Below are 144179 nucleotides of genomic sequence, written 5' to 3'. Positions count from 1 at the left end.
CAAATATTCACCACAGATTTGTTTGCATGTGTTTTTACGATCTTGCATCACAATACAAGGCATATTGACACTTTGAAGCATTTTCACTGATTTTGCAGATATTTTCCAAAGCCAGTTTCAAAAATGAGGCAGAATACCCAGAAAAGTCTCTTGGAGCGAATTCTACCCAAGAGACATTTATTTTATATAGATTCGCTCACCGTGATATTCTGTGTTCCAAACACGCTACACGTATCTCAGATTCGACAAATATTCACTACAGAGTTGTTAGCATGCGGATTACCGAACTTTCATCCACCATAAAAGGCAGATTTACACCGAGAATCTAGTAGTCTGAGATCACAGATTTTCCTAATGTCAGTTTCAATAATCAGGCCTATTTCTCAGGAAAAATCTCTTGGAGTGATTTCTAACCAAGAGAAATATAATTTACATAAATTCCCTGGCTGTGAAATTCCGTGTTCCTAACATGCTACATGCATAAAGGATTCGACAAATATTCACTACAAATTTGTTAGCATGTGGATTACCGAACTTTCATCACCATACATTGAATATTGATTCTTAGAAGTATTTTCTCAGATTTTGCCGCATTTTCCAAACGCCAGTTTCAAAAATGACGAAGTTTTCGCAGAAAAACCCTCTCGGAGCGAGTTCTACCCAATAGAGAAGTCATTTACATTGTTTCAATCACCGTGAAATTCCACGTTCTGAACACGCTACATGCACCACGGATTAGAAAAAGATTCTTTAATATGTTTTGAAAATGTGGATTACCGAACTTTCTTGCAACATAGAGGCACATGTGCACCTACAAATATTTACTCTCGTTTTGCAGCTTTTTCCAAACTTCAGATTCGACAATCATGCAATTTTCACAGAAAAATTCTCTTCTAGCTCGTTCTACTCAATAGAATTTTAATTTACATAGTTTCATTACCGTGAAATTCCATTTTCCAAAAGCGCTACATGAATCACGGTTTACAAAAGAACTACTACACTGTTATTAACATGTGGATTACCGGACTTTCATTCACCATTCAAGGCATATTGACACATACAAGCATTTTCTCCGATTTCACAGGGTTCTCCTAATGGCAGTTTTCAAAATGAGGCACTTTTCGCAGAAAAATCCTCTTCAAGCGAGTTCTACCCAATAGACATGTAACATACATTGTTTCCTTCACTATGACATTCCGTATTCCGAACACTTTACATGCATCATGAATTCGACAAACATTCTTTAATGAGTGTGAGCATGTGGATTACCAAACTTTCATCCACCATACAAGGCATATTTACACCTAGAAGTAGTTATTCTGATTTTGCATGTTTTTCCTAACATCCGGTTCCAAAAATCATGAAATTTTCGCAGAAGCATTCAATTTAAGCGAGTTCTATCCAGTAGAATTGTTATTTTCAGAGTTACACTCACCGAGACATTCCGTGTTCCGAAAACGTTACATTCATCACGGCTTCGACAAACATTATTTAATGAGCGTGAGCATGTGGATTACCGATTTTTCAACCACAAAACAAGGCATATTTACACCTAGAAACATTTACTAAGATTTCGCAGGTTTTCCTAACGTCACTTACGAAAATCAGGCAGATTTCGCAGAAAAATTCTCTTGGTGCATGTTCTATCCAATAGACATCTCATTTTCATAGATACCGTCACCGTAACATTCCGTGTTCCGAACATGCTACATACATCACGGATTTGACAAACATTTTTAATGAGTTGTGTACATGTGTATTACAGAACTTTCATCCACCATACAAGGCATATTTACACCTAGAAACTTTAACTCTGAGTTCGCAGCTTTTTCCTAATAGCAGTTTCGAAAATCAGGCAGTTTTCAAAGGAAAAAACTTTTGAACCGTGTTCTACCCAAAAGATATGTAAATAACATAGATTCTCCCGCTGTGGAATTACGTGTTTCGAACATGCTACATGCAGAAAATATTCGACAAAAATACACTACAGAGTTGTTTGCATGTGGATTACAGGACTTTCATCCCACTAGTAGGCATATTGATGCTTAGAAGCTTTTTCTCTGATTTCACAGAGCTTTCGAAATGCCAGTTTCGAAAATGAGGCAGATTTCACGGCAAAAACCTCTTGGAGCGGGTTCTAACCAATAGACATGTAATTTACATGGATTCGCTCACCGTGAAATTCCGTGTTCCGAACACGCTACATGCATCTCGGATGCGAGAAATATTCACTACAGAGTTGTTAGCAAGTGGATTACAGCACTTTCATCCACCATACAAGGCTTACTGACACTTTGAAGAATTTTCTCAGATTTCACAGGTTAGTTTTAATGCCAGTTTTGAAAATGAGGCAGAATTGGCAGAAAAATGCTCTTGGAGACAGTTCTACCCAAAAGATAATAATTTAACTACTTTCAATCACCGTGTCATTCCGTGTTCTGAACACGTTACATGCACCACGGATTCAAAAAACCTTCTTTAATGAGTTGTGAACATGTGTATTAACGAACTTTAATCCACCTTACAGTGCATATTTATACATAGAAATTTTATTCTGATTTAGTAGTTTTCTCCTAATGTCAGTCTCTAAAATCATGCAGTTTCCACAGAAAAATACTCTCGGAGCGAGTTCTACCCAATAGACATGCAATTTACATAGAACCCGTCATCGTGAAATTCCGTGTTCCGAAAAAGCTACATGCATCACGGATTCGAGAAATATTAGCTACAGAGTTGTTAGCATAAGGATTACCGAACTTTCATCCACCATAAATGCCATGTTGACACTTTGAAGCATTTTCTCATATTTCGAAAGTTTTCCCTAATGCCAGTTTTGAAAAGGAGGCAGATACTCAGAAAAATTCTCGTGGAGCGAGTACTTCCCAATAGAAATGTAATTTACAAAGTTTCCCTCACAGTGACATTCCATTTTCCGAACACGCTACATGCATCAAGGTTTCAACAAACTTTCCCGAATGAGTTGTGAACATGTAGATTACAGAACTTTCATCCACCATAAATGGCATATATACACCTAGAAACATTAACTCTGAATTTGCAGCTTTTTCCTAATGCTAGTTTCGAAAATCAGGCCGTTTGCTCAGAAAAATATTTTGGAGCGAATTCTAACCAATAGGCATGTAATTTACATAGATTCCATCACCGGCATTTTCCGGGAAACGATCAGGCCACATGCATAACGCTTTCTACAAATATTCACCACAGATTTGTTTGCATGTGTTTTTACGATCTTGCATCACAATACAAGGCATATTGACACTTTGAAGCATTTTCACTGATTTTGCAGATATTTTCCAAAGCCAGTTTCAAAAATGAGGCAGAATAACCAGAAAAGTCTCTTGGAGCGAATTCTACCCAAGAGACATTGATTTTATATAGATTCGCTCACCGTGATATTCTGTGTTCCAAACACGCTACACGTATCTCAGATTCGACAAATATTCACTACAGAGTTGTTAGCATGCGGATTACCGAACTTTCATCCACCATAAAAGGCAGATTTACACCGAGAATCTAGTAGTCTGAGATCGCAGATTTTCCTAATGTCAGTTTCAAAAATCAGGCCTATTTCTCAGGAAAAATCTCTTGGAGTGATTTCTAACCAAGAGAAATGTAATTTACATTAATTCCCTGGCTGTGAAATTCCGTGTTCCTAACATGCTACATGCATAAAGGATTCGACAAATATTCACTACAAATTTGTTAGCATGTGGATTACCGAACTTTCATCACCATACATTGAATATTGATTCTTAGAAGTATTTTCTCAGATTTTGCCGCATTTTCCAAACGCCAGTTTCAAAAATGACGAAGTTTTCGCAGAAAAACCCTCTCGGAGCGAGTTCTACCCAATAGAGAAGTCATTTACATTGTTTCAATCACCATGAAATTCCACGTTCTGAACACGCTACATGCACCACGGATTAGAAAAAGATTCTTTAATATGTTTTGAAAATGTGGATTACCGAACTTTCTTGCAACATAGAGGCACATGTGCACCTACAAATATTTACTCTCGTTTTGCAGCTTTTTCCAAACTTCAGATTCGACAATCATGCAATTTTCACAGAAAAATTCTCTTCTAGCTCGTTCTACTCAATAGAATTTTAATTTACATAGTTTCATTACCGTGAAATTCCATTTTCCAAAAGCGCTACATGAATCACGGTTTACAAAATAATTACTACACTGTTATTAACATGTGGATTACCGGACTTTCATTCACCATTCAAGGCATATTGACACATACAAGCATTTTCTCCGATTTCACAGGGTTCTCCTAATGGCAGTTTTCAAAATGAGGCACTTTTCGCAGAAAAATCCTCTTCAAGCGAGTTCTACCCAATAGACATGTAACTTACATTGTTTCCTTCACTATGACATTCCGTATTCCGAACACGTTACATGCATCACGAATTCGACATTCTTTAATGAGTGTGAGCATGTGGATTACCAAACTTTCATCCACCATACAAGGCATATTTACACCTAGAAGTAGTTATTCTGATTTTGCATGTTTTTCCTAACATCCGGTTTCAAAAATCATGAAATTTTCGCAGAAGCATTCAATTTAAGCGAGTTCTATCCAGTAGAATTGCTATTTTCAGAGTTTCACTCACCGAGACATTCCGTGTTCCGAAAACGTTACATTCATCACGGCTTCGACAAACATTATTTAATGAGCATGAGCATGTGGATTACCGATTTTTCAACCACAAAACAAGGCATATTTACACCTAGAAACATTTACTAAGATTTCGCAGGTTTTCCTAACGTCACTTACGAAAATCAGGCAGATTTCGCAGAAAAATTCTCTTGGTGCATGTTCTATCCAATAGACATCTCATTTTCATAGATACCGTCACCGTAACATTCCGTGTTCCGAACACGCTACATACATCACGGATTTAACAAACATTTTTAATGAGTTGTGTACATGTGTATTACAGACCTTTCATCCACCATACAAGGCATATTTACACCTAGAAACTTTAACTCTGAGTTCGCAGCTTTTTCCTAATAGCAGTTTCGAAAATCAGGCAGTTTTCAAAGGAAAAAACTTTTGGAGCGTGTTCTACCCAAAAGATATGTAAATAACATAGATTATCCCGCTGTGAAATTACGTGTTTCGAACACGCTACATGCAGAAAATATTCGACAAAAATACACTACAGAGTTGTTTGCATGTGGATTACAGGACTTTCATCCCACTAGTAGGCATATTGATGCTTAGAAGCTTTTTCTCTGATTTCACAGAGCTTTCGAATTGCCAGTTTCGAAAATGAGGCGGATTTCACGGCAAAAACCTCTTGGAGCGGGTTCTAACCAATAGACATGTAATTTACATGGATTCGCTCACCGTGAAATTCCGTGTTCCGAACACGCTACATGCATCTCGGATGCGAGAAATATTCACTACAGAGTTGTTAGCAAGTGGATTACAGCACTTTCATCCACCATACAAGGCTTACTGACACTTTGAAGAATTTTCTCAGATTTCACAGGTTAGTTTTAATGCCAGTTTTGAAAATGAGGCAGAATTGGAAGAAAAATGCTCTTGGAGACAGTTCTACCCAAAAAATAATAATTTAACTACTTTCAATCACCGTGTCATTCCGTGTTCTGAACACGTTACATGCACCACGGATTCAAAAAACCTTCTTTAATGAGTTGTGAACATGTGTATTAACGAACTTTAATCCACCTTACAGTGCATATTTATACATAGAAATTTTATTCTGATTTAGTAGTTTTCTCCTAATGTCAGTCTCTAAAATCATGCAGTTTCCACAGAAAAATACTCTCGGAGCGAGTTCTACCCAATAGACATGCAATTTACATAGAACCCGTCATCGTGAAATTCCGTGTTCCGAAAAAGCTACATGCATCACGGATTCAACAAATATTCGCTACAGAGTTGTTAGCATAAGGATTACCGAACTTTCATCCACCATAAATGCCATGTTGACACTTTGAAGCATTTTCTCATATTTCGAAAGTTTTCCCTAATGCCAGGTTTGAAAAGGAGGCAGATACGCCGAAAAATTCTCGTGGAGCGAGTACTTCCCAATAGAAATGTAATTTACAAAGTTTCCCTCACAGTGACATTCCATTTTCTGAACATGCTACATGCATCAAGGTTTCAACAAACTTTCCCGAATGAGTTGTGAACATGTAGATTACAGAACTTTCATCCACCATAAATGCATATATACACCTAGAAACATTAACTCTGAATTTGCAGCTTTTTCCTAATGCTAGTTTCGAAAATCAGGCCGTTTGCTCAGAAAAATATTTTGGAGCGAATTCTAACCAATAGGCATGAAATTTACATAGATTCCATCACCGGCATTTTCCGGGAAACGATCAGGCCACATGCATAACGCTTTCTACAAATATTCACCACAGATTTGTTTGCATGTGTTTGTACGATCTTGCATCACAATACAAGGCATATTGACACTTTGAAGCATTTTCACTGATTTTGCAGATATTTTCCAAAGCCAGTTTCATAAATGAGGCAGAATACCCAGAAAAGTCTCTTGGAGCGAATTCTACCCAAGAGACATTTATTTTATATAGATTCGCTCACCGTGATATTCTGTGTTCCAAACACGCTACACGTATCTCAGATTCGACAAATATTCACTACAGAGTTGTTAGCATGCGGATTACCGAACTTTCATCCACCATAAAAGGCAGATTTACACCGAGAATCTAGTAGTCTGAGATCGCAGATTTTCCTAATGTCAGTTTCAAAAATCAGGCCTATTTCTCAGGAAAAATCTCTTGGAGTGATTTCTAACCAAGAGAAATGTAATTTACATAAATTCCCTGGCTGTGAAATTCCGTGTTCCTAACATGCTACATGCATAAAGGATTCGACAAATATTCACTACAAATTTGTTAGCATGTGGATTACCGAACTTTCATCACCATACATTGAATATTGATTCTTAGAAGTATTTTCTCAGATTTTGCCGCATTTTCCAAACGCCAGTTTCAAAAATGACGAAGTTTTCGCAGAAAAACCCTCTCGGAGCGAGTTCTACCCAATAGAGAAGTCATTTACATTGTTTCAATCACCGTGAAATTCCACGTTCTGAACACGCTACATGCACCACGGATTAGAAAAAGATTCTTTAATATGTTTTGAAAATGTGGATTACCGAACTTTCTTGCAACATAGAGGCACATGTGCACCTACAAATATTTACTCTCGTTTTGCAGCTTTTTCCAAACTTCAGATTCGGCAATCATGCAATTTTCACAGAAAAATTCTCTTCTAGCTCGTTCTACTCAATAGAATTTTAATTTACATAGTTTCATTACCGTGAAATTCCATTTTCCAAAAGCGCTACATGAATCACGGTTTACAAAATAATTACTACACTGTTATTAACATGTGGATTACCGGACTTTCATTCACCATTCAAGGCATATTGACACATACAAGCATTTTCTCCGATTTCACAGGGTTCTCCTAATGGCAGTTTTCAAAATGAGGCACTTTTCGCAGAAAAATCCTCTTCAAGCGAGTTCTACCCAATAGACATGTAACTTACATTGTTTCCTTCACTATGACATTCCGTATTCCGAACACGTTACATGCATCACGAATTCGACAAACATTCTTTAATGAGTGTGAGCATGTGGATTACCAAACTTTCATCCACCATACAAGGCATATTTACACCTAGAAGTAGTTATTCTGATTTCGCAGGTTTTTCCTAACATCCAGTTTCGAAAATCATGAAATTTTCGCAGAAGCATTCAATTTAAGCGAGTTCTATCCAGTAGAATTGCTATTTTCAGAGTTTCACTCACCGAGACATTCCGTGTTCCGAAAACATTACATTCATCACGGCTTCGACAAACATTATTTAATGAGCGTGAGCATGTGGATTACCGATTTTTCAACCACAAAACAAGGCATATTTACACCTAGAAACATTTACTAAGATTTCGCCGGTTTTCCTAACGTCACTTACGAAAATCAGGCAGATTTCGCAGAAAAATTCTCTTGGTGCATGTTCTATCCAATAGACATCTCATTTTCATAGATACCGTCACCGTAACATTCCGTGTTCCGAACACGCTACATACATCACGGATTTGACAAACATTTTTAATGAGTTGTGTACATGTGTATTACAGAACTTTCATCCACCATACAAGGCATATTTACACCTAGAAACTTTAACTCTGAGTTCGCAGCTTTTTCCTTATAGCAGTTTCGAAAATCAGGCAGTTTTCAAAGGAAAAAACTTTTGGAGCGTGTTCTACCCAAAAGATATGTAAATAACATAGATTCTCCCGCTGTGAAATTACGTGTTTCGAACACGCTACATGCAGAAAATATTCGACAAAAATACACTACAGAGTTGTTCGCATGTGGATTACAGGACTTTCATCCCACTAGTAGGCATATTGATGCTTAGAAGCTTTTTCTCTGATTTCACAGAGCTTTCGAAATGCCAGTTTCGAAAATGAGGCAGATTTCACGGCAAAAACCTCTTGGAGCGGGTTCTAACCAATAGACATGTAATTTACATGGATTCGCTCACCGTGAAATTCCGTGTTCCGAACACGCTACATGCATCTCGGATGCGAGAAATATTCACTACAGAGTTGTTAGCAAGTGGATTACAGCACTTTCATCCACCATACAAGGCTTACTGACACTTTGAAGAATTTTCTCAGATTTCACAGGTTAGTTTTAATGCCAGTTTTGAAAATGAGGCAGAATTGGCAGAAAAATGCTCTTGGAGACAGTTCTACCCAAAAGATAATAATTTAACTACTTTCAATCACCGTGTCATTCCGTGTTCTGAACACGTTACATGCACCACGGATTCAAAAAACCTTCTTTAATGAGTTGTGAACATGTGTATTAACGAACTTTAATCCACCTTACAGTGCATATTTATACATAGAGATTTTATTCTGATTTAGTAGTTTTCTCCTAATGTCAGTCTCTAAAATCATGCAGTTTCCACAGAAAAATACTCTCGGAGCGAGTTCTACCCAATAGACATGCAATTTACATAGAACCCGTCATCGTGAAATTCCGTGTTCCGAAAAAGCTACATGCATCACGGATTCGAGAAATATTCGCTACAGAGTTGTTAGCATAAGGATTACCGAACTTTCATCCACCATAAATGCCATGTTGACACTTTGAAGCATTTTCTCATATTTCGAAAGTTTTCCCTAATGCCAGTTTTGAAAAGGAGGCAGATACGCCAAAAAATTCTCGTGGAGCGAGTACTTCCCAATAGAAATGTAATTTACAAAGTTTCCCTCACAGTGACATTCCATTTTCTGAACACGCTACATGCATCAAGGTTTCAACAAACTTTCCCGAATGAGTTGTGAACATGTAGATTACAGAACTTTCATCCACCATAAATGCATATATACACCTAGAAACATTAACTCTGAATTTGCAGCTTTTTCCTAATGCTAGTTTCGAAAATCAGGCCGTTTGCTCAGAAAAATATTTTGGAGCGAATTCTAACCAATAGGCATGTAATTTACATAGATTCCATCACCGGCATTTTCCGGGAAATGATCAGGCCACATGCATAACGCTTTCTACAAATATTCACCACAGATTTGTTTGCATGTGTTTGTACGATCTTGCATCACAATACAAGGCATATTGACACTTTGAAGCATTTTCACTGATTTTGCAGATATTTTCCAAAGCCAGTTTCAAAAATGAGGCAGAATACCCAGAAAAGTCTCTTGGAGCGAATTCTACCCAAGAGACATTTATTTTATATAGATTCGCTCACCGTGATATTCTGTGTTCCAAACACGCTACACGTATCTCAGATTCGACAAATATTCACTACAGAGTTGTTAGCATGCGGATTACCGAACTTTCATCCACCATAAAAGGCAGATTTACACCGAGAATCTAGTAGTCTGAGATCGCAGATTTTCCTAATGTCAGTTTCAAAAATCAGGCCTATTTCTCAGGAAAAATCTCTTGGAGTGATTTCTAACCAAGAGAAATGTAATTTACATAAATTCCCTGGCTGTGAAATTCCGTGTTCCTAACATGCTACATGCATAAAGGATTCGACAAATATTCACTACAAATTTGTTAGCATGTGGATTACCGAACTTTCATCACCATACATTGAATATTGATTCTTAGAAGTATTTTCTCAGATTTTGCCGCATTTTCCAAACGCCAGTTTCAAAAATGACGAAGTTTTCGCAGAAAAACCCTCTCGGAGCGAGTTCTACCCAATAGAGAAGTCATTTACATTGTTTCAATCACCGTGAAATTCCACGTTCTGAACACGCTACATGCACCAAGGATTAGAAAAAGATTCTTTAATATGTTTTGAAAATGTGGATTACCGAACTTTCTTGCAACATAGAGGCACATGTGCACCTACAAATATTTACTCTCGTTTTGCAGCTTTTTCCAAACTTCAGATTCGACAATCATGCAATTTTCACAGAAAAATTCTCTTCTAGCTCGTTCTACTCAATAGAATTTTAATTTACATAGTTTCATTACCGTGAAATTCCATTTTCCAAAAGCGCTACATGAATCACGGTTTACAAAATAATTACTACACTGTTATTAACATGTGGATTACCGGACTTTCATTCACCATTCAAGGCATATTGACACATACAAGCATTTTCTCCGATTTCACAGGGTTCTCCTAATGGCAGTTTTCAAAATGAGGCACTTTTCGCAGAAAAATCCTCTTCAAGCGAGTTCTACCCAATAGACATGTAACTTACATTGTTTCCTTCACTATGACATTCCGTATTCCGAACACGTTACATGCATCACGAATTCGACAAACATTCTTTAATGAGTGTGAGCATGTGGATTACCAAACTTTCATCCACCATACAAGGCATATTTACACCTAGAAGTAGTTATTCTGATTTCGCAGGTTTTTCCTAACATCCAGTTTCGAAAATCATGAAATTTTCGCAGAAGCATTCAATTTAAGCGAGTTCTATCCAGTAGAATTGCTATTTTCAGAGTTTCACTCACCGAGACATTCCGTGTTCCGAAAACATTACATTCATCACGGCTTCGACAAACATTATTTAATGAGCGTGAGCATGTGGATTACCGATTTTTCAACCACAAAACAAGGCATATTTACACCTAGAAACATTTACTATGATTTCGCAGGTTTTCCTAACGTCACTTACGAAAATCAGGCAGATTTCGCAGAAAAGTTCTCTTGGTGCATGTTCTATCCAATAGACATCTCATTTTCATAGATACCGTCACCGTAACATTCCGTGTTCCGAACACGCTACATACATCACGGATTTGACAAACATTTTTAATGAGTTGTGTACATGTGTATTACAGAACTTTCATCCACCATACAAGGCATATTTACACCTAGAAACTTTAACTCTGAGTTCGCAGCTTTTTCCTAATAGCAGTTTCGAAAATCAGGCAGTTTTCAAAGGAAAAAACTTTTGGAGCGTGTTCTACCCAAAAGATATGTAAATAACATAGATTCTCCCGCTGTGAAATTACGTGTTTCGAACACGCTACATGCAGAAAATATTCGACAAAAATACACTACAGAGTTGTTTGCATGTGGATTACAGGACTTTCATCCCACTAGTAGGCATATTGATGCTTAGAAGCTTTTTCTCTGATTTCACAGAGCTTTCGAAATGCCAGTTTCGAAAATGAGGCAGATTTCACGGCAAAAACCTCTTGGAGCGGGTTCTAACCAATAGACATGTAATTTACATGGATTCGCTCACCGTGAAATTCCGTGTTCCGAACACGCTACATGCATCTCGGATGCGAGAAATATTCACTAAAGAGTTGTTAGCAAGTGGATTACAGCACTTTCATCCACCATAAAAGGCTTACTGACACTTTGAAGAATTTTCTCAGATTTCACAGGTTAGTTTTAATGCCAGTTTTGAAAATGAGGCAGAATTGGCAGAAAAATGCTCTTGGAGACAGTTCTACCCAAAAGATAATAATTTAACTACTTTCAATCACCGTGTCATTCCGTGTTCTGAACACGTTACATGCACCACGGATTCAAAAAACCTTCTTTAATGAGTTGTGAACATGTGTATTAACGAACTTTAATCCACCTTACAGTGCATATTTATACATAGAAATTTTATTCTGATTTAGTAGTTTTCTCCTAATGTCGGTCTCTAAAATCATGCAGTTTCCACAGAAAAATACTCTCGGAGCGAGTTCTACCCAATAGACATGCAATTTACATAGAACCCGTCATCGTGAAATTCCGTGTTCCGAAAAAGCTACATGCATCACGGATTCGACAAATATTCGCTACAGAGTTGTTAGCATAAGGATTACCGAACTTTCATCCACCATAAATGCCATGTTGACACTTTGAAGCATTTTCTCATATTTCGAAAGTTTTCCCTAATGCCAGTTTTGAAAAGGAGGCAGATACGCCGAAAAATACTCGTGGAGCGAGTACTTCCCAATAGAAATGTAATTTACAAAGTTTCCCTCACAGTGACATTCCATTTTCCGAACACGCTACATGCATCAAGGTTTCAACAAACTTTCCCGAATGAGTTGTGAACATGTAGATTACAGAACTTTCATCCACCATAAATGGCATATATACACCTAGAAACATTAACTCTGAATTTGCAGCTTTTTCCTAATGCTAGTTTCGAAAATCAGGCCGTTTGCTCAGAAAAATATTTTGGAGCGAATTCTAACCAATAGGCATGTAATTTACATAGATTCCATCACCGGCATTTTCCGGGAAACGATCAGGCCACATGCATAACGCTTTCTACAAATATTCACCACAGATTTGTTTGCATGTGTTTTTACGATCTTGCATCACAATACAAGGCATATTGACACTTTGAAGCATTTTCACTGATTTTGCAGATATTTTCCAAAGCCAGTTTCAAAAATGAGGCAGAATACCCAGAAAAGTCACTTGGAGCGAATTCTACCCAAGAGACATTTATTTTATATAGATTTGCTCACCGTGATATTCTGTGTTCCAAACACGCTACACGTATCTCAGATTCGACAAATATTCACTACAGAGTTGTTAGCATGCGGATTACCGAACTTTCATCCACCATAAAAGGCAGATTTACACCGAGAATCTAGTAGTCTGAGATCGCAGATTTTCCTAATGTCAGTTTCAAAAATCAGGCCTATTTCTCAGGAAAAATCTCTTGGAGTGATTTCTAACCAAGAGAATTGTAATTTACATAAATTCCCTGGCTGTGAAATTCCGTGTTCCTAACATGCTACATGCATAAAGGATTCGACAAATATTCACTACAAATTTGTTAGCATGTGGATTACCGAACTTTCATCACCATACATTGAATATTGATTCTTAGAAGTATTTTCTCAGATTTTGCCGCATTTTCCAAACGCCAGTTTCAAAAATGACGAAGTTTTCGCAGAAAAACCCTCTCGGAGCGAGTTCTACCCAATAGAGAAGTCATTTACATTGTTTAAATCACCGTGAAATTCCACGTTCTGAACACGCTACATGCACCACGGATTAGAAAAAGATTCTTTAATATGTTTTGAAAATGTGGATTACCGAACTTTCTTGCAACATAGAGGCACATGTGCACCTACAAATATTTACTCTCGTTTTGCAGCTTTTTCCAAACTTCAGATTCGACAATCATGCAATTTTCACAGAAAAATTCTCTTCTAGCTCGTTCTACTCAATAGAATTTTAATTTACATAGTTTCATTACCGTGAAATTCCATTTTCCAAAAGCGCTACATGAATCACGGTTTACAAAATAATTACTACACTGTTATTAACATGTGGATTACCGGACTTTCATTCACCATTCAAGGCATATTGACACATACAAGCATTTTCTCAGATTTCACAGGGTTCTCCTAATGGCAGTTTTCAAAATGAGGCACTTTTCACAGAAAAATCCTCTTCAAGCGAGTTCTACCCAATATACATGTAACTTACATTGTTTCCTTCACTATGACATTCCGTATTCTGAACACGTTACATGCATCACGAATTCGACAAACATTCTTTAATGAGTGTGAGCATGTGGATTAATAAACTTTCATCCACCATACAAGGCATATTTACACCTAGAAGAAGTTATTTTGATTTCGCAGGTTTTTCCTAACATCCAGTTTCAAAAATCATGAAATTTTCGCAGAAGCATTCAATTTAAGCGAGTTCTATCCAGTAGAATTGCTATTTTCAGAGTTTCACTCACCGAGACATTCCGTGTTCCGAAAACGTTACATTCATCACGGCTTCGACAAACATTATTTAATGAGCGTGAGCATGTGGATTACCGAATTTTCAACCACAAAACAAGGCATATTTACACCTAGAAACATTTACTATGATTTCGCAGGTTTTCCTAACGTCACTTACGAAAATCAGGCAGATTTCGCAGAAAAGTTCTCTTGGTGCATGTTCTATCCAATAGACATCTCATTTTTATAGATACCGTCACCGTAACATTCCGTGTTCCGAACACGCTACATACATCACGGATTTGACAAACATTTTTAATGAGTTGTGTACATGTGTATTACAGAACTTTCATCCACCATACAAGGCATATTTACACCTAGAAACTTTAACTCTGAGTTCGCAGCTTTTTCCTAATAGCAGTTTCGAAAATCAGGCAGTTTTCAAAGGAAAAAACTTTTGGAGCGTGTTCTACCCAAAAGATATGTAAATAACATAGATTCTCCCGCTGTGAAATTACGTGTTTCGAACACGCTACATGCAGAAAATATTCGACAAAAATACACTACAGAGTTGTTTGCATGTGGATTACAGGACTTTCATCCCACTAGTAGGCATATTGATGCTTAGAAGCTTTTTCTCTGATTTCACAGAGCTTTCGAAATGCCAGTTTCGAAAATGAGGCAGATTTCACGGCAAAAACCTCTTGGAGCGGGTTCTAACCAATAGACATGTAATTTACATGGATTCGCTCACCGTGAAATTCCGTGTTCCGAACACGCTACATGCATCTCGGATGCGAGAAATATTCACTACAGAGTTGTTAGCAAGTGGATTACAGCACTTTCATCCACCATACAAGGCTTACTGACACTTTGAAGAATTTTCTCAGATTTCACAGGTTAGTTTTAATGCCAGTTTTGAAAATGAGGCAGAATTGGCAGAAAAATGCTCTTGGAGACAGTTCTACCCAAAAGATAATAATTTAACTACTTTCAATCACCGTGTCATTCCGTGTTCTGAACACGTTACATGCACCACGGATTCAAAAAACCTTCTTTAATGAGTTGTGAACATGTGTATTAACGAACTTTAATCCACCTTACAGTGCATATTTATACATAGAGATTTTATTCTGATTTAGTAGTTTTCTCCTAATGTCAGTCTCTAAAATCATGCAGTTTCCACAGAAAAATACTCTCGGAGCGAGTTCTACCCAATAGACATGCAATTTACATAGAACCCGTCATCGTGAAATTCCGTGTTCCGAAAAAGCTACATGCATCACGGATTCGACAAATATTCACTACAAATTTGTTAGCATGTGGATTACCGAACTTTCATCACCATACATTGAATATTGATTCTTAGAAGTATTTTCTCAGATTTTGCCGCATTTTCCAAACGCCAGTTTCAAAAATGACGAAGTTTTCGCAGAAAAACCCTCTCGGAGCGAGTTCTACCCAATAGAGAAGTCATTTACATTGTTTCAATCACCGTGAAATTCCACGTTCTGAACACGCTACATGCACCACGGATTAGAAAAAGATTCTTTAATATGTTTTGAAAATGTGGATTACCGAACTTTCTTGCAACATAGAGGCACATGTGCACCTACAAATATTTACTCTCGTTTTGCAGCTTTTTCCAAACTTCAGATTCGACAATCATGCAATTTTCACAGAAAAATTCTCTTCTAGCTCGTTCTACTCAATAGAATTTTAATTTACATAGTTTCATTACCGTGAAATTCCATTTTCCAAAAGCGCTACATGAATCACGGTTTACAAAATAATTACTACACTGTTATTAACATGTGGATTACCGGACTTTCATTCACCATTCAAGGCATATTGACACATACAAGCATTTTCTCAGATTTCAAAGGGTTCTCCTAATGGCAGTTTTCAAAATGAGGCACTTTTCACAGAAAAATCCTCTTCAAGCGAGTTCTACCCAATAGACATGTAACTTACATTGTTTCCTTCACTATGACATTCCGTATTCCGAACACGTTACATGCATCACGAATTCGACAAACATTTTTAATGAGTGTGAGCATGTGGATTAATAAACTTTCATCCACCATACAAGGCATATTTACACCTAGAAGTAGTTATTCTGATTTCGCAGGTTTTTCCTAACATCCAGTTTCGAAAATCATGAAATTTTCGCAGAAGCATTCAATTTAAGCGAGTTCTATCCAGTAGAATTGCTATTTTCAGAGTTTCACTCACCGAGACATTCCGTGTTCCGAAAACGTTACATTCATCACGGCTTCGACAAACATTATTTAATGAGCGTGAGCATGTGGATTACCGATTTTTCAACCACAAAACAAGGCATATTTACACCTAGAAACATTTACTAAGATTTCGCAGGTTTTCCTAACGTCACTTACGAAAATCAGGCAGATTTCGCAGAAAAGTTCTCTTGGTGCATGTTCTATCCAATAGACATCTCATTTTCATAGATACCGTCACCGTAACATTCCGTGTTCCGAACACGCTACATACATCACGGATTTGACAAACATTTTTAATGAGTTGTGTACATGTGTATTACAGAACTTTCATCCACCATACAAGGCATATTTACACCTAGAAACTTTAACTCTGAGTTCGCAGCTTTTTCCTAATAGCAGTTTCGAAAATCAGGCAGTTTTCAAAGGAAAAAACTTTTGGAGCGTGTTCTACCCAAAAGATATGTAAATAACATAGATTCTCCCGCTGTGAAATTACGTGTTTCGAACACGCTACATGCAGAAAATATTCGACAAAAATACACTACAGAGTTGTTTGCATGTGGATTACAGGACTTTCATCCCACTAGTAGGCATATTGATGCTTAGAAGCTTTTTCTCTGATTTCACAGAGCTTTCGAAATGCCAGTTTCGAAAATGAGGCAGATTTCACGGCAAAAACCTCTTGGAGCGGGTTCTAACCAATAGACATGTAATTTACATGGATTCGCTCACCGTGAAATTCCGTGTTCCGAACACGCTACATGCATCTCGGATGCGAGAAATATTCACTACAGAGTTGTTAGCAAGTGGATTACAGCACTTTCATCCACCATACAAGGCTTACTGACACTTTGAAGAATTTTCTCAGATTTCACAGGTTAGTTTTAATGCCAGTTTTGAAAATGAGGCAGAATTGGCAGAAAAATGCTCTTGGAGACAGTTCTACCCAAAAGATAATAATTTAACTACTTTCAATCACCGTGTCATTCCGTGTTCTGAACACGTTACATGCACCACGGATTCAAAAAACCTTCTTTAATGAGTTGTGAACATGTGTATTAACGAACTTTAATCCACCTTACAGTGCATATTTATACATAGAGATTTTATTCTGATTTAGTAGTTTTCTCCTAATGTCAGTCTCTAAAATCATGCAGTTTCCACAGAAAAATACTCTCGGAGCGAGTTCTACCCAATAGACATGCAATTTACATAGAAACCGTCATCGTGAAATTCCGTGTTCTGAAAAAGCTACATGCATCACGGATTCGACAAATATTCGCTACAGAGTTGTTAGCATAAGGATTACCGAACTTTCATCCACCATAAATGCCATGTTGACACTTTGAAGCATTTTCTCATATTTCGAAAGTTTTCCCTAATGCCAGTTTTGAAAAGGAGGCAGATACGCAGAAAAATTCTCGTGGAGCGAGTACTTCCCAATAGATATGTAATTTACAAAGTTTCCCTCACAGTGACATTCCATTTTCCGAACACGCTACATGCATCAAGGTTTCAACAAACTTTCCCGAATGAGTTGTGAACATGTAGATTACAGAACTTTCATCCACCATAAATGGCATATATACACCTAGAAACATTAACTCTGAATTTGCAGCTTTTTCCTAATGCTAGTTTCGAAAATCAGGCCGTTTGCTCAGAAAAATATTTTGGAGCGAATTCTAACCAATAGGCATGTAATTTACATAGATTCCATCACCGGCATTTTCCGGGAAATGATCAGGCCACATGCATAACGCTTTCTACAAATATTCACCACAGATTTGTTTGCATGTGTTTTTACGATCTTGCATCACAATACAAGGCGTGTTGACACTTTGAAGCATTTTCACTGATTTTGCAGATATTTTCAAAAGCCAGTTTCAAAAATGAGGCAGAATACCCAGAAAAGTCTCTTGGAGCGAATTCTACCCAAGAGACATTTATTTTTTATAGATTCGCTCACCGTGATATTCTGTGTTCCAAACACGCTACACGTATCTCAGATTCGACAAATATTCACTACAGAGTTGTTAGCATGCGGATTACCGAACTTTCATCCACCATAAAAGGCAGATTTACACCGAGAATCTAGTAGTCTGAGATCGCAGATTTTCCTAATGTCAGTTTCAAAAATCAGGCCTATTTCTCAGGAAAAATCTCTTGGAGTGATTTCTAACCAAGAGAAATGTAATTTACATTAATTCCCTGGCTGTGAAATTCCGTGTTCCTAACATGCTACATGCATAAAGGATTCGACAAATATTCACTACAAATTTGTTAGCATGTGGATTACCGAACTTTCATCACCATACATTGAATATTGATTCTTAGAAGTATTTTCTCAGATTTTGCCGCATTTTCCAAACGCCAGTTTCAAAAATGACGAAGTTTTCGCAGAAAAACCCTCTCGGAGCGAGTTCTACCCAATAGAGAAGTCATTTACATTGTTTCAATCACCGTGAAATTCCACGTTCTGAACACGCTACATGCACCACGGATTAGAAAAAGATTCTTTAATATGTTTTGAAAATGTGGATTACCGAACTTTCTTGCAACATAGAGGCACATGTGCACCTACAAATATTTACTCTCGTTTTGCAGCTTTTTCCAAACTTCAGATTCGACAATCATGCAATTTTCACAGAAAAATTCTCTTCTAGCTCATTCTACTCAATAGAATTTTAATTTACATAGTTTCAATACCGTGAAATTCCATTTTCCAAAAGCGCTACATGAATCACGGTTTACAAAATAATTACTACACTGTTATTAACATGTGGATTACCGGACTTTCATTCACCATTCAAGGCATATTGACACATACAAGCATTTTCTCCGATTTCACAGGGTTCTCCTAATGGCAGTTTTCAAAATGAGGCACTTTTCGCAGAAAAATCCTCTTCAAGCGAGTTCTACCCAATAGACATGTAACTTACATTGTTTCCTTCACTATGACATTCCGTATTCCGAACACGTTACATGCATCACGAATTCGACAAACACTCTTTAATGAGTGTGAGCATGTGGATTACCAAACTTTCATCCACCATACAAGGCATATTTACACCTAGAAGTAGTTATTCTGATTTCGCAGGTTTTTCCTAACATCCAGTTTCGAAAATCATGAAATTTTCACAGAAGCATTCAATTTAAGCGAGTTCTATCCAGTAGAATTGCTATTTTCAGAGTTTCGCTCACCGAGACATTCCGTGTTCCGAAAACATTACATTCATCACGGCTTCGACAAACATTATTTAATGAGCGTGAGCATGTGGATTACCGATTTTTCAACCACAAAACAAGGCATATTTACACCTAGAAACGTTTACTAAGATTTCGCAGGTTTTCCTAACGTCACTTACGAAAATCAGGCAGATTTCGCAGAAAAGTTCTCTTGGTGCATGTTCTATCCAATAGACATCTCATTTTCATAGATACCGTCACCGTAACATTCCGTGTTCCGAACACGCTACATACATCACGGATTTGACAAACATTTTTAATGAGTTGTGTACATGTGTATTACAGAACTTTCATCCACCATACAAGGCATATTTACACCTAGAAACTTTAACTCTGAGTTCGCAGCTTTTTCCTAATAGCAGTTTCGAAAATCAGGCAGTTTTCAAAGGAAAAAACTTTTGGAGCGTGTTCTACCCAAAAGATATGTAAATAACATAGATTCTCCCGCTGTGAAATTACGTGTTTCGAACACGCTACATGCAGAAAATATTCGACAAAAATACACTACAGAGTTGTTTGCATGTGGATTACAGGACTTTCATCCCACTAGTAGGCATATTGATGCTTAGAAGCTTTTTCTCTGATTTCACAGAGCTTTCGAAATGCCAGTTTCGAAAATGAGGCAGATTTCACGGCAAAAACCTCTTGGAGCGGGTTCTAACCAATAGACATGTAATTTACATGGATTCGCTCACCGTGAAATTCCGTGTTCCGAACACGCTACATGCATCTCGGATGCGAGAAATATTCACTACAGAGTTGTTAGCAAGTGGATTACAGCACTTTCATCCACCATACAAGGCTTACTGACACTTTGAAGAATTTTCTCAGATTTCACAGGTTAGTTTTAATGCCAGTTTTGAAAATGAGGCAGAATTGGCAGAAAAATGCTCTTGGAGACAGTTCTACCCAAAAGATAATAATTTAACTACTTTCAATCACCGTGTCATTCCGTGTTCTGAACACGTTACATGCACCACGGATTCAAAAAACCTTCTTTAATGAGTTGTGAACATGTGTATTAACGAACTTTAATCCACCTTACAGTGCATATTTATACATAGAGATTTTATTCTGATTTAGTAGTTTTCTCCTAATGTCAGTCTCTAAAATCATGCAGTTTCCACAGAAAAATACTCTCGGAGCGAGTTCTACCCAATAGACATGCAATTTACATAGAACCCGTCATCGTGAAATTCCGTGTTCCGAAAAAGCTACATGCATCACGGATTCGACAAATATTCACTACAAATTTGTTAGCATGTGGATTACCGAACTTTCATCACCATACATTGAATATTGATTCTTAGAAGTATTTTCTCAGATTTTGCCGCATTTTCCAAACGCCAGTTTCAAAAATGACGAAGTTTTCGCAGAAAAACCCTCTCGGAGCGAGTTCTACCCAATAGAGAAGTCATTTACATTGTTTCAATCACCGTGAAATTCCACGTTCTGAACACGCTACATGCACCACGGATTAGAAAAAGATTCTTTAATATGTTTTGAAAATGTGGATTACCGAACTTTCTTGCAACATAGAGGCACATGTGCACCTACAAATATTTACTCTCGTTTTGCAGCTTTTTCCAAACTTCAGATTCGACAATCATGCAATTTTCACAGAAAAATTCTCTTCTAGCTCGTTCTACTCAATAGAATTTTAATTTACATAGTTTCATTACCGTGAAATTCCATTTTCCAAAAGCGCTACATGAATCACGGTTTACAAAATAATTACTACACTGTTATTAACATGTGGATTACCGGACTTTCATTCACCATTCAAGGCATATTGACACATACAAGCATTTTCTCAGATTTCAAAGGGTTCTCCTAATGGCAGTTTTCAAAATGAGGCACTTTTCACAGAAAAATCCTCTTCAAGCGAGTTCTACCCAATAGACATGTAACTTACATTGTTTCCTTCACTATGACATTCCGTATTCCGAACACGTTACATGCATCACGAATTCGACAAACATTTTTAATGAGTGTGAGCATGTGGATTAATAAACTTTCATCCACCATACAAGGCATATTTACACCTAGAAGTAGTTATTCTGATTTCGCAGGTTTTTCCTAACATCCAGTTTCGAAAATCATGAAATTTTCGCAGAAGCATTCAATTTAAGCGAGTTCTATCCAGTAGAATTGCTATTTTCAGAGTTTCACTCACCGAGACATTCCGTGTTCCGAAAACGTTACATTCATCACGGCTTCGACAAACATTATTTAATGAGCGTGAGCATGTGGATTACCGATTTTTCAACCACAAAACAAGGCATATTTACACCTAGAAACATTTACTAAGATTTCGCAGGTTTTCCTAACGTCACTTACGAAAATCAGGCAGATTTCGCAGAAAAGTTCTCTTGGTGCATGTTCTATCCAATAGACATCTCATTTTCATAGATACCGTCACCGTAACATTCCGTGTTCCGAACACGCTACATACATCACGGATTTGACAAACATTTTTAATGAGTTGTGTACATGTGTATTACAGAACTTTCATCCACCATACAAGGCATATTTACACCTAGAAACTTTAACTCTGAGTTCGCAGCTTTTTCCTAATAGCAGTTTCGAAAATCAGGCAGTTTTCAAAGGAAAAAACTTTTGGAGCGTGTTCTACCCAAAAGATATGTAAATAACATAGATTCTCCCGCTGTGAAATTACGTGTTTCGAACACGCTACATGCAGAAAATATTCGACAAAAATACACTACAGAGTTGTTTGCATGTGGATTACAGGACTTTCATCCCACTAGTAGGCATATTGATGCTTAGAAGCTTTTTCTCTGATTTCACAGAGCTTTCGAAATGCCAGTTTCGAAAATGAGGCAGATTTCACGGCAAAAACCTCTTGGAGCGGGTTCTAACCAATAGACATGTAATTTACATGGATTCGCTCACCGTGAAATTCCGTGTTCCGAACACGCTACATGCATCTCGGATGCGAGAAATATTCACTACAGAGTTGTTAGCAAGTGGATTACAGCACTTTCATCCACCATACAAGGCTTACTGACACTTTGAAGAATTTTCTCAGATTTCACAGGTTAGTTTTAATGCCAGTTTTGAAAATGAGGCAGAATTGGCAGAAAAATGCTCTTGGAGACAGTTCTACCCAAAAGATAATAATTTAACTACTTTCAATCACCGTGTCATTCCGTGTTCTGAACACGTTACATGCACCACGGATTCAAAAAACCTTCTTTAATGAGTTGTGAACATGTGTATTAACGAACTTTAATCCACCTTACAGTGCATATTTATACATAGAGATTTTATTCTGATTTAGTAGTTTTCTCCTAATGTCAGTCTCTAAAATCATGCAGTTTCCACAGAAAAATACTCTCGGAGCGAGTTCTACCCAATAGACATGCAATTTACATAGAAACCGTCATCGTGAAATTCCGTGTTCTGAAAAAGCTACATGCATCACGGATTCGACAAATATTCGCTACAGAGTTGTTAGCATAAGGATTACCGAACTTTCATCCACCATAAATGCCATGTTGACACTTTGAAGCATTTTCTCATATTTCGAAAGTTTTCCCTAATGCCAGTTTTGAAAAGGAGGCAGATACGCAGAAAAATTCTCGTGGAGCGAGTACTTCCCAATAGATATGTAATTTACAAAGTTTCCCTCACAGTGACATTCCATTTTCCGAACACGCTACATGCATCAAGGTTTCAACAAACTTTCCCGAATGAGTTGTGAACATGTAGATTACAGAACTTTCATCCACCATAAATGGCATATATACACCTAGAAACATTAACTCTGAATTTGCAGCTTTTTCCTAATGCTAGTTTCGAAAATCAGGCCGTTTGCTCAGAAAAATATTTTGGAGCGAATTCTAACCAATAGGCATGTAATTTACATAGATTCCATCACCGGCATTTTCCGGGAAATGATCAGGCCACATGCATAACGCTTTCTACAAATATTCACCACAGATTTGTTTGCATGTGTTTTTACGATCTTGCATCACAATACAAGGCGTGTTGACACTTTGAAGCATTTTCACTGATTTTGCAGATATTTTCAAAAGCCAGTTTCAAAAATGAGGCAGAATACCCAGAAAAGTCTCTTGGAGCGAATTCTACCCAAGAGACATTTATTTTTTATAGATTCGCTCACCGTGATATTCTGTGTTCCAAACACGCTACACGTATCTCAGATTCGACAAATATTCACTACAGAGTTGTTAGCATGCGGATTACCGAACTTTCATCCACCATAAAAGGCAGATTTACACCGAGAATCTAGTAGTCTGAGATCGCAGATTTTCCTAATGTCAGTTTCAAAAATCAGGCCTATTTCTCAGGAAAAATCTCTTGGAGTGATTTCTAACCAAGAGAAATGTAATTTACATTAATTCCCTGGCTGTGAAATTCCGTGTTCCTAACATGCTACATGCATAAAGGATTCGACAAATATTCACTACAAATTTGTTAGCATGTGGATTACCGAACTTTCATCACCATACATTGAATATTGATTCTTAGAAGTATTTTCTCAGATTTTGCCGCATTTTCCAAACGCCAGTTTCAAAAATGACGAAGTTTTCGCAGAAAAACCCTCTCGGAGCGAGTTCTACCCAATAGAGAAGTCATTTACATTGTTTCAATCACCGTGAAATTCCACGTTCTGAACACGCTACATGCACCACGGATTAGAAAAAGATTCTTTAATATGTTTTGAAAATGTGGATTACCGAACTTTCTTGCAACATAGAGGCACATGTGCACCTACAAATATTTACTCTCGTTTTGCAGCTTTTTCCAAACTTCAGATTCGACAATCATGCAATTTTCACAGAAAAATTCTCTTCTAGCTCATTCTACTCAATAGAATTTTAATTTACATAGTTTCAATACCGTGAAATTCCATTTTCCAAAAGCGCTACATGAATCACGGTTTACAAAATAATTACTACACTGTTATTAACATGTGGATTACCGGACTTTCATTCACCATTCAAGGCATATTGACACATACAAGCATTTTCTCCGATTTCACAGGGTTCTCCTAATGGCAGTTTTCAAAATGAGGCACTTTTCGCAGAAAAATCCTCTTCAAGCGAGTTCTACCCAATAGACATGTAACTTACATTGTTTCCTTCACTATGACATTCCGTATTCCGAACACGTTACATGCATCACGAATTCGACAAACATTCTTTAATGAGTGTGAGCATGTGGATTACCAAACTTTCATCCACCATACAAGGCATATTTACACCTAGAAGTAGTTATTCTGATTTCGCAGGTTTTTCCTAACATCCAGTTTCGAAAATCATGAAATTTTCACAGAAGCATTCAATTTAAGCGAGTTCTATCCAGTAGAATTGCTATTTTCAGAGTTTCGCTCACCGAGACATTCCGTGTTCCGAAAACATTACATTCATCACGGCTTCGACAAACATTATTTAATGAGCGTGAGCATGTGGATTACCGATTTTTCAACCACAAAACAAGGCATATTTACACCTAGAAACGTTTACTAAGATTTCGCAGGTTTTCCTAACGTCACTTACGAAAATCAGGCAGATTTCGCAGAAAAGTTCTCTTGGTGCATGTTCTATCCAATAGACATCTCATTTTCATAGATACCGTCACCGTAACATTCTGTGTTCCGAACACGCTACATACATCACAGATTTGACAAACATTTTTAATGAGTTGTGTACATGTGTATTACAGAACTTTCATCCACCATACAAGGCATATTTACACCTAGAAACTTTAACTCTGAGTTCGCAGCTTTTTCCTAATAGCAGTTTCGAAAATCAGGCAGTTTTCAAAGGAAAAACCTTTTGGAGCGTGTTCTACCCAAAAGATATGTAAATAACATAGATTCTCCCGCTGTGAAATTACGTGTTTCGAACACGCTACATGCAGAAAATATTCGACAAAAATACACTACAGAGTTGTTTGCATGTGGATTACAGGACTTTCATCCCACTAGTAGGCATATTGATGCTTAGAAGCTTTTTCTCTGATTTCACAGAGCTTTCGAAATGCCAGTTTCGAAAATGAGGCAGATTTCACGGCAAAAACCTCTTGGAGCGGGTTCTAACCAATAGACATGTAATTTACATGGATTCGCTCACCGTGAAATTCCGTGTTCCGAACACGCTACATGCATCTCGGATGCGAGAAATATTCACTACAGAGTTGTTAGCAAGTGGATTACAGCACTTTCATCCACCATACAAGGCTTACTGACACTTTGAAGAATTTTCTCAGATTTCACAGGTTAGTTTTAATGCCAGTTTTGAAAATGAGGCAGAATTGGCAGAAAAATGCTCTTGGAGACAGTTCTACCCAAAAGATAATAATTTAACTACTTTCAATCACCGTGTCATTCCGTGTTCTGAACACGTTACATGCACCACGGATTCAAAAAACCTTCTTTAATGAGTTGTGAACATGTGTATTAACGAACTTTAATCCACCTTACAGTGCATATTTATACATAGAGATTTTATTCTGATTTAGTAGTTTTCTCCTAATGTCAGTCTCTAAAATCATGCAGTTTCCACAGAAAAATACTCTCGGAGCGAGTTCTACCCAATAGACATGCAATTTACATAGAAACCGTCATCGTGAAATTCCGTGTTCTGAAAAAGCTACATGCATCACGGATTCGACAAATATTCGCTACAGAGTTGTTAGCATAAGGATTACCGAACTTTCATCCACCATAAATGCCATGTTGACACTTTGAAGCATTTTCTCATATTTCGAAAGTTTTCCCTAATGCCAGTTTTGAAAAGGAGGCAGATACGCAGAAATATTCTCGTGGAGCGAGTACTTCCCAATAGATATGTAATTTACAAAGTTTCCCTCACAGTGACATTCCATTTTCCGAACACGCTACATGCATCAAGGTTTCAACAAACTTTCCCGAATGAGTTGTGAACATGTAGATTACAGAACTTTCATCCACCATAAATGGCATATATACACCTAGAAACATTAACTCTGAATTTGCAGCTTTTTCCTAATGCTAGTTTCGAAAATCAGGCCGTTTGCTCAGAAAAATATTTTGGAGCGAATTCTAACCAATAGGCATGTAATTTACATAGATTCCATCACCGGCATTTTCCGGGAAATGATCAGGCCACATGCATAACGCTTTCTACAAATATTCACCACAGATTTGTTTGCATGTGTTTTTACGATCTTGCATCACAATACAAGGCGTGTTGACACTTTGAAGCATTTTCCCTGATTTTGCAGATATTTTCCAAAGCCAGTTTCAAAAATGAGGCAGAATACCCAGAAAAGTCTCTTGGAGCGAATTCTACAAAAGAGACATTTATTTTACATAGATTCGCTCACCGTGATATCCTATGTTCCAAACATGCTTCACGTATCTCGGATTCGACAATTATTCACTACAGAGTTGTTAGCATGCGATTACCGAACTTTCATCCACCATACAAAGCATATTTTCACAGAGAATCTATTAATCTGAGTTCGCAGTGTTTTCCTAGCGTCAGTTTCAAAAATTATGCCTATATCTCAGGAAAAATCTCTTGGAGTGATTTCTAACCAATAGAAATGTAATTTACATAAATTCCCTGGCCGTGTAGTTCCGTTTTCCGAATATGCTACATGCATAAAAGATTCGTCAAATATTCACTACTAATTTCTTAACATGTGTATTACTGAACTTTCATCATAATACATTGAATATTGATCCTTAGAAGTGTTTTCTCAGATTTTGCAGCGTTTCCAAATCACCAGTTTCAAAAATGACGAAGTTTTCACAGAAAAATACTCTCGGAGCGAGTTCTACCCAATAGAGTGCAATTTGCATTGTTTCAATCACCGTGAAATTCCACGTTCTGAACACGGTACGTGCACCACGGTTTAGAAAAAGATTCTTTAATATGTTTTGAAAATGTGGATTACCGAACTTTCTTGCAACATAGAGGCACATGTGCACCTACAAAAATTTACTCTCTTTTTGCAGCTTTTTCCAAACTTCAGATTCGATAATCATGCAATTTTCGCAGAAAAATTCTCTTCTAGCTCGTTCTACTCAATAGAATTGTAATTTACATTGTTTCATTACCGTGAAATTACGTTTTCCAAAAGCGCTACATGAATCACGGTTTAAAAAATAATTGCTACACTGTTATTATCATGTGGATTACCAGACTTTCATTCACCTTTCAAGGCATATTGACACTTACAAGCATTTTCTCAGATTTCACAGGTTTCTCCTAATTGCAGTTTTGAAAATTAGGCCATTTCACAGAAAAATTCTCTTCAAGCGAGTTCTACCCAATAGACATCTAACTTACATTGTTTCCTTCACTATGACATTCCGTATTCCGACCATGTTACATGCATCATGAATTTGACAAACATTGTTTAATGACCGTGAGCATGTGGATTACAGATTTTTCAACCACAATACAAGGCATATTTACACCTAGAAACATTAACTTAGATTTCGCAGGTTTTCCAGATGTCAGTTACCAAAATCAGGCAGTATTGGCAGAAAAATTCTCTTGGTGCATGTTCTATCCAAAAGATATCTCATTTTCATAGATACTGTCACCGTAACATTTCGTGTTCCGAAAACGGTACATGCACCACGGATTCAACAAATATTCACTGCTGAGTTCTTAGCATGTTAATTACACATCTTTAATAACCCATTGAAGACATATTGTCACTTTAAATCATTTACTGGGATTTTGCAGCATTTTCAAAACAGCAGTTTCAAAATGAGGCAGATTTTTCGGTAAAATGCTCCTGGAGCGTGTTGTAACCAATAGATATGTTATTTACATACTTTCACTCACCGTGACAGTCCGTGTTACGAACACAATACATACATCACGGATTTGACAAACATTTTTAATGAGTTGTGTACATGTGTATTACAGAACTTTCATCCGCCATCAAGGCATATTTACACCTAGAAACATTAACTCTGAGTTCGCAGCTTTTTCCTAATAGCAGTAGCGACAATCAGGCAGTTTTCAAAGGAAAAAACTGTTGGAGCGTGTTCTACACAATAGATAAGTAAATTACTTAGATTCTCCCGCTGTGAAATTACGTGTTTTGAACATGCTACATGCAGAAAAGATTCGACAAAAATACACTACATTGTTGTTTGCATGTGGATTACAGGACTTTCATCCCAGTAGTAGACTTATTGATGCTCAGAAGCTTTTTCTCTGATTTCACAGAGCTTTCGAAACAGCAGTTTTGAAAATGAGGCAGATTTCACAGCAAAAACCTCTTGGAGAGGGTTCTAACCAATAGACATGTAATTTACATGGATTCGCTCACCGTGAAATTCCGTGTTCTGAACACGCTACTTGTATTTCGGATGTGACAAATGTTCACTACATAGTTGTTAGCAAGTGGATTACAGCACTTTCATCCACCATACAAGGCTTACTGACACTTTGAAAAATTTTCTCAAATTTCACAGGTTAGTTTTAATGCCAGTTTGTAAATGAGGCAGATTTGGCAGTAAAATGCTCTTGGAGCCAGTTCTACCCAAAAGATATGTAACTTACCTAGTTCCAATCACCGTGACATTCCGTGTTCTGAACACATTACATGCACCACGGATTCAACAATCCTTCTTTAATGAGATGTGAACATGTGTATAAACGAACTTTAACCCACATTACAGTGCATATTTATACATAGAAATTTTATTCTGATTTAGTAGTTTTCTCCTAATGTCAGTCTCTAAATTAATGCAGTTTCCACAAAAAATCCTCTTGGAGCGAGTTCTACCCAACAGACATGCAATTTACATAGAACCAGTCATCGTGAAATTCCGTGTTCCGAAAAAGCTACATGCATCACGGATTCGACAAATATTCACTACAGATTTGTTAGCATAAGGATTACCGAACTTTCATCCACCATAAAAGCCATGTTGACACTTTGAAGCATTTTCTCATATTTCAAAAGTTTTTCCTAATGCCAGTTTTGAAAAGGAGGCAAATTCGCAGAAAAATCCTCGTGGAGCAAGTACTTCCCAATAGAAATGTAATTTACATAGTTTCCCTCACACTGACATTCCATTTCCGAACACGCTACATGCATCAAGGTTTCAACAAACTTTCCCGAATGAGTTGTGAACATGTAGATTACAGAACTTTCATCCACCATAAATGGCATATATATACCTAGAAACATTAAATGAATTTGCAGCTATTTCCTAATGCCAGTTTTGAAAATCAGGCCGTTTCCTCAGGAAAAAATTTTTGGAGATAATTCTAACCAATAGGTGTGTAATTTACATAGATTCCATCGCCGGCATTTTCTGTGAAACGATCAGGCTACATGCATAATGCTTTCTACAAATATTCACCACAGATTTGTTTGCATGTGTTTTTACGATCTTGCATCACAATACAAGGCATATTGACACTTTGAAGCATTTTCACTGATTTTGCAGATATTTTCAAAAGCCAGTTTCAAAAATGAGACAGATTTCCCAGAAAATCCTCTTGGAGCGAATTTTACCCAAGAGACATTTATTTTACATAGATTCGCTCACCGTGATATCCTATGTTCCAAACACGCTTCACATATCTCGGATTCGACAGTTATTCACTACAGAGTTCTTAGCATGCGATTACCGAACTTTCATCCACCATACAAAGCATATTTTCACAGAGAATCTATTAATCTGAGTTCGCAGTTTTTTCCTAGCGTCAGTTTCAAAAATTAGGCCTATTTCTCAGGAAAAATCTGTTGGAGAGATTTCTAACCAAGAGAAATGTAATTTACATAAATTCCCTGGCCGTGTAGTTCCGTTTTCCGAATATGCTACATGCATAAAAGATTCGTCAAATATTCACTACTAATTTCTTAACATGTGTATTACTGAACTTTCATCATAATACATTGAATATTGATCCTTAGAAGTATTTTCTCAGATTTTGCAGCATTTCCCAATCACCAGTTTCAAAAATGACGAAGTTTTCACAGAAAAATACTCTCGGAGCGAGTTCTACCCAATAGAGTGCAATTTGCATTGTTTCAATCACCGTGAAATTCCACGTTCTGAACACGGTACGTGCACCACGGTTTAGAAAAAGATTCTTTAATATGTTTTGAAAATGTGGATTACCGAACTTTCTTGCAACATAAAGGCACATTTACACCTACAAACATTTACTCTCTTTTTGCAGCTTTTTCCAAACTTCAGATTCGATAATGATGCAATTTTCGCAGAAAAATTCTCTTCTAGCTCGTTCTACTCAATAGAATTGTAATTTACATAGTTTCATTACCGTGAAATTCCGTTTTCCAAAAGCGCTACATGAATCACGGTTTAAGAAATAATTACTACACTGTTATTATCATGTGGATTACCGGACTTTCATTCACCTTTCAAGGCATATTGACACTTAGAAGCATTTTCTCAGATTTCACAGGGTTCTCCTAGTGGCAGTTTTGAAAATGAGACACATTTTTCAGAAAAAAATCTCTTCAAGCGAGTTCTACCCAATTGAGTTGTAGCTTACATTGTTTCCTTCACTATGACGTTCCGTATTCCGAACACGTTACATGCATCACGAATTCGACAAACATTACTTAATGAGTGTGAGCATGAGGATTACCAAACTTTCATCCACCATACAAGGCATATTTACGCCTAGAATTAGGTATTCTGATTTCGCAGGTTTTTCCTGACATCCAGTTTCGAGATTCATGAAATTTTCGCAGAAACATTCAATTCAAGCGAGTTCTATCCAGTAGAATTGTTATTTTCAGAGTTTCACTCACCGAGACATTCCGTGTTCCGAAAACGTTACATTCATCACGGCTTCAACAAACATTATTTAATGACCGTGAGCATGTGGATTACCGATTTTTCAACCACAAAACAAGGCATATTTACACCTAGAAACCTTTACTAAGATTTCGCAGGTTTTCATAACGTCACTTACCAAAATCAGGTAGATTTCGCAGAAAAATTCTCTTGGTGCATGTTCTATCCAATAGATATCTCATTTTCATAGATACTGTCACCGTAACATTTCGTGTTCCGAAAAAGGTACATGCACCACGGATTCAACAAATATTCACTGCTGAGTTCTTAGCATGTGAATTACACATCTTTCATAACCCATTGAAGACATATTGTCACCTTAAAGCACTTACTCAGATTTTGCACGTTTTCAAAACACCAGTTTCCAAACAGATGCAGATTTTTCAGTAAAAACTCCTGGAACGTGTTCTAACCAATAGATATGTAATTTACATAGTTTCCCTCACCGTGACAGTCCGTGTTCCGAACACGCTACATACATTATGGATTTGAGAAAGATTATTAATGTGTTGTGTACATGTGGATGACAGAATTTTCATGCACCATACAAGGCATATTTACACCTAGAAACATTAATTCTGAGTTCGCAGCTTTTTCCTAATAGCAGTTTCGAAAATCAGGCCATTTTCAAAAGGAAATGACTTTTGGAGCGTGTTCTACCCAATAGATATGTAAATTACATACATTCTCCCTCTTTGAAATTCCGTGTTCTGATCACGCTACATGCATCTCGGATGCGACAAATATTCACAACAGAGTTGTTAGCAATTGGATTACAGCACTTTTATCCACCATAAAAGGGTTACTGACACTTTGAAAAGTTTTCTCAGATTTCACAAGTTACTTTTAATGCCAGTTTTAAAAATGAGGCAGATTTGACAGAAAAATGCTGTTGGAGCGAGTTGTACACAAAAGATATGTAATTTACCTAGTTTCACTCACCATGACTTTCCGTATTCTGAACAATTCACATGCACCACGGATTCAACAAACTTTCTTTAATGAGTTGTGAACATGTGTATTACCGAACTTTCATCAACCTTACAATGCATATTTAACCATAGAAATTTTTATTATGATTTAGTAGATATCTCCTAATGTCAGTCTCTAAAATTATGCAGTTTTCGCAGAAAAATACTCTTGGAGCGAGTTCTACCCAATAGACATTCAATTTACATAGAACCAGTCATCGTGAAATTCCGTGTTCCGAAAAAGCTACATTCAGCACGGTTTCGACAAATATTCTCTACAGAGTTGTTATCATAAGGATTAACAAACTTTCATCCACCATAAAAGCCATGTTGACACTTTGAAGCATTTTCTCATATTTCAAAATTTTTCCTAATGTCAGTTTTGAAAAGGAGGCAGATTGGCAGAAAAATACTCGTGGAGCGAGTACTTCCCCATAGAAATGTAATTTACATAGTTTCCCTCACACTGACATTCCATTTTCCGAACACGCTACATGCATCAAGGTTTCAACAAACTTTCTCGAATGAGTTGTGAACATGTACATTACAGAACTTTCATCCACCATAAATGGCATATATATACCTAGAAACATTAACTCTGAATTTGCAGCTATTTCCTAATGCCAGTTTCAAAAATCAGGCCGTTTTCTCAGGAAAAAATTTTTGGAGATAATTCTAACCAATAGGCGTGTAATTTACATAGATTCCATCGCCGGCATTTTCTGTGAAACGATCAGGCTACATGCATAATGCTTTCTACAAATATTCACCACAGATTTGTTTGCATGTGTTTTTACGATCTTGCATCACAATACAAGGCATATTGACACTTTGAAGCATTTTCACTGATTTTGCAGATATTTTCAAAAGCCAGTTTCAAAAATGTGGCAGATTCCACAGAAAATACTCTTGGAGCGAATTCTACCCAAGAGACATTTATTTTACATAGATTCGCTCACCGTGATATCCTATGTTCCAAACACGCTTCACGTATCTCGGATTCGACAATTATTCACTACAGAGTTGTTAGCATGCTATTACCGAACTTTCATCCACCATACAAAGCATATTTTCACAGAGAATCTATTAATCTGAGTTCGCAGTGTTTTCCTAGCGTCAGTTTCAAAAATTAGGCCTATTTCTCAGGAAAAATCTCTTGGAGTGATTTCTAACCAAGAGAACTGTAATTTACATAAATTCCCTGGCCGTGTAGTTCCGTTTTCCGAATATGCTACATGCATAAAAGATTCGTCAAATATTCACTACTAATTTCTTAACATGTGTATTACTGAACTTTCATCATAATACATTGAATATTGATCCTTAGAAGTATTTTCTCAGATTTTGCAGCGTTTCCCAATCACCAGTTTCAAAAATGACGAAGTTTTCACAGAAAAATACTCTCGGAGCGAGTTCTACCCAATAGAGTGCAATTTGCATTGTTTCAATCACCGTGAAATTCCACGTTCTGAACACGGTACGTGCACCACGGTTTAGAAAAAGATTCTTTAATATGTTTTGAAAATGTGGATTACCGAACTTTCTTGCAACATAAAGGCACATTTACACCTACAAACATTTACTCTCTTTTTGCAGCTTTTTCCAAACTTCAGATTCGATAATGATGCAATTTTCGCAGAAAAATTCTCTTCTAGCTCGTTCTACTCAATAGAATTGTAATTTACATAGTTTCATTACCGTGAAATTCCGTTTTCCAAAAGCGCTACATGAATCACGGTTTAAGAAATAATTACTACACTGTTATTATCATGTGGATTACCGGACTTTCATTCACCTTTCAAGGCATATTGACACTTAGAAGCATTTTCTCAGATTTCACAGGGTTCTCCTAGTGGCAGTTTTGAAAATGAGACACATTTTTCAGAAAAAAATCTCTTCAAGCGAGTTCTACCCAATTGAGATGTAGCTTACATTGTTTCCTTCACTATGACGTTCCGTATTCCGAACACGTTACATGCATCACGAATTCGACAAACATTACTTAATGAGTGTGAGCATGAGGATTACCAAACTTTCATCCACCATACAAGGCATATTTACGCCTAGAATTAGGTATTCTGATTTCGCAGTTTTTTCCTGACATCCAGTTTCGAGATTCATGAAATTTTCGCAGAAACATTCAATTCAAGCGAGTTCTATCCAGTAGAATTGTTATTTTCAGAGTTTCACTCACCGAGACATTCCGTGTTCCGAAAACGTTACATTCATCACGGCTACAACAAACATTATTTAATGACCGTGAGCATGTGGATTACCGATTTTTCAACCACAAAACAAGGCATATTTACACCTAGAAACCTTTACTAAGATTTCGCAGGTTTTCATAACGTCACTTACCAAAATCAGGTAGATTTCGCAGAAAAATTCTCTTGGTGCATGTTCTATCCAATAGATATCTCATTTTCATAGATACTGTCACCGTAACATTTCGTGTTCCGAAAAAGGTACATGCACCACGGATTCAACAAATATTCACTACTGAGTTCTTAGCATGTGAATTACACATCTTTCATAACCCATTGAAGACATATTGTCACCTTAAAGCACTTACTCAGATTTTGCACGTTTTCAAAACACCAGTTTCCAAACAGATGCAGATTTTTCAGTAAAAACTCCTGGAACGTGTTCTAACCAATAGATATGTAATTTACATAGTTTCCCTCACCGTGACAGTCCATGTTCCGAACACGCTACATACATTATGGATTTGAGAAAGATTATTAATGTGTTGTGTACATGTGGATGACAGAATTTTCATGCACCATACAAGGCATATTTACACCTAGAAACATTAATTCTGAGTTCGCAGCTTTTTCCTAATAGCAGTTTCGAAAATCAGGCCATTTTCAAAAGGAAATGACTTTTGGAGCGTGTTCTACCCAATAGATATGTAAATTACATACATTCTCCCTCTTTGAAATTCCGTGTTCTGATCACGCTACATGCATCTCGGATGCGACAAATATTCACAACAGAGTTGTTAGCAATTGGATTACAGCACTTTTATCCACCATAAAAGGGTTACTGACACTTTGAAAAGTTTTCTCAGATTTCACAAGTTACTTTTAATGCCAGTTTTAAAAATGAGGCAGATTTGACAGAAAAATGCTGTTGGAGCGAGTTGTACACAAAAGATATGTAATTTACCTAGTTTCACTCACCATGACTTTCCGTATTCTGAACAATTCACATGCACCACGGATTCAACAAACTTTCTTTAATGAGTTGTGAACATGTGTATTACCGAACTTTCATCAACCTTACAATGCATATTTAACCATAGAAATTTTTATTATGATTTAGTAGATATCTCCTAATGTCAGTCTCTAAAATTATGCAGTTTTCGCAGAAAAATACTCTTGGAGCGAGTTCTACCCAATAGACATTCAATTTACATAGAACCAGTCATCGTGAAATTCCGTGTTCCGAAAAAGCTACATTCAGCACGGTTTCGACAAATATTCTCTACAGAGTTGTTATCATAAGGATTAACAAACTTTCATCCACCATAAAAGCCATGTTGACACTTTGAAGCATTTTCTCATATTTCAAAATTTTTCCTAATGTCAGTTTTGAAAAGGAGGCAGATTGGCAGAAAAATACTCGTGGAGCGAGTACTTCCCCATAGAAATGTAATTTACATAGTTTCCCTCACACTGACATTCCATTTTCCGAACACGCTACATGCATCAAGGTTTCAACAAACTTTCTCGAATGAGTTGTGAACATGTACATTACAGAACTTTCATCCACCATAAATGGCATATATATACCTAGAAACATTAACTCTGAATTTGCAGCTATTTCCTAATGCCAGTTTCAAAAATCAGGCCGTTTTCTCAGGAAAAAATTTTTGGAGATAATTCTAACCAATAGGCGTGTAATTTACATAGATTCCATCGCCGGCATTTTCTGTGAAACGATCAGGCTACATGCATAATGCTTTCTACAAATATTCACCACAGATTTGTTTGCATGTGTTTTTACGATCTTGCATCACAATACAAGGCATATTGACACTTTGAAGCATTTTCACTGATTTTGCAGATATTTTCAAAAGCCAGTTTCAAAAATGTGGCAGATTCCACAGAAAATACTCTTGGAGCGAATTCTACCCAAGAGACATTTATTTTACATAGATTCGCTCACCGTGATATCCTATGTTCCAAACACGCTTCACGTATCTCGGATTCGACAATTATTCACTACAGAGTTGTTAGCATGCTATTACCGAACTTTCATCCACCATACAAAGCATATTTTCACAGAGAATCTATTAATCTGAGTTCGCAGTGTTTTCCTAGCGTCAGTTTCAAAAATTAGGCCTATTTCTCAGGAAAAATCTCTTGGAGTGATTTCTAACCAAGAGAAATGTAATTTACATAAATTCCCTGGCCGTGTAGTTCCGTTTTCCGAATATGCTACATGCATAAAAGATTCGTCAAATATTCACTACTAATTTCTTAACATGTGTATTACTGAACTTTCATCATAATACATTGAATATTGATCCTTAGAAGTATTTTCTCAGATTTTGCAGCGTTTCCCAATCACCAGTTTCAAAAATGACGAAGTTTTCACAGAAAAATACTCTCGGAGCGAGTTCTACCCAATAGAGTGTAATTTGCATTGTTTCAATCACCGTGAAATTCCACGTTCTGAACACGGTACGTGCACCATGGTTTAGAAAAAGATTCTTTAATATGTTTTGAAAATGTGGATTACCGAACTTTCTTGCAACATAAAGGCACATTTACACGTACAAAAATTTACTCTCTTTTTGCAGCTTTTTCCAAACTTCAGATTCGATAATGATGCAATTTTCGCAGAAAAATTCTCTTCTAGCTCGTTCTACTCAATAGAATTGTAATTTACATAGTTTCATTACCGTGAAATTCCGTTTTCCAAAAGCGCTACATGAATCACGGTTTAAGAAATAATTACTACACTGTTATTATCATGTGGATTACCGGACTTTCATTCACCTTTCAAGGCATATTGACACTTAGAAGCATTTTCTCAGATTTCACAGGGTTCTCCTAGTGGCAGTTTTGAAAATGAGGCACATTTTTCAGAAAAAAATCTCTTCAAGCGAGTTCTACCCAATTGAGATGTAGCTTACATTGTTTCCTTCACTATGACGTTCCGTATTCCGAACACGTTACATGCATCACGAATTCGACAAACATTACTTAATGAGTGTGAGCATGAGGATTACCAAACTTTCATCCACCATACAAGGCATATTTACGCCTAGAATTAGGTATTCTGATTTCGCAGGTTTTTCCTGACATCCAGTTTTGAGATTCATGAAATTTTCGCAGAAACATTCAATTCAAGCGAGTTCTATCCAGTAGAATTGTTATTTTCAGAGTTTCACTCACCGAGACATTCCGTGTTCCGAAAACGTTACATTCATCACGGCTTCAACAAACATTATTTAATGACCGTGAGCATGTGGATTACCGATTTTTCAACCACAAAACAAGGCATAATTACACCTAGAAACCTTTACTAAGATTTCGCAGGTTTTCATAACGTCACTTACCAAAATCAGGTAGATTTCGCAGAAAAATTCTCTTGGTGCATGTTCTATCCAATAGATATCTCATTTTCATAGATACTGTCACCGTAACATTTCGTGTTCCGAAAACGGTACATGCACCACGGATTCAACAAATATTCACTGCTGAGTTCTTAGCATGTGAATTACACATCTTTCATAACCCATTAAAGACATATTGTCACCTTAAAGCACTTACTCAGATTTTGCACGTTTTCAAAACACCAGTTTCCAAACAGATGCAGATTTTTCAGTAAAAACTCCTGGAACGTGTTCTAACCAATAGATATGTAATTTACATAGTTTCCCTCACCGTGACAGTCCGTGTTCCGAACACGCTACATACATTATGGATTTGAGAAAGATTATTAATGTGTTGTGTACATGTGGATGACAGAATTTTTATGCACCATACAAGGCATATTTACACCTAGAAACATTGATTCTGAGTTCGCAGCTTTTTCCTAGTAGCAGTTTCGAAAATCAGGCCATTTTCAAAAGGAAATGACTTTTGGAGCGTGTTCTACCCAATAGATATGTAAATTACATACATTCCCCCTCTTTGAAATTCCGTGTTCTGATCACGCTACATGCATCTCGGATGCGACAAATATTCACAACAGAGTTGTTAGCAATTGGATTACAGCACTTTTATCCACCATAAAAGGGTTACTGAAATTTGAAAAGTTTTCTCAGATTTCACAAGTTACTTTTAATGCCAGTTTTAAAAATGAGGCAGATTTGACAGAAAAATGCTGTTGGAGCGAGTTGTACACAAAAGATATGTAATTTACCTAGTTTCACTCACCATGACTTTCCGTATTCTGAACAATTCACATGCACCACGGATTCAACAAACTTTCTTTAATGAGTTGTGAACATGTGTATTACCGAACTTTCATCAACCTTACAATGCATATTTAACCATAGAAATTTTTATTATGATTTAGTAGATATCTCCTAATGTCAGTCTCTAAAATTATGCAGTTTTCGCAGAAAAATACTCTTGGAGCGAGTTCTACCCAATAGACATTCAATTTACATAGAACCAGTCATCGTGAAATTCCGTGTTCCGAAAAAGCTACATTCAGCACGGTTTCGACAAATATTCTCTACAGAGTTGTTATCATAAGGATTAACAAACTTTCATCCACCATAAAAGCCATGTTGACACTTTGAAGCATTTTCTCATATTTCAAAATTTTTCCTAATGTCAGTTTTGAAAAGGAGGCAGATTGGCAGAAAAATACTCGTGGAGCGAGTACTTCCCCATAGAAATGTAATTTACATAGTTTCCCTCACACTGACATTCCATTTTCCGAACACGCTACATGCATCAAGGTTTCAACAAACTTTCTCGAATGAGTTGTGAACATGTACATTACAGAACTTTCATCCACCATAAATGGCATATATATACCTAGAAACATTAACTCTGAATTTGCAGCTATTTCCTAATGCCAGTTTCAAAAATCAGGCCGTTTTCTCAGGAAAAAATTTTTGGAGATAATTCTAACCAATAGGCGTGTAATTTACATAGATTCCATCGCCGGCATTTTCTGTGAAACGATCAGGCTACATGCATAATGCTTTCTACAAATATTCACCACAGATTTGTTTGCATGTGTTTTTACGATCTTGCATCACAATACAAGGCATATTGACACTTTGAAGCATTTTCACTGATTTTGCAGATATTTTCAAAAGCCAGTTTCAAAAATGTGGCAGATTCCACAGAAAATACTCTTGGAGCGAATTCTACCCAAGAGACATTTATTTTACATAGATTCGCTCACCGTGATATCCTATGTTCCAAACACGCTTCACGTATCTCGGATTCGACAATTATTCACTACAGAGTTGTTAGCATGCTATTACCGAACTTTCATCCACCATACAAAGCATATTTTCACAGAGAATCTATTAATCTGAGTTCGCAGTGTTTTCCTAGCGTCAGTTTCAAAAATTAGGCCTATTTCTCAGGAAAAATCTCTTGGAGTGATTTCTAACCAAGAGAAATGTAATTTACATAAATTCCCTGGCCGTGTAGTTCCGTTTTCCGAATATGCTACATGCATAAAAGATTCGTCAAATATTCACTACTAATTTCTTAACATGTGTATTACTGAACTTTCATCATAATACATTGAATATTGATCCTTAGAAGTATTTTCTCAGATTTTGCAGCGTTTCCCAATCACCAGTTTCAAAAATGACGAAGTTTTCACAGAAAAATACTCTCGGAGCGAGTTCTACCCAATAGAGTGCAATTTGCATTGTTTCAATCACCGTGAAATTCCACGTTCTGAACACGGTACGTGCACCACGGTTTAGAAAAAGATTCTTTAATATGTTTTGAAAATGTGGATTACCGAACTTTCTTGCAACATAAAGGCACATTTACACCTACAAACATTTACTCTCTTTTTGCAGCTTTTTCCAAACTTCAGATTCGATAATGATGCAATTTTCGCAGAAAAATTCTCTTCTAGCTCGTTCTACTCAATAGAATTGTAATTTACATAGTTTCATTACCGTGAAATTCCGTTTTCCAAAAGCGCTACATGAATCACGGTTTAAGAAATAATTACTACACTGTTATTATCATGTGGATTACCGGACTTTCATTCACCTTTCAAGGCATATTGACACTTAGAAGCATTTTCTCAGATTTCACAGGGTTCTCCTAGTGGCAGTTTTGAAAATGAGACACATTTTTCAGAAAAAAATCTCTTCAAGCGAGTTCTACCCAATTGAGATGTAGCTTACATTGTTTCCTTCACTATGACGTTCCGTATTCCGAACACGTTACATGCATCACGAATTCGACAAACATTACTTAATGAGTGTGAGCATGAGGATTACCAAACTTTCATCCACCATACAAGGCATATTTACGCCTAGAATTAGGTATTCTGATTTCGCAGGTTTTTCCTGACATCCAGTTTCGAGATTCATGAAATTTTCGCAGAAACATTCAATTCAAGCGAGTTCTATCCAGTAGAATTGTTATTTTCAGAGTTTCACTCACCGAGACATTCCGTGTTCCGAAAACGTTACATTCATCACGGCTTCAACAAACATTTTTTAATGACCGTGAGCATGTGGATTACCGATTTTTCAACCACAAAACAAGGCATATTTACACCTAGAAACCTTTACTAAGATTTCGCAGGTTTTCATAACGTCACTTACCAAAATCAGGTAGATTTCGCAGAAAAATTCTCTTGGTGCATGTTCTATCCAATAGATATCTCATTTTCATAGATACTGTCACCGTAACATTTCGTGTTCCGAAAAAGGTACATGCACCACGGATTCAACAAATATTCACTGCTGAGTTCTTAGCATGTGAATTACACATCTTTCATAACCCATTGAAGACATATTGTCACCTTAAAGCACTTACTCAGATTTTGCACGTTTTCAAAACACCAGTTTCCAAACAGATGCAGATTTTTCAGTAAAAACTCCTGGAACGTGTTCTAACCAATAGATATGTAATTTACATAGTTTCCCTCACCGTGACAGTCCATGTTCCGAACACGCTACATACATTATGGATTTGAGAAAGATTATTAATGTGTTGTGTACATGTGGATGACAGAATTTTCATGCACCATACAAGGCATATTTACACCTAGAAACATTAATTCTGAGTTCGCAGCTTTTTCCTAATAGCAGTTTCGAAAATCAGGCCATTTTCAAAAGGAAATGACTTTTGGAGCGTGTTCTACCCAATAGATATGTAAATTACATACATTCTCCCTCTTTGAAATTCCGTGTTCTGATCACGCTACATGCATCTCGGATGCGACAAATATTCACAACAGAGTTGTTAGCAATTGGATTACAGCACTTTTATCCACCATAAAAGGGTTACTGACACTTTGAAAAGTTTTCTCAGATTTCACAAGTTACTTTTAATGCCAGTTTTAAAAATGAGGCAGATTTGACAGAAAAATGCTGTTGGAGCGAGTTGTACACAAAAGATATGTAATTTACCTAGTTTCACTCACCATGACTTTCCGTATTCTGAACAATTCACATGCACCACGGATTCAACAAACTTTCTTTAATGAGTTGTGAACATGTGTATTACCGAACTTTCATCAACCTTACAATGCATATTTAACCATAGAAATTTTTATTATGATTTAGTAGATATCTCCTAATGTCAGTCTCTAAAATTATGCAGTTTTCGCAGAAAAATACTCTTGGAGCGAGTTCTACCCAATAGACATTCAATTTACATAGAACCAGTCATCGTGAAATTCCGTGTTCCGAAAAAGCTACATTCAGCACGGTTTCGACAAATATTCTCTACAGAGTTGTTATCATAAGGATTAACAAACTTTCATCCACCATAAAAGCCATGTTGACACTTTGAAGCATTTTCTCATATTTCAAAATTTTTCCTAATGTCAGTTTTGAAAAGGAGGCAGATTGGCAGAAAAATACTCGTGGAGCGAGTACTTCCCCATAGAAATGTAATTTACATAGTTTCCCTCACACTGACATTCCATTTTCCGAACACGCTACATGCATCAAGGTTTCAACAAACTTTCTCGAATGAGTTGTGAACATGTACATTACAGAACTTTCATCCACCATAAATGGCATATATATACCTAGAAACATTAACTCTGAATTTGCAGCTATTTCCTAATGCCAGTTTCAAAAATCAGGCCGTTTTCTCAGGAAAAAATTTTTGGAGATAATTCTAACCAATAGGCGTGTAATTTACATAGATTCCATCGCCGGCATTTTCTGTGAAACGATCAGGCTACATGCATAATGCTTTCTACAAATATTCACCACAGATTTGTTTGCATGTGTTTTTACGATCTTGCATCACAATACAAGGCATATTGACACTTTGAAGCATTTTCACTGATTTTGCAGATATTTTCAAAAGCCAGTTTCAAAAATGTGGCAGATTCCACAGAAAATACTCTTGGAGCGAATTCTACCCAAGAGACATTTATTTTACATAGATTCGCTCACCGTGATATCCTATGTTCCAAACATGCTTCACGTATCTCGGATTCGACAATTATTCACTACAGAGTTGTTAGCATGCTATTACCGAACTTTCATCCACCATACAAAGCATATTTTCACAGAGAATCTATTAATCTGAGTTCGCAGTGTTTTCCTAGCGTCAGTTTCAAAAATTAGGCCTATTTCTCAGGAAAAATCTCTTGGAGTGATTTCTAACCAAGAGAAATGTAATTTACATAAATTCCCTGGCCGTGTAGTTCCGTTTTCCGAATATGCTACATGCATAAAAGATTCGTCAAATATTCACTACTAATTTCTTAACATGTGTATTACTGAACTTTCATCATAATACATTGAATATTGATCCTTAGAAGTATTTTCTCAGATTTTGCAGCGTTTCCCAATCACCAGTTTCAAAAATGACGAAGTTTTCACAGAAAAATACTCTCGGAGCGAGTTCTACCCAATAGAGTGTAATTTGCATTGTTTCAATCACCGTGAAATTCCACGTTCTGAACACGGTACGTGCACCATGGTTTAGAAAAAGATTCTTTAATATGTTTTGAAAATGTGGATTACCGAACTTTCTTGCAACATAAAGACACATTTACACGTACAAAAATTTACTCTCTTTTTGCAGCTTTTTCCAAACTTCAGATTCGATAATGATGCAATTTTCGCAGAAAAATTCTCTTCTAGCTCGTTCTACTCAATAGAATTGTAATTTACATAGTTTCATTACCGTGAAATTCCGTTTTCCAAAAGCGCTACATGAATCACGGTTTAAGAAATAATTACTACACTGTTATTATCATGTGGATTACCGGACTTTCATTCACCTTTCAAGGCATATTGACACTTAGAAGCATTTTCTCAGATTTCACAGGGTTCTCCTAGTGGCAGTTTTGAAAATGAGGCACATTTTTCAGAAAAAAATCTCTTCAAGCGAGTTCTACCCAATTGAGATGTAGCTTACATTGTTTCCTTCACTATGACGTTCCGTATTCCGAACACGTTACATGCATCACGAATTCGACAAACATTACTTAATGAGTGTGAGCATGAGGATTACCAAACTTTCATCCACCATACAAGGCATATTTACGCCTAGAATTAGGTATTCTGATTTCGCAGGCTTTTCCTGACATCCAGTTTTGAGATTCATGAAATTTTCGCAGAAACATTCAATTCAAGCGAGTTCTATCCAGTAGAATTGTTATTTTCAGAGTTTCACTCACCGAGACATTCCGTGTTCCGAAAACGTTACATTCATCACGGCTTCAACAAACATTATTTAATGACCGTGAGCATGTGGATTACCGATTTTTCAACCACAAAACAAGGCATAATTACACCTAGAAACCTTTACTAAGATTTCGCAGGTTTTCATAACGTCACTTACCAAAATCAGGTAGATTTCGCAGAAAAATTCTCTTGGTGCATGTTCTATCCAATAGATATCTCATTTTCATAGATACTGTCACCGTAACATTTCGTGTTCCGAAAACGGTACATGCACCACGGATTCAACAAATATTCACTGCTGAGTTCTTAGCATGTGAATTACACATCTTTCATAACCCATTAAAGACATATTGTCACCTTAAAGCACTTACTCAGATTTTGCACGTTTTCAAAACACCAGTTTCCAAACAGATGCAGATTTTTCAGTAAAAACTCCTGGAACGTGTTCTAACCAATAGATATGTAATTTACATAGTTTCCCTCACCGTGACAGTCCGTGTTCCGAACACGCTACATACATTATGGATTTGAGAAAGATTATTAATGTGTTGTGTACATGTGGATGACAGAATTTTTATGCACCATACAAGGCATATTTACACCTAGAAACATTGATTCTGAGTTCGCAGCTTTTTCCTAGTAGCAGTTTCGAAAATCAGGCCATTTTCAAAAGGAAATGACTTTTGGAGCGTGTTCTACCCAATAGATATGTAAATTACATACATTCCCCCTCTTTGAAATTCCGTGTTCTGATCACGCTACATGCATCTCGGATGCGACAAATATTCACAACAGAGTTGTTAGCAATTGGATTACAGCACTTTTATCCACCATAAAAGGGTTACTGAAATTTGAAAAGTTTTCTCAGATTTCACAAGTTACTTTTAATGCCAGTTTTGAAAATGAGGCAGATTTGACAGAAAAATTCTGTTGGAGCGAGTTGTACACAAAAGATATGTAATTTACCTAGTTTCACTCACCGTGACTTTCCGTATTCTGAACACTTCACATGCACCACGGATTCAACAAACTTTCTTTAATGAGTTGTGAACATGTGTATTACCGAACTTTCATCAACCTTACAATGCATATTTAACCATAGAAATTTTTATTATGATTTAGTAGATTTCTCCTAATGTCAGTCTCTAAAATTATGCAGTTTTCGCAGAAAAATACTCTTGGATTGAGTTCTACCCAATAGACTTGCAATTTACCTAGAACCCGTCATCGTGAAATTCCGTGTTCCGAAAAAGCTACATTCAGCACGGTTTCGACAAATATTCTCTACAGAGTTGTTATCATAAGGATTAACAAACTTTCATCCACCATAAAAGCCATGTTGACACTTTGAAGCATTTTCTCATATTTCAAAATTTTTCCTAATGTCAGTTTTGAAAAGGAGGCAGATTGGCAGAAAAATACTCGTGGAGCGAGTACTTCCCCATAGAAATGTAATTTACATAGTTTCCCTCACACTGACATTCCATTTTCTGAACACGCTACATGCATCAAGGTTTCAACAAACTTTCTCGAATGAGTTGTGAACATGTACATTACAGAACTTTCATCCACCATAAATGGCATATATATACCTAGAAACATTAACTCTGAATTTGCAGCTATTTCCTAATGCCAGTTTCAAAAATCAGGCCGTTTTCTCAGGAAAAAATTTTTGGAGATAATTCTAACCAATAGGCGTGTAATTTACATAGATTCCATCGCCGGCATTTTCTGTGAAACGATCAGGCTACATGCATAATGCTTTCTACAAATATTCACCACAGATTTGTTTGCATGTGTTTTTACGATCTTGCATCACAATACAAGGCATATTGACACTTTGAAGCATTTTCACTGATTTTGCAGATATTTTCAAAAGCCAGTTTCAAAAATGTGGCAGATTCCACAGAAAATACTCTTGGAGCGAATTCTACCCAAGAGACATTTATTTTACATAGATTCGCTCACCGTGATATCCTATGTTCCAAACACGCTTCACGTATCTCGGATTCGACAATTATTCACTACAGAGTTGTTAGCATGCTATTACCGAACTTTCATCCACCATACAAAGCATATTTTCACAGAGAATCTATTAATCTGAGTTCGCAGTGTTTTCCTAGCGTCAGTTTCAAAAATTAGGCCTATTTCTCAGGAAAAATCTCTTGGAGTGATTTCTAACCAAGAGAAATGTAATTTACATAAATTCCCTGGCCGTGTAGTTCCGTTTTCCGAATATGCTACATGCATAAAAGATTCGTCAAATATTCACTACTAATTTCTTAACATGTGTATTACTGAACTTTCATCATAATACATTGAATATTGATCCTTAGAAGTATTTTCTCAGATTTTGCAGCGTTTCCCAATCACCAGTTTCAAAAATGACGAAGTTTTCACAGAAAAATACTCTCGGAGCGAGTTCTACCCAATAGAGTGCAATTTGCATTGTTTCAATCACCGTGAAATTCCACGTTCTGAACATGGTACGTGCACCACGGTTTAGAAAAAGATTCTTTAATATGTTTTGAAAATGTGGATTACCGAACTTTCTTGCAACATAAAGGCACATTTACACCTACAAACTTTTACTCTCTTTTTGCAGCTTTTTCCAAACTTCAGATTCGATAATGATGCAATTTTCGCAGAAAAATTCTCTTCTAGCTCGTTCTACTCAATAGAATTATAATTTACATAGTTTCATTACCGTGAAATTCCGTTTTCCAAAAGCGCTACATGAATCACGGTTTAAGAAATAATTACTACACTGTTATTATCATGTGGATTACCGGACTTTCATTCACCTTTCAAGGCATATTGACACTTAGAAGCATTTTCTCAGATTTCACAGGGTTCTCCTAGTGGCAGTTTTGAAAATGAGACACATTTTTCAGAAAAAAATCTCTTCAAGCGAGTTCTACCCAATTGAGATGTAGCTTACATTGTTTCCTTCACTATGACGTTCCGTATTCCGAACACGTTACATGCATCACGAATTCGACAAACATTACTTAATGAGTGTGAGCATGAGGATTACCAAACTTTCATCCACCATACAAGGCATATTTACGCCTAGAATTAGGTATTCTGATTTCGCAGTTTTTTCCTGACATCCAGTTTCGAGATTCATGAAATTTTCGTAGAAACATTCAATTCAAGCGAGTTCTATCCAGTAGAATTGTTATTTTCAGAGTTTCACTCACCGAGACATTCCGTGTTCCGAAAACGTTACATTCATCACGGCTTCAACAAACATTATTTAATGACCGTGAGCATGTGGATTACCGATTTTTCAACCACAAAACAAGGCATATTTACACCTAGAAACCTTTACTAAGATTTCGCAGGTTTTCATAACGTCACTTACCAAAATCAGGTAGATTTCGCAGAAAAATTCTCTTGGTGCATGTTCTATCCAATAGATATCTCATTTTCATAGATACTGTCACCGTAACATTTCGTGTTCCGAAAAAGGTACATGCACCACGGATTCAACAAATATTCACTGCTGAGTTCTTAGCATGTGAATTACACATCTTTCATAACCCATTGAAGACATATTGTCACCTTAAAGCACTTACTCAGATTTTGCACGTTTTCAAAACACCAGTTTCCAAACAGATGCAGATTTTTCAGTAAAAACTCCTGGAACGTGTTCTAACCAATAGATATGTAATTTACATAGTTTCCCTCACCGTGACAGTCCGTGTTCCGAACACGCTACATACATTATGGATTTGAGAAAGATTATTAATGTGTTGTGTACATGTGGATGACAGAATTTTCATGCACCATACAAGGCATATTTACACCTAGAAACATTAATTCTGAGTTCGCAGCTTTTTCCTAATAGCAGTTTCGAAAATCAGGCCATTTTCAAAAGGAAATGACTTTTGGAGCGTGTTCTACCCAATAGATATGTAAATTACATACATTCTCCCTCTTTGAAATTCCGTGTTCTGATCACGCTACATGCATCTCGGATGCGACAAATATTCACAACAGAGTTGTTAGCAATTGGATTACAGCACTTTTATCCACCATAAAAGGGTTACTGACACTTTGAAAAGTTTTCTCAGATTTCACAAGTTACTTTTAATGCCAGTTTTAAAAATGAGGCAGATTTGACAGAAAAATGCTGTTGGAGCGAGTTGTACACAAAAGATATGTAATTTACCTAGTTTCACTCACCATGACTTTCCGTATTCTGAACAATTCACATGCACCACGGATTCAACAAACTTTCTTTAATGAGTTGTGAACATGTGTATTACCGAACTTTCATCAACCTTACAATGCATATTTAACCATAGAAATTTTTATTATGATTTAGTAGATATCTCCTAATGTCAGTCTCTAAAATTATGCAGTTTTCGCAGAAAAATACTCTTGGAGCGAGTTCTACCCAATAGACATTCAATTTACATAGAACCAGTCATCGTGAAATTCCGTGTTCCGAAAAAGCTACATTCAGCACGGTTTCGACAAATATTCTCTACAGAGTTGTTATCATAAGGATTAACAAACTTTCATCCACCATAAAAGCCATGTTGACACTTTGAAGCATTTTCTCATATTTCAAAATTTTTCCTAATGTCAGTTTTGAAAAGGAGGCAGATTGGCAGAAAAATACTCGTGGAGCGAGTACTTCCCCATAGAAATGTAATTTACATAGTTTCCCTCACACTGACATTCCATTTTCCGAACACGCTACATGCATCAAGGTTTCAACAAACTTTCTCGAATGAGTTGTGAACATGTACATTACAGAACTTTCATCCACCATAAATGGCATATATATACCTAGAAACATTAACTCTGAATTTGCAGCTATTTCCTAATGCCAGTTTCAAAAATCAGGCCGTTTTCTCAGGAAAAAATTTTTGGAGATAATTCTAACCAATAGGCGTGTAATTTACATAGATTCCATCGCCGGCATTTTCTGTGAAACGATCAGGCTACATGCATAATGCTTTCTACAAATATTCACCACAGATTTGTTTGCATGTGTTTTTACGATCTTGCATCACAATACAAGGCATATTGACACTTTGAAGCATTTTCACTGATTTTGCAGATATTTTCAAAAGCCAGTTTCAAAAATGTGGCAGATTCCACAGAAAATACTCTTGGAGCGAATTCTACCCAAGAGACATTTATTTTACATAGATTCGCTCACCGTGATATCCTATGTTCCAAACACGCTTCACGTATCTCGGATTCGACAATTATTCACTACAGAGTTGTTAGCATGCTATTACCGAACTTTCATCCACCATACAAAGCATATTTTCACAGAGAATCTATTAATCTGAGTTCGCAGTGTTTTCCTAGCGTCAGTTTCAAAAATTAGGCCTATTTCTCAGGAAAAATCTCTTGGAGTGATTTCTAACCAAGAGAAATGTAATTTACATAAATTCCCTGGCCGTGTAGTTCCGTTTTCCGAATATGCTACATGCATAAAAGATTCGTCAAATATTCACTACTAATTTCTTAACATGTGTATTACTGAACTTTCATCATAATACATTGAATATTGATCCTTAGAAGTATTTTCTCAGATTTTGCAGCGTTTCCCAATCACCAGTTTCAAAAATGACGAAGTTTTCACAGAAAAATACTCTCGGAGCGAGTTCTACCCAATAGAGTGCAATTTGCATTGTTTCAATCACCGTGAAATTCCACGTTCTGAACACGGTACGTGCACCATGGTTTAGAAAAAGATTCTTTAATATGTTTTGAAAATGTGGATTACCGAACTTTCTTGCAACATAAAGGCACATTTACACGTACAAAAATTTACTCTCTTTTTGCAGCTTTTTCCAAACTTCAGATTCGATAATGATGCAATTTTCGCAGAAAAATTCTCTTCTAGCTCGTTCTACTCAATAGAATTGTAATTTACATAGTTTCATTACCGTGAAATTCCGTTTTCCAAAAGCGCTACATGAATCACGGTTTAAGAAATAATTACTACACTGTTATTAACATGTGGATTACCGGACTTTCATTCACCTTTCAAGGCATATTGACACTTAGAAGCATTTTCTCAGATTTCACAGGGTTCTCCTAGTGGCAGTTTTGAAAATGAGGCACATTTTTCAGAAAAAAATCTCTTCAAGCGAGTTCTACCCAATTGAGATGTAGCTTACATTGTTTCCTTCACTATGACGTTCCGTATTCCGAACACGTTACATGCATCACGAATTCGACAAACATTACTTAATGAGTGTGAGCATGAGGATTACCAAACTTTCATCCACCATACAAGGCATATTTACGCCTAGAATTAGGTATTCTGATTTCGCAGGTTTTTCCTGACATCCAGTTTTGAGATTCATGAAATTTTCGCAGAAACATTCAATTCAAGCGAGTTCTATCCAGTAGAATTGTTATTTTCAGAGTTTCACTCACCGAGACATTCCGTGTTCCGAAAACGTTACATTCATCACGGCTTCAACAAACATTATTTAATGACCGTGAGCATGTGGATTACCGATTTTTCAACCACAAAACAAGGCATAATTACACCTAGAAACCTTTACTAAGATTTCGCAGGTTTTCATAACGTCACTTACCAAAATCAGGTAGATTTCGCAGAAAAATTCTCTTGGTGCATGTTCTATCCAATAGATATCTCATTTTCATAGATACTGTCACCGTAACATTTCGTGTTCCGAAAACGGTACATGCACCACGGATTCAACAAATATTCACTGCTGAGTTCTTAGCATGTGAATTACACATCTTTCATAACCCATTAAAGACATATTGTCACCTTAAAGCACTTACTCAGATTTTGCACGTTTTCAAAACACCAGTTTCCAAACAGATGCAGATTTTTCAGTAAAAACTCCTGGAACGTGTTCTAACCAATAGATATGTAATTTACATAGTTTCCCTCACCGTGACAGTCCGTGTTCCGAACACGCTACATACATTATGGATTTGAGAAAGATTATTAATGTGTTGTGTACATGTGGATGACAGAATTTTTATGCACCATACAAGGCATATTTACACCTAGAAACATTGATTCTGAGTTCGCAGCTTTTTCCTAGTAGCAGTTTCGAAAATCAGGCCATTTTCAAAAGGAAATGACTTTTGGAGCGTGTTCTACCCAATAGATATGTAAATTACATACATTCCCCCTCTTTGAAATTCCGTGTTCTGATCACGCTACATGCATCTCGGATGCGACAAATATTCACAACAGAGTTGTTAGCAATTGGATTACAGCACTTTTATCCACCATAAAAGGGTTACTGAAATTTGAAAAGTTTTCTCAGATTTCACAAGTTACTTTTAATGCCAGTTTTGAAAATGAGGCAGATTTGACAGAAAAATTCTGTTGGAGCGAGTTGTACACAAAAGATATGTAATTTACCTAGTTTCACTCACCGTGACTTTCCGTATTCTGAACACTTCACATGCACCACGGATTCAACAAACTTTCTTTAATGAGTTGTGAACATGTGTATTACCGAACTTTCATCAACCTTACAATGCATATTTAACCATAGAAATTTTTATTATGATTTAGTAGATTTCTCCTAATGTCAGTCTCTAAAATTATGCAGTTTTCTCAGAAAAATACTCTTGGAGCGAGTTCTACCCAATAGACTTGCAATTTACCTAGAACCCGTCATCGTGAAATTCCGTGTTCCGGAAAAGCTACATGCAGCACGGATTCGACAAATATTCTCTACAGAATTGTTATCATAAGGATTAACAAACTTTCATCCATCATAAAAGCCATATTGGCACTTTGAAGTATTTTCTCATATTTCGAAAATATTTCCTAATGCCAGTTTTGAAAATGAGGCAGATTGGCAGAAAAATACTCGTGGAGCGAGTACTTCCCCATAGAAATGTAATTTACATAGTTTCCCTTACAGTGACATTCCAATATCTGAACAAGCCACATGCATCACAGTTTCAACAAAGTTTCTCGAATAAGTTGTGAACATTTAGATTACAGAACTTTCATCCACCATACATGGCATATTTACACCTAGAAACATTAAATCTGAATTTGCAGATTTTTCCTAATGCCGGTTTCGAAAATCAATCCGTTTTATCAGGAAAAATTTTTTTGATTGAGTTCTAACCAATAGGCGTGTAATTTACATAGATTTCATCGCCGCCATTTTCTGTGAAACGATCAGGCTACTTGCATAACGCTTTCTAAAAATATTCACCACAAATATGTTTGAATGTGGTTTTATGATCTTACATCACAATGCAAGGCACATTGACACTTTGAAGCATTTTCTCTGATTTTGCAGAAATTTTCAAATGCCAGTATGAAAAATGAGGCAGATTTCACAGAAAAATCACTTTGAGTGAATTCTACCTAAGAGACATGTATTCGCTCACCGTGATATTCTGTGTTCCGAACATGCTTCAAGCTTCTTGGATTCGAAAATTAATTACTACAGAGTTGTTTGCATGTGGATTACCGACCTTTCATCCAACATACAAGGCATATTGACACCGAGAATCTAGTAATCTGAGTTCGCAGGGTTTTGCTAACGCCAGTTTTGAAAACCAGGACAATTTCTCAGGAAAATCTCTTGGAGTGATTTCTAACCAAGAGAAATGTAATTTACATAAATACCCTGGCCGTGTAATTCCGTGTTCCGAATATGCTACATGAATAAAGATTCGACAAATATTAACTACAAATTTGTTAGCATGTGGATTACCGAACTTTCGTCACAATAGATTGAATATTGTTCCTTAGAAGTATTTTCTCAGACTTTGCAGCGTTTCCCAAACACCAGTTTCAAAAATGACAAAGTTTTCGCAGAAAAACCCTCTCGGAGCGAGTTCTACCCAATAGAGTAGTAATTTGCATTGTTTCAATCACCGTGAAATTCCACGTTCTGAACAAGGTACGTGCACAACGGATTAGAAAAATAGTCTTTAATATGTTGTGGAAATGTGGATTACCGAACTTTCTTGCAAGATAAAGGCACAATTACACCTACAAAAATTTACTCTCTTTTTGCAGCTTTTTCCAAATTTCAGATTCGATAATCATGCAATTTTCGCAGAAAAATTCTCTTCTAGCTCATTCTACTCAATAGAATTTTAATTTACATAGTTTCATTACCGTGAAATTCCATTTCCAAAAGCGTAACATGAATCACGGATTAAAAAATAATTACTACACTGTTATTAACATGTGGAATACTGGACTTTCATTCACCATTCAAGGCATATTGACACTTAGAAGCATTTTTTCAGATTTCACAGGGTTCTCCTAATGGCAGTTTTGAAAATGAGGCACATTTTGAAGAAAAATTCTCTTCAAGCGAGTTCTAACCAGTAGACTTGAAATTTACATAGAATCCATCTTCGGATATTTCCGTCATACGATCACGCTACATGCTTAGGCTTTCTACAATTAGTCACATCATGTTTGTTTGCATGTGTCTTTATGAACTTCCATCACAATACAAGGCATATTGTCAGATTGAAGCATTTTCTCTGATTATGAAGGAATTTCCAAATGCCAGTTTCGAAAATGAGGCAGATTTCGCAGAAAAATCTCTTGGATTGAGTTCTAATCAAGAGACATTTATTTTACGTAGAATCGCTCACCGTGATATTCTGTGTTCCGAACACTATTCATGTATCTCGGATTCGACAAATATTCTCTGCAGAGTTGTTAGTATGCGGATTGCCGAACTTTCATCCACCATACAAGGCATATTTACACCTACAATAGTTTAATCTGAGTTTGCAGCTTATTCCTAATGCCAGTTTCAAAAATCAGGCTGTTATCTCAGCAAAAACATCTTGGAGCGATTTCTAACCTAGGGAAATGTAATTTACATAAATTTCCTCACTGTGACATTCCGTGTTCTGATCATTCTACATGCAATACGGATTCGACAAATATTCACTACAGATTTGTTAGCATGTGGATTACCGAACTTTCATCACAAAACATTGAATATTTATACTTAGAAGCATTTTCTCAGATTTTGCAGGGTTTTCCAAGCGCCAGTTTCAAAAATGAAGCAGTTTTTACAGAAAAATTCCCTTGAAGTGAGTTCTACCAAATCGACAAGTAGTTTACATGTTTTCAATCACCGTGAAATTCCACATTCCGAACATGGTACATGCATAACAGATTAGAAAAAAGATTCTTTAACATGTGAAAATTTGGATTACCGAACTTTCTTCCAAAATAAAGGCATCTTTACACCTACAAATATTTTCTCTCATTTCGCAGCTTGTCCAAACATCACATTCGAGAATAAAGCAATTTTGGCCGAAAAATTTTCTTCTAGCTAATTCTACCCAATAGAATTCTAATTAACATAGTTTCATTACCGTGAAATTCTGTTTTCCGAACGCGCTAAATAAGTCACGGATTCGAAAAGTATTCCCTTCATAGTTGGTTACGTGGATTACCGGACTTTAATTCCCCATTCAAGGCATCTTCACTCTTAGAAGCATTTTCTCCGATTTCTCAGGTTTTTCCTAATGCCAGTTTGGAAAATGAGGCTGATTTCACAGAAAGTGTTCTTGGAGCCAGTTCTACCCAAAAGATATGTAATTTAAGTAGTTCACTCACCGTGACATTCCGTGTTCTGAACATTTTACATGAATAAAGGATTCGCCAAATATTCACTACACATTTGTTAGCATGTGGATTACCGAACATTCATCACAAAACAATGAATATTGATACTTAGAAGAATTTTCTCAGATTTTGCTGCGTTTTCCAAGCGCCAGTTTCAAAAATGAAGCAGTTTTCACAGAAAAATTCTCTTGAAGTGAGTTCTACCGAATCGACAAGTAGTTTACATTGTTTCAATCAACGTGAAATTCCACATTCCGAACATGGTACATGCATCACAGAATAAAAAAAAATTCTTTAATATGTTGTGAAAATGTGGATTACTGTACTTTCTTCCAACATAAAGGCATCTTTACACCTACAAATATTTTCTCTCATTTCGCAGCTTTATCCAAACATCACATTCGAGAATCAAGCAATTTTCGCTGAAATATTCTATTCTACCTAGTTCTACCCAATAGAATTCTAATTTACATAGTTCCATTACCGTGAAATTCTGTATTTCGAACGCGCTACATGAATCACGGTTTGAAAAATATTTACTACACTCTTGTTAACGTGTGGATTACCGGACTTTCATCCACCAATCAAGTCATATTGACACTTAGAAGCATTTTCCCGTATTTCGAAGATTTTTCCTAACGCCAGATTTGAAAATGAGGCAGATTTTGCAGAAAAATTCTCTTGGAACGAGTTCTACCCAATAGACAGGTAATTTACATAGATGTGCTCATCATGACATTTTGTGTTCCGAACACATTTCATGTATCTCGGATTCGACAAATATTCACTACAGAGATGTTAGCATTTGGATTACTAATCTTACATCCACCATACCAGGCATATTTACACCTACAAGTTTTTACTCTCATTTCGCAGTTTTATCCAAAAGTCAAATTCGAAAATCATGCAATTTGCGCAGAAAAATTCTATTCAAGCTAGATCTACCCAATAGAATTTTAATTTACATAGTTTCATTACCGTGAATTTCCGTGTTCCAAACACGCTAAGTTAGTCACGGTTTCGAAAAGTATTCCCTTCATAGTTGGTTACGTGGATTACCGGACTTAAATTCCCCATTCAAGGCATATTCACACTTAGAAGCATTTTCTCAGTTTCTCATGTTTTTCCTAACGCCAGTTTGGAAAATGAGGATGATTTCACAGAAAATGTTCTTGGAGCCAGTTCTACCCAAAAGATTTGTAATTTAAGTAGTTCACTCACCGTGACATTCCGTGTTCTGAAAATGTTACATGCATCAAGGATTCGACAATCATTCTTTAATGAGTGTGAGCACGTGGATTATCAAATTTTCATCCACCTTACAAGACATGTTTTCACCTAGAAACATTTACTCACATTTCGCAGAATTTTCCTAACGTCAGTTTTGAAAATCAGGCAGTTTTCCCAGAAAAATCCTCTTGTTGCATGTTCCATCCAATAGACATCTCATTTTCACAGATACCATCACCGTAACATTCCGTGTTCCTAAAAAAAGTTTCATGCACCAAGGATTCAACAAATATTCACTGCTGAGTTGATAGCATGTGAATTACCGATCTTTAATAAACCATTGAAGACATATTGTCACCTTAAAATATTTAATCAGATTTCACAGCGTTTTCATAACACCAGTTTCGTAACTGAGGCAGATTTTTCAGTAAAACTCTCCTGGAGAGGGTTCCAACCAATAGATATGTAATATACATAGCTTCCCTCACCGAGAAAGACCGTGTTCCGAACAGGCTGCATACATCAAGGATTTGAGAAACATTTTTAATGCGTTATGTACATGTGTATTACAGATCTTTCATTTACCATACAAGGCATATTGACACATAGAAACATTAACTCTGAGTTCGCAGCTTTTCCCTAATAGCAGTTTCGAAAATCAGGCAGTTTTCAAAGGAAATTAATGTTGGAGCGTGTTCTACCCAATAGATACGTAAATTACATAGATTCCCCCGCTGTGATATTACGTGTACCGAACACACCACATGCAGAAAATATTCGACAAAAATAAACTGTAGAGTTGTTTGCATGAGGATGACAGGACTTTCATCACAATACAAGGCATATTGATGTTTAGAAGCATTTTCTCTGATTTCACAGAGCTTTCCAAATGCCAGTATCGAAACTGAGGCAGATTTCACGGCAAAAACCTCTTGGAGCAGGTTCTAACCTATAGACATGTAATAAACATGGATTCGATCACTGTGAAATTCCGTGTTCTGAACACACTACATGTATCTCGGATTCGACAAATATTCACTACATAGTTGTTAGCATGTGGATTACAGCACTTTCATCCACCATACAAGGCTTACTGACACTTTGAAGAATTTTCTCAGATTTCACAGTTTAGTTTTAACGCCAGTTTAGAAAATGAGGCAGATTTGGCGGAGAAATATTCTTGGAGCGAGTTATACACAAAGGATATGTAATTTACCTAGTTTTACTCACCGTGACATTCCGTGTTCTGAACACGTTACATGCATCACGGATTTGACAAACATACTTTAATGAGTTGTGAAGATTTGTATTATCGAACTTTCATCTTCCTTACAATGTATATTTACACATAGAAAGTTTATTCTGATTTAGTATATTTCTCCTAATCTCAGTTTCTAAAATCATGCAGTTTTCACAGAGAAAAGCTCTTGGAGCAAGTTCTATCCAATAGACATGCAATTTACATAGAACCCATCAGCGTGAAATTCCGTGTTCCAAAATACATACACGCATGACGGATTCGACAAATATTCACTACAGAATTGGTAGCATAAGAATTAACTAACATTCATCCACCATAAATGCCATATTGACACTTTGAAGCACTTTCCCATATTTCAAAAGATTTTCCTAATGCCAGTTTTGTAAATGAGGGAGATTCACAAAAAATTCTCGTGGAGCAAGTACTTCCCAATAGAAATTTAATTTACATAGTTTCCCTCGCAGTGACATTCCAATTCCCGAAAATGCTACATAATTCTCCGATTTGACAAACATTTTTAATGAGTTATGTACATGTGTATTACAGAACTTTCATCCACCATACAAGGCATATTTAAACCTAGAAACATTAACTCTGAATTTGCAGCCTTTGCCAGATGCCAGTTTCGAAAATCATGCTCTTTTCTCCAGAAAAAATTTTTGGAGCGAGTTCTACCCAATAGACTTGAAATTTACATAGACTCCATCTCCGGATATTTCCATCATACGATCACGCTACATGCTTAGGCTTTCTACAATTAGTCACATCATGTTTGTTTGCATCTGGCTTTATGAAATTCCACCACAATACAAGGCATATTGTCAGTTTGAAGCATTTTCTCTGATTTTGAAGGAATTTCCAAATGCCAGTTTCGAAAATGAGGCAGATTTCGCAGAAAAATCCCTTGGATTGAGTTCTAACCAAGAGACATGTATTTTACGTAGAATCGCTCACCGTGATATTCTGTGTTCCGAACACTATTCATGTATCTCGGATTCGACAAATATTCTCTGCAGAGTTGTTAGTATGTGGATTGCCGAAATTTCATCCACCATAAAAGGCATATTTACACCTACAATTGTTTAATCTGAGTTCGCAGCTTATTCCTAACGCCAGTTTCAAAAATCAGGCTGTTATCTCAGGAAAAAACTCTTGGAGCGATTTCTACCCTATGGAAAGATAATTTACATAAATTTCCTAACTGTGACATTCCGTGTTCCGAACATTCTACATGAATAACGGATTCGACAAATATTCACTACAGATTTGTTAGCATGTCAATTACCGAACTTTCATCACAAAACATTGAATATTGATACTTAGAAGTATTTTCTCAGATTTTGCAGCGTTTTCCAAGGGCCAGTTTCAAAAATGAAGCAGTTTTCACAGAAAAATTCTCTTGAAGTGAGTTCTACCATATCGACAAGTAGTTTACATTTTTTCAATCACCGTGAAATTCCACGTTCCGAACATGGTACATGCATCACGGATTAGAAAAAAGATTCTTTAACATGTTGTGAAAATGTGGATTACCGAACTTTCTTCCAACATAAAGGCATCTTTACACCTACAAATATTTTCTCTCATTTCGCAGCTTGTCCAAACATCACATTCGAGAAGAAAGCAATTTTCGCCCAAAAATTTTATTCTAGCTAATTCTACCCATTAGTAATCTAATTAAAATTGTTTCATTACCGTGAAATTCTGTTTTCCCGAAAGCGCTAAATAAGTCACGGATTCGAAAAGTTTTCCCTTCATAGTTGGTTACGTGGATTACCGGACTTTAATTCCCCATTCAAGGCATCTTCACTCTTAGAAGCATTTTCTCCGATTTCTCAGGTTTTTCCTAATGCCAGTTTGGAAAATGAGGCTGATTTCACAGAAAGTGTTCTTGGAGCCAGTTCTACCCAAAAGATATGTAATTTAAGTAGTTCACTCACCGTGACATTCCGTGTTCTGAACATTCTACATGAATAAAGGATTCGCCAAATATTCACTACACATTTGTTAGCATGTGGATTACCGAACATTCATCACAAAACAATGAATATTCATACTTAGAAGAATTTTCTCAGATTTTGCTGCGTTTTCCAAGCGCCAGTTTCAAAAATGAAGCAGTTTTCACAGAAAAATTCTCTTGAAGTAAGTTCTAAAGAATCGACAAGTAGTTTACATTGTTTCAATCAACGTGAAATTCCACATTCCGAACATGGTACATGCATCACAGAATAAAAAAAAATTCTTTAATATGTTGTGAAAATGTGGATTACTGTACTTTCTTCCAACATAAAGGCATCTTTACACCTACAAATATTTTCTCTCATTTCGCAGCTTTATCCAAACATCACATTCGAGAATCAAGCAATTTTCGCTGAAATATTCTATTCTACCTAGTTCTACCCAATAGAATTCTTATTTACATAGTTCCATTACCGTGAAATTCTGTATTTCGAACGCGCTACATGAATCAGGGTTTGAAAAATATTTACTACACTCTTGTTAACGTGTGGATTACCGGACTTTCATCCACCAATCAAGTCATATTGACACTTAGAAGCATTTTCCCGTATTTCGAAGATTTTTCCTAACGCCAGATTTGAAAATGAGGCAGATTTTGCAGAAAAATTCTCTTGGAACCAGTTCTACCCAATAGACAGGTAATTTACATAGATGTGCTCATCATGACATTTTGTGTTCCGAACACATTTCATGTATCTCGGATTCGACAAATATTCACTACAGAGATGTTAGCATTTGGATTACTAATCTTACATCCACCATACCAGGCATATTTACACCTACAAGTTTTTACTCTCATTTCGCAGTTTTATCCAAAAGTCAAATTCGAAAATCATGCAATTTGCGCAGAAAATTCTATTCAAGCTAGATCTACCCAATAGAATTTTAATTTACATAGTTTCATTACCGTGAATTTCCGTGTTCCAAACACGCTAAGTTAGTCACGGTTTCGAAAAGCATTCCCTTCATAGTTGGTTACGTGGATTACCGGACTTAAATTCCCCATTCAAGGCATATTCACACTTAGAAGCATTTTCTCAGTTTCTCATGTTTTTCCTAACGCCAGTTTGGAAAATGAGGCTGATTTCACAGAAAATGTTCTTGGAGCCAGTTCTACCCAAAAGATTTGTAATTTAAGTAGTTCACTCACCGTGACATTCCGTGTCCTGAAAATGTTACATGCATCAAGGATTCGACAATCATTCTTTAATGAGTGTGAGCACGTGGATTATCAAATTTTCATCCACCTTACAAGACATGTTTTCACCTAGAAACATTTACTCACATTTCGCAGAATTTTCCTAACGTCAGTTTCGAAAATCAGGCAGTTTTCCCAGAAAAATCCTCTTGTTGCATGTTCCATCCAATAGACATCTCATTTTCACAGATACCATCACCGTAACATTCCGTGTTCCTAAAAAATGTTTCATGCACCAAGGATTCAACAAATATTCACTGCTGAGTTGATAGCATGTGAATTACCGATCTTTAATAAACCATTGAAGACATATTGTCACCTTAAAATATTTAATCAGATTTCACAGCGTTTTCATAACACCAGTTTTGTAACTGAGGCAGATTTTTCAGTAAAACTCTCCTGGAGAGGGTTCTAACCAATAGATATGTAATATACATAGCTTCCCTCACCGAGAAAGACCGTGTTCCGAACAGGCTGCATACATCAAGGATTTGAGAAACATTTTTAATGCATTATGTACATGTGTATTACAGATCTTTCATCCACCATACAAGGCATATTGACACATAGAAACATTAACTCTGAGTTCGCAGCTTTTCCCTAATAGCAGTTTCGAAAATCAGGCAGTTTTCAAAGGAAATAAATGTTGGAGCGTGTTCTACCCAATAGATACGTAAATTACATAGATTCCCCCGCTGTGATATTACGTGTACCGAACACACCACATGCAGAAAATATTCGACAAAAATAAACTATAGAGTTGTTTGCATGAGGATGACAGGACTTTCATCACAATACAAGGCATATTGATGTTTAGAAGCATTTTCTCTGATTTCACAGAGCTTTCCAAATGCCAGTATCGAAACTGAGGCAGATTTCACGGCAAAAACCTCTTGGAGCAGGTTCTAACCTATAGACATGTAATAAACATGGATTCGATCACTGTGAAATTCCGTGTTCTGAACACACTACATGTATCTCGGATTCGACAAATATTCACTACATAGTTGTTAGCATGTGGATTACAGCACTTTCATCCACCATACAAGGCTTACTGACACTTTGAAGAATTTTCTCAGATTTCACAGGTTAGTTTTAATGCCAGTTTAGAAAATGAGGCAGATTTGGCGGAGAAATATTCTTGGAGCGAGTTATACACAAAGGATATGTAATTTACCTAGTTTTACTCACCGTGACATTCCGTGTTCTGAACACGTTACATGCATCACGGATTTGACAAACATACTTTAATGAGTTGTGAAGATTTGTATTATCGAACTTTCATCTTCCTTACAATGTATATTTACACATAGAAAGTTTATTCTGATTTAGTATATTTCTCCTAATCTCAGTTTCTAAAATCATGCAGTTTTCACAGAGAAAAGCTCTTGGAGCAAGTTCTATCCAATAGACATGCAATTTACATAGAACCCATCAGCGTGAAATTCCGTGTTCCAAAATACATACACGCATGACGGATTCGACAAATATTCACTACAGAATTGGTAGCATAAGAATTACCTAAAATTCATCCACCATAAATGCCATATTGACACTTTGAAGCACTTTCCCATATTTCAAAAGATTTTCCTAATGCCAGTTTTGTAAATGAGGGAGATTCACAAAAAATTCTCGTGGAGCAAGTACTTCCCAATAGAAATTTAATTTACATAGTTTCCCTCGCAGTGACATTCCAATTCCCGAAAATGCTACATAATTCTCCGATTTGACAAACATTTTTAATGAGTTATGTACATGTGTATTACAGAACTTTCATCCACCATACAAGGCATATTTAAACCTAGAAACATTAACTCTGAATTTGCAGCCTTTGCCAGATGCCAGTTTCGAAAATCATGCTCTTTTCTCCAGAAAAAATTTTTGGAGCGAGTTCTACCCAATAGACTTGAAATTTACATAGATTCCATCTCCGGATATTTCCGTCATACGATCACGCTACATGCTTAGGCTTTCTACAATTAGTCACATCATGTTTGTTTGCATGTGGCTTTATGAACTTCCATCACAATACAAGGCAAATTGTCAGTTTGAAGCATTTTCTCTGATTTTGAAGGAATTTCCAAATGCCAGTTTCGAAAATGAGGCAGATTTCGCAGAAAAATCCCTTGGATTGAGTTCTAACCAAGAGACATGTATTTTACGTAGAATCGCTCACCGTGATATTCTGTGTTCCGAACACTATTCATGTATCTCGGATTCGACAAATATTCTCTGCAGAGTTGTTAGTATGTGGATTGCCGAAATTTCATCCACCATAAAAGGCATATTTACACCTACAATTGTTTAATCTGAGTTCGCAGCTTATTCCTAACGCCAGTTTCAAAAATCAGGCTGTTATCTCAGGAAAAAACTCTTGGAGCGATTTCTACCCTATGGAAAGATAATTTACATAAATTTCCTAACTGTGACATTCCGTGTTCCGAACATTCTACATGAATAACGGATTCGACAAATATTCACTACAGATTTGTTAGCATGTCAATTACCGAACTTTCATCACAAAACATTGAATATTGATACTTAGAAGTATTTTCTCAGATTTTGCAGCGTTTTCCAAGGGCCAGTTTCAAAAATGAAGCAGTTTTCACAGAAAAATTCTCTTGAAGTGAGTTCTACCATATCGACAAGTAGTTTACATTTTTTCAATCACCGTGAAATTCCACGTTCCGAACATGGTACATGCATCACGGATTAGAAAAAAGATTCTTTAACATGTTGTGAAAATGTGGATTACCGAACTTTCTTCCAACATAAAGGCATCTTTACACCTACAAATATTTTCTCTCATTTCGCAGCTTGTCCAAACATCACATTCGAGAAGAAAGCAATTTTCGCCCAAAAATTTTATTCTAGCTAATTCTACCCATTAGAAATCTAATTAAAATAGTTTCATTACCGTGAAATTCTGTTTTCCCGAAAGCGCTAAATAAGTCACGGATTCGAAAAGTTTTCCCTTCATAGTTGGTTACGTGGATTACCGGACTTTAATTCCCCATTCAAGGCATCTTCACTCTTAGAAGCATTTTCTCCGATTTATCAGGTTTTTCCTAATGCCAGTTTGGAAAATGAGGCTGATTTCACAGAAAATGTTCTTGGAGCCAGTTCTACCCAAAAGATATGTAATTTAAGTAGTTCACTCACCGTGACATTCCGTGTTCCGAACATTCTACATGAATAAAGGATTCGCCAAATATTCACTACAGATTTGTTAGCATGTGGATTACCGAACTTTCATCACAAAACATTGAATATTGATACTTAGAAGTATTTTCTCAGATTTTGCTGCGTTTTCCAGGCACCAGTCTCAAAAATGAAGCAGTTTTCACAGAAAAATTCTCTTGAAGTAAGTTCTACCGAATCGACAAGTAGTTTACATTGTTTCAATCAACGTGAAATTCCACATTCCGAACATGGTACATGCATCACAGAATAAAACAAGATTCTTTAATATGTTGTGAAAATGTGGATTACTGAACTTTCTTCCAACATAAAGGCATCTATACACCTACAAATATTTTCTCTCATTTCGCAGCTTTATCCAAACATCACATTCGAGAATCAAGCAATTTTCGCTGAAGTATTCTATTCTAGCTAGTTCTACCCAATACAATTCTAATTTACATAGTTCCATTACCGTGAAATTCTGTTTTTCGAACGCGCTACATGAATCACGGTTTGAAAAATATTTACTACACTCTTGTTAACGTGTGGATTACCGGACTTTCATCCACCAATCAAGTCATATTGACACTTAGAAGCATTTTCCCGTATTTCGAAGATTTTTCCTAACGCCAGATTTGAAAATGAGGCAGATTTTGCAGAAAAATGCTCTTGGAGCGAGTTCTACCCAATAGACAGGTAATTTACATAGATGTGCTCATCATGAAATTTTGTGTTCCGAACACATTTCATGTATCTCGGATTCGACAAATATTCACTACAGAGATGTTAGCATTTGGATTACTAATCTTACATCCACCATTCCTTGCATATTTACAACTACAAGTTTTTACTCTCATTTCGCAGTTTTATCCAAACGTCAAATTCGAAAGTCATGCAATTTGCGCAGAAAAATTCTATTCAAGCTAGATCTACCCAATAGAATTTTAATTTACATAGTTTCATTACCGTGAATTTCCGTGTTCCAAACACGCTAAATAAGTCACGGATTCGAAAAGTATTCCCTTCATAGTTGGTTACGTGGATTACCGGACTTAAATTCCCCATTCAAGGCATATTCACACTTAGAAGCATTTTCTCAGATTTCTCATGTTTTTCCTAACGCCAGTTTGGAAAATGAGGATGATTTCACAGAAAATGTTCTTGGAGCCAGTTCAACCCAAAAGATATGTAATTTAAGTAGTTCACTCACCGTGACATTCCGTGTCCTGAAAATGTTACATGCATCAAGGATTCGACAATCATTCTTTAATGAGTGTGAGCACGTGGATTATCAAATTTTCATCCACCTTACAAGACATGTTTTCACCTAGAAACATTTACTCACATTTCGCAGAATTTTCCTAAGGTCAGTTTCGAAAATCAGGCAGTTTTCCCAGAAAAATCCTCTTGTTGCATGTTCCATCCAATAGATAACTCATTTTCACAGATACCATCACCGTAACATTCCGTGTTCCTAAAAAAAGTTTCATGCACCAAGGATTCAACAAATATTCACTGCTGAGTTGATAGCATGTGAATTACCGATCTTTAATAAACCATTGAAGACATATTGTCACCTTAAAATATTTAATCAGATTTCACAGCGTTTTCACGTTAACACCAGTTACGTAACTGAGGCAGATTTTTCAATAAAACTCTCCTGGAGAGGGTTGTAAACAATAGATATGTAATATACATATCTTCCCTCACCGAGAAAGACCGTGTTCCGAACAGGCTACATACATCAAGGATTTGAGAAACATTTTTAATGAGTTATGTACATGTGTATTACAGATCTTTCATCCACCATACAAGGCATATTGACACATAGAAACATTAACTCTGAGTTCGCAGCTTTTCCCTAATAGCAGTTTCGAAAATCAGGCAGTTTTCAAAGGAAATAAATGTTGGAGCATGTTCTACCCAATAGATACGTAAATTACATAGATTCCCCCGCTGTGAAATTACGTGTACCGAACACACCAAATGCAGAAAATATTCGACAAAAATAAACTATAGAGTTGTTTGCATGAGGATGACAGGACTTTCATCACAATACAAGGCATATTGATGTTTAGAAGCATTTTCTCTGATTTCACAGAGCTTTCCAAATGCCAGTATCGAAACTGAGGCAGATTTCACGGCAAAAACCTCTTGGAGCAGGTTCTAACCTATAGACATGTAATAAACATGGATTCGATCACTGTGAAATTCCGTGTTCTGAACACACTACATGTATCTCGGATTCGACAAATATTCACTACATAGTTGTTAGCATGTGGATTACAGCACTTTCATCCACCATACAAGGCTTACTGACACTTTGAAGAATTTTCTCAGATTTCACAGGTTAGTTTTAATGCCAGTTTAGAAAATGAGGCAGATTTGGCGGAGAAATATTCTTGGAGCGAGTTATACACAAAAGATATGTAATTTACCTAGTTTTACTCACCGTGACATTCCGTGTTCTGAACACGTTACATGCATCACGGATTTGACAAACATACTTTAATGAGTTGTGTAGATTTGTATTATCGAACTTTCATCTTCCTTACAATGTATATATACACATAGAAAGTTTATTCTAATTTAGTATATTTCTCCTAATCTCAGTTTCTAAAATCATGCAGTTTTCACAGAGAAAACCTCTTGGAGCGAGTTCTATCCAATAGACATGCAATTTACATAGAACCCATCAGCGTGAAATTCCGTGTTCCAAAATACATACACGCATGACGGATTCGACAAATATTCACTACAGAATTGGTAGCATATGAATTACCTAACATTCATCCACCATAAATGCCATATTGACACTTTGAAGCACTTTCCCATATTTCAAAAGATTTTCCTAATGCCAGTTTTGTAAATGAGGGAGATTCACAAAAAATTCTCGTGGAGCAAGTACTTCCCAATAGAAATTTAATTTACATATTTTCCCTCACAGTGACATTCCAATTCCCAAAAATGCTACATACTTCTTGGATTTGACAAACATTTTTAATGAGTTATGTACATGTGTATTACAGAACTTTCATCCACCATACAAGGCATATTTAAACCTAGAAACATTAACTCTGAATTTGCAGCCTTTTCCAAATGCCAGTTTCGAAAATCATGCTCTTTTCTCCAGAAAAAATTTTTGGAGCGAGTTCTACCCAATAGACTTGAAATTTACATAGATTCCATCTCCGGATATTTCCGTCATACGATCACGCTACATGCTTAGGCTTTCTACAATTAGTCACATCATGTTTGTTTGCATGTGGCTTTATGAACTTCCATCACAATACAAGGCAAATTGTCAGTTTGAAGCATTTTCTCTGATTTTGAAGGAATTTCCAAATGCCAGTTTCGAAAATGAGGCAGATTTCGCAGAAAAATCCCTTGGATTGAGTTCTAACCAAGAGACATGTATTTTACGTAGAATCGCTCACCGTGATATTCTGTGTTCCGAACACTATTCATGTATCTCGGATTCGACAAATATTCTCTGCAGAGTTGTTAGTATGTGGATTGCCGAAATTTCATCCACCATAAAAGGCATATTTACACCTACAATTGTTTAATCTGAGTTCGCAGCTTATTCCTAACGCCAGTTTCAAAAATCAGGCTGTTATCTCAGGAAAAAACTCTTGGAGCGATTTCTACCCTATGGAAAGATAATTTACATAAATTTCCTAACTGTGACATTCCGTGTTCCGAACATTCTACATGAATAACGGATTCGACAAATATTCACTACAGATTTGTTAGCATGTCAATTACCGAACTTTCATCACAAAACATTGAATATTGATACTTAGAAGTATTTTCTCAGATTTTGCAGCGTTTTCCAAGGGCCAGTTTCAAAAATGAAGCAGTTTTCACAGAAAAATTCTCTTGAAGTGAGTTCTACCATATCGACAAGTAGTTTACATTTTTTCAATCACCGTGAAATTCCACGTTCCGAACATGGTACATGCATCACGGATTAGAAAAAAGATTCTTTAACATGTTGTGAAAATGTGGATTACCGAACTTTCTTCCAACATAAAGGCATCTTTACACCTACAAATATTTTCTCTCATTTCGCAGCTTGTCCAAACATCACATTCGAGAAGAAAGCAATTTTCGCCCAAAAATTTTATTCTAGCTAATTCTACCCATTAGAAATCTAATTAAAATAGTTTCATTACCGTGAAATTCTGTTTTCCCGAAAGCGCTAAATAAGTCACGGATTCGAAAAGTTTTCCCTTCATAGTTGGTTACGTGGATTACCGGACTTTAATTCCCCATTCAAGGCATCTTCACTCTTAGAAGCATTTTCTCCGATTTATCAGGTTTTTCCTAATGCCAGTTTGGAAAATGAGGCTGATTTCACAGAAAATGTTCTTGGAGCCAGTTCTACCCAAAAGATATGTAATTTAAGTAGTTCACTCACCGTGACATTCCGTGTTCCGAACATTCTACATGAATAAAGGATTCGCCAAATATTCACTACAGATTTGTTAGCATGTGGATTACCGAACTTTCATCACAAAACATTGAATATTGATACTTAGAAGTATTTTCTCAGATTTTGCTGCGTTTTCCAGGCACCAGTCTCAAAAATGAAGCAGTTTTCACAGAAAAATTCTCTTGAAGTAAGTTCTACCGAATCGACAAGTAGTTTACATTGTTTCAATCAACGTGAAATTCCACATTCCGAACATGGTACATGCATCACAGAATAAAACAAGATTCTTTAATATGTTGTGAAAATGTGGATTACTGAACTTTCTTCCAACATAAAGGCATCTATACACCTACAAATATTTTCTCTCATTTCGCAGCTTTATCCAAACATCACATTCGAGAATCAAGCAATTTTCGCTGAAGTATTCTATTCTAGCTAGTTCTACCCAATACAATTCTAATTTACATAGTTCCATTACAGTGAAATTCTGTTTTTCGAACGCGCTACATGAATCACGGTTTGAAAAATATTTACTACACTCTTGTTAACGTGTGGATTACCGGACTTTCATCCACCAATCAAGTCATATTGACACTTAGAAGCATTTTCCCGTATTTCGAAGATTTTTCCTAACGCCAGATTTGAAAATGAGGCAGATTTTGCAGAAAAATGCTCTTGGAGCGAGTTCTACCCAATAGACAGGTAATTTACATAGATGTGCTCATCATGAAATTTTGTGTTCCGAACACATTTCATGTATCTCGGATTCGACAAATATTCACTACAGAGATGTTAGCATTTGGATTACTAATCTTACATCCACCATTCCTTGCATATTTACAACTACAAGTTTTTACTCTCATTTCGCAGTTTTATCCAAACGTCAAATTCGAAAGTCATGCAATTTGCGCAGAAAAATTCTATTCAAGCTAGATCTACCCAATAGAATTTTAATTTACATAGTTTCATTACCGTGAATTTCCGTGTTCCAAACACGCTAAATAAGTCACGGATTCGAAAAGTATTCCCTTCATAGTTGGTTACGTGGATTACCGGACTTAAATTCCCCATTCAAGGCATATTCACACTTAGAAGCATTTTCTCAGATTTCTCATGTTTTTCCTAACGCCAGTTTGGAAAATGAGGATGATTTCACAGAAAATGTTCTTGGAGCCAGTTCAACCCAAAAGATATGTAATTTAAGTAGTTCACTCACCGTGACATTCCTTGTCCTGAAAATGTTACATGCATCAAGGATTCGACAATCATTCTTTAATGAGTGTGAGCACGTGGATTATCAAATTTTCATCCACCTTACAAGACATGTTTTCACCTAGAAACATTTACTCACATTTCGCAGAATTTTCCTAAGGTCAGTTTCGAAAATCAGGCAGTTTTCCCAGAAAAATCCTCTTGTTGCATGTTCCATCCAATAGATAACTCATTTTCACAGATACCATCACCGTAACATTCCGTGTTCCTAAAAAAAGTTTCATGCACCAAGGATTCAACAAATATTCACTGCTGAGTTGATAGCATGTGAATTACCAATCTTTAATAAACCATTGAAGACATATTGTCACCTTAAAATATTTAATCAGATTTCACAGCGATTTCACGTTAACACCAGTTACGTAACTGAGGCAGATTTTTCAATAAAACTCTCCTGGAGAGGGTTGTAAACAATAGATATGTAATATACATATCTTCCCTCACCGAGAAAGACCGTGTTCCGAACAGGCTACATACATCAAGGATTTGAGAAACATTTTTAATGAGTTATGTACATGTGTATTACAGATCTTTCATCCACCATACAAGGCATATTGACACATAGAAACATTAACTCTGAGTTCGCAGCTTTTCCCTAATAGCAGTTTCGAAAATCAGGCAGTTTTCAAAGGAAATAAATGTTGGAGCGTGTTCTACCCAATAGATACGTAAATTACATAGATTCCCCCGCTGTGATATTACGTGTACCGAACACACCAAATGCAGAAAAGATTCGACAAAAATAAACTATAGAGTTGTTTGCATGAGGATGACAGGACTTTCATCACAATACAAGGCATATTGATGTTTAGAAGCATTTTCTCTGATTTCACAGAGCTTTCCAAATGCCAGTATCGAAACTGAGGCAGATTTCACGGCAAAAACCTCTTGGAGCAGGTTCTAACCTATAGACATGTAATAAACATGGATTCGATCACTGTGAAATTCCGTGTTCTGAACACACTACATGTATCTCGGATTCGACAAATATTCACAACATAGTTGTTAGCATGTGGATTACAGCACTTTCATCCACCATACAAGGCTTACTGACACTTTGAAGAATTTTCTCAGATTTCACAGGTTAGTTTTAATGCCAGTTTAGAAAATGAGGCAGATTTGGCGGAGAAATATTCTTGGAGCGAGTTATACACAAAAGATATGTAATTTACCTAGTTTTACTCACCGTGACATTCCGTGTTCTGAACACGTTACATGCATCACGGATTTGACAAACATACTTTAATGAGTTGTGTAGATTTGTATTATCGAACTTTCATCTTCCTTACAATGTATATTTACACATAGAAAGTTTATTCTAATTTAGTATATTTCTCCTAATCTCAGTTTCTAAAATCATGCAGTTTTCACAGAGAAAACCTCTTGGAGCGAGTTCTATCCAATAGACATGCAATTTACATAGAACCCATCAGCGTGAAATTCCGTGTTCCAAAATACATACACGCATGACGGATTCGACAAATATTCACTACAGAATTGGTAGCATATGAATTACCTAACATTCATCCACCATAAATGCCATATTGACACTTTGAAGCACTTTCCCATATTTCAAAAGATTTTCCTAATGCCAGTTTTGTAAATGAGGGAGATTCACAAAAAATTCTCGTGGAGCAAGTACTTCCCAATAGAAATTTAATTTACATATTTTCCCTCACAGTGACATTCCAATTCCCAAAAATGCTACATACTTCTTGGATTTGACAAACATTTTTAATGAGTTATGTACATGTGTATTACAGAACTTTCATCCACCATACAAGGCATATTTAAACCTAGAAACATTAACTCTGAATTTGCAGCCTTTTCCAAATGCCAGTTTCGAAAATCATGCTCTTTTCTCCAGAAAAAATTTTTGGAGCAAGTTCTACCCAATAGACTTGAAATTTACATAGATTCCATCTCCGGATATTTCCGTCATACGATCACGCTACATGCTTAGGCTTTCTACAATTAGTCACATCATGTTTGTTTGCATGTGGCTTTATGAACTTCCATCACAATACAAGGCAAATTGTCAGTTTGAAGCATTTTCTCTGATTTTGAAGGAATTTCCAAATGCCAGTTTCGAAAATGAGGCAGATTTTGCAGAAAAATCTCTTGAATTGAGTTCTAACCAAGAGACATGTATTTTACGTAGAATCGCTCACCGTGATATTCTGTGTTCCGAACACTATTCATGTATCTCGGATTCGACAAATATTCTCTGCAGAGTTGTTAGTATGCGGATTGCCGAACTTTCATCCACCATAAAAGGCATATTTACACCTACAATTGTTTAATCTGAGTTCGCAGCTTTTTCCTAACACCAGTTTCAAAAATCAGGCTGTTATCTCAGGAAAAAGCTCTTGGAGCGATTTCTACCCTATGGAAAGATAATTTACATAAATTTCCTCACTGTGACATTCCGTGTTCCGAACATTCTACATGAATAACGGATTCGACAAATATTCACTACAGATTTGTTAGCATGTCAATTACCAAACTTTCATCACAAAACATTGAATGTTGATACTTAGAAGTATTTTCTCAGATTTTGCAGCGTTTTCCAAGCGCCAGTTTCAAAAATGAAGCAGTTTTCACAGAAAAATTCTCTTGAAGTGAGTTCTACCATATCGACAAGTAGTTTACATTTTTTCAATCACCGTGAAATTCCACGTTCCGAACATGGTACATGCATCACGGATTAGAAAAAAGATTCTTTAACATGTTGTGAAAATGTGGATTACCGAACTTTCTTCCAACATAAAGGCATCTTTACACCTACAAATATTTTCTCTCATTTCGCAGCTTGTCCAAACATCACATTCGAGAATCAAGCAATTTTCTCAGAAAAATTTTATTCTAGCTAATTCTACCCAATAGAATTCTAATTAACATAGTTTCATTACCGTGAAATTCTGTTTTTCGAACGCGCTACATGTATCACGGTTTGAAAAATATTTACTACACTCTTGTTAACGTGTGGATTACCGGACTTTCATCCACCAACCAAGTCATATTGACACTTAGAAGCATTTTCTCATATTTCGAAGATTTTTCCTAACGCCAGATTTGAAAATGAGGCAGATTTTGCAGAAAAATGCTCTTGGAGCGAGTTCTACCCAATAGACAGGTAATTTACATAGATGTGCTCATCATGACAGTTTGTGTTCCGAACACATTTCATGTATCTCGGATTCGACAAATATTCACTACAGAGATGTTAGCATTTGGATTACCAATCTTACATCCACCATTCCTTGCATATTTACACCTACAAGTTTTTACTCTCATTTCGCAGTTTTATCCAAATGTCAAATTCGAAAGTCATGCAATTTGCGCAGAAAAATTCTATTCAAGCTAGATCTACCCAATAGAATTTTAATTTACATAGTTTCATTACCGTGAATTTCGGTGTTCCAAACACGCTAAATAAGTCACGGATTCAAAAAGTATTCCCTTCATAGTTGGTTACGTGGATTACCGGACTTAAATTCCCCATTCAAGGCATATTCACACTTAGAAGCATTTTCTCAGATTTCTCATGTTTTTCCTAACGCCAGTTTGGAAAATGAGGATGATTTCACAGAAAATGTTCTTGGAGCCAGTTCAACCCAAAAGATATGTAATGTAAGTAGTTCACACACCGTGACATTCCGTGTCCTGAAAATGTTACATGCATCAAGGATTCGACAATCATTCTTTAATGAGTGTGAGCACGTGGATTATCAAATTTTCATCCACCTTACAAGACATGTTTTCACCTAGAAACATTTACTCACATTTCGCAGAATTTTCCTAACGTCAGTTTCGAAAATCAGGCAGTTTTCCCAGAAAAATCCTCTTGTTGCTTGTTCCATCCAATAGACATCTCATTTTCACAGATACCATCACCGTAACATTCCGTGTTCCTAAAAAAATTTCATGCACCAAGGATTCAACAAATATTCACTGCTGAGTTGATAGCATGTGAATTACCGATCTTTAATAAACCATTGAAGACATATTGTCACCTTAAAATATTTAATCAGATTTCACAGCGTTTTCATAACACCAGTTTTGTAACTGAGGCAGATTTTTCAGTAAAACTCTCCTGGAGAGGGTTCTAACCAATAGATATGTAATATACATAGCTTCCCTCACCGAGAAAAACCGTGTTCCGAACAGGCTAAATACATCAAGGATTTGAGAAACATTTTTAATGAGTTATGTACATGTGTATTACAGATCTTTCATCCACCATAGAAGGCATATTGACACATAGAAATATTAACTCTGAGTTCGCAGCTTTTCCCTCATAGCAGTTTCAAAAATCAGGCAGTTTTCAAAGGAAATAAATGTTGGAGCGTGTTCTACCCAATAGATACGTAAATTACATAGATTCCCCCGCTGTGAAATTACGTGTACCGAACACACCACATGCAGAAAAGATTCGACAAAAATAAACTATAGAGTTGTTTGCATGAGGATGACAGGACTTTCATCACAATACAAGGCATATTGATGTTTAGAAGCATTTTCTCTGATTTCACAGAGCTTTCCAAATGCCAGTATCGAAACTGAGGCAGATTTCACGGCAAAAACCTCTTGGAGCAGGTTCTAACCTATAGACATGTAATAAACATGGATTCGATCACTGTGAAATTCCGTGTTCTGAACACACTACATGTATCTCGGATTCGACAAATATTCACAACATAGTTGTTAGCATGTGGATTACAGCACTTTCATCCACCATACAAGGCTTACTGACACTTTGAAGAATTTTCTCAGATTTCACAGGTTAGTTTTAATGCCAGTTTAGAAAATGAGGCAGATTTGGCGGAGAAATATTCTTGGAGCGAGTTATACACAAAAGATATGTAATTTACCTAGTTTTACTCACCGTGACATTCCGTGTTCTGAACACGTTACATGCATCACGGATTTGACAAACATACTTTAATGAGTTGTGTAGATTTGTATTATCGAACTTTCATCTTCCTTACAATGTATATTTACACATAGAAAGTTTATTCTGATTTAGTATATTTCTCCTAATCTCAGTTTCTAAAATCATGCAGTTTTCACAGAGAAAAGCTCTTGGAGCAAGTTCTATCCAATAGACATGCAATTTACATAGAACCCATCAGCGTGAAATTCCGTGTTCCAAAATACATACACGCATGACGGATTCGACAAATATTCACTACAGAATTGGTAGCATAAGAATTACCTAAAATTCATCCACCATAAATGCCATATTGACACTTTGAAGCACTTTCCCATATTTCAAAAGATTTTCCTAATGCCAGTTTTGTAAATGAGGGAGATTCACAAAAAATTCTCGTGGAGCAAGTACTTCCCAATAGAAATTTAATTTACATAGTTTCCCTCGCAGTGACATTCCAATTCCCGAAAATGCTACATAATTCTCCGATTTGACAAACATTTTTAATGAGTTATGTACATGTGTATTACAGAACTTTCATCCACCATACAAGGCATATTTAAACCTAGAAACATTAACTCTGAATTTGCAGCCTTTGCCAGATGCCAGTTTCGAAAATCATGCTCTTTTCTCCAGAAAAAATTTTTGGAGCGAGTTCTACCCAATAGACTTGAAATTTACATAGACTCCATCTCCGGATATTTCCATCATACGATCACACTACATGCTTAGGCTTTCTACAATTAGTCACATCATGTTTGTTTGCATCTGGCTTTATGAAATTCCACCACAATACAAGGCATATTGTCAGTTTGAAGCATTTTCTCTGATTTTGAAGGAATTTCCAAATGCCACTTTCGAAAATGAGGCAGATTTCGCAGAAAAATCCCTTGGATTGAGTTCTAACCAAGAGACATGTATTTTACGTAGAATCGCTCACCGTGATATTCTGTGTTCCGAACACTATTCATGTATCTCGGATTCGACAAATATTCTCTGCAGAGTTGTTAGTATGTGGATTGCCGAAATTTCATCCACCATAAAAGGCATATTTACACCTACAATTGTTTAATCTGAGTTCGCAGCTTATTCCTAACGCCAGTTTCAAAAATCAGGCTGTTATCTCAGGAAAAAACTCTTGGAGCGATTTCTACCCTATGGAAAGATAATTTACATAAATTTCCTAACTGTGACATTCCGTGTTCCGAACATTCTACATGAATAACGGATTCGACAAATATTCACTACAGATTTGTTAGCATGTCAATTACCGAACTTTCATCACAAAACATTGAATATTGATACTTAGAAGTATTTTCTCAGATTTTGCAGCGTTTTCCAAGGGCCAGTTTCAAAAATGAAGCAGTTTTCACAGAAAAATTCTCTTGAAGTGAGTTCTACCATATCGACAAGTAGTTTACATTTTTTCAATCACCGTGAAATTCCACGTTCCGAACATGGTACATGCATCACGGATTAGAAAAAAGATTCTTTAACATGTTGTGAAAATGTGGATTACCGAACTTTCTTCCAACATAAAGGCATCTTTACACCTACAAATATTTTCTCTCATTTCGCAGCTTGTCCAAACATCACATTCGAGAAGAAAGCAATTTTCGCCCAAAAATTTTATTCTAGCTAATTCTACCCATTAGAAATCTAATTAAAATAGTTTCATTACCGTGAAATTCTGTTTTCCCGAAAGCGCTAAATAAGTCACGGATTCGAAAAGTTTTCCCTTCATAGTTGGTTACGTGGATTACCGGACTTTAATTCCCCATTCAAGGCATCTTCACTCTTAGAAGCATTTTCTCCGATTTATCAGGTTTTTCCTAATGCCAGTTTGGAAAATGAGGCTGATTTCACAGAAAATGTTCTTGGAGCCAGTTCTACCCAAAAGATATGTAATTTAAGTAGTTCACTCACCGTGACATTCCGTGTTCCGAACATTCTACATGAATAAAGGATTCGCCAAATATTCACTACAGATTTGTTAGCATGTGGATTACCGAACTTTCATCACAAAACATTGAATATTGATACTTAGAAGTATTTTCTCAGATTTTGCTGCGTTTTCCAGGCACCAGTCTCAAAAATGAAGCAGTTTTCACAGAAAAATTCTCTTGAAGTAAGTTCTACCGAATCGACAAGTAGTTTACATTGTTTCAATCAACGTGAAATTCCACATTCCGAACATGGTACATGCATCACAGAATAAAACAAGATTCTTTAATATGTTGTGAAAATGTGGATTACTGAACTTTCTTCCAACATAAAGGCATCTATACACCTACAAATATTTTCTCTCATTTCGCAGCTTTATCCAAACATCACATTCGAGAATCAAGCAATTTTCGCTGAAGTATTCTATTCTAGCTAGTTCTACCCAATACAATTCTAATTTACATAGTTCCATTACCGTGAAATTCTGTTTTTCGAACGCGCTACATGAATCACGGTTTGAAAAATATTTACTACACTCTTGTTAACGTGTGGATTACCGGACTTTCATCCACCAATCAAGTCATATTGACACTTAGAAGCATTTTCCCGTATTTCGAAGATTTTTCCTAACGCCAGATTTGAAAATGAGGCAGATTTTGCAGAAAAATGCTCTTGGAGCGAGTTCTACCCAATAGACAGGTAATTTACATAGATGTGCTCATCATGAAATTTTGTGTTCCGAACACATTTCATGTATCTCGGATTCGACAAATATTCACTACAGAGATGTTAGCATTTGGATTACTAATCTTACATCCACCATACCAGGCATATTTACAACTACAAGTTTTTACTCTCATTTCGCAGTTTTATCCAAACGTCAAATTCGAAAGTCATGCAATTTGCGCAGAAAAATTCTATTCAAGCTAGATCTACCCAATAGAATTTTAATTTACATAGTTTCATTACCGTGAATTTCCGTGTTCCAAACACGCTAAATAAGTCACGGATTCGAAAAGTATTCCCTTCATAGTTGGTTACGTGGATTACCGGACTTAAATTCCCCATTCAAGGCATATTCACACTTAGAAGCATTTTCTCAGATTTCTCATGTTTTTCCTAACGCCAGTTTGGAAAATGAGGCTGATTTCACAGAAAATGTTCTTGGAGCCAGTTCAACCCAAAAGATATGTAATTTAAGTAGTTCACTCACCGTGACATTCCGTGTCCTGAAAATGTTACATGCATCAAGGATTCGACAATCATTCTTTAATGAGTGTGAGCACGTGGATTATCAAATTTTCATCCACCTTACAAGACATGTTTTCACCTAGAAACATTTACTCACATTTCGCAGAATTTTCCTAACGTCAGTTTCGAAAATCAGGCAGTTTTCCCAGAAAAATCCTCTTGTTGCATGTTCCATCCAATAGATAACTCATTTTCACAGATACCATCACCGTAACATTCCGTGTTCCTAAAAAAAGTTTCATGCACCAAGGATTCAACAAATATTCACTGCTGAGTTGATAGCATGTGAATTACCGATCTTTAATAAACCATTGAAGACATATTGTCACCTTAAAATATTTAATCAGATTTCACAGCGTTTTCACGTTAACACCAGTTACGTAACTGAGGCAGATTTTTCAATAAAACTCTCCTGGAGAGGGTTGTATACAATAGATATGTAATATACATATCTTCCCTCACCGAGAAAGACCGTGTTCCGAACAGGCTACATACATCAAGGATTTGAGAAACATTTTTAATGAGTTATGTACATGTGTATTACAGATCTTTCATCCACCATACAAGGCATATTGACACATAGAAACATTAACTCTGAGTTCGCAGCTTTTCCCTAATAGCAGTTTCGAAAATCAGGCAGTTTTCAAAGGAAATAAATGTTGGAGCGTGTTCTACCCAATAGATACGTAAATTACATAGATTCCCCCGCTGTGATATTACGTGTACCGAACACACCAAATGCAGAAAAGATTCGACAAAAATAAACTATAGAGTTGTTTGCATGAGGATGACAGGACTTTCATCACAATACAAGGCATATTGATGTTTAGAAGCATTTTCTCTGATTTCACAGAGCTTTCCAAATGCCAGTATCGAAACTGAGGCAGATTTCACGGCAAAAACCACTTGGAGCAGGTTCTAACCTATAGACATGTAATAAACATGGATTCGATCACTGTGAAATTCCGTGTTCTGAACACACTACATGTATCTCGGATTCGACAAATATTCACTACATAGTTGTTAGCATGTGGATTACAGCACTTTCATCCACCATACAAGGCTTACTGACACTTTGAAGAATTTTCTCAGATTTCACAGGTTAGTTTTAATGCCAGTTTAGAAAATGAGGCAGATTTGGCGGAGAAATATTCTTGGAGCGAGTTATACACAAAAGATATGTAATTTACCTAGTTTTACTCACCGTGACATTCCGTGTTCTGAACACGTTACATGCATCACGGATTTGACAAACATACTTTAATGAGTTGTGTAGATTTGTATTATCGAACTTTCATCTTCCTTACAATGTATATTTACACATAGAAAGTTTATTCTAATTTAGTATATTTCTCCTAATCTCAGTTTCTAAAATCATGCAGTTTTCACAGAGAAAACCTCTTGGAGCGAGTTCTATCCAATAGACATGCAATTTACATAGAACCCATCAGCGTGAAATTCCGTGTTCCAAAATACATACACGCATGACGGATTCGACAAATATTCACTACAGAATTGGTAGCATATGAATTACCTAACATTCATCCACCATAAATGCCATATTGACACTTTGAAGCACTTTCCCATATTTCAAAAGATTTTCCTAATGCCAGTTTTGTAAATGAGGGAGATTCACAAAAAATTCTCATGGAGCAAGTACTTCCCAATAGAAATTTAATTTACATATTTTCCCTCACAGTGACATTCCAATTCCCAAAAATGCTACATAATTCTTGGATTTGACAAACATTATTAATGAGTTATGTACATGTGTATTACAGAACTTTCATCCACCATACAAGGCATATTTAAACCTAGAAACATTAACTCTGAATTTGCAGCCTTTTCCAAATGCCAGTTTCGAAAATCATGCTCTTTTCTCCAGAAAAAATTTTTGGAGCGAGTTCTACCCAATAGACTTGAAATTTACATAGATTCCATCTCCGGATATTTCCGTCATACGATCACGCTACATGCTTAGGCTTTCTACAATTAGTCACATCATGTTTGTTTGCATGTGGCTTTATGAACTTCCATCACAATACAAGGCAAATTGTCAGTTTGAAGCATTTTCTCTGATTTTGAAGGAATTTCCAAATGCCAGTTTCGAAAATGAGGCAGATTTCGCAGAAAAATCCCTTGGATTGAGTTCTAACCAAGAGACATGTATTTTACGTAGAATCGCTCACCGTGATATTCTGTGTTCCGAACACTATTCATGTATCTCGGATTCGACAAATATTCTCTGCAGAGTTGTTAGTATGTGGATTGCTGAAATTTCATCCACCATAAAAGGCATATTTACACCTACAATTGTTTAATCTGAGTTCGCAGCTTATTCCTAACGCCAGTTTCAAAAATCAGGCTGTTATCTCAGGAAAAAACTCTTGGAGCGATTTCTACCCTATGGAAAGATAATTTACATAAATTTCCTAACTGTGACATTCCGTGTTCCGAACATTCTACATGAATAACGGATTCGACAAATATTCACTACAGATTTGTTAGCATGTCAATTACCGAACTTTCATCACAAAACATTGAATATTGATACTTAGAAGTATTTTCTCAGATTTTGCAGCGTTTTCCAAGGGCCAGTTTCAAAAATGAAGCAGTTTTCACAGAAAAATTCTCTTGAAGTGAGTTCTACCATATCGACAAGTAGTTTACATTTTTTCAATCACCGTGAAATTCCACGTTCCGAACATGGTACATGCATCACGGATTAGAAAAAAGATTCTTTAACATGTTGTGAAAATGTGGATTACCGAACTTTCTTCCAACATAAAGGCATCTTTACACCTACAAATATTTTCTCTCATTTCGCAGCTTGTCCAAACATCACATTCGAGAAGAAAGCAATTTTCGCCCAAAAATTTTATTCTAGCTAATTCTACCCATTAGAAATCTAATTAAAATAGTTTCATTACCGTGAAATTCTGTTTTCCCGAAAGCGCTAAATAAGTCACGGATTCGAAAAGTTTTCCCTTCATAGTTGGTTACGTGGATTACCGGACTTTAATTCCCCATTCAAGGCATCTTCACTCTTAGAAGCATTTTCTCCGATTTATCAGGTTTTTCCTAATGCCAGTTTGGAAAATGAGGCTGATTTCACAGAAAATGTTCTTGGAGCCAGTTCTACCCAAAAGATATGTAATTTAAGTAGTTCACTCACCGTGACATTCCGTGTTCCGAACATTCTACATGAATAAAGGATTCGCCAAATATTCACTACAGATTTATTAGCATGTGGATTACCGAACTTTCATCACAAAACATTGAATATTGATACTTAGAAGTATTTTCTCAGATTTTGCTGCGTTTTCCAGGCACCAGTCTCAAAAATGAAGCAGTTTTCACAGAAAAATTCTCTTGAAGTAAGTTCTACCGAATCGACAAGTAGTTTACATTGTTTCAATCAACGTGAAATTCCACATTCCGAACATGGTACATGCATCACAGAATAAAACAAGATTCTTTAATATGTTGTGAAAATGTGGATTACTGAACTTTCTTCCAACATAAAGGCATCTATACACCTACAAATATTTTCTCTCATTTCGCAGCTTTATCCAAACATCACATTCGAGAATCAAGCAATTTTCGCTGAAGTATTCTATTCTAGCTAGTTCTACCCAATACAATTCTAATTTACATAGTTCCATTACCGTGAAATTCTGTTTTTCGAACGCGCTACATGAATCACGGTTTGAAAAATATTTACTACACTCTTGTTAACGTGTGGATTACCGGACTTTCATCCACCAATCAAGTCATATTGACACTTAGAAGCATTTTCCCGTATTTCGAAGATTTTTCCTAACGCCAGATTTGAAAATGAGGCAGATTTTGCAGAAAAATGCTCTTGGAGCGAGTTCTACCCAATAGACAGGTAATTTACATAGATGTGCTCATCATGAAATTTTGTGTTCCGAACACATTTCATGTATCTCGGATTCGACAAATATTCACTACAGAGATGTTAGCATTTGGATTACTAATCTTACATCCACCATACCAGGCATATTTACAACTACAAGTTTTTACTCTCATTTCGCAGTTTTATCCAAACGTCAAATTCGAAAGTCATGCAATTTGCGCAGAAAAATTCTATTCAAGCTAGATCTACCCAATAGAATTTTAATTTACATAGTTTCATTACCGTGAATTTCCGTGTTCCAAACACGCTAAATAAGTCACGGATTCGAAAAGTATTCCCTTCATAGTTGGTTACGTGGATTACCGGACTTAAATTCCCCATTCAAGGCATATTCACACTTAGAAGCATTTTCTCAGATTTCTCATGTTTTTCCTAACGCCAGTTTGGAAAATGAGGCTGATTTCACAGAAAATGTTCTTGGAGCCAGTTCAACCCAAAAGATATGTAATTTAAGTAGTTCACTCACCGTGACATTCCGTGTCCTGAAAATGTTACATGCATCAAGGATTCGACAATCATTCTTTAATGAGTGTAAGCACGTGGATTATCAAATTTTCATCCACCTTACAAGACATGTTTTCACCTAGAAACATTTACTCACATTTCGCAGAATTTTCCTAAGGTCAGTTTCGAAAATCAGGCAGTTTTCCCAGAAAAATCCTCTTGTTGCATGTTCCATCCAATAGATAACTCATTTTCACAGATACCATCACCGTAACATTCCGTGTTCCTAAAAAATGTTTCATGCACCAAGGATTCAACAAATATTCACTGCTGAGTTGATAGCATGTGAATTACCGATCTTTAATAAACCATTGAAGACATATTGTCACCTTAAAATATTTAATCAGATTTCACAGCGTTTTCACGTTAACACCAGTTACGTAACTGAGGCAGATTTTTCAATAAAACTCTCCTGGAGAGGGTTGTATACAATAGATATGTAATATACATATCTTCCCTCACCGAGAAAGACCGTGTTCCGAACAGGCTACATACATCAAGGATTTGAGAAACATTTTTAATGAGTTATGTACATGTGTATTACAGATCTTTCATCCACCATACAAGGCATATTGACACATAGAAACATTAACTCTGAGTTCGCAGCTTTTCCCTAATAGCAGTTTCGAAAATCAGGCAGTTTTCAAAGGAAATAAATGTTGGAGCGTGTTCTACCCAATAGATACGTAAATTACATAGATTCCCCCGCTGTGATATTACGTGTACCGAACACACCAAATGCAGAAAAGATTCGACAAAAATAAACTATAGAGTTGTTTGCATGAGGATGACAGGACTTTCATCACAATACAAGGCATATTGATGTTTAGAAGCATTTTCTCTGATTTCACAGAGCTTTCCAAATGCCAGTATCGAAACTGAGGCAGATTTCACGGCAAAAACCACTTGGAGCAGGTTCTAACCTATAGACATGTAATAAACATGGATTCGATCACTGTGAAATTCCGTGTTCTGAACACACTACATGTATCTCGGATTCGACAAATATTCACTACATAGTTGTTAGCATGTGGATTACAGCACTTTCATCCACCATACAAGGCTTACTGACACTTTGAAGAATTTTCTCAGATTTCACAGGTTAGTTTTAACGCCAGTTTAGAAAATGAGGCAGATTTGGTGGAGAAATATTCTTGGAGCGAGTTATACACAAAAGATATGTAATTTACCTAGTTTTACTCACCGTGACATTCCGTGTTCTGAACACGTTACATGCATCACGGATTTGACAAACATACTTTAATGAGTTGTGAAGATTTGTATTATCGAACTTTCATCTTCCTTACAATGTATATTTACACATAGAAAGTTTATTCTAATTTAGTATATTTCTCCTAATCTCAGTTTCTAAAATCATGCAGTTTTCACAGAGAAAACCTCTTGGAGCGAGTTCTATCCAATAGACATGCAATTTACATAGAACCCATCAGCGTGAAATTCCGTGTTCCAAAATACATACACGCATGACGGATTCGACAAATATTCACTACAGAATTGGTAGCATATGAATTACCTAACATTCATCCACCATAAATGCCATATTGACACTTTGAAGCACTTTCCCATATTTCAAAAGATTTTCCTAATGCCAGTTTTGTAAATGAGGGAGATTCACAAAAAATTCTCGTGGAGCAAGTACTTCCCAATAGAAATTTAATTTACATAGTTTCCCTCACAGTGACATTCCAATTCCCGAAAATGCTACATACTTCTCGGATTTGACAAACATTTTTAATGAGTTATGTACATGTGTATTACAGAACTTTCATCCACCATACAAGGCATATTTAAACCTAGAAACATTAACTCTGAATTTGCAGCCTTTTCCAAATGCCAGTTTCGAAAATCATGCTCTTTTCTCCAGAAAAAAATTTTGGAGCGAGTTCTACCCAATAGACTTGAAATTTACATAGATTCCATCTCCGGATATTTCCGTCATACGATCACGCTACATGCTTAGGCTTTCTACAATTAGTCACATCATGTTTGTTTGCATGTGGCTTTATGAACTTCCATCACAATACAAGGCAAATTGTCAGTTTGAAGCATTTTCTCTGATTTTGAAGGAATTTCCAAATGCCAGTTTCGAAAATGAGGCAGATTTTGCAGAAAAATCTCTTGGATTGAGTTCTAACCAAGAGACATGTATTTTACGTAGAATCGCTCACCGTGATATTCTGTGTTCCGAACACTATTCATGTATCTCGGATTCGACAAATATTCTCTGCAGAGTTGTTAGTATGCGGATTGCCGAACTTTCATCCACCATAAAAGGCATATTTACCCCTACAATTGTTTAATCTGAGTTCGCAGCTTTTTCCTAACACCAGTTTCAAAAATCAGGCTGTTATCTCAGGAAAAATCTCTTGGAGCGATTTCTACCCTATGGAAAGATAATTTACATAAATTTCCTCACTGTGACATTCCGTGTTCCGAACATTCTACATGAATAACGGATTCGACAAATATTCACTACAGATTTGTTAGCATGTCAATTACCGAACTTTCATCACAAAACTTTGAATGTTGATACTTAGAAGTATTTTCTCAGATTTTGCAGCGTTTTCCAAGCGCCAGTTTCAAAAATGAAGCAGTTTTCACAGAAAAATTCTCTTGAAGTGAGTTCTACCATATCGACAAGTAGTTTACATTTTTTCAATCACCGTGAAATTCCACGTTCCGAACATGGTACATGCATCACGGATTAGAAAAAAGATTCTTTAACATGTTGTGAAAATGTGGATTACCGAACTTTCTTCCAACATAAAGGCATCTTTACACCTACAAATATTTTCTCTCATTTCGCAGCTTGTCCAAACATCACATTCGAGAATCAAGCAATTTTCTCAGAAAAATTTTATTCTAGCTAATTCTACCCAATAGAATTCTAATTAACATAGTTTCATTACCGTGAAATTCTGTTTTTCGAACGCGCTACATGAATCACGGTTTGAAAAATATTTACTACACTCTTGTTAACGTGTGGATTACCGGACTTTCATCCACCAATCAAGTCATATTGACACTTAGAAGCATTTTCTCATATTTCGAAGATTTTTCCTAACGCCAGATTTGAAAATGAGGCAGATTTTGCAGAAAAATGCTCTTGGAGCGAGTTCTACCCAATAGACAGGTAATTTACATAGATGTGCTCATCATGACATTTTGTGTTCCGAACACATTTCATGTATCTCGGGTTCGACAAATATTCACTACAGAGATGTTAGCATTTGGATTACCAATCTTACATCCACCATTCCTTGCATATTTACACCTACAAGTTTTTACTCTCATTTCGCAGTTTTATCCAAATGTCAAATTCGAAAGTCATGCAATTTGCGCAGAAAAATTCTATTCAAGCTAGATCTACCCAATAGAATTTTAATTTACATAGTTTCATTACCGTGAATTTCGGTGTTCCAAACACGCTAAATAAGTCACGGATTCAAAAAGTATTCCCTTCATAGTTGGTTACGTGGATTACCGGACTTAAATTCCCCATTCAAGGCATATTCACACTTAGAAGCATTTTCTCAGATTTCTCATGTTTTTCCTAACGCCAGTTTGGAAAATGAGGCTGATTTCACAGAAAATGTTCTTGGAGCCAGTTCAACCCAAAAGATATGTAATTTAAGTAGTTCACTCACCGTGACATTCCATGTCCTGAAAATGTTACATGCATCAAGGTTTCGACAATCATTCTTTAATGAGTGTGAGCACGTGGATTATCAAATTTTCATCCACCTTACAAGACATGTTTTCACCTAGAAACATTTACTCACATTTCGCAGAATTTTCCTAACGTCAGTTTCGAAATTCAGGCAGTTTTCCCAGAAAAATCCTCTTGTTGCTTGTTCCATCCAATAGACATCTCATTTTCACAGATACCATCACCGTAACATTCCGTGTTCCTAAAAAAATTTCATGCACCAAGGATTCAACAAATATTCACTGCTGAGTTGATAGCATGTGAATTACCGATCTTTAATAAACCATTGAAGACATATTGTCACCTTAAAATATTTAATCAGATTTCACAGCGTTTTCATAACACCAGTTTTGTAACTGAGGCAGATTTTTCAGTAAAACTCTCCTGGAGAGGGTTCTAACCAATAGATATGTAATATACATAGCTTCCCTCACCGAGAAAAACCGTGTTCCGAACAGGCTACATACATCAAGGATTTGAGAAACATTTTTAATGAGTTATGTACATGTGTATTACAGATCTTTCATCCACCATACAAGGCATATTGACACATAGAAATATTAACTCTGAGTTCGCAGCTTTTCCCTCATAGCAGTTTCGAAAATCAGGCAGTTTTCAAAGGAAATAAATGTTGGAGCGTGTTCTACCCAATAGATACGTAAATTACATAGATTCCCCCGCTGTGAAATTACGTGTACCGAACACAACACATGCAGAAAATATTCGACAAAAATAAACTATAGAGTTGTTTGCATGAGGATGACAGGACTTTCATCACAATACAAGGCATATTGATGTTTAGAAGCATTTTCTCTGATTTCACAGAGCTTTCCAAATGCCAGTATCGAAACTGAGGCAGATTTCACGGCAAAAACCTCTTGGAGCAGGTTCTAACCTATAGACATGTAATAAACATGGATTCGATCACTGTGAAATTCCGTGTTCTGAACACACTACATGTATCTCGGATTCGACAAATATTCACTACATAGTTGTTAGCATGTGGATTACAGCACTTTCATCCACCATACAAGGCTTACTGACACTTTGAAGAATTTTCTCATATTTCACAGGTTAGTTTTAACGCCAGTTTAGAAAATGAGGCAGATTTGGTGGAGAAATATTCTTGGAGCGAGTTATACACAAAAGATATGTAATTTACCTAGTTTTACTCACCGTGACATTCCGTGTTCTGAACACGTTACATGCATCACGGATTTGACAAACATACTTTAATGAGTTGTGAAGATTTGTATTATCGAACTTTCATCTTCCTTACAATGTATATTTACACATAGAAAGTTTATTCTAATTTAGTATATTTCTCCTAATCTCAGTTTCTAAAATCATGCAGTTTTCACAGAGAAAACCTCTTGGAGCGAGTTCTATCCAATAGACATGCAATTTACATAGAACCCATCAGCGTGAAATTCCGTGTTCCAAAATACATACACGCATGACGGATTCGACAAATATTCACTACAGAATTGGTAGCATATGAATTACCTAACATTCATCCACCATAAATGCCATATTGACACTTTGAAGCACTTTCCCATATTTCAAAAGATTTTCCTAATGCCAGTTTTGTAAATGAGGGAGATTCACAAAAAATTCTCGTGGAGCAAGTACTTCCCAATAGAAATTTAATTTACATAGTTTCCCTCACAGTGACATTCCAATTCCCGAAAATGCTACATACTTCTCGGATTTGACAAACATTTTTAATGAGTTATGTACATGTGTATTACAGAACTTTCATCCACCATACAAGGCATATTTAAACCTAGAAACATTAACTCTGAATTTGCAGCCTTTTCCAAATGCCAGTTTCGAAAATCATGCTCTTTTCTCCAGAAAAAATTTTTGGAGCGAGTTCTACCCAATAGACTTGAAATTTACATAGATTCCATCTCCGGATATTTCCGTCATACGATCACGCTACATGCTTAGGCTTTCTACAATTAGTCACATCATGTTTGTTTGCATGTGGCTTTATGAACTTCCATCACAATACAAGGCAAATTGTCAGTTTGAAGCATTTTCTCTGATTTTGAAGGAATTTCCAAATGCCAGTTTCGAAAATGAGGCAGATTTTGCAGAAAAATCTCTTGGATTGAGTTCTAACCAAGAGACATGTATTTTACGTAGAATCGCTCACCGTGATATTCTGTGTTCCGAACACTATTCATGTATCTCGGATTCGACAAATATTCTCTGCAGAGTTGTTAGTATGCGGATTGCCGAACTTTCATCCACCATAAAAGGCATATTTACCCCTACAATTGTTTAATCTGAGTTCGCAGCTTTTTCCTAACACCAGTTTCAAAAATCAGGCTGTTATCTCAGGAAAAAACTCTTGGAGCGATTTCTACCCTATGGAAAGATAATTTACATAAATTTCCTCACTGTGACATTCCGTGTTCCGAACATTCTACATGAATAACGGATTCGACAAATATTCACTACAGATTTGTTAGCATGTCAATTACCGAACTTTCATCACAAAACATTGAATGTTGATACTTAGAAGTATTTTCTCAGATTTTGCAGCGTTTTCCAAGCGCCAGTTTCAAAAATGAAGCAGTTTTCACAGAAAAATTCTCTTGAAGTGAGTTCTACCATATCGACAAGTAGTTTACATTTTTTCAATCACCGTGAAATTCCACGTTCCGAACATGGTACATGCATCACGGATTAGAAAAAAGATTCTTTAACATGTTGTGAAAATGTGGATTACCGAACTTTCTTCCAACATAAAGGCATCTTTACACCTACAAATATTTTCTCTCATTTCGCAGCTTGTCCAAACATCACATTCGAGAATCAAGCAATTTTCTCAGAAAAATTTTATTCTAGCTAATTCTACCCAATAGAATTCTAATTAACATAGTTTCATTACCGTGAAATTCTGTTTTTCGAACGCGCTACATGAATCACGGTTTGAAAAATATTTACTACACTCTTGTTAACGTGTGGATTACCGGACTTTCATCCACCAATCAAGTCATATTGACACTTAGAAGCATTTTCTCATATTTCGAAGATTTTTCCTAACGCCAGATTTGAAAATGAGGCAGATTTTGCAGAAAAATGCTCTTGGAGCGAGTTCTACCCAATAGACAGGTAATTTACATAGATGTGCTCATCATGACATTTTGTGTTCCGAACACATTTCATGTATCTCGGATTCGACAAATATTCACTACAGAGATGTTAGCATTTGGATTACCAATCTTACATCCACCATTCCTTGCATATTTACACCTACAAGTTTTTACTCTCATTTCGCAGTTTTATCCAAATGTCAAATTCGAAAGTCATGCAATTTGCGCAGAAAAATTCTATTCAAGCTAGATCTACCCAATAGAATTTTAATTTACATAGTTTCATTACCGTGAATTTCGGTGTTCCAAACACGCTAAATAAGTCACGGATTCAAAAAGTATTCCCTTCATAGTTGGTTACGTGGATTACCGGACTTAAATTCCCCATTCAAGGCATATTCACACTTAGAAGCATTTTCTCAGATTTCTCATGTTTTTCCTAACGCCAGTTTGGAAAATGAGGCTGATTTCACAGAAAATGTTCTTGGAGCCAGTTCAACCCAAAAGATATGTAATTTAAGTAGTTCACTCACCGTGACATTCCATGTCCTGAAAATGTTACATGCATCAAAGTTTCGACAATCATTCTTTAATGAGTGTGAGCACGTGGATTATCAAATTTTCATCCACCTTACAAGACATGTTTTCACCTAGAAACATTTACTCACATTTCGCAGAATTTTCCTAACGTCAGTTTCGAAATTCAGGCAGTTTTCCCAGAAAAATCCTCTTGTTGCTTGTTCCATCCAATAGACATCTCATTTTCACAGATACCATCACCGTAACATTCCGTGTTCCTAAAAAAATTTCATGCACCAAGGATTCAACAAATATTCACTGCTGAGTTGATAGCATGTGAATTACCGATCTTTAATAAACCATTGAAGACATATTGTCACCTTAAAATATTTAATCAGATTTCACAGCGTTTTCATAACACCAGTTTTGTAACTGAGGCAGATTTTTCAGTAAAACTCTCCTGGAGAGGGTTCTAACCAATAGATATGTAATATACATAGCTTCCCTCACCGAGAAAAACCGTGTTCCGAACAGGCTACATACATCAAGGATTTGAGAAACATTTTTAATGAGTTATGTACATGTGTATTACAGATCTTTCATCCACCATACAAGGCATATTGACACATAGAAATATTAACTCTGAGTTCGCAGCTTTTCCCTCATAGCAGTTTCAAAAATCAGGCAGTTTTCAAAGGAAATAAATGTTGGAGCGTGTTCTACCCAATAGATACGTAAATTACATAGATTCCCCCGCTGTGAAATTACGTGTACCGAACACAACACATGCAGAAAATATTCGACAAAAATAAACTATAGAGTTGTTTGCATGAGGATGACAGGACTTTCATCACAATACAAGGCATATTGATGTTTAGAAGCATTTTCTCTGATTTCACAGAGCTTTCCAAATGCCAGTATCGAAACTGAGGCAGATTTCACGGCAAAAACCTCTTGGAGCAGGTTCTAACCTATAGACATGTAATAAACATGGATTCGATCACTGTGAAATTCTGTGTTCTGAACACACTACATGTATCTCGGATTCGACAAATATTCACTACATAGTTGTTAGCATGTGGATTACAGCACTTTCATCCACCATACAAGGCTTACTGACACTTTGAAGAATTTTCTCAGATTTCACAGTTTAGTTTTAACGCCAGTTTAGAAAATGAGGCAGATTTGGCGGAGAAATATTCTTGGAGCGAGTTATACACAAAGGATATGTAATTTACCTAGTTTTACTCACCGTGACATTCCGTGTTCTGAACACGTTACATGCATCACGGATTTGACAAACATACTTTAATGAGTTGTGAAGATTTGTATTATCGAACTTTCATCTTCCTTACAATGTATATTTACACATAGAAAGTTTATTCTGATTTAGTATATTTCTCCTAATCTCAGTTTCTAAAATCATGCAGTTTTCACAGAGAAAAGCTCTTGGAGCAAGTTCTATCCAATAGACATGCAATTTACATAGAACCCATCAGCGTGAAATTCCGTGTTCCAAAATACATACACGCATGACGGATTCGACAAATATTCACTACAGAATTGGTAGCATATGAATTACCTAAAATTCATCCACCATAAATGCCATATTGACACTTTGAAGCACTTTCCCATATTTCAAAAGATTTTCCTAATGCCAGTTTTGTAAATGAGGGAGATTCACAAAAAATTCTCGTGGAGCAAGTACTTCCCAATAGAAATTTAATTTACATAGTTTCCCTCGCAGTGACATTCCAATTCCCGAAAATGCTACATAATTCTCCGATTTGACAAACATTTTTAATGAGTTATGTACATGTGTATTACAGAACTTTCATCCACCATACAAGGCATATTTAAACCTAGAAACATTAACTCTGAATTTGCAGCCTTTGCCAGATGCCAGTTTCGAAAATCATGCTCTTTTCTCCAGAAAAAATTTTTGGAGCGAGTTCTACCCAATAGACTTGAAATTTACATAGACTCCATCTCCGGATATTTCCATCATACGATCACGCTACATGCTTAGGCTTTCTACAATTAGTCACATCATGTTTGTTTGCATCTGGCTTTATGAAATTCCACCACAATACAAGGCATATTGTCAGTTTGAAGCATTTTCTCTGATTTTGAAGGAATTTCCAAATGCCAGTTTCGAAAATGAGGCAGATTTCGCAGAAAAATCCCTTGGATTGAGTTCTAACCAAGAGACATGTATTTTACGTAGAATCGCTCACCGTGATATTCTGTGTTCCGAACACTATTCATGTATCTCGGATTCGACAAATATTCTCTGCAGAGTTGTTAGTATGTGGATTGCCGAAATTTCATCCACCATAAAAGGCATATTTACACCTACAATTGTTTAATCTGAGTTCGCAGCTTATTCCTAACGCCAGTTTCAAAAATCAGGCTGTTATCTCAGGAAAAAACTCTTGGAGCGATTTCTACCCTATGGAAAGATAATTTACATAAATTTCCTAACTGTGACATTCCGTGTTCCGAACATTCTACATGAATAACGGATTCGACAAATATTCACTACAGATTTGTTAGCATGTCAATTACCGAACTTTCATCACAAAACATTGAATATTGATACTTAGAAGTATTTTCTCAGATTTTGCAGCGTTTTCCAAGGGCCAGTTTCAAAAATGAAGCAGTTTTCACAGAAAAATTCTCTTGAAGTGAGTTCTACCATATCGACAAGTAGTTTACATTTTTTCAATCACCGTGAAATTCCACGTTCCGAACATGGTACATGCATCACGGATTAGAAAAAAGATTCTTTAACATGTTGTGAAAATGTGGATTACCGAACTTTCTTCCAACATAAAGGCATCTTTACACCTACAAATATTTTCTCTCATTTCGCAGCTTGTCCAAACATCACATTCGAGAAGAAAGCAATTTTCGCCCAAAAATTTTATTCTAGCTAATTCTACCCATTAGAAATCTAATGAAAATAGTTTCATTACCGTGAAATTCTGTTTTCCCGAAAGCGCTAAATAAGTCACGGATTCGAAAAGTTTTCCCTTCATAGTTGGTTACGTGGATTACCGGACTTTAATTCCCCATTCAAGGCATCTTCACTCTTAGAAGCATTTTCTCCGATTTATCAGGTTTTTCCTAATGCCAGTTTGGAAAATGAGGCTGATTTCACAGAAAATGTTCTTGGAGCCAGTTCTACCCAAAAGATATGTAATTTAAGTAGTTCACTCACCGTGACATTCCGTGTTCCGAACATTCTACATGAATATAGGATTCGCCAAATATTCACTACAGATTTGTTAGCATGTGGATTACCGAACTTTCATCACAAAACATTGAATATTGATACTTAGAAGTATTTTCTCAGATTTTGCTGCGTTTTCCAGGCACCAGTCTCAAAAATGAAGCAGTTTTCACAGAAAAATTCTCTTGAAGTAAGTTCTACCGAATCGACAAGTAGTTTACATTGTTTCAATCAACGTGAAATTCCACATTCCGAACATGGTACATGCATCACAGAATAAAACAAGATTCTTTAATATGTTGTGAAAATGTGGATTACTGAACTTTCTTCCAACATAAAGGCATCTATACACCTACAAATATTTTCTCTCATTTCGCAGCTTTATCCAAACATCACATTCGAGAATCAAGCAATTTTCGCTGAAGTATTCTATTCTAGCTAGTTCTACCCAATACAATTCTAATTTACATAGTTCCATTACCGTGAAATTCTGTTTTTCGAACGCGCTACATGAATCACGGTTTGAAAAATATTTACTACACTCTTGTTAACGTGTGGATTACCGGACTTTCATCCACCAATCAAGTCATATTGACACTTAGAAGCATTTTCCCGTATTTCGAAGATTTTTCCTAACGCCAGATTTGAAAATGAGGCAGATTTTGCAGAAAAATGCTCTTGGAGCGAGTTCTACCCAATAGACAGGTAATTTACATAGATGTGCTCATCATGAAATTTTGTGTTCCGAACACATTTCATGTATCTCGGATTCGACAAATATTCACTACAGAGATGTTAGCATTTGGATTACTAATCTTACATCCACCATACCAGGCATATTTACAACTACAAGTTTTTACTCTCATTTCGCAGTTTTATCCAAACGTCAAATTCGAAAGTCATGCAATTTGCGCAGAAAAATTCTATTCAAGCTAGATCTACCCAATAGAATTTTAATTTACATAGTTTCATTACCGTGAATTTCCGTGTTCCAAACACGCTAAATAAGTCACGGATTCGAAAAGTATTCCCTTCATAGTTGGTTACGTGGATTACCGGACTTAAATTCCCCATTCAAGGCATATTCACACTTAGAAGCATTTTCTCAGATTTCTCATGTTTTTCCTAACGCCAGTTTGGAAAATGAGGATGATTTCACAGAAAATGTTCTTGGAGCCAGTTCAACCCAAAAGATATGTAATTTAAGTAGTTCACTCACCGTGACATTCCGTGTCCTGAAAATGTTACATGCATCAAGGATTCGACAATCATTCTTTAATGAGTGTGAGCACGTGGATTATCAAATTTTCATCCACCTTACAAGACATGTTTTCACCTAGAAACATTTACTCACATTTCGCAGAATTTTCCTAACGTCAGTTTCGAAAATCAGGCAGTTTTCCCAGAAAAATCCTCTTGTTGCATGTTCCATCCAATAGATAACTCATTTTCACAGATACCATCACCGTAACATTCCGTGTTCCTAAAAAAATTTCATGCACCAAGGATTCAACAAATATTCACTGCTGAGTTGATAGCATGTGAATTACCGATCTTTAATAATCCATTGAAGACATATTGTCACCTTAAAATATTTAATCAGATTTCACAGCGTTTTCACGTTAACACCAGTTACGTAACTGAGGCAGATTTTTCAATAAAACTCTCCTGGAGAGGGTTGTAAACAATAGATATGTAATATACATATCTTCCCTCACCGAGAAAGACCGTGTTCCGAACAGGCTACATACATCAAGGATTTGAGAAACATTTTTAATGAGTTATGTACATGTGTATTACAGATCTTTCATCCACCATACAAGGCATATTGACACATAGAAACATTAACTGTGAGTTCGCAGCTTTTCCCTAATAGCAGTTTCGAAAATCAGGCAGTTTTCAAAGGAAATAAATGTTGGAGCGTGTTCTACCCAATAGATACGTAAATTACATAGATTCCCCCGCTGTGATATTACGTGTACCGAACACACCAAATGCAGAAAAGATTCGACAAAAATAAACTATAGAGTTGTTTGCATGAGGATGACAGGACTTTCATCACAATACAAGGCATATTGATGTTTAGAAGCATTTTCTCTGATTTCACAGAGCTTTCCAAATGCCAGTATCGAAACTGAGGCAGATTTCACGGCAAAAACCTCTTGGAGCAGGTTCTAACCTATAGACATGTAATAAACATGGATTCGATCACTGTGAAATTCCGTGTTCTGAACACACTACATGTATCTCGGATTCGACAAATATTCACTACATAGTTGTTAGCATGTGGATTACAGCACTTTCATCCACCATACAAGGCTTACTGACACTTTGAAGAATTTTCTCAGATTTCACAGGTTAGTTTTAACGCCAGTTTAGAAAATGAGGCAGATTTGGTGGAGAAATATTCTTGGAGCGAGTTATACACAAAAGATATGTAATTTACCTAGTTTTACTCACCGTGACATTCCGTGTTCTGAACACGTTACATGCATCACGGATTTGACAAACATACTTTAATGAGTTGTGAAGATTTGTATTATCGAACTTTCATCTTCCTTACAATGTATATTTACACATAGAAAGTTTATTCTAATTTAGTATATTTCTCCTAATCTCAGTTTCTAAAATCATGCAGTTTTCACAGAGAAAACCTCTTGGAGCGAGTTCTATCCAATAGACATGCAATTTACATAGAACCCATCAGCGTGAAATTCCGTGTTCCAAAATACATACACGCATGACGGATTCGACAAATATTCACTACAGAATTGGTAGCATATGAATTACCTAACATTCATCCACCATAAATGCCATATTGACACTTTGAAGCACTTTCCCATATTTCAAAAGATTTTCCTAATGCCAGTTTTGTAAATGAGGGAGATTCACAAAAAATTCTCGTGGAGCAAGTACTTCCCAATAGAAATTTAATTTACATAGTTTCCCTCACAGTGACATTCCAATTCCCGAAAATGCTACATACTTCTCGGATTTGACAAACATTTTTAATGAGTTATGTACATGTGTATTACAGAACTTTCATCCACCATACAAGGCATATTTAAACCTAGAAACATTAACTCTGAATTTGCAGCCTTTTCCAAATGCCAGTTTCGAAAATCATGCTCTTTTCTCCAGAAAAAATTTTTGGAGCGAGTTCTACCCAATAGACTTGAAATTTACATAGATTCCATCTCCGGATATTTCCATCATACGATCACGCTACATGCTTAGGCTTTCTACAATTAGTCACATCATGTTTGTTTGCATGTGGCTTTATGAACTTCCATCACAATACAAGGCAAATTGTCAGTTTGAAGCATTTTCTCTGATTTTGAAGGAATTTCCAAATGCCAGTTTCGAAAATGAGGCAGATTTCGCAGAAAAATCCCTTGGATTGAGTTCTAACCAAGAGACATGTATTTTACGTAGAATCGCTCACCGTGATATTCTGTGTTCCGAACACTATTCATGTATCTCGGATTCGACAAATATTCTCTGCAGAGTTGTTAGTATGTGGATTGCCGAAATTTCATCCACCATAAAAGGCATATTTACACCTACAATTGTTTAATCTGAGTTCGCAGCTTATTCCTAACGCCAGTTTCAAAAATCAGGCTGTTATCTCAGGAAAAAACTCTTGGAGCGATTTCTACCCTATGGAAAGATAATTTACATAAATTTCCTAACTGTGACATTCCGTGTTCCGAACATTCTACATGAATAACGGATTCGACAAATATTCACTACAGATTTGTTAGCATGTCAATTACCGAACTTTCATCACAAAACATTGAATATTGATACTTAGAAGTATTTTCTCAGATTTTGCAGCGTTTTCCAAGGGCCAGTTTCAAAAATGAAGCAGTTTTCACAGAAAAATTCTCTTGAAGTAAGTTCTACCATATCGACAAGTAGTTTACATTTTTTCAATCACCGTGAAATTCCACGTTCCGAACATGGTACATGCATCACGGATTAGAAAAAAGATTCTTTAACATGTTGTGAAAATGTGGATTACCGAACTTTCTTCCAACATAAAGGCATCTTTACACCTACAAATATTTTCTCTCATTTCGCAGCTTGTCCAAACATCACATTCGAGAAGAAAGCAATTTTCGCCCAAAAATTTTATTCTAGCTAATTCTACCCATTAGAAATCTAATTAAAATAGTTTCATTACCGTGAAATTCTGTTTTCCCGAAAGCGCTAAATAAGTCACGGATTCGAAAAGTTTTCCCTTCATAGTTGGTTACGTGGATTACCGGACTTTAATTCCCCATTCAAGGCATCTTCACTCTTAGAAGCATTTTCTCCGATTTATCAGGTTTTTCCTAATGCCAGTTTGGAAAATGAGGCTGATTTCACAGAAAATGTTCTTGGAGCCAGTTCTACCCAAAAGATATGTAATTTAAGTAGTTCACTCACCGTGACATTCCGTGTTCCGAACATTCTACATGAATAAAGGATTCGCCAAATATTCACTACAGATTTGTTAGCATGTGGATTACCGAACTTTCATCACAAAACATTGAATATTGATACTTAGAAGTATTTTCTCAGATTTTGCTGCGTTTTCCAGGCACCAGTCTCAAAAATGAAGCAGTTTTCACAGAAAAATTCTCTTGAAGTAAGTTCTACCGAATCGACAAGTAGTTTACATTGTTTCAATCAACGTGAAATTCCACATTCCGAACATGGTACATGCATCACAGAATAAAACAAGATTCTTTAATATGTTGTGAAAATGTGGATTACTGAACTTTCTTCCAACATAAAGGCATCTATACACCTACAAATATTTTCTCTCATTTCGCAGCTTTATCCAAACATCACATTCGAGAATCAAGCAATTTTCGCTGAAGTATTCTATTCTAGCTAGTTCTACCCAATACAATTCTAATTTACATAGTTCCATTACCGTGAAATTCTGTTTTTCGAACGCGCTACATGAATCACGGTTTGAAAAATATTTACTACACTCTTGTTAACGTGTGGATTACCGGACTTTCATCCACCAATCAAGTCATATTGACACTTAGAAGCATTTTCCCGTATTTCGAAGATTTTTCCTAACGCCAGATTTGAAAATGAGGCAGATTTTGCAGAAAAATGCTCTTGGAGCGAGTTCTACCCAATAGACAGGTAATTTACATAGATGTGCTCATCATGAAATTTTGTGTTCCGAACACATTTCATGTATCTCGGATTCGACAAATATTCACTACAGAGATGTTAGCATTTGGATTACTAATCTTACATCCACCATACCAGGCATATTTACACCTACAAGTTTTTACTCTCATTTCGCAGTTTTATCCAAACGTCAAATTCGAAAGTCATGCAATTTGCGCAGAAAAATTCTATTCAAGCTAGATCTACCCAATAGAATTTTAATTTACATAGTTTCATTACCGTGAATTTCCGTGTTCCAAACACGCTAAATAAGTCACGGATTCGAAAAGTATTCCCTTCATAGTTGGTTACGTGGATTACCGGACTTAAATTCCCCATTCAAGGCATATTCACACTTAGAAGCATTTTCTCAGATTTCTCATGTTTTTCCTAACGCCAGTTTGGAAAATGAGGATGATTTCACAGAAAATGTTCTTGGAGCCAGTTCAACCCAAAAGATATGTAATTTAAGTAGTTCACTCACCGTGACATTCCGTGTCCTGAAAATGTTACATGCATCAAGGATTCGACAATCATTCTTTAATGAGTGTGAGCACGTGGATTATCAAATTTTCATCCACCTTACAAGACATGTTTTCACCTAGAAACATTTACTCACATTTCGCAGAATTTTCCTAACGTCAGTTTCGAAAATCAGGCAGTTTTCCCAGAAAAATCCTCTTGTTGCATGTTCCATCCAATAGATAACTCATTTTCACAGATACCATCACCGTAACATTCCGTGTTCCTAAAAAAATTTCATGCACCAAGGATTCAACAAATATTCACTGCTGAGTTGATAGCATGTGAATTACCGATCTTTAATAATCCATTGAAGACATATTGTCACCTTAAAATATATAATCAGATTTCACAGCGTTTTCACGTTAACACCAGTTACGTAACTGAGGCAGATTTTTCAATAAAACTCTCCTGGAGAGGGTTGTAAACAATAGATATGTAATATACATATCTTCCCTCACCGAGAAAGACCGTGTTCCGAACAGGCTACATACATCAAGGATTTGAGAAACATTTTTAATGAGTTATGTACATGTGTATTACAGATCTTTCATCCACCATACAAGGCATATTGACACATAGAAATATTAACTCTGAGTTCGCAGCTTTTCCCTAATAGCAGTTTCGAAAATCAGGCAGTTTTCAAAGGAAATAAATGTTGGAGCGTGTTCTACCCAATAGATACGTAAATTACATAGATTCCCCCGCTGTGATATTACGTGTACCGAACACACCAAATGCAGAAAAGATTCGACAAAAATAAACTATAGAGTTGTTTGCATGAGGATGACAGGACTTTCATCACAATACAAGGCATATTGATGTTTAGAAGCATTTTCTCTGATTTCACAGAGCTTTCCAAATGCCAGTATCGAAACTGAGGCAGATTTCACGGCAAAAACCTCTTGGAGCAGGTTCTAACCTATAGACATGTAATAAACATGGATTCGATCACTGTGAAATTCCGTGTTCTGAACACACTACATGTATCTCGGATTCGACAAATATTCACTACATAGTTGTTAGCATGTGGATTACAGCACTTTCATCCACCATACAAGGCTTACTGACACTTTGAAGAATTTTCTCAGATTTCACAGGTTAGTTTTAATGCCAGTTTAGAAAATGAGGCAGATTTGGCGGAGAAATATTCTTGGAGCGAGTTATACACAAAAGATATGTAATTTACCTAGTTTTACTCACCGTGACATTCCGTGTTCTGAACACGTTACATGCATCACGGATTTGACAAACATACTTTAATGAGTTGTGTAGATTTGTATTATCGAACTTTCATCTTCCTTACAATGTATATTTACACATAGAAAGTTTATTCTAATTTAGTATATTTCTCCTAATCTCAGTTTCTAAAATCATGCAGTTTTCACAGAGAAAACCTCTTGGAGCGAGTTCTATCCAATAGACATGCAATTTACATAGAACCCATCAGCGTGAAATTCCGTGTTCCAAAATACATACACGCATGACGGATTCGACAAATATTCACTACAGAATTGGTAGCATATGAATTACCTAACATTCATCCACCATAAATGCCATATTGACACTTTGAAGCACTTTCCCATATTTCAAAAGATTTTCCTAATGCCAGTTTTGTAAATGAGGGAGATTCACAAAAAATTCTCGTGGAGCAAGTACTTCCCAATAGAAATTTAATTTACATAGTTTCCCTCACAGTGACATTCCAATTCTCAAAAATGCTATATACTTCTTGGATTTGACAAACATTTTTAATGAGTTATGTACATGTGTATTACAGAACTTTCATCCACCATACAAGGCATATTTAAACCTAGAAACATTAACTCTGAATTTGCAGCCTTTTCCAAATGCCAGTTTCGAAAATCATGCTCTTTTCTCCAGAAAAAATTTTTGGAGCGAGTTCTACCCAATAGACTTGAAATTTACATAGATTCCATCTCCGGATATTTCCGTCATACGATCACGCTACATGCTTAGGCTTTCTACAATTAGTCACATCATGTTTGTTTGCATGTGGCTTTATGAACTTCCATCACAATACAAGGCAAATTGTCAGTTTGAAGCATTTTCTCTGATTTTGAAGGAATTTCCAAATGCCAGTTTCGAAAATGAGGCAGATTTCGCAGAAAAATCCCTTGGATTGAGTTCTAACCAAGAGACATGTATTTTACGTAGAATCGCTCACCGTGATATTCTGTGTTCCGAACACTATTCATGTATCTCGGATTCGACAAATATTCTCTGCAGAGTTGTTAGTATGTGGATTGCCGAAATTTCATCCACCATAAAAGGCATATTTACACCTACAATTGTTTAATCTGAGTTCGCAGCTTATTCCTAACGCCAGTTTCAAAAATCAGGCTGTTATCTCAGGAAAAAACTCTTGGAGCGATTTCTACCCTATGGAAAGATAATTTACATAAATTTCCTAACTGTGACATTCCGTGTTCCGAACATTCTACATGAATAACGGATTCGACAAATATTCACTACAGATTTGTTAGCATGTCAATTACCGAACTTTCATCACAAAACATTGAATATTGATACTTAGAAGTATTTTCTCAGATTTTGCAGCGTTTTCCAAGGGCCAGTTTCAAAAATGAAGCAGTTTTCACAGAAAAATTCTCTTGAAGTGAGTTCTACCATATCGACAAGTAGTTTACATTTTTTCAATCACCGTGAAATTCCACGTTCCGAACATGGTACATGCATCACGGATTAGAAAAAAGATTCTTTAACATGTTGTGAAAATGTGGATTACCGAACTTTCTTCCAACATAAAGGCATCTTTACACCTACAAATATTTTCTCTCATTTCGCAGCTTGTCCAAACATCACATTCGAGAATCAAGCAATTTTCTCAGAAAAATTTTATTCTAGCTAATTCTACCCAATAGAATTCTAATTAACATAGTTTCATTACCGTGAAATTCTGTTTTTCGAACACGCTACATGAATCACGGTTTGAAAAATATTTACTACACTCTTGTTAACGTGTGGATTACCGGACTTTCATCCACCAACCAAGTCATATTGACACTTAGAAGCATTTTCTCATATTTCGAAGATTTTTCCTAACGCCAGATTTGAAAATGAGGCAGATTTTGCAGAAAAATGCTCTTGGAGCGAGTTCTACCCAATAGAAAGGTAATTTACATAGATGTGCTCATCATGACATTTTGTGTTCCGAACACAATTCATGTATCTCGGATTCGACAAATATTCACTACAGAGATGTTAGCATTTGGATTACCAATCTTACATCCACCATTCCTTGCATATTTACACCTACAAGTTTTTACTCTCATTTCGCAGTTTTATCCAAATGTCAAATTCGAAAGTCATGCAATTTGCGCAGAAAAATTCTATTCAAGCTAGATCTACCCAATAGAATTTTAATTTACATAGTTTCATTACCGTGAATTTCGGTGTTCCAAACACGCTAAATAAGTCACGGATTCAAAAAGTATTCCCTTCATAGTTGGTTACGTGGATTACCGGACTTAAATTCCCCATTCAAGGCATATTCACACTTAGAAGCATTTTCTCAGATTTCTCATGTTTTTCCTAACGCCAGTTTGGAAAATGAGGCTGATTTCACAGAAAATGTTCTTGGAGCCAGTTCAACCCAAAAGATATGTAATTTAAGTAGTTCACTCACCGTGACATTCCATGTCCTGAAAATGTTACATGCATCAAGGTTTCAACAATCATTCTTTAATGAGTGTGAGCACGTGGATTATCAAATTTTCATCCACCTTACAAGACATGTTTTCACCTAGAAACATTTACTCACATTTCGCAGAATTTTCCTAACGTCAGTTTTGAAAATCAGGCAGTTTTCCCAGAAAAATCCTCTTGTTGCTTGTTCCATCCAATAGACATCTCATTTTCACAGATACCATCACCGTAACATTCCGTGTTCCTAAAAAAATTTCATGCACCAAGGATTCAACAAATATTCACTGCTGAGTTGATAGCATGTGAATTACCGATCTTTAATAAACCATTGAAGACATATTGTCACCTTAAAATATTTAATCAGATTTCACAGCGTTTTCATAACACCAGTTTTGTAACTGAGGCAGATTTTTCAGTAAAACTCTCCTGGAGAGGGTTCTAACCAATAGATATGTAATATACATAGCTTCCCTCACCGAGAAAAACCGTGTTCCGAACAGGCTACATACATCAAGGATTTGAGAAACATTTTTAATGAGTTATGTACATGTGTATTACAGATCTTTCATCCACCATACAAGGCATATTGACACATAGAAATATTAACTCTGAGTTCGCAGCTTTTCCCTCATAGCAGTTTCAAAAATCAGGCAGTTTTCAAAGGAAATAAATGTTGGAGCGTGTTCTACCCAATAGATACGTAAATTACATAGATTCCCCCGCTGTGAAATTACGTGTACCGAACACAACACATGCAGAAAATATTCGACAAAAATAAACTATAGAGTTGTTTGCATGAGGATGACAGGACTTTCATCACAATACAAGGCATATTGATGTTTAGAAGCATTTTCTCTGATTTCACAGAGCTTTCCAAATGCCAGTATCGAAACTGAGGCAGATTTCACGGCAAAAACCTCTTGGAGCAGGTTCTAACCTATAGACATGTAATAAACATGGATTCGATCACTGTGAAATTCCGTGTTCTGAACACACTACATGTATCTCGGATTCGACAAATATTCACTACATAGTTGTTAGCATGTGGATTACAGCACTTTCATCCACCATACAAGGCTTACTGACACTTTGAAGAATTTTCTCAGATTTCACAGGTTAGTTTTAACGCCAGTTTAGAAAATGAGGCAGATTTGGTGGAGAAATATTCTTGGAGCGAGTTATACACAAAAGATATGTAATTTACCTAGTTTTACTCACCGTGACATTCCGTGTTCTGAACACGTTACATGCATCACGGATTTGACAAACATACTTTAATGAGTTGTGAAGATTTGTATTATCGAACTTTCATCTTCCTTACAATGTATATTTACACATAGAAAGTTTATTCTAATTTAGTATATTTCTCCTAATCTCAGTTTCTAAAATCATGCAGTTTTCACAGAGAAAACCTCTTGGAGCGAGTTCTATCCAATAGACATGCAATTTACATAGAACCCATCAGCGTGAAATTCCGTGTTCCAAAATACATACACGCATGACGGATTCGACAAATATTCACTACAGAATTGGTAGCATATGAATTACCTAACATTCATCCACCATAAATGCCATATTGACACTTTGAAGCACTTTCCCATATTTCAAAAGATTTTCCTAATGCCAGTTTTGTAAATGAGGGAGATTCACAAAAAATTCTCGTGGAGCAAGTACTTCCCAATAGAAATTTAATTTACATAGTTTCCCTCACAGTGACATTCCAATTCCCGAAAATGCTACATACTTCTCGGATTTGACAAACATTTTTAATGAGTTATGTACATGTGTATTACAGAACTTTCATCCACCATACAAGGCATATTTAAACCTAGAAACATTAACTCTGAATTTGCAGCCTTTTCCAAATGCCAGTTTCGAAAATCATGCTCTTTTCTCCAGAAAAAATTTTTGGAGCGAGTTCTACCCAATAGACTTGAAATTTACATAGATTCCATCTCCGGATATTTCCGTCATACGATCACGCTACATGCTTAGGCTTTCTACAATTAGTCACATCATGTTTGTTTGCATGTGGCTTTATGAACTTCCATCACAATACAAGGCAAATTGTCAGTTTGAAGCATTTTCTCTGATTTTGAAGGAATTTCCAAATGCCAGTTTCGAAAATGAGGCAGATTTTGCAGAAAAATCTCTTGGATTGAGTTCTAACCAAGAGACATGTATTTTACGTAGAATCGCTCACCGTGATATTCTGTGTTCCGAACACTATTCATGTATCTCGGATTCGACAAATATTCTCTGCAGAGTTGTTAGTATGCGGATTGCCGAACTTTCATCCACCATAAAAGGCATATTTACACCTACAATTGTTTAATCTGAGTTCGCAGCTTTTTCCTAACACCAGTTTCTAAAATCAGGCTGTTATCTCAGGAAAAAACTCTTGGAGCGATTTCTACCCTATGGAAAGATAATTTACATAAATTTCCTCACTGTTACATTCCGTTTTCCGAACATTCTTCATGAATAACGGATTCGACAAATATTCACTACATATTTGTTAGCATGTGGTTTACTGAACTTTCATCACAAAACATTGAATATTGATACTTAGAAGGATTTTCTCAGATTTTGCAGCGTTTTCCAAGCGCCAGTTTCAAAAATGAAGCAGTTTTCACAGAAAAGTACACTTGAAGTGAGTTCTACCAAATCGACAAATAGTTTACATTGTTTCATTCACCGTGAAATTCCAAGTTCCGTACATGGTACATGCATCACGGATTAGAAAAAAGATTCTTTAACATGTTGTGGAAATGTGGATTACCGAACTTTCTTCCAACATAAAGGCATTTTTACACCTACAAATATTTTCTCTCATTTCGCAGCTTTATCCAAACATCACATTCGAGAATCAAGCAGTTTTCTCCGAAAAATTCTATTCTAGCTAGTTCTACCCAATAGAATTCTAATTTACATAGTTTCATTACTGTGAAATTCTGTTTTCCGAACGCGCTAAATAAGTCACGGATTCGAAAAGTATTTCCTTCATAGTTGGTTACGTGGATTACCGGACTTAAGTTCCCCATTCAAGGCATTTCACTCTTAAAAGCATTTTCTCTTATTTCTCAGGATTTTCCTAACGCCAGTTTAGAAAATGAGGCAGATTTGGTGGAGAAATATTCTTGGAGCGAGTTATACACAAAAGATATGTAATTTACCTAGTTTTACTCACCGTGACATTCCGTGTTCTGAACACGTTACATGCATCACGGATTTGACAAACATACTTTAATGAGTTGTGAAGATTTGTATTATCGAACTTTCATCTTCCTTACAATGTATATTTACACATAGAAAGTTTATTCTAATTTAGTATATTTCTCCTAATCTCAGTTTCTAAAATCATGCAGTTTTCACAGAGAAAACCTCTTGGAGCGAGTTCTATCCAATAGACATGCAATTTACATAGAACCCATCAGCGTGAAATTCCGTGTTCCAAAATACATACACGCATGACGGATTCGACAAATATTCACTACAGAATTGGTAGCATATGAATTACCTAACATTCATCCACCATAAATGCCATATTGACACTTTGAAGCACTTTCCCATATTTCAAAAGATTTTCCTAATGCCAGTTTTGTAAATGAGGGAGATTCACAAAAAATTCTCGTGGAGCAAGTACTTCCCAATAGAAATTTAATTTACATAGTTTCCCTCACAGTGACATTCCAATTCCCGAAAATGCTACATACTTCTCGGATTTGACAAACATTTTTAATGAGTTATGTACATGTGTATTACAGAACTTTCATCCACCATACAAGGCATATTTAAACCTAGAAACATTAACTCTGAATTTGCAGCCTTTTCCAAATGCCAGTTTCGAAAATCATGCTCTTTTCTCCAGAAAAAATTTTTGGAGCGAGTTCTACCCAATAGACTTGAAATTTACATAGATTCCATCTCCGGATATTTCCGTCATACGATCACGCTACATGCTTAGGCTTTCTACAATTAGTCACATCATGTTTGTTTGCATGTGGCTTTATGAACTTCCATCACAATACAAGGCAAATTGTCAGTTTGAAGCATTTTCTCTGATTTTGAAGGAATTTCCAAATGCCAGTTTCGAAAATGAGGCAGATTTTGCAGAAAAATCTCTTGGATTGAGTTCTAACCAAGAGACATGTATTTTACGTAGAATCGCTCACCGTGATATTCTGTGTTCCGAACACTATTCATGTATCTCGGATTCGACAAATATTCTCTGCAGAGTTGTTAGTATGCGGATTGCCGAACTTTCATCCACCATAAAAGGCATATTTACACCTACAATTGTTTAATCTGAGTTCGCAGCTTTTTCCTAACACCAGTTTCAAAAATCAGGCTGTTATCTCAGGAAAAAACTCTTGGAGCGATTTCTACCCTATGGAAAGATAATTTACATAAATTTCCTCACTGTGACATTCCGTGTTCCGAACATTCTACATGAATAACGGATTCGACAAATATTCACTACAGATTTGTTAGCATGTCAATTACCGAACTTTCATCACAAAACATTGAATGTTGATACTTAGAAGTATTTTCTCAGATTTTGCAGCGTTTTCCAAGCGCCAGTTTCAAAAATGAAGCAGTTTTCACAGAAAAATTCTCTTGAAGTGAGTTCTACCATATCGACAAGTAGTTTACATTTTTTCAATCACCGTGAAATTCCACGTTCCGAACATGGTACATGCATCACGGATTAGAAAAAAGATTCTTTAACATGTTGTGAAAATGTGGATTACCGAACTTTCTTCCAACATAAAGGCATCTTTACACCTACAAATATTTTCTCTCATTTCGCAGCTTGTCCAAACATCACATTCGAGAATCAAGCAATTTTCTCAGAAAAATTTTATTCTAGCTAATTCTACCCAATAGAATTCTAATTAACATAGTTTCATTACCGTGAAATTCTGTTTTTCGAACACGCTACATGAATCACGGTTTGAAAAATATTTACTACACTCTTGTTAACGTGTGGATTACCAGACTTTCATCCACCAATCAAGTCATATTGACACTTAGAAGCATTTTCTCATATTTCGAAGATTTTTCCTAACGCCAGATTTGAAAATGAGGCAGATTTTGCAGAAAAATGCTCTTGGAGCGAGTTCTACCCAATAGACAGGTAATTTACATAGATGTGCTCATCATGACATTTTGTGTTCCGAACACATTTCATGTATCTCGGATTCGACAAATATTCACTACAGAGATGTTAGCATTTGGATTACCAATCTTACATCCACCATTCCTTGCATATTTACACCTACAAGTTTTTACTCTCATTTCGCAGTTTTATCCAAATGTCAAATTCGAAAGTCATGCAATTTGCGCAGAAAAATTCTATTCAAGCTAGATCTACCCAATAGAATTTTAATTTACATAGTTTCATTACCGTGAATTTCGGTGTTCCAAACACGCTAAATAAGTCACGGATTCAAAAAGTATTCCCTTCATAGTTGGTTACGTGGATTACCGGACTTAAATTCCCCATTCAAGGCATATTCACACTTAGAAGCATTTTCTCAGATTTCTCATGTTTTTCCTAACGCCAGTTTGGAAAATGAGGCTGATTTCACAGAAAATGTTCTTGGAGCCAGTTCAACCCAAAAGATATGTAATTTAAGTAGTTCACTCACCGTGACATTCCATGTCCTGAAAATGTTACATGCATCAAGGTTTCAACAATCATTCTTTAATGAGTGTGAGCACGTGGATTATCAAATTTTCATCCACCTTACAAGACATGTTTTCACCTAGAAACATTTACTCACATTTCGCAGAATTTTCCTAACGTCAGTTTCGAAAATCAGGCAGTTTTCCCAGAAAAATCCTCTTGTTGCTTGTTCCATCCAATAGACATCTCATTTTCACAGATACCATCACCGTAACATTCCGTGTTCCTAAAAAAATTTCATGCACCAAGGATTCAACAAATATTCACTGCTGAGTTGATAGCATGTGAATTACCGATCTTTAATAAACCATTGAAGACATATTGTCACCTTAAAATATTTAATCAGATTTCACAGCGTTTTCATAACACCAGTTTTGTAACTGAGGCAGATTTTTCAGTAAAACTCTCCTGGAGAGGGTTCTAACCAATAGATATGTAATATACATAGCTTCCCTCACCGAGAAAAACCGTGTTCCGAACAGGCTACATACATCAAGGATTTGAGAAACATTTTTAATGAGTTATGTACATGTGTATTACAGATCTTTCATCCACCATACAAGGCATATTGACACATAGAAATATTAACTCTGAGTTCGCAGCTTTTCCCTCATAGCAGTTTCAAAAATCAGGCAGTTTTCAAAGGAAATAAATGTTGGAGCGTGTTCTACCCAATAGATACGTAAATTACATAGATTCCCCCGCTGTGAAATTACGTGTACCGAACACAACACATGCAGAAAATATTCGACAAAAATAAACTATAGAGTTGTTTGCATGAGGATGACAGGACTTTCATCACAATACAAGGCATATTGATGTTTAGAAGCATTTTCTCTGATTTCACAGAGCTTTCCAAATGCCAGTATCGAAACTGAGGCAGATTTCACGGCAAAAACCTCTTGGAGCAGGTTCTAACCTATAGACATGTAATAAACATGGATTCGATCACTGTGAAATTCCGTGTTCTGAACACACTACATGTATCTCGGATTCGACAAATATTCACTACATAGTTGTTAGCATGTGGATTACAGCACTTTCATCCACCATACAAGGCTTACTGACACTTTGAAGAATTTTCTCAGATTTCACAGGTTAGTTTTAACGCCAGTTTAGAAAATGAGGCAGATTTGGTGGAGAAATATTCTTGGAGCGAGTTATACACAAAAGATATGTAATTTACCTAGTTTTACTCACCGTGACATTCCGTGTTCTGAACACGTTACATGCATCACGGATTTGACAAACATACTTTAATGAGTTGTGAAGATTTGTATTATCGAACTTTCATCTTCCTTACAATGTATATTTACACATAGAAAGTTTATTCTAATTTAGTATATTTCTCCTAATCTCAGTTTCTAAAATCATGCAGTTTTCACAGAGAAAACCTCTTGGAGCGAGTTCTATCCAATAGACATGCAATTTACATAGAACCCATCAGCGTGAAATTCCGTGTTCCAAAATACATACACGCATGACGGATTCGACAAATATTCACTACAGAATTGGTAGCATATGAATTACCTAACATTCATCCACCATAAATGCCATATTGACACTTTGAAGCACTTTCCCATATTTCAAAAGATTTTCCTAATGCCAGTTTTGTAAATGAGGGAGATTCACAAAAAATTCTCGTGGAGCAAGTACTTCCCAATAGAAATTTAATTTACATAGTTTCCCTCACAGTGACATTCCAATTCCCGAAAATGCTACATACTTCTCGGATTTGACAAACATTTTTAATGAGTTATGTACATGTGTATTACAGAACTTTCATCCACCATACAAGGCATATTTAAACCTAGAAACATTAACTCTGAATTTGCAGCCTTTTCCAAATGCCAGTTTCGAAAATCATGCTCTTTTCTCCAGAAAAAATTTTTGGAGCGAGTTCTACCCAATAGACTTGAAATTTACATAGATTCCATCTCCGGATATTTCCGTCATACGATCACGCTACATGCTTAGGCTTTCTACAATTAGTCACATCATGTTTGTTTGCATGTGGCTTTATGAACTTCCATCACAATACAAGGCAAATTGTCAGTTTGAAGCATTTTCTCTGATTTTGAAGGAATTTCCAAATGCCAGTTTCGAAAATGAGGCAGATTTTGCAGAAAAATCTCTTGGATTGAGTTCTAACCAAGAGACATGTATTTTACGTAGAATCGCTCACCGTGATATTCTGTGTTCCGAACACTATTCATGTATCTCGGATTCGACAAATATTCTCTGCAGAGTTGTTAGTATGCGGATTGCCGAACTTTCATCCACCATAAAAGGCATATTTACCCCTACAATTGTTTAATCTGAGTTCGCAGCTTTTTCCTAACACCAGTTTCAAAAATCAGGCTGTTATCTCAGGAAAAAACTCTTGGAGCGATTTCTACCCTATGGAAAGATAATTTACATAAATTTCCTCACTGTGACATTCCGTGTTCCGAACATTCTACATGAATAACGGATTCGACAAATATTCACTACAGATTTGTTAGCATGTCAATTACCGAACTTTCATCACAAAACATTGAATGTTGATACTTAGAAGTATTTTCTCAGATTTTGCAGCGTTTTCCAAGCGCCAGTTTCAAAAATGAAGCAGTTTTCACAGAAAAATTCTCTTGAAGTGAGTTCTACCATATCGACAAGTAGTTTACATTTTTTCAATCACCGTGAAATTCCACGTTCTGAACATGGTACATGCATCACGGATTAGAAAAAAGATTCTTTAACATGTTGTGAAAATGTGGATTACCGAACTTTCTTCCAACATAAAGGCATCTTTACACCTACAAATATTTTCTCTCATTTCGCAGCTTGTCCAAACATCACATTCGAGAATCAAGCAATTTTCTCAGAAAAATTTTATTCTAGCTAATTCTACCCAATAGAATTCTAATTAACATAGTTTCATTACCGTGAAATTCTGTTTTTCGAACACGCTACATGAATCACGGTTTGAAAAATATTTACTACACTCTTGTTAACGTGTGGATTACCAGACTTTCATCCACCAATCAAGTCATATTGACACTTAGAAGCATTTTCTCATATTTCGAAGATTTTTCCTAACGCCAGATTTGAAAATGAGGCAGATTTTGCAGAAAAATGCTCTTGGAGCGAGTTCTACCCAATAGACAGGTAATTTACATAGATGTGCTCATCATGACATTTTGTGTTCCGAACACATTTCATGTATCTCGGATTCGACAAATATTCACTACAGAGATGTTAGCATTTGGATTACCAATCTTACATCCACCATTCCTTGCATATTTACACCTACAAGTTTTTACTCTCATTTCGCAGTTTTATCCAAATGTCAAATTCGAAAGTCATGCAATTTGCGCAGAAAAATTCTATTCAAGCTAGATCTACCCAATAGAATTTTAATTTACATAGTTTCATTACCGTGAATTTCGGTGTTCCAAACACGCTAAATAAGTCACGGATTCAAAAAGTATTCCCTTCATAGTTGGTTACGTGGATTACCGGACTTAAATTCCCCATTCAAGGCATATTCACACTTAGAAGCATTTTCTCAGATTTCTCATGTTTTTCCTAACGCCAGTTTGGAAAATGAGGCTGATTTCACAGAAAATGTTCTTGGAGCCAGTTCAACCCAAAAGATATGTAATTTAAGTAGTTCACTCACCGTGACATTCCATGTCCTGAAAATGTTACATGCATCAAGGTTTCAACAATCATTCTTTAATGAGTGTGAGCACGTGGATTATCAAATTTTCATCCACCTTACAAGACATGTTTTCACCTAGAAACATTTACTCACATTTCGCAGAATTTTCCTAACGTCAGTTTCGAAAATCAGGCAGTTTTCCCAGAAAAATCCTCTTGTTGCTTGTTCCATCCAATAGACATCTCATTTTCACAGATACCATCACCGTAACATTCCGTGTTCCTAAAAAAATTTCATGCACCAAGGATTCAACAAATATTCACTGCTGAGTTGATAGCATGTGAATTACCGATCTTTAATAAACCATTGAAGACATATTGTCACCTTAAAATATTTAATCAGATTTCACAGCGTTTTCATAACACCAGTTTTGTAACTGAGGCAGATTTTTCAGTAAAACTCTCCTGGAGAGGGTTCTAACCAATAGATATGTAATATACATAGCTTCCCTCACCGAGAAAAACCGTGTTCCGAACAGGCTACATACATCAAGGATTTGAGAAACATTTTTAATGAGTTATGTACATGTGTATTACAGATCTTTCATCCACCATACAAGGCATATTGACACATAGAAATATTAACTCTGAGTTCGCAGCTTTTCCCTCATAGCAGTTTCAAAAATCAGGCAGTTTTCAAAGGAAATAAATGTTGGAGCGTGTTCTACCCAATAGATACGTAAATTACATAGATTCCCCCGCTGTGAAATTACGTGTACCGAACACAACACATGCAGAAAATATTCGACAAAAATAAACTATAGAGTTGTTTGCATGAGGATGACAGGACTTTCATCACAATACAAGGCATATTGATGTTTAGAAGCATTTTCTCTGATTTCACAGAGCTTTCCAAATGCCAGTATCGAAACTGAGGCAGATTTCACGGCAAAAACCTCTTGGAGCAGGTTCTAACCTATAGACATGTAATAAACATGGATTCGATCACTGTGAAATTCCGTGTTCTGAACACACTACATGTATCTCGGATTCGACAAATATTCACTACATAGTTGTTAGCATGTGGATTACAGCACTTTCATCCACCATACAAGGCTTACTGACACTTTGAAGAATTTTCTCAGATTTCACAGGTTAGTTTTAACGCCAGTTTAGAAAATGAGGCAGATTTGGTGGAGAAATATTCTTGGAGCGAGTTATACACAAAAGATATGTAATTTACCTAGTTTTACTCACCGTGACATTCCGTGTTCTGAACACGTTACATGCATCACGGATTTGACAAACATACTTTAATGAGTTGTGAAGATTTGTATTATCGAACTTTCATCTTCCTTACAATGTATATTTACACATAGAAAGTTTATTCTAATTTAGTATATTTCTCCTAATCTCAGTTTCTAAAATCATGCAGTTTTCACAGAGAAAACCTCTTGGAGCGAGTTCTATCCAATAGACATGCAATTTACATAGAACCCATCAGCGTGAAATTCCGTGTTCCAAAATACATACACGCATGACGGATTCGACAAATATTCACTACAGAATTGGTAGCATATGAATTACCTAACATTCATCCACCATAAATGCCATATTGACACTTTGAAGCACTTTCCCATATTTCAAAAGATTTTCCTAATGCCAGTTTTGTAAATGAGGGAGATTCACAAAAAATTCTCGTGGAGCAAGTACTTCCCAATAGAAATTTAATTTACATAGTTTCCCTCACAGTGACATTCCAATTCCCGAAAATGCTACATACTTCTCGGATTTGACAAACATTTTTAATGAGTTATGTACATGTGTATTACAGAACTTTCATCCACCATACAAGGCATATTTAAACCTAGAAACATTAACTCTGAATTTGCAGCCTTTTCCAAATGCCAGTTTCGAAAATCATGCTCTTTTCTCCAGAAAAAATTTTTGGAGCGAGTTCTACCCAATAGACTTGAAATTTACATAGATTCCATCTCCGGATATTTCCGTCATACGATCACGCTACATGCTTAGGCTTTCTACAATTAGTCACATCATGTTTGTTTGCATGTGGCTTTATGAACTTCCATCACAATACAAGGCAAATTGTCAGTTTGAAGCATTTTCTCTGATTTTGAAGGAATTTCCAAATGCCAGTTTCGAAAATGAGGCAGATTTTGCAGAAAAATCTCTTGGATTGAGTTCTAACCAAGAGACATGTATTTTACGTAGAATCGCTCACCGTGATATTCTGTGTTCCGAACACTATTCATGTATCTCGGATTCGACAAATATTCTCTGCAGAGTTGTTAGTATGCGGATTGCCGAACTTTCATCCACCATAAAAGGCATATTTACCCCTACAATTGTTTAATCTGAGTTCGCAGCTTTTTCCTAACACCAGTTTCAAAAATCAGGCTGTTATCTCAGGAAAAAACTCTTGGAGCGATTTCTACCCTATGGAAAGATAATTTACATAAATTTCCTCACTGTGACATTCCGTGTTCCGAACATTCTACATGAATAACGGATTCAACAAATATTCACTACAGATTTGTTAGCATGTCAATTACCGAACTTTCATCACAAAACATTGAATGTTGATACTTAGAAGTATTTTCTCAGATTTTGCAGCGTTTTCCAAGCGCCAGTTTCAAAAATGAAGCAGTTTTCACAGAAAAATTCTCTTGAAGTGAGTTCTACCATATCGACAAGTAGTTTACATTTTTTCAATCACCGTGAAATTCCACGTTCTGAACATGGTACATGCATCACGGATTAGAAAAAAGATTCTTTAACATGTTGTGAAAATGTGGATTACCGAACTTTCTTCCAACATAAAGGCATCTTTACACCTACAAATATTTTCTCTCATTTCGCAGCTTGTCCAAACATCACATTCGAGAATCAAGCAATTTTCTCAGAAAAATTTTATTCTAGCTAATTCTACCCAATAGAATTCTAATTAACATAGTTTCATTACCGTGAAATTCTGTTTTTCGAACACGCTACATGAATCACGGTTTGAAAAATATTTACTACACTCTTGTTAACGTGTGGATTACCAGACTTTCATCCACCAATCAAGTCATATTGACACTTAGAAGCATTTTCTCATATTTCGAAGATTTTTCCTAACGCCAGATTTGAAAATGAGGCAGATTTTGCAGAAAAATGCTCTTGGAGCGAGTTCTACCCAATAGACAGGTAATTTACATAGATGTGCTCATCATGACATTTTGTGTTCCGAACACATTTCATGTATCTCGGATTCGACAAATATTCACTACAGAGATGTTAGCATTTGGATTACCAATCTTACATCCACCATTCCTTGCATATTTACACCTACAAGTTTTTACTCTCATTTCGCAGTTTTATCCAAATGTCAAATTCGAAAGTCATGCAATTTGCGCAGAAAAATTCTATTCAAGCTAGATCTACCCAATAGAATTTTAATTTACATAGTTTCATTACCGTGAATTTCGGTGTTCCAAACACGCTAAATAAGTCACGGATTCAAAAAGTATTCCCTTCATAGTTGGTTACGTGGATTACCGGACTTAAATTCCCCATTCAAGGCATATTCACACTTAGAAGCATTTTCTCAGATTTCTCATGTTTTTCCTAACGCCAGTTTGGAAAATGAGGCTGATTTCACAGAAAATGTTCTTGGAGCCAGTTCAACCCAAAAGATATGTAATTTAAGTAGTTCACTCACCGTGACATTCCATGTCCTGAAAATGTTACATGCATCAAGGTTTCGACAATCATTCTTTAATGAGTGTGAGCACGTGGATTATCAAATTTTCATCCACCTTACAAGACATGTTTTCACCTAGAAACATTTACTCACATTTCGCAGAATTTTCCTAACGTCAGTTTCGAAAATCAGGCAGTTTTCCCAGAAAAATCCTCTTGTTGCTTGTTCCATCCAATAGACATCTCATTTTCACAGATACCATCACCGTAACATTCCGTGTTCCTAAAAAAATTTCATGCACCAAGGATTCAACAAATATTCACTGCTGAGTTGATAGCATGTGAATTACCGATCTTTAATAAACCATTGAAGACATATTGTCACCTTAAAATATTTAATCAGATTTCACAGCGTTTTCATAACACCAGTTTTGTAACTGAGGCAGATTTTTCAGTAAAACTCTCCTGGAGAGGGTTCTAACCAATAGATATGTAATATACATAGCTTCCCTCACCGAGAAAGACCGTGTTCCGAACAGGCTACATACATCAAGGATTTGAGAAACATTTTTAATGAGTTATGTACATGTGTATTACAGATCTTTCATCCACCATACAAGGCATATTGACACATAGAAATATTAACTCTGAGTTCGCAGCTTTTCCCTCATAGCAGTTTCAAAAATCAGGCAGTTTTCAAAGGAAATAAATGTTGGAGCGTGTTCTACCCAATAGATACGTAAATTACATAGATTCCCCCGCTGTGAAATTACGTGTACCGAACACAACACATGCAGAAAAGATTCGACAAAAATAAACTATAGAGTTGTTTGCATGAGGATGACAGGACTTTCATCACAATACAAGGCATATTGATGTTTAGAAGCATTTTCTCTGATTTCACAGAGCTTTCCAAATGCCAGTATCGAAACTGAGGCAGATTTCACGGCAAAAACCTCTTGGAGCAGGTTCTAACCTATAGACATGTAATAAACATGGATTCGATCACTGTGAAATTCCGTGTTCTGAACACACTACATGTATCTCGGATTCGACAAATATTCACTACATAGTTGTTAGCATGTGGATTACAGCACTTTCATCCACCATACAAGGCTTACTGACACTTTGAAGAATTTTCTCAGATTTCACAATTTAGTTTTAACGACAGTTTAGAAAATGAGGCAGATTTGGTGGAGAAATATTCTTGGAGCGAGTTATACACAAAAGATATGTAATTTACCTAGTTTTACTCACCGTGACATTCCGTGTTCTGAACACGTTACATGCATCACGGATTTGACAAACATAATTTAATGAGTTGTGAAGATTTGTATTATCGAACTTTCATCTTCCTTACAATGTATATTTACACATAGAAAGTTTATTCTAATTTAGTATATTTCTCCTAATCTCAGTTTCTAAAATCATGCAGTTTTCACAGAGAAAACCTCTTGGAGCGAGTTCTATCCAATAGACATGCAATTTACATAGAACCCATCAGCGTGAAATTCCGTGTTCCAAAATACATACACGCATGACGGATTCGACAAATATTCACTACAGAATTGGTAGCATATGAATTACCTAACATTCATCCACCATAAATGCCATATTGACACTTTGAAGCACTTTCCCATATTTCAAAAGATTTTCCTAATGCCAGTTTTGTAAATGAGGGAGATTCACAAAAAATTCTCGTGGAGCAAGTACTTCCCAATAGAAATTTAATTTACATAGTTTCCCTCACAGTGACATTCCAATTCCCGAAAATGCTACATACTTCTCGGATTTGACAAACATTTTTAATGAGTTATGTACATGTGTATTACAGAACTTTCATCCACCATACAAGGCATATTTAAACCTAGAAACATTAACTCTGAATTTGCAGCCTTTTCCAAATGCCAGTTTCGAAAATCATGCTCTTTTCTCCAGAAAAAATTTTTGGAGCGAGTTCTACCCAATAGACTTGAAATTTACATAGATTCCATCTCCGGATATTTCCGTCATACGATCACGCTACATGCTTAGGCTTTCTACAATTAGTCACATCATGTTTGTTTGCATGTGGCTTTATGAACTTCCATCACAATACAAGGCAAATTGTCAGTTTGAAGCATTTTCTCTGATTTTGAAGGAATTTCCAAATGCCAGTTTCGAAAATGAGGCAGATTTTGCAGAAAAATCTCTTGGATTGAGTTCTAACCAAGAGACATGTATTTTACGTAGAATCGCTCACCGTGATATTCTGTGTTCCGAACACTATTCATGTATCTCGGATTCGACAAATATTCTCTGCAGAGTTGTTAGTATGCGGATTGCCGAACTTTCATCCACCATAAAAGGCATATTTACCCCTACAATTGTTTAATCTGAGTTCGCAGCTTTTTCCTAACACCAGTTTCAAAAATCAGGCTGTTATCTCAGGAAAAAACTCTTGGAGCGATTTCTACCCTATGGAAAGATAATTTACATAAATTTCCTCACTGTGACATTCCGTGTTCCGAACATTCTACATGAATAACGGATTCAACAAATATTCACTACAGATTTGTTAGCATGTCAATTACCGAACTTTCATCACAAAACATTGAATGTTGATACTTAGAAGTATTTTCTCAGATTTTGCAGCGTTTTCCAAGCGCCAGTTTCAAAAATGAAGCAGTTTTCACAGAAAAATTCTCTTGAAGTGAGTTCTACCATATCGACAAGTAGTTTACATTTTTTCAATCACCGTGAAATTCCACGTTCTGAACATGGTACATGCATCACGGATTAGAAAAAAGATTCTTTAACATGTTGTGAAAATGTGGATTACCGAACTTTCTTCCAACATAAAGGCATCTTTACACCTACAAATATTTTCTCTCATTTCGCAGCTTGTCCAAACATCACATTCGAGAATCAAGCAATTTTCTCAGAAAAATTTTATTCTAGCTAATTCTACCCAATAGAATTCTAATTAACATAGTTTCATTACCGTGAAATTCTGTTTTTCGAACACGCTACATGAATCACGGTTTGAAAAATATTTACTACACTCTTGTTAACGTGTGGATTACCAGAATTTCATCCACCAATCAAGTCATATTGACACTTAGAAGCATTTTCTCATATTTCGAAGATTTTTCCTAACGCCAGATTTGAAAATGAGGCAGATTTTGCAGAAAAATGCTCTTGGAGCGAGTTCTACCCAATAGACAGGTAATTTACATAGATGTGCTCATCATGACATTTTGTGTTCCGAACACATTTCATGTATCTCGGATTCGACAAATATTCACTACAGAGATGTTAGCATTTGGATTACCAATCTTACATCCACCATTCCTTGCATATTTACACCTACAAGTTTTTACTCTCATTTCGCAGTTTTATCCAAATGTCAAATTCGAAAGTCATGCAATTTGCGCAGAAAAATTCTATTCAAGCTAGATCTACCCAATAGAATTTTAATTTACATAGTTTCATTACCGTGAATTTCGGTGTTCCAAACACGCTAAATAAGTCACGGATTCAAAAAGTATTCCCTTCATAGTTGGTTACGTGGATTACCGGACTTAAATTCCCCATTCAAGGCATATTCACACTTAGAAGCATTTTCTCAGATTTCTCATGTTTTTCCTAACGCCAGTTTGGAAAATGAGGCTGATTTCACAGAAAATGTTCTTGGAGCCAGTTCAACCCAAAAGATATGTAATTTAAGTAGTTCACTCACCGTGACATTCCATGTCCTGAAAATGTTACATGCATCAAGGTTTCGACAATCATTCTTTAATGAGTGTGAGCACGTGGATTATCAAATTTTCATCCACCTTACAAGACATGTTTTCACCTAGAAACATTTACTCACATTTCGCAGAATTTTCCTAACGTCAGTTTCGAAAATCAGGCAGTTTTCCCAGAAAAATCCTCTTGTTGCTTGTTCCATCCAATAGACATCTCATTTTCACAGATACCATCACCGTAACATTCCGTGTTCCTAAAAAAATTTCATGCACCAAGGATTCAACAAATATTCACTGCTGAGTTGATAGCATGTGAATTACCGATCTTTAATAAACCATTGAAGACATATTGTCACCTTAAAATATTTAATCAGATTTCACAGCGTTTTCATAACACCAGTTTTGTAACTGAGGCAGATTTTTCAGTAAAACTCTCCTGGAGAGGGTTCTAACCAATAGATATGTAATATACATAGCTTCCCTCACCGAGAAAAACCGTGTTCCGAACAGGCTACATACATCAAGGATTTGAGAAACATTTTTAATGAGTTATGTACATGTGTATTACAGATCTTTCATCCACCATACAAGGCATATTGACACATAGAAATATTAACTCTGAGTTCGCAGCTTTTCCCTCATAGCAGTTTCAAAAATCAGGCAGTTTTCAAAGGAAATAAATGTTGGAGCGTGTTCTACCCAATAGATACGTAAATTACATAGATTCCCCCGCTGTGAAATTACGTGTACCGAACACAACACATGCAGAAAAGATTCGACAAAAATAAACTATAGAGTTGTTTGCATGAGGATGACAGGACTTTCATCACAATACAAGGCATATTGATGTTTAGAAGCATTTTCTCTGATTTCACAGAGCTTTCCAAATGCCAGTATCGAAACTGAGGCAGATTTCACGGCAAAAACCTCTTGGAGCAGGTTCTAACCTATAGACATGTAATAAACATGGATTCGATCACTGTGAAATTCCGTGTTCTGAACACACTACATGTATCTCGGATTCGACAAATATTCACTACATAGTTGTTAGCATGTGGATTACAGCACTTTCATCCACCATACAAGGCTTACTGACACTTTGAAGAATTTTCTCAGATTTCACAGGTTAGTTTTAATGCCAGTTTAGAAAATGAGGCAGATTTGGTGGAGAAATATTCTTGGAGCGAGTTATACACAAAAGATATGTAATTTACATAGTTTTACTCACCGTGACATTCCGTGTTCTGAACACGTTACATGCATCACGGATTTGACAAACATACTTTAATGAGTTGTGAAGATTTGTATTATCGAACTTTCATCTTCCTTACAATGTATATTTACACATAGAAAGTTTATTCTAATTTAGTATATTTCTCCTAATCTCAGTTTCTAAAATCATGCAGTTTTCACAGAGAAAACCTCTTGGAGCGAGTTCTATCCAATAGACATGCAATTTACATAGAACCCATCAGCGTGAAATTCCGTGTTCCAAAATACATACACGCATGACGGATTCGACAAATATTCACTACAGAATTGGTAGCATATGAATTACCTAACATTCATCCACCATAAATGCCATATTGACACTTTGAAGCACTTTCCCATATTTCAAAAGATTTTCCTAATGCCAGTTTTGTAAATGAGGGAGATTCACAAAAAATTCTCGTGGAGCAAGTACTTCCCAATAGAAATTTAATTTACATAGTTTCCCTCACAGTGACATTCCAATTCCCGAAAATGCTACATACTTCTCGGATTTGACAAACATTTTTAATGAGTTATGTACATGTGTATTACAGAACTTTCATCCACCATACAAGGCATATTTAAACCTAGAAACATTAACTCTGAATTTGCAGCCTTTTCCAAATGCCAGTTTCGAAAATCATGCTCTTTTCTCCAGAAAAAATTTTTGGAGCGAGTTCTACCCAATAGACTTGAAATTTACATAGATTCCATCTCCGGATATTTCCGTCATACGATCACGCTACATGCTTAGGCTTTCTACAATTAGTCACATCATGTTTGTTTGCATGTGGCTTTATGAACTTCCATCACAATACAAGGCAAATTGTCAGTTTGAAGCATTTTCTCTGATTTTGAAGGAATTTCCAAATGCCAGTTTCGAAAATGAGGCAGATTTTGCAGAAAAATCTCTTGGATTGAGTTCTAACCAAGAGACATGTATTTTACGTAGAATCGCTCACCGTGATATTCTGTGTTCCGAACACTATTCATGTATCTCGGATTCGACAAATATTCTCTGCAGAGTTGTTAGTATGCGGATTGCCGAACTTTCATCCACCATAAAAGGCATATTTACCCCTACAATTGTTTAATCTGAGTTCGCAGCTTTTTCCTAACACCAGTTTCAAAAATCAGGCTGTTATCTCAGGAAAAAACTCTTGGAGCGATTTCTACCCTATGGAAAGATAATTTACATAAATTTCCTCACTGTGACATTCCGTGTTCCGAACATTCTACATGAATAACGGATTCGACAAATATTCACTACAGATTTGTTAGCATGTCAATTACCGAACTTTCATCACAAAACATTGAATGTTGATACTTAGAAGTATTTTCTCAGATTTTGCAGCGTTTTCCAAGCGCCAGTTTCAAAAATGAAGCAGTTTTCACAGAAAAATTCTCTTGAAGTGAGTTCTACCATATCGACAAGTAGTTTACATTTTTTCAATCACCGTGAAATTCCACGTTCCGAACATGGTACATGCATCACGGATTAGAAAAAAGATTCTTTAACATGTTGTGAAAATGTGGATTACCGAACTTTCTTCCAACATAAAGGCATCTTTACACCTACAAATATTTTCTCTCATTTCGCAGCTTGTCCAAACATCACATTCGAGAATCAAGCAATTTTCTCAGAAAAATTTTATTCTAGCTAATTCTACCCAATAGAATTCTAATTAACATAGTTTCATTACCGTGAAATTCTGTTTTTCGAACGCGCTACATGAATCACGGTTTGAAAAATATTTACTACACTCTTGTTAACGTGTGGATTACCGGACTTTCATCCACCAATCAAGTCATATTGACACTTAGAAGCATTTTCTCATATTTCGAAGATTTTTCCTAACGCCAGATTTGAAAATGAGGCAGATTTTGCAGAAAAATGCTCTTGGAGCGAGTTCTACCCAATAGACAGGTAATTTACATAGATGTGCTCATCATGACATTTTGTGTTCCGAACACATTTCATGTATCTCGGATTCGACAAATATTCACTACAGAGATGTTAGCATTTGGATTACCAATCTTACATCCACCATTCCTTGCATATTTACACCTACAAGTTTTTACTCTCATTTCGCAGTTTTATCCAAATGTCAAATTCGAAAGTCATGCAATTTGCGCAGAAAAATTCTATTCAAGCTAGATCTACCCAATAGAATTTTAATTTACATAGTTTCATTACCGTGAATTTCGGTGTTCCAAACACGCTAAATAAGTCACGGATTCAAAAAGTATTCCCTTCATAGTTGGTTACGTGGATTACCGGACTTAAATTCCCCATTCAAGGCATATTCACACTTAGAAGCATTTTCTCAGATTTCTCATGTTTTTCCTAACGCCAGTTTGGAAAATGAGGCTGATTTCACAGAAAATGTTCTTGGAGCCAGTTCAACCCAAAAGATATGTAATTTAAGTAGTTCACTCACCGTGACATTCCATGTCCTGAAAATGTTACATGCATCAAGGTTTCGACAATCATTCTTTAATGAGTGTGAGCACGTGGATTATCAAATTTTCATCCACCTTACAAGACATGTTTTCACCTAGAAACATTTACTCACATTTCGCAGAATTTTCCTAACGTCAGTTTCGAAAATCAGGCAGTTTTCCCAGAAAAATCCTCTTGTTGCTTGTTCCATCCAATAGACATCTCATTTTCACAGATACCATCACCGTAACATTCCGTGTTCCTAAAAAAGATTCATGCACCAAGGATTCAACAAATATTCACTGCTGAGTTGATAGCATGTGAATTACCGATCTTTAATAAACCATTGAAGACATATTGTCACCTTAAAATATTTAATCAGATTTCACAGCGTTTTCATAACACCAGTTTTGTAACTGAGGCAGATTTTTCAGTAAAACTCTCCTGGAGAGGGTTCTAACCAATAGATATGTAATATACATAGCTTCCCTCACCGAGAAAAACCGTGTTCCGAACAGGCTACATACATCAAGGATTTGAGAAACATTTTTAATGAGTTATGTACATGTGTATTACAGACCTTTCATCCACCATACAAGGCATATTGACACATAGAAATATTAACTCTGAGTTCGCAGCTTTTCCCTCATAGCAGTTTCAAAAATCAGGCAGTTTTCAAAGGAAATAAATGTTGGAGCGTGTTCTACCCAATAGATACGTAAATTACATAGATTCCCCCGCTGTGAAATTATGTGTACCGAACACAACACATGCAGAAAATATTCGACAAAAATAAACTATAGAGTTGTTTGCATGAGGATGACAGGACTTTCATCACAATACAAGGCATATTGATGTTTAGAAGCATTTTCTCTGATTTCACAGAGCTTTCCAAATGCCAGTATCGAAACTGAGGCAGATTTCACGGCAAAAACCTCTTGGAGCAGGTTCTAACCTATAGACATGTAATAAACATGGATTCGATCACTGTGAAATTCCGTGTTCTGAACACACTACATGTATCTCGGATTCGACAAATATTCACTACATAGTTGTTAGCATGTGGATTACAGCACTTTCATCCACCATACAAGGCTTACTGACACTTTGAAGAATTTTCTCAGATTTCACAGGTTAGTTTTAACGCCAGTTTAGAAAATGAGGCAGATTTGGTGGAGAAATATTCTTGGAGCGAGTTATACACAAAAGATATGTAATTTACCTAGTATTACTCACCGTGACTTTCCGTGTTCTGAACACGTTACATGCATCACGGATTTGACAAACATACTTTAATGAGTTGTGAAGATTTGTATTATCGAACTTTCATCTTCCTTACAATGTATATTTACACATAGAAAGTTTATTCTAATTTAGTATATTTCTCCTAATCTCAGTTTCTAAAATCATGCAGTTTTCACAGAGAAAACCTCTTGGAGCGAGTTCTATCCAATAGACATGCAATTTACATAGAACCCATCAGCGTGAAATTCCGTGTTCCAAAATACATACACGCATGACGGATTCGACAAATATTCACTACAGAATTGGTAGCATATGAATTACCTAACATTCATCCACCATAAATGCCATATTGACACTTTGAAGCACTTTCCCATATTTCAAAAGATTTTCCTAATGCCAGTTTTGTAAATGAGGGAGATTCACAAAAAATTCTCGTGGAGCAAGTACTTCCCAATAGAAATTTAATTTACATAGTTTCCCTCACAGTGACATTCCAATTCCCGAAAATGCTACATACTTCTCGGATTTGACAAACATTTTTAATGAGTTATGTACATGTGTATTACAGAACTTTCATCCACCATACAAGGCATATTTAAACCTAGAAACATTAACTCTGAATTTGCAGCCTTTTCCAAATGCCAGTTTCGAAAATCATGCTCTTTTCTCCAGAAAAAATTTTTGGAGCGAGTTCTACCCAATAGACTTGAAATTTACATAGATTCCATCTCCGGATATTTCCGTCATACGATCACGCTACATGCTTAGGCTTTCTACAATTAGTCACATCATGTTTGTTTGCATGTGGCTTTATGAACTTCCATCACAATACAAGGCAAATTGTCAGTTTGAAGCATTTTCTCTGATTTTGAAGGAATTTCCAAATGCCAGTTTCGAAAATGAGGCAGATTTTGCAGAAAAATCTCTTGGATTGAGTTCTAACCAAGAGACATGTATTTTACGTAGAATCGCTCACCGTGATATTCTGTGTTCCGAACACTATTCATGTATCTCGGATTCGACAAATATTCTCTGCAGAGTTGTTAGTATGCGGATTGCCGAACTTTCATCCACCATAAAAGGCATATTTACCCCTACAATTGTTTAATCTGAGTTCGCAGCTTTTTCCTAACACCAGTTTCAAAAATCAGGCTGTTATCTCAGGAAAAAACTCTTGGAGCGATTTCTACCCTATGGAAAGATAATTTACATAAATTTCCTCACTGTGACATTCCGTGTTCCGAACATTCTACATGAATAACGGATTCAACAAATATTCACTACAGATTTGTTAGCATGTCAATTACCGAACTTTCATCACAAAACATTGAATGTTGATACTTAGAAGTATTTTCTCAGATTTTGCAGCGTTTTCCAAGCGCCAGTTTCAAAAATGAAGCAGTTTTCACAGAAAAGTTCTCTTGAAGTGAGTTCTACCATATCGACAAGTAGTTTACATTTTTTCAATCACCGTGAAATTCCACGTTCCGAACATGGTACATGCATCACGGATTAGAAAAAAGATTCTTTAACATGTTGTGAAAATGTGGATTACCGAACTTTCTTCCAACATAAAGGCATCTTTACACCTACAAATATTTTCTCTCATTTCGCAGCTTGTCCAAACATCACATTCGAGAATCAAGCAATTTTCTCAGAAAAATTTTATTCTAGCTAATTCTACCCAATAGAATTCTAATTAACATAGTTTCATTACCGTGAAATTCTGTTTTTCGAACGCGCTACATGAATCACGGTTTGAAAAATATTTACTACACTCTTGTTAACGTGTGGATTACCGGACTTTCATCCACCAATCAAGTCATATTGACACTTAGAAGCATTTTCTCATATTTCGAAGATTTTTCCTAACGCCAGATTTGAAAATGAGGCAGATTTTGCAGAAAAATGCTCTTGGAGCGAGTTCTACCCAATAGACAGGTAATTTACATAGATGTGCTCATCATGACATTTTGTGTTCCGAACACATTTCATGTATCTCGGATTCGACAAATATTCACTACAGAGATGTTAGCATTTGGATTACCAATCTTACATCCACCATTCCTTGCATATTTACACCTACAAGTTTTTACTCTCATTTCGCAGTTTTATCCAAATGTCAAATTCGAAAGTCATGCAATTTGCGCAGAAAAATTCTATTCAAGCTAGATCTACCCAATAGAATTTTAATTTACATAGTTTCATTACCGTGAATTTCGGTGTTCCAAACACGCTAAATAAGTCACGGATTCAAAAAGTATTCCCTTCATAGTTGGTTACGTGGATTACCGGACTTAAATTCCCCATTCAAGGCATATTCACACTTAGAAGCATTTTCTCAGATTTCTCATGTTTTTCCTAACGCCAGTTTGGAAAATGAGGCTGATTTCACAGAAAATGTTCTTGGAGCCAGTTCAACCCAAAAGATATGTAATTTAAGTAGTTCACTCACCGTGACATTCCATGTCCTGAAAATGTTACATGCATCAAGGTTTCGACAATCATTCTTTAATGAGTGTGAGCACGTGGATTATCAAATTTTCATCCACCTTACAAGACATGTTTTCACCTAGAAACATTTACTCACATTTCGCAGAATTTTCCTAACGTCAGTTTCGAAAATCAGGCAGTTTTCCCAGAAAAATCCTCTTGTTGCTTGTTCCATCCAATAGACATCTCATTTTCACAGATACCATCACCGTAACATTCCGTGTTCCTAAAAAAATTTCATGCACCAAGGATTCAACAAATATTCACTGCTGAGTTGATAGCATGTGAATTACCGATCTTTAATAAACCATTGAAGACATATTGTCACCTTAAAATATTTAATCAGATTTCACAGCGTTTTCATAACACCAGTTTTGTAACTGAGGCAGATTTTTCAGTAAAACTCTCCTGGAGAGGGTTCTAACCAATAGATATGTAATATACATAGCTTCCCTCACCGAGAAAAACCGTGTTCCGAACAGGCTACATACATCAAGGATTTGAGAAACATTTTTAATGAGTTATGTACATGTGTATTACAGATCTTTCATCCACCATACAAGGCATATTGACACATAGAAATATTAACTCTGAGTTCGCAGCTTTTCCCTCATAGCAGTTTCAAAAATCAGGCAGTTTTCAAAGGAAATAAATGTTGGAGCGTGTTCTACCCAATAGATACGTAAATTACATAGATTCCCCCGCTGTGAAATTACGTGTACCGAACACAACACATGCAGAAAAGATTCGACAAAAATAAACTATAGAGTTGTTTGCATGAGGATGACAGGACTTTCATCACAATACAAGGCATATTGATGTTTAGAAGCATTTTCTCTGATTTCACAGAGCTTTCCAAATGCCAGTATCGAAACTGAGGCAGATTTCACGGCAAAAACCTCTTGGAGCAGGTTCTAACCTATAGACATGTAATAAACATGGATTCGATCACTGTGAAATTCCGTGTTCTGAACACACTACATGTATCTCGGATTCGACAAATATTCACTACATAGTTGTTAGCATGTGGATTACAGCACTTTCATCCACCATACAAGGCTTACTGACACTTTGAAGAATTTTCTCAGATTTCACAGGTTAGTTTTAACGCCAGTTTAGAAAATGAGGCAGATTTGGTGGAGAAATATTCTTGGAGCGAGTTATACACAAAAGATATGTAATTTACCTAGTTTTACTCACCGTGACATTCCGTGTTCTGAACACGTTACATGCATCATGGATTTGACAAACATACTTTAATGAGTTGTGAAGATTTGTATTATCGAACTTTCATCTTCCTTACAATGTATATTTACACATAGAAAGTTTATTCTAATTTAGTATATTTCTCCTAATCTCAGTTTCTAAAATCATGCAGTTTTCACAGAGAAAACCTCTTGGAGCGAGTTCTATCCAATAGACATGCAATTTACATAGAACCCATCAGCGTGAAATTCCGTGTTCCAAAATACATACACGCATGACGGATTCGACAAATATTCACTACAGAATTGGTAGCATATGAATTACCTAACATTCATCCACCATAAATGCCATATTGACACTTTGAAGCACTTTCCCATATTTCAAAAGATTTTCCTAATGCCAGTTTTGTAAATGAGGGAGATTCACAAAAAATTCTCGTGGAGCAAGTACTTCCCAATAGAAATTTAATTTACATAGTTTCCCTCACAGTGACATTCCAATTCCCGAAAATGCTACATACTTCTCGGATTTGACAAACATTTTTAATGAGTTATGTACATGTGTATTACAGAACTTTCATCCACCATACAAGGCATATTTAAACCTAGAAACATTAACTCTGAATTTGCAGCCTTTTCCAAATGCCAGTTTCGAAAATCATGCTCTTTTCTCCAGAAAAAATTTTTGGAGCGAGTTCTACCCAATAGACTTGAAATTTACATAGATTCCATCTCCGGATATTTCCGTCATACGATCACGCTACATGCTTAGGCTTTCTACAATTAGTCACATCATGTTTGTTTGCATGTGGCTTTATGAACTTCCATCACAATACAAGGCAAATTGTCAGTTTGAAGCATTTTCTCTGATTTTGAAGGAATTTCCAAATGCCAGTTTCGAAAATGAGGCAGATTTTGCAGAAAAATCTCTTGGATTGAGTTCTAACCAAGAGACATGTATTTTACGTAGAATCGCTCACCGTGATATTCTGTGTTCCGAACACTATTCATGTATCTCGGATTCGACAAATATTCTCTGCAGAGTTGTTAGTATGCGGATTGCCGAACTTTCATCCACCATAAAAGGCATATTTACACCTACAATTGTTTAATCTGAGTTCGCAGCTTTTTCCTAACACCAGTTTCAAAAATCAGGCTGTTATCTCAGGAAAAAACTCTTGGAGCGATTTCTACCCTATGGAAAGATAATTTACATAAATTTCCTCACTGTGACATTCCGTGTTCCGAACATTCTACATGAATAACGGATTCGACAAATATTCACTACAGATTTGTTAGCATGTCAATTACCGAACTTTCATCACAAAACATTGAATGTTGATACTTAGAAGTATTTTCTCAGATTTTGCAGCGTTTTCCAAGCGCCAGTTTCAAAAATGAAGCAGTTTTCACAGAAAAATTCTCTTGAAGTGAGTTCTACCATATCGACAAGTAGTTTACATTTTTTCAATCACCGTGAAATTCCACGTTCCGAACATGGTACATGCATCACGGATTAGAAAAAAGATTCTTTAACATGTTGTGAAAATGTGGATTACCGAACTTTCTTCCAACATAAAGGCATCTTTACACCTACAAATATTTTCTCTCATTTCGCAGCTTGTCCAAACATCACATTCGAGAATCAAGCAATTTTCTCAGAAAAATTTTATTCTAGCTAATTCTACCCAATAGAATTCTAATTAACATAGTTTCATTACCGTGAAATTCTGTTTTTCGAACGCGCTACATGAATCACGGTTTGAAAAATATTTACTACACTCTTGTTAACGTGTGGATTACCGGACTTTCATCCACCAATCAAGTCATATTGACACTTAGAAGCATTTTCTCATATTTCGAAGATTTTTCCTAACGCCAGATTTGAAAATGAGGCAGATTTTGCAGAAAAATGCTCTTGGAGCGAGTTCTACCCAATAGACAGGTAATTTACATAGATGTGCTCATCATGACATTTTGTGTTCCGAACACAATTCATGTATCTCGGATTCGACAAATATTCACTACAGAGATGTTAGCATTTGGATTACCAATCTTACATCCACCATTCCTTGCATATTTACACCTACAAGTTTTTACTCTCATTTCGCAGTTTTATCCAAATGTCAAATTCGAAAGTCATGCAATTTGCGCAGAAAAATTCTATTCAAGCTAGATCTACCCAATAGAATTTTAATTTACATAGTTTCATTACCGTGAATTTCGGTGTTCCAAACACGCTAAATAAGTCACGGATTCAAAAAGTATTCCCTTCATAGTTGGTTACGTGGATTACCGGACTTAAATTCCCCATTCAAGGCATATTCACACTTAGAAGCATTTTCTCAGATTTCTCATGTTTTTCCTAACGCCAGTTTGGAAAATGAGGCTGATTTCACAGAAAATGTTCTTGGAGCCAGTTCAACCCAAAAGATATGTAATTTAAGTAGTTCACTCACCGTGACATTCCATGTCCTGAAAATGTTACATGCATCAAGGTTTCGACAATCATTCTTTAATGAGTGTGAGCACGTGGATTATCAAATTTTCATCCACCTTACAAGACATGTTTTCACCTAGAAACATTTACTCACATTTCGCAGAATTTTCCTAACGTCAGTTTCGAAAATCAGGCAGTTTTCCCAGAAAAATCCTCTTGTTGCTTGTTCCATCCAATAGACATCTCATTTTCACAGATACCATCACCGTAACATTCCGTGTTCCTAAAAAAATTTCATGCACCAAGGATTCAACAAATATTCACTGCTGAGTTGATAGCATATGAATTACCGATCTTTAATAAACCATTGAAGACATATTGTCACCTTAAAATATTTAATCAGATTTCACAGTGTTTTCATAACACCAGTTTTGTAACTGAGGCAGATTTTTCAGTAAAACTCTCCTGGAGAGGGTTCTAACCAATAGATATGTAATATACATAGCTTCCCTCACCGAGAAAAACCGTGTTCCGAACAGGCTACATACATCAAGGATTTGAGAAACATTTTTAATGAGTTATGTACATGTGTATTACAGATCTTTCATCCACCATACAAGGCATATTGACACATAGAAATATTAACTCTGAGTTCGCAGCTTTTCCCTCATAGCAGTTTCAAAAATCAGGCAGTTTTCAAAGGAAATAAATGTTGGAGCGTGTTCTACCCAATAGATACGTAAATTACATAGATTCCCCCGCTATGAAATTACGTGTACCGAACACAACACATGCAGAAAAGATTCGACAAAAATAAACTATAGAGTTGTTTGCATGAGGATGACAGGACTTTCATCACAATACAAGGCATATTGATGTTTAGAAGCATTTTCTCTGATTTCACAGAGCTTTCCAAATGCCAGTATCGAAACTGAGGCAGATTTCACGGCAAAAACCTCTTGGAGCAGGTTCTAACCTATAGACATGTAATAAACATGGATTCGATCACTGTGAAATTCCGTGTTCTGAACACACTACATGTATCTCGGATTCGACAAACATACTTTAATGAGTTGTGAAGATTTGTATTATCGAACTTTCATCTTCCTTACAATGTATATTTACACATAGAAAGTTTATTCTAATTTAGTATATTTCTCCTAATCTCAGTTTCTAAAATCATGCAGTTTTCACAGAGAAAACCTCTTGGAGCGAGTTCTATCCAATAGACATGCAATTTACATAGAACCCATCAGCGTGAAATTCCGTGTTCCAAAATACATACACGCATGACGGATTCGACAAATATTCACTACAGAATTGGTAGCATATGAATTACCTAACATTCATCCACCATAAATGCCATATTGACACTTTGAAGCACTTTCCCATATTTCAAAAGATTTTCCTAATGCCAGTTTTGTAAATGAGGGAGATTCACAAAAAATTCTCGTGGAGCAAGTACTTCCCAATAGAAATTTAATTTACATAGTTTCCCTCACAGTGACATTCCAATTCCCGAAAATGCTACATACTTCTCGGATTTGACAAACATTTTTAATGAGTTATGTACATGTGTATTACAGAACTTTCATCCACCATACAAGGCATATTTAAACCTAGAAACATTAACTCTGAATTTGCAGCCTTTTCCAAATGCCAGTTTCGAAAATCATGCTCTTTTCTCCAGAAAAAAATTTTGGAGCGAGTTCTACCCAATAGACTTGAAATTTACATAGATTCCATCTCCGGATATTTCCGTCATACGATCACGCTACATGCTTAGGCTTTCTACAATTAGTCACATCATGTTTGTTTGCATGTGGCTTTATGAACTTCCATCACAATACAAGGCAAATTGTCAGTTTGAAGCATTTTCTCTGATTTTGAAGGAATTTCCAAATGCCAGTTTCGAAAATGAGGCAGATTTTGCAGAAAAATCTCTTGGATTGAGTTCTAACCAAGAGACATGTATTTTACGTAGAATCGCTCACCGTGATATTCTGTGTTCCGAACACTATTCATGTATCTCGGATTCGACAAATATTCTCTGCAGAGTTGTTAGTATGCGGATTGCCGAACTTTCATCCACCATAAAAGGCATATTTACCCCTACAATTGTTTAATCTGAGTTCGCAGCTTTTTCCTAACACCAGTTTCAAAAATCAGGCTGTTATCTCAGGAAAAAACTCTTGGAGCGATTTCTACCCTATGGAGAGATAATTTACATAAATTTCCTCACTGTGACATTCCGTGTTCCGAACATTCTACATGAATAACGGATTCGACAAATATTCACTACAGATTTGTTAGCATGTCAATTACCGAACTTTCATCACAAAACATTGAATGTTGATACTTAGAAGTATTTTCTCAGATTTTGCAGCGTTTTCCAAGCGCCAGTTTCAAAAATGAAGCAGTTTTCACAGAAAAATTCTCTTGAAGTGAGTTCTACCATATCGACAAGTAGTTTACATTTTTTCAATCACCGTGAAATTCCACGTTCCGAACATGGTACATGCATCACGGATTAGAAAAAAGATTCTTTAACATGTTGTGAAAATGTGGATTACCGAACTTTCTTCCAACATAAAGGCATCTTTACACCTACAAATATTTTCTCTCATTTCGCAGCTTGTCCAAACATCACATTCGAGAATCAAGCAATTTTCTCAGAAAAATTTTATTCTAGCTAATTCTACCCAATAGAATTCTAATTAACATAGTTTCATTACCGTGAAATTCTGTTTTTCGAACGCGCTACATGAATCACGGTTTGAAAAATATTTACTACACTCTTGTTAACGTGTGGATTACCGGACTTTCATCCACCAATCAAGTCATATTGACACTTAGAAGCATTTTCTCATATTTCGAAGATTTTTCCTAACGCCAGATTTGAAAATGAGGCAGATTTTGCAGAAAAATGCTCTTGGAGCGAGTTCTACCCAATAGACAGGTAATTTACATAGATGTGCTCATCATGACATTTTGTGTTCCGAACACATTTCATGTATCTCGGATTCGACAAATATTCACTACAGAGATGTTAGCATTTGGATTACCAATCTTACATCCACCATTCCTTGCATATTTACACCTACAAGTTTTTACTCTCATTTCGCAGTTTTATCCAAATGTCAAATTCGAAAGTCATGCAATTTGCGCAGAAAAATTCTATTCAAGCTAGATCTACCCAATAGAATTTTAATTTACATAGTTTCATTACCGTGAATTTCGGTGTTCCAAACACGCTAAATAAGTCACGGATTCAAAAAGTATTCCCTTCATAGTTGGTTACGTGGATTACCGGACTTAAATTCCCCATTCAAGGCATATTCACACTTAGAAGCATTTTCTCAGATTTCTCATGTTTTTCCTAACGCCAGTTTGGAAAATGAGGCTGATTTCACAGAAAATGTTCTTGGAGCCAGTTCAACCCAAAAGATATGTAATTTAAGTAGTTCACTCACCGTGACATTCCATGTCCTGAAAATGTTACATGCATCAAGGTTTCGACAATCATTCTTTAATGAGTGTGAGCACGTGGAGTATCAAATTTTCATCCACCTTACAAGACATGTTTTCACCTAGAAACATTTACTCACATTTCGCAGAATTTTCCTAACGTCAGTTTTGAAAATCAGGCAGTTTTCCCAGAAAAATCTTGTTGTTGCTTGTTCCATCCAATAGACATCTCATTTTCACAGATACCATCACCGTAACATTCCATGTTCCTAAAAAAATTTCATGCACCAAGGATTCAACAAATATTCACTGCTGAGTTGATAGCATATGAATTACCGATCTTTAATAAACCATTGAAGACATATTGTCACCTTAAAATATTTAATCAGATTTCACAGTGTTTTCATAACACCAGTTTCGTAACTGAGGCAGATTTTTCAGTAAAACTCTCCTGGAGAGGGTTCTAACCAATAGATATGTAATATACATAGCTTCCCTCACCGAGAAAAACCGTGTTCCGAACAGGCTACATACATCAAGGATTTGAGAAACATTTTTAATGAGTTATGTACATGTGTATTACAGATCTTTCATCCACCATACAAGGCATATTGACACATAGAAATATTAACTCTGAGTTCGCAGCTTTTCCCTCATAGCAGTTTCAAAAATCAGGCAGTTTTCAAAGGAAATAAATGTTGGAGCGTGTTCTACCCAATAGATACGTAAATTACATAGATTCCCCCGCTATGAAATTACGTGTACCGAACACAACACATGCAGAAAATATTCGACAAAAATAAACTATAGAGTTGTTTGCATGAGGATGACAGGACTTTCATCACAATACAAGGCATATTGATGTTTAGAAGCATTTTCTCTGATTTCACAGAGCTTTCCAAATGCCAGTATCGAAACTGAGGCAGATTTCACGGCAAAAACCTCTTGGAGCAGGTTCTAACCTATAGACATGTAATAAACATGGATTCGATCACTGTGAAATTCCGTGTTCTGAACACACTACATGTATCTCGGATTCGACAAACATACTTTAATGAGTTGTGAAGATTTGTATTATCGAACTTTCATCTTCCTTACAATGTATATTTACACATAGAAAGTTTATTCTAATTTAGTATATTTCTCCTAATCTCAGTTTCTAAAATCATGCAGTTTTCACAGAGAAAACCTCTTGGAGCGAGTTCTATCCAATAGACATGCAATTTACATAGAACCCATCAGCGTGAAATTCCGTGTTCCAAAATACATACACGCATGACGGATTCGACAAATATTCACTACAGAATTGGTAGCATATGAATTACCTAACATTCATCCACCATAAATGCCATATTGACACTTTGAAGCACTTTCCCATATTTCAAAAGATTTTCCTAATGCCAGTTTTGTAAATGAGGGAGATTCACAAAAAATTCTCGTGGAGCAAGTACTTCCCAATAGAAATTTAATTTACATAGTTTCCCTCACAGTGACATTCCAATTCCCGAAAATGCTACATACTTCTCGGATTTGACAAACATTTTTAATGAGTTATGTACATGTGTATTACAGAACTTTCATCCACCATACAAGGCATATTTAAACCTAGAAACATTAACTCTGAATTTGCAGCCTTTTCCAAATGCCAGTTTCGAAAATCATGCTCTTTTCTCCAGAAAAAATTTTTGGAGCGAGTTCTACCCAATAGACTTGAAATTTACATAGATTCCATCTCCGGATATTTCCGTCATACGATCACGCTACATGCTTAGGCTTTCTACAATTAGTCACATCATGTTTGTTTGCATGTGGCTTTATGAACTTCCATCACAATACAAGGCAAATTGTCAGTTTGAAGCATTTTCTCTGATTTTGAAGGAATTTCCAAATGCCAGTTTCGAAAATGAGGCAGATTTTGCAGAAAAATCTCTTGGATTGAGTTCTAACCAAGAGACATGTATTTTACGTAGAATCGCTCACCGTGATATTCTGTGTTCCGAACACTATTCATGTATCTCGGATTCGACAAATATTCTCTGCAGAGTTGTTAGTATGCGGATTGCCGAACTTTCATCCACCATAAAAGGCATATTTACCCCTACAATTGTTTAATCTGAGTTCGCAGCTTTTTCCTAACACCAGTTTCAAAAATCAGGCTGTTATCTCAGGAAAAAACTCTTGGAGCGATTTCTACCCTATGGAAAGATAATTTACATAAATTTCCTCACTGTGACATTCCGTGTTCCGAACATTCTACATGAATAACGGATTCGACAAATATTCACTACAGATTTGTTAGCATGTCAATTACCGAACTTTCATCACAAAACATTGAATGTTGATACTTAGAAGTATTTTCTCAGATTTTGCAGCGTTTTCCAAGCGCCAGTTTCAAAAATGAAGCAGTTTTCACAGAAAAATTCTCTTGAAGTGAGTTCTACCATATCGACAAGTAGTTTACATTTTTTCAATCACCGTGAAATTCCACGTTCCGAACATGGTACATGCATCACGGATTAGAAAAAAGATTCTTTAACATGTTGTGAAAATGTGGATTACCGAACTTTCTTCCAACATAAAGGCATCTTTACACCTACAAATATTTTCTCTCATTTCGCAGCTTGTCCAAACATCACATTCGAGAATCAAGCAATTTTCTCAGAAAAATTTTATTCTAGCTAATTCTACCCAATAGAATTCTAATTAACATAGTTTCATTACCGTGAAATTCTGTTTTTCGAACGCGCTACATGAATCACGGTTTGAAAAATATTTACTACACTCTTGTTAACGTGTGGATTACCGGACTTTCATCCACCAATCAAGTCATATTGACACTTAGAAGCATTTTCTCATATTTCGAAGATTTTTCCTAACGCCAGATTTGAAAATGAGGCAGATTTTGCAGAAAAATGCTCTTGGAGCGAGTTCTACCCAATAGACAGGTAATTTACATAGATGTGCTCATCATGACATTTTGTGTTCCGAACACATTTCATGTATCTCGGATTCGACAAATATTCACTACAGAGATGTTAGCATTTGGATTACCAATCTTACATCCACCATTCCTTGCATATTTACACCTACAAGTTTTTACTCTCATTTCGCAGTTTTATCCAAATGTCAAATTCGAAAGTCATGCAATTTGCGCAGAAAAATTCTATTCAAGCTAGATCTACCCAATAGAATTTTAATTTACATAGTTTCATTACCGTGAATTTCGGTGTTCCAAACACGCTAAATAAGTCACGGATTCAAAAAGTATTCCCTTCATAGTTGGTTACGTGGATTACCGGACTTAAATTCCCCATTCAAGGCATATTCACACTTAGAAGCATTTTCTCAGATTTCTCATGTTTTTCCTAACGCCAGTTTGGAAAATGAGGCTGATTTCACAGAAAATGTTCTTGGAGCCAGTTCAACCCAAAAGATATGTAATTTAAGTAGTTCACTCACCGTGACATTCCATGTCCTGAAAATGTTACATGCATCAAGGTTTCGACAATCATTCTTTAATGAGTGTGAGCACGTGGATTATCAAATTTTCATCCACCTTACAAGACATGTTTTCACCTAGAAACATTTACTCACATTTCGCAGAATTTTCCTAACGTCAGTTTCGAAAATCAGGCAGTTTTCCCAGAAAAATCCTCTTGTTGCTTGTTCCATCCAATAGACATCTCATTTTCACAGATACCATCACCGTAACATTCCGTGTTCCTAAAAAAATTTCATGCACCAAGGATTCAACAAATATTCACTGCTGAGTTGATAGCATATGAATTACCGATCTTTAATAAACCATTGAAGACATATTGTCACCTTAAAATATTTAATCAGATTTCACAGTGTTTTCATAACACCAGTTTTGTAACTGAGGCAGATTTTTCAGTAAAACTCTCCTGGAGAGGGTTCTAACCAATAGATATGTAATATACATAGCTTCGATCAACGAGAAAAACCGTGTTCCGAACAGGCTACATACATCAAGGATTTGAGAAACATTTTTAATGAGTTATGTACATGTGTATTACAGATCTTTCATCCACCATACAAGGCATATTGACACATAGAAATATTAACTCTGAGTTCGCAGCTTTTCCCTCATAGCAGTTTCAAAAATCAGGCAGTTTTCAAAGGAAATAAATGTTGGAGCGTGTTCTACCCAATAGATACATAAATTACATAGATTCCCCCGCTGTGAAATTACGTGTACCGAACACAACACATGCAGAAAAGATTCGACAAAAATAAACTATAGAGTTGTTTGCATGAGGATGACAGGACTTTCATCACAATACAAGGCATATTGATGTTTAGAAGCATTTTCTCTGATTTCACAGAGCTTTCCAAATGCCAGTATCGAAACTGAGGCAGATTTCACGGCAAAAACCTCTTGGAGCAGGTTCTAACCTATAGACATGTAATAAACATGGATTCGATCACTGTGAAATTCCGTGTTCTGAACACACTACATGTATCTCGGATTCGACAAATATTCACTACATAGTTGTTAGCATGTGGATTACAGCACTTTCATCCACCATACAAGGCTTACTGACACTTTGAAGAATTTTCTCAGATTTCACAGGTTAGTTTTAATGCCAGTTTAGAAAATGAGGCAGATTTGGTGGAGAAATATTCTTGGAGCGAGTTATACACAAAAGATATGTAATTTACCTAGTTTTACTCACCGTGACATTCCGTGTTCTGAACACGTTACATGCATCACGGATTTGACAAACATACTTTAATGAGTTGTGAAGATTTGTATTATCGAACTTTCATCTTCCTTACAATGTATATTTACACATAGAAAGTTTATTCTAATTTAGTATATTTCTCCTAATCTCAGTTTCTAAAATCATGCAGTTTTCACAGAGAAAACCTCTTGGAGCGAGTTCTATCCAATAGACATGCAATTTACATAGAACCCATCAGCGTGAAATTCCGTGTTCCAAAATACATACACGCATGACGGATTCGACAAATATTCACTACAGAATTGGTAGCATATGAATTACCTAACATTCATCCACCATAAATGCCATATTGACACTTTGAAGCACTTTCCCATATTTCAAAAGATTTTCCTAATGCCAGTTTTGTAAATGAGGGAGATTCACAAAAAATTCTCGTGGAGCAAGTACTTCCCAATAGAAATTTAATTTACATAGTTTCCCTCACAGTGACATTCCAATTCCCGAAAATGCTACATACTTCTCGGATTTGACAAACATTTTTAATGAGTTATGTACATGTGTATTACAGAACTTTCATCCACCATACAAGGCATATTTAAACCTAGAAACATTAACTCTGAATTTGCAGCCTTTTCCAAATGCCAGTTTCGAAAATCATGCTCTTTTCTCCAGAAAAAATTTTTGGAGCGAGTTCTACCCAATAGACTTGAAATTTACATAGATTCCATCTCCGGATATTTCCGTCATACGATCACGCTACATGCTTAGGCTTTCTACAATTAGTCACATCATGTTTGTTTGCATGTGGCTTTATGAACTTCCATCACAATACAAGGCAAATTGTCAGTTTGAAGCATTTTCTCTGATTTTGAAGGAATTTCCAAATGCCAGTTTCGAAAATGAGGCAGATTTTGCAGAAAAATCTCTTGGATTGAGTTCTAACCAAGAGACATGTATTTTACGTAGAATCGCTCACCGTGATATTCTGTGTTCCGAACACTATTCATGTATCTCGGATTCGACAAATATTCTCTGCAGAGTTGTTAGTATGCGGATTGCCGAACTTTCATCCACCATAAAAGGCATATTTACCCCTACAATTGTTTAATCTGAGTTCGCAGCTTTTTCCTAACACCAGTTTCAAAAATCAGGCTGTTATCTCAGGAAAAAACTCTTGGAGCGATTTCTACCCTATGGAAAGATAATTTACATAAATTTCCTCACTGTGACATTCCGTGTTCCGAACATTCTACATGAATAACGGATTCGACAAATATTCACTACAGATTTGTTAGCATGTCAATTACCGAACTTTCATCACAAAACATTGAATGTTGATACTTAGAAGTATTTTCTCAGATTTTGCAGCGTTTTCCAAGCGCCAGTTTCAAAAATGAAGCAGTTTTCACAGAAAAATTCTCTTGAAGTGAGTTCTACCATATCGACAAGTAGTTTACATTTTTTCAATCACCGTGAAATTCCACGTTCCGAACATGGTACATGCATCACGGATTAGAAAAAAGATTCTTTAACATGTTGTGAAAATGTGGATTACCGAACTTTCTTCCAACATAAAGGCATCTTTACACCTACAAATATTTTCTCTCATTTCGCAGCTTGTCCAAACATCACATTCGAGAATCAAGCAATTTTCTCAGAAAAATTTTATTCTAGCTAATTCTACCCAATAGAATTCTAATTAACATAGTTTCATTACCGTGAAATTCTGTTTTTCGAACGCGCTACATGAATCACGGTTTGAAAAATATTTACTACACTCTTGTTAACGTGTGGATTACCGGACTTTCATCCACCAATCAAGTCATATTGACACTTAGAAGCATTTTCTCATATTTCGAAGATTTTTCCTAACGCCAGATTTGAAAATGAGGCAGATTTTGCAGAAAAATGCTCTTGGAGCGAGTTCTACCCAATAGACAGGTAATTTACATAGATGTGCTCATCATGACATTTTGTGTTCCGAACACATTTCATGTATCTCGGATTCGACAAATATTCACTACAGAGATGTTAGCATTTGGATTACCAATCTTACATCCACCATTCCTTGCATATTTACACCTACAAGTTTTTACTCTCATTTCGCAGTTTTATCCAAATGTCAAATTCGAAAGTCATGCAATTTGCGCAGAAAAATTCTATTCAAGCTAGATCTACCCAATAGAATTTTAATTTACATAGTTTCATTACCGTGAATTTCGGTGTTCCAAACACGCTAAATAAGTCACGGATTCAAAAAGTATTCCCTTCATAGTTGGTTACGTGGATTACCGGACTTAAATTCCCCATTCAAGGCATATTCACACTTAGAAGCATTTTCTCAGATTTCTCATGTTTTTCCTAACGCCAGTTTGGAAAATGAGGCTGATTTCACAGAAAATGTTCTTGGAGCCAGTTCAACCCAAAAGATATGTAATTTAAGTAGTTCACTCACCGTGACATTCCATGTCCTGAAAATGTTACATGCATCAAGGTTTCGACAATCATTCTTTAATGAGTGTGAGCACGTGGATTATCAAATTTTCATCCACCTTACAAGACATGTTTTCACCTAGAAACATTTACTCACATTTCGCAGAATTTTCCTAACGTCAGTTTCGAAAATCAGGCAGTTTTCCCAGAAAAATCCTCTTGTTGCTTGTTCCATCCAATAGACATCTCATTTTCACAGATACCATCACCGTAACATTCCGTGTTCCTAAAAAAATTTCATGCACCAAGGATTCAACAAATATTCACTGCTGAGTTGATAGCATATGAATTACCGATCTTTAATAAACCATTGAAGACATATTGTCACCTTAAAATATTTAATCAGATTTCACAGTGTTTTCATAACACCAGTTTTGTAACTGAGGCAGATTTTTCAGTAAAACTCTCCTGGAGAGGGTTCTAACCAATAGATATGTAATATACATAGCTTCCCTCACCGAGAAAAACCGTGTTCCGAACAGGCTACATACATCAAGGATTTGAGAAACATTTTTAATGAGTTATGTACATGTGTATTACAGATCTTTCATCCACCATACAAGGCATATTGACACATAGAAATATTAACTCTGAGTTCGCAGCTTTTCCCTCATAGCAGTTTCAAAAATCAGGCAGTTTTCAAAGGAAATAAATGTTGGAGCGTGTTCTACCCAATAGATACATAAATTACATAGATTCCCCCGCTGTGAAATTACGTGTACCGAACACAACACATGCAGAAAAGATTCGACAAAAATAAACTATAGAGTTGTTTGCATGAGGATGACAGGACTTTCATCACAATACAAGGCATATTGATGTTTAGAAGCATTTTCTCTGATTTCACAGAGCTTTCCAAATGCCAGTATCGAAACTGAGGCAGATTTCACGGCAAAAACCTCTTGGAGCAGGTTCTAACCTATAGACATGTAATAAACATGGATTCGATCACTGTGAAATTCCGTGTTCTGAACACACTACATGTATCTCGGATTCGACAAATATTCACTACATAGTTGTTAGCATGTGGATTACAGCACTTTCATCCACCATACAAGGCTTACTGACACTTTGAAGAATTTTCTCAGATTTCACAATTTAGTTTTAACGACAGTTTAGAAAATGAGGCAGATTTGGTGGAGAAATATTCTTGGAGCGAGTTATACACAAAAGATATGTAATTTACCTAGTTTTACTCACCGTGACATTCCGTGTTCTGAACACGTTACATGCATCACGGATTTGACAAACATACTTTAATGAGTTGTGAAGATTTGTATTATCGAACTTTCATCTTCCTTACAATGTATATTTACACATAGAAAGTTTATTCTAATTTAGTATATTTCTCCTAATCTCAGTTTCTAAAATCATGCAGTTTTCACAGAGAAAACCTCTTGGAGCGAGTTCTATCCAATAGACATGCAATTTACATAGAACCCATCAGCGTGAAATTCCGTGTTCCAAAATACATACACGCATGACGGATTCGACAAATATTCACTACAGAATTGGTAGCATATGAATTACCTAACATTCATCCACCATAAATGCCATATTGACACTTTGAAGCACTTTCCCATATTTCAAAAGATTTTCCTAATGCCAGTTTTGTAAATGAGGGAGATTCACAAAAAATTCTCGTGGAGCAAGTACTTCCCAATAGAAATTTAATTTACATAGTTTCCCTCACAGTGACATTCCAATTCCCGAAAATGCTACATACTTCTCGGATTTGACAAACATTTTTAATGAGTTATGTACATGTGTATTACAGAACTTTCATCCACCATACAAGGCATATTTAAACCTAGAAACATTAACTCTGAATTTGCAGCCTTTTCCAAATGCCAGTTTCGAAAATCATGCTCTTTTCTCCAGAAAAAATTTTTGGAGCGAGTTCTACCCAATAGACTTGAAATTTACATAGATTCCATCTCCGGATATTTCCGTCATACGATCACGCTACATGCTTAGGCTTTCTACAATTAGTCACATCATGTTTGTTTGCATGTGGCTTTATGAACTTCCATCACAATACAAGGCAAATTGTCAGTTTGAAGCATTTTCTCTGATTTTGAAGGAATTTCCAAATGCCAGTTTCGAAAATGAGGCAGATTTTGCAGAAAAATCTCTTGGATTGAGTTCTAACCAAGAGACATGTATTTTACGTAGAATCGCTCACCGTGATATTCTGTGTTCCGAACACTATTCATGTATCTCGGATTCGACAAATATTCTCTGCAGAGTTGTTAGTATGCGGATTGCCGAACTTTCATCCACCATAAAAGGCATATTTACCCCTACAATTGTTTAATCTGAGTTCGCAGCTTTTTCCTAACACCAGTTTCAAAAATCAGGCTGTTATCTCAGGAAAAAACTCTTGGAGCGATTTCTACCCTATGGAAAGATAATTTACATAAATTTCCTCACTGTGACATTCCGTGTTCCGAACATTCTACATGAATAACGGATTCGACAAATATTCACTACAGATTTGTTAGCATGTCAATTACCGAACTTTCATCACAAAACATTGAATGTTGATACTTAGAAGTATTTTCTCAGATTTTGCAGCGTTTTCCAAGCGCCAGTTTCAAAAATGAAGCAGTTTTCACAGAAAAATTCTCTTGAAGTGAGTTCTACCATATCGACAAGTAGTTTACATTTTTTCAATCACCGTGAAATTCCACGTTCCGAACATGGTACATGCATCACGGATTAGAAAAAAGATTCTTTAACATGTTGTGAAAATGTGGATTACCGAACTTTCTTCCAACATAAAGGCATCTTTACACCTACAAATATTTTCTCTCATTTCGCAGCTTGTCCAAACATCACATTCGAGAATCAAGCAATTTTCTCAGAAAAATTTTATTCTAGCTAATTCTACCCAATAGAATTCTAATTAACATAGTTTCATTACCGTGAAATTCTGTTTTTCAAACGCGCTACATGAATCACGGTTTGAAAAATATTTACTACACTCTTGTTAACGTGTGGATTACCGGACTTTCATCCACCAATCAAGTCATATTGACACTTAGAAGCATTTTCTCATATTTCGAAGATTTTTCCTAACGCCAGATTTGAAAATGAGGCAGATTTTGCAGAAAAATGCTCTTGGAGCGAGTTCTACCCAATAGACAGGTAATTTACATAGATGTGCTCATCATGACATTTTGTGTTCCGAACACATTTCATGTATCTCGGATTCGACAAATATTCACTACAGAGATGTTAGCATTTGGATTACCAATCTTACATCCACCATTCCTTGCATATTTACACCTACAAGTTTTTACTCTCATTTCGCAGTTTTATCCAAATGTCAAATTCGAAAGTCATGCAATTTGCGCAGAAAAATTCTATTCAAGCTAGATCTACCCAATAGAATTTTAATTTACATAGTTTCATTACCGTGAATTTCGGTGTTCCAAACACGCTAAATAAGTCACGGATTCAAAAAGTATTCCCTTCATAGTTGGTTACGTGGATTACCGGACTTAAATTCCCCATTCAAGGCAT

The sequence above is a fragment of the Camelus dromedarius genome, unplaced genomic scaffold (assembly GCF_036321535.1).
Source record: "Camelus dromedarius isolate mCamDro1 unplaced genomic scaffold, mCamDro1.pat HAP1_SCAFFOLD_126, whole genome shotgun sequence".
Lineage (NCBI taxonomy): Eukaryota > Metazoa > Chordata > Mammalia > Artiodactyla > Camelidae > Camelus > Camelus dromedarius.
Note: the sequence above shows the minus strand (reverse complement) of the source record.